This window comes from Schistocerca serialis, chromosome 11, assembly GCF_023864345.2.
Source record: "Schistocerca serialis cubense isolate TAMUIC-IGC-003099 chromosome 11, iqSchSeri2.2, whole genome shotgun sequence".
Taxonomy (NCBI): Eukaryota; Metazoa; Arthropoda; class Insecta; order Orthoptera; family Acrididae; genus Schistocerca; species Schistocerca serialis.
This window is the reverse complement of record NC_064648.1, coordinates 111,910,068-112,054,246: the sequence shown is the minus strand read 5'-3', so window position 1 is coordinate 112,054,246 and position 144,179 is coordinate 111,910,068. Positions and strand designations below refer to the sequence as shown.

The following is a 144,179-nucleotide window of genomic DNA, read 5'->3' as shown; positions in this document are numbered from 1 at the left end:
GATTTTTTTTTACACGGCAGTAGGTAATGTCCGTAATGTCGGCATTATTTTTTTGTTTATGTGAAAGTCCTCCATCGTTTGTCGAATGAACGATTTTGTGAAACTGCCTATAACGACCTCCCAAAATTGTCAGTCTTACCTCGTGGCGGTTCCGGTAAACCACGCGGTTTATTTTCGCGTTTCTTCCTTCTGCGTCCTATTGCGGCGAGGCTGACGTTTGCATAAATTGCAGCCCTCTGAACGGGACTGGTAATATTAGCCAACAGTTGTTTTTGTGCCGCCTCTTCAACACATGATGTTGTAACATTAGAGACGATCGAACGCACGTTACTCCATAAATACCTCCTCTTCTCCAAACTCTGCACATTTTCTTGCAATGCAGGGTGATTACCCATAGCGAAGAATATCAGTAAGCATACGGAACTAGCTGTCTGACACTGGAAATTAAGATCCCACGAACAGAACGACGTCTATCAGTGCACGCCGATCTACAGCGCTAGGCAGGTAAGGGGCAACTGATTTTGGGTGGCCCTGTAGGCCAGTGGCAGGGTTCGTCTGGGAAAGGCCACTTCCCCCACCAAAAGGGCTGCTCGCTCTTGAGTTTACAGACAGTGTCTTATGTAAAACATCTTTCTGCAAAAGATCCGCCGCCAGTTACGTGGTAACAGCCAGCCGATGCTGTGGCAAGCGGTCGGCTACAATCGAATGCCGCGCGCTGTGCCTCAGCCCACTTTCAGACAACATAATAGCGCGAACTATAATTTCACAACTACGAATTCAGGCGAAAATGGGTCACCCGCAGCCAGTGACACCAATTGCCGTGCCACAACACACACCGTACATCTCGCTGAAATTACTCCAGTCCGGTGACTGGATGTCAACGCTCCTGCACCGGGGTTCCAAACTCCAACCGGTCGCAGTGAGGCCCCACGCTGCTGACCAGGTAGCGAGTGCGGCCAGTACACCTATAAACACATGTTTTGTGAGATGCGACGAACAAGGTGACGTGAAAGATGATTTATACTGACATGAGGAGGAAGTTCAGGAACAGTTGTACGAAGAGCAGGTACAGGCAGTTACAAAGACAACGATATCTGGCATAGAGGTACACTTAGTTCTAGACACAGGTGCAACGACTAACTTAATGTCGACTGAACTTTTCCAAGAGTTAAAGAAAAATAGGACACTTTAGTCAAATGTCATTTCCTCATCATTGACAAATTAATAGGGGATGGACAAGTTTACGACATGAGACGCAAATTGACATAGAAAATGGTAAATGATACTTCAGTGAAAGTATAAGTGGCGTGAATAAATGGACGCTATGTGCAAGAAGCATGAAGCGCCCTTTGAATGTATCCTGATGGCTAAAAGAGCCACGCGCACTTTGAATAAGAAAATGCTACTTGACACTGAAATCAATATAAAAGATAGGGTCGCCACCAACTCTAGCCACACGACAAAGAAGAAGTAGCACTGAGTCGGAAAATTACTTAATTTATTAATAAGAAAAACTCACAAAAGAACATTCATTGTAAAGTCATTGATAAAGAATGGGATGTAGTTATTAATATAATCCAGGCATTCTTCCCGTGAATCAAATATTGAGTAAAGTAAATAGGTCGTGAACACCATGCGTAAGTGCAGCCTGCAGCAAGATTCGTGAAAATACGATCTATTCCAGAGCATTTGTTTCAGATAAAAAAAGGGACACTAATCACTACACCTGTGCACATGGAAACGCTATAGGTGGGCCAACAAGGAAAACTACAAGGCAAATGGCGAAGGTAACGGCGACGTAACATCGGTACACAAGATAAGATTGAAGGCAAAATTATTTATTCCTTAAAACATTGATGTAGTGCATCTATAGACTACTGTTGCATGCTAACTATGTGCAACTGCTTGTGAAATACTATACGTTTCATAACAGACTCGCGTGCCCACTCGGTCCGCGGAGACAACTTCTATGGACCGTGGCCAAATTTTAATCACATGAGACAAAGAAAATTCACAAATACACAAAAATTACCAAGATCCGGAAAAGATTAGAAGCATACACACACAGTTGTAGGCACATAAACATTCACACTGAACCGAGGGCACTTCAACATATGCAACTCCCTTGTGCTGCGTTCCTCTCACGGATCAAAGTCAAGACTGCATTGGGAATCAAACTGAAAGTCTACAAAAGCCTTGCATTCCCTGCTGCAACCCAGCAAGTAAATCTTTATAAGACGAAATTCGAGACCAAAAGCTAAAAGCTCCCCTCTCTATGTGACAACGCGCCACGCGGTCAGTCCAACTCACCCTTCTTCAACTGGAGCACAGCTGTGTACGCTTCCCGTACCGGCGGCAGACTGCCTCCCGCTTCTCCAGCCTCTTCCACGCTCCGCGTGGACCGGAAAACCCCAGGAAGCCATTTCCGCCACCAACCTAACGCAGGTGGATTTCTCACAAGTAGCGGGAACCTCTTTGCCGACTTGACCACTACGAGAGTTGGCAATGAAAGGTGGCTACAGGACCCTTTCATAAGTGAAGAGGTATTTTCTGTCGATTTAATAAAAATGTCAGACAAGAAGGTCAGTCAGAAGGAGGAGTCTGATGTGGCAGTTCAATTTGTATTTCCTACTGTATTAATTTGTAAACAGTCACTATAATCAACAAGTGCAAACAAGTTCACACCAGCATTGGAGACGAATTTGGTTATCTAGAAAGCTACTTACGATAGTTTACATGTATTCTAGAATCGACAGACCTTGGACTGTTATTGGCACACTAAGAAAATGCATTTGGCACCCTAAACATTCCGTCGTTTTAGGAAGTTAAGGAATTTCAGGGGCATGTTTTTTGTTTGGCTCTAGCTTTAAAAGCAGCGATGTGTATCTAACCGTTTGCAACTCTGTCGCTTATGTATAATTATTATGGCCTAAACATGTGTTTTACGAGCTGACTGCTTGACATGTTTTTCTTAATATGGCATCTTCTATTGCGACGTGGCGCTGTGGCCGTTTACATATTCCGGCCACATATTAAAAGAGTGTTACAATTGTGATGATAACGGAAAGAGAAAATTGGTTGTTATTATTTTATCTAGTGTTATTAAGAGCTTAAAGAGTAGCTCTGCAGCTTCTTTGTGACACTACTTCATTACCTAAAGACCACGGCAGTCGTCTCTTGCCGATACACTATGGTGACGTCATAACGCACAGACTCGCTTCTCAATCATTACGAACGGTTCTGCACTGCGACATATCCTAGCCCTGAAATCGAGTGAGCCTGGCCTTTTCGTTCTCACTACAATAATACATTCATTTCTCTACAAAAATCCATGCTTTTCTGAAGAGATGATTTTTTTCCGTTTAATATGACACTTTTTTTTTGTAGCACAGCTATTAACTCACTTTGAAAGTGTCTAAATGGTCGATATCTCTCCGATCGTGTCTAACTCACCAGAGTACAGCTTGTGTTCGCCTATACAAACGGATCATGTGCTCTCTGTTGGCAACATGCTAATAATATTCCTGCGGCGCCTTACATCTCGAAATTCTACCGTAGTCGGTTTTACGTTTTTGGTATATATTAACACAATCCCACAATCTTTTTGAATGACCACGAAACAAAGTTGTCATTTCTATTTCCGCTTAATAAACGTGCTATCCGTCGTGTTTCAACAGTCGACATCGCAAAGCTGTACCACAAATCGGCGCGATTTGTTTATCTACGAGACTATCTCGAAGTCATTGCCCAATATGAGAGAAACCCATCTGCGGGACATTTACGATGATAGAATTGTTCTCTAGTATTCGAATCTCCGGTTTCCCAGTAATATACTTCCGTAGGGAAGCGTATCTGGTACTCAGTCCGTTTTTCTGAACATCAAACAGAAGGGACTGCTACTACGTAGCATATAGGGCAGTCTTTCCAAGCCGATCTGCCAATAGCTGTTCTCTCTTATCACGCAAACTCTGTGACACCTATCCTGGAAATGTGCTTGTGACCACAGCAAGCCTCTCGCTTAGTGGCGAGGGCTCCGGCAAACAGTGGCCGGTGACGAGACACCCCCTGACTCTGTGCACAGCGGTGTGACTGTGTGTTCACTCTCTGACAAGTTTTGTCGCCGTGCCTAAACGCCTGATGCTCTTTAGTGAAATGTGTTTGCAGCAGTGCCCATCTTCCACTTCTTTCCACAACAATCGTAATCCTGATCACGTAACAAATCAGCTATGAACGCTTCAATGGCCGTGCACGAGACTTTTGAACATCCATCTACCCGCAGTTCCTTCCTCGCCTTCCACCGCATCGTGATTTCACTGGCGTCTGTCAGGAATCCGTGATCTCCACTGTCTGTTAATGTCTCCCGTTCATATTACACAAAGACTGATAGGTTCTCTTCGTCAAGGACAGCTGTATTGCAGAGACCATGCGCGTAAAAATTATGATTCACGGGACATCGACGTTTGATGACCCTAGCAAAGCCGATTAATGCTTAACATATAACCACATGGTTAGAGAAAAACGGATTCCGAAATTTTCCTCACCTGAATGTTGTGTTCCGTGTTGTCCTCGTCTGTGTCGTACCGTTCATCTTGACTGCTGGGTAGCAGGTATTAGATACCTACATGGACGACTTGAGGCAAAATTCACCACATTTCAGTCAAAACTAAATAAATACAACAAATGAGGGCAACTGGGCTAAGTTGTGTTTCATTGTCGGTGCATTGGGAACTGACCAATGGTGCATTGTCTCTCGTTTCATTAATACCGATGCTGTAGCGGCTCATATGTTGCCCCATAATAATATGACAGACGCTTTTGTCACGACATTTATATATTTACAACTTCGCTTGAGGACTTTTTGTAATCAAGAAAGATATTTTACATCTTACATAGTAACACCATGGTTAAACGTATCGCATTTTCTTTCACGTACTTACCGTCTACGTAATTTTAAAGTTGTACGTTGCTACCAACGCATTCCGTCATTTTGCCATTTCCAGCAGTTTCTATCGACTCTTGAGAATTCGACTATCATTATGTCATTTGCTACGACATACTTACGTTAATTAAGTGGTGACTAATTTTTTGACTCATTTTTCATTCACTTTGTCTTTTAAGACATCTTCAAACATTAAACATGGACTTGTGATTTTCTTCATTTCTAAAGAAGTACTATCTGGTATGTCGGCTAAGTATGATAAAAGTGTATGTAATGTTTTAATTTTTTCTTGTTCTCATCCTGAAGACTGGCTAGTCCAGAGACTATGGTCATGCGTACATTTTCTGTGAATTTCCTTTCATTTTGAGTAAAGACGTCCGTATGTCTTAAATTACGTTCCCGCATCGCGAAAGCAGCATCAGACCCGCATACCTAACGTGTACCGATTATGAGCACATTTAGATGTAAATCGCAAGTGCAGGTAGTAGTAATGTAAAAGTTGAATTTATTTTTTCGTTAACCCTCCGTCTCCTGCAACCGACACAGCTTTGTCGCTGCCTCAGCGACTGATTGTTGCTGTTTGCTCCGCGGAATGTTGGGAGTTTTAACTCTCCCGCGAGCATTGGCGGTTATATGAAGTAAATGAGAACGGTAAAGAAATTTACATGCACGAGTTCATTACCGAAATGAGAGTGAATCCATACTTGACGCGGCGACTACATTTATAAAATCAACCCACAGCACAGCGTCGCGTATCGCTCCAGTTGCCAGATGCGTGTCCACTCCCACATGTGGCTCACACTGACGGTCGCTGGCCAGTCTCTCCGTTGTAACGCACCCGCACACTTCCTGTTTCGCACTCCGCACATTCGTGGATGGCCTCCTGTCTCAGCTGCCTCCAGCTCTACGCTTCTGAGATGGAGGCGATTCTGTGAGAAAATCTCCCGAAAAATATGTGTAGAAATCGTCACAATGTTTTTATCCTAGCCAATTAACACATGTGATACTTTTATTATGCTCACTTGGATGACACGCGTTGTACGGAATAGGAACAGCTGTAATGGGTGCAACGTATTTAGACTCCATGGTTTTGAAGACATATATAATGGATAGAAAAATTGCTCTGGAGTCAAGGCGAAGTCTTAATCATCTAAGTAGGATTAGCGGATACGTTGTCTCTAGCCACTGCTTGTGAACATATAATAATCAAGTTGACAGCATCATCTGTTTTTTATGGAAGCGAAATTCAAACTCAGTGCGAGGACCTGCTTTACTTCGGTGCAATGGATCTAACTGTTCACGCTCTGTCTGTACAAATTGCATTCGTTAAACGGTAACAGATAAAAAACGATCTGTTAATTCACTGAAAAGGCGACGACAAGGAAAAAGCTCGTGTCACAGATATTATTGTCACGTCGCTGGGCAGCGCCGATCGGCAGAACGCAGACCAGCAAGGCTTTAATTTACGGTGCCTGACTGCGTTATACGCCGCTCGCTGGCGCATGTGGAACTGTGGACATAGACCACGTATCATGTGTTCGACCGTAGAGATACACGGAGCATGCATCTATTCTTGCCGTGTTTAGGTTCGAAACCAAGTGGATTAGACAGTCACATTGTCTATACATGGAATCAAGTACTGATTTCAACAACTGACTTTGTTGTATTAGTGTCACACATGTAGTAATTGAATTAACCTACTTTCTCCAAGAGTCGCAATGTTAATGCGATAACTATCCTTGTTACGTTTGGCCAGGTGGAACACCAGCAGACTTTTCAAACAGTGCCCTGACAATTCTTTTTTTTCGTAAACGACAGAGTTGCAGCAATTCGATGGATACCTGTCGCTGTTGGACTGTGGCTCATTTAGGTGGCCGCTTCCGCAGAATAGGTTTGGCGGGAAGCACGTAGCCTTCTGGCCATTTCCTCAGAGTGCGTGTCACGTGTGGCATTATGCTTTAAGAAGTGACATCCGCCATGTGCGATTTTTACACGGAGTAAAGAGCTATGACTTGTGCTTAAGCCAGCACAGACACCGACACAATATCGAGATAAGAAGCGTGATGTACCAGAAAACGCTACTTGGCTTTTCTCTCACGTGTGTTTGTGGCGGTCGACAAGCACATCCGTCATAAGACACAGCTGGATTCAGGATATTGTCGCTAAATGCCATACACGCGCTGTTAGACAGATGCCGATAATGCAGAAATATTCGGTGTCCACAACTGAAATGCAGGCAGTATGTGACGTCCCCTTCGTGAGGAGGTGTCTACGGTGAACATCGGCGTGTTTGACGACGGCAGTAACGGAGATGCGGAACTGGGATGTTTTCGCTCTGCTGATGACCGCTGTATCGTCCCAAAGCGCCGCAACGGCAGATAACAACAGAACAAGGGTGTGGGGAACGTGTCCAATCTACGGCGACAGCGTGTAAGATGGCGCTGTCTTATCACGGCGGCGGTGAGTGAGATTGCGTCTGAAACGGTACGAAATGCTTAACGTATTTTCTACCTCCGTGTCTGGACGTTTCTGAGGCGAGACGAAACGAGACGTGGCGCTGTCAGTTTCGGTACAGACGCAGACACCGGTACCGCACTTTCCCCGTTTCCACTATGCGAGAAAACATCCACACAGCCGGCCGTAGTGGCCGTGCGGTTCTAGGCGCTACGGTCTGGAACCGAGCGACCACTATGGTCGCAGGTTCGAATCCTGCCTCGGGCATGGATGTGTGTGATGTCCTTAGGATAGTTAGGTTTAATTAGTTCTAAGTTCTAGGGGACTGATGACCTCAGAAGGTAAGTCGCATAGTGCTCAGAGCCATTTGAACCATTTTGAACATCCACAGAGGTTAAGACAGACACTCGGCTAAATAAGTGGCCCTGAGTTGCTCAGCGACACACGACGGCAGGTCTGTGGATCGACTGTTTCGTTCAGACCAGTGCTTCGATATAAACAACGAAAGCTGTAGTTAATATCTATCTCCTGGAGCTTACGGACGAACTGTTGTGGAGGAAATAAGTCAAAGCGAGTGCTGGATAACTGGCAGGCTGGTGAAAGCATTTGAAAGTCAGACTTGAGTGGTCGAACAGCATCGAAATTCAGCCCCCACAAAACTCAGACTACAGCCTGGTTAACCGCCCTGTCCATTTGTTTCGACACGTTCAACACGTGGGCGACGTACCAGGCCCTCGACACCAGAAAGACGCTGGGTAGCTCTGATTTCTGAATTAGGTTCAGCTCGCGTATTGCGTGTCTGTTCGTCACAGCCCTGACAGTAGTCAGTATTCACAGCCAGTTCAGTGCCACCGTGTATGGCATCTGCACACCGAGCACTCTGAATGTGTTGGCGGCGCAGCTCCGAGGCGACTGGCGGTACGGAGTGCAGCACACAGTGGGCAGCGGAAACCTGTGGCTGCAGTTTGTCGTCGCGCCTGTCGCCTGTTGCAGTAGAGAATAAAGGTTGCACTGGACGAAAGTCAGATACGTCTTTTAAAGAGAGGCCCACATCATCAGCGAATGCTGTGCACGTTACTTTCCTTGTTTCTACTGAAATTCCATTTACTGACTTTTGAACCCTTCTGAAGAAGAAGAACAAGGCTCAAACATACACGAGCACTGAAAGCAGACAGCCCTGCCTCACAGGCCTACGAGTTGTCACATTACCTGTTCCTCAACAATTGATATACATTATACTTCTCGCATTGCTTAGTAAATCGATCATTTCATTTTATTTCATTTCATCAACAGTACAGAGTCACCCACCGCCTTGAAATGTAAGGTGGGTCGGATGCGTCTGAATCTAATAGCAAAGTCTTTTCATTGTTACAGCATTATATTGTTACAGACTTATCTTAGAAGAAAGATTAAGGAAAGGCAAAACTACGTTTCTAGCATTTGTAGACTTAGAGAAAGCTTTTGACAATGTTGACTGGAATACTCTCTTTCAAATTCTCAAGGTGGCAGGGGTAAAATACAGGGAGCGAAAGTCTATTTACAATTTGTACGGAAACCAGATGGCAGTTATACGAGTCGAGGGGTATTAAAGGGAAGCAGTGGTTGGGAAGGGAGTGAGACAGGGGTGTAGCCTCTCTCTGATGTTATTCAATCTGTATATTAAGCAAGCAGTAAAGGAAACAATAGAAAAGTTCGAAGTAGGCATTAAAATCCATGGACAAGAAGTAAAAACTTTGAGGTTCCCCGATGACATTGTAATTCTGTCAGAGACAGCAAGGGACATGTAAGAGCCGTTGAACGGAATGGACAGTGTCTTCAAAGGAGGGTATAAGATGAACATCAACAAAAGTAAAACGAAGATAATGGAATGTAGTAGAATTAAGTCGGGTGATGCTGAGGGAATTAGATTAGGAAATGAGACACTTAAAGTGATAAAGGAGTTTTGCTATTTGGGTAGCAAAATAACTGATGATGGTCGAAGTAGAGAGGATATAAAATGCAGACTGGCAATGGCAAGGAGAGCGTCTGTGGAGAAGAGAAATTTGTTAACATCGAGTATAGATTTAAGTGTCAGGAAGTCGTTTCTCAAAGTATTTGTATGGAGTGTAGCCATGTATGGAAGTGAAACATGGACGATAAATAGTTTAGACAAGAAAGAATAGAAGCTTTCGAAATGTGGTGCTACAGAAGAATGCTGAAGATTAGATGGGTAGATCACACAACTAATGAGGAGGTATTGAACAGAATTGGGGAGGAGTTTGTGGCACAACTTGACTAGAAGAAGAGATCGGTTGGTAGGACATGTTCTGAAGCATCAAGGGATCACCAACTTAGTACAGGAGGGCAGCGTGGAGGGCAAAAATCGTAGAGGGAGACCAAGAGATGAATACACCAAGCAGATTCAAAAGGATGTAGGTTGCGGTAAGTACTGGGAGATGAAGAAGCTTGCACACGATAGAGTAGCATGGAGAGCTGCATCAAACCAGTCTCAGGACTGAAGACGACAACAACAACAAGGCATTTGACACTGTTCCTCACAAGCGGCCTCTAGTCAAATTGGGTGCTTATGGAATATCCTCACAGGCTGGACTGTGACTGGATTCGTCATTTCCTGTCACAGAGGCCACAGTTCGTAGTAATTGGAGTTAATTCATCGATTGAAACGGAAAAGATTTCCACCTTTTTCCAAGGTAATGCTTTTCCTTATCTATATAAACGATTTCGGAGACAATTGATGAATCGTCTGAGGTTGTTTGTAGATGGGCTCTGAGCACTATGGGACTTAACTTCAGAGGTCATCAGTCCCCTAGAACTTAGAACTACTTAAACCTAACTAACCTAAGGACATCACACACATCCATGCCGAAGGCAGGATTCGAACCTGCGACTGTAGCGCTCGTGTGCTTCCAGACTGAAGCGCCTAGAACCTTTCGGCCACTCCGGCGGGCTTGTTTGTAGATAATGCTGTCATTTACCATCTAATAAAGTCATCAGAATATCAAAACCAATTTGCAAAACGATTTAGAAAAGATATCTGTATGTTGCGAAAATTGGCAGTTGACCCTAAATAATGAAAAGTGTGAGGTTCTCCACATGAGTGCTAAACGTAATCTGTGAAACTTCGGTTAGACGATAAATCAGTCAAATTTAAAGGCTGTAAATTCAACTGAACACCTAAGAATCACAATTAAGAACAACATTAATTGGAAACCATACATAGGAAATGTTGTGGGTAGGTGAACCAAAGACTGCGTTTTATTGGCTGAAGATGCCACAGATCTACTAGAGAGACTGCCTACACCACGCTTGTCCGTCCTCTTCTGGAGCGCTGCTGTACAGTGTGGGATCCGTACCAGACAGAATAAACGGACTACATCGAGAAAGTTCAAAGAAGAGCAGCACATGTTGCATTATCGAGAAACAGGGAAGACAGTGTCACTGACACGATACAGGATTTGGGGCGGACATCATTAAAAAAAAGACATGTTTCGTTTTGGCAGAACCTAGAGGATTATTGTGAAGGTGGTTCGAGGAACCCTTTGCCAGGCACATAAGTGTGATTTGCAAAGTATCCGTGTAGATGTAGATGTAGATTAAGGGTTTACTACGAGTGATATTGTAGTGGACTTTAAAGGCCATCTATGGTTCTTTCACTTACTCGCATTAACTGTGATGATAATTTATTTGATGGATGTATGTTTTTTTCGGTTGTTACTTTCTTTTTTGTACCTCAATTTCTTTGCGATATAACTTATGGCTATTTAACTAATCGCATGAGCTGCTATGAAATTTTATTGTATGTATGTGTATTATCTTCATTTTCTGTGATACATTCTTTGGTTTAGGAATAAACCTCATTGCCTTCAGATGTAGCGTCTGTGACTTACATATGACGTCGGTCAAAGCCATAGAGTAGAAAAGTCTCTGGAGTGTGCACTGCGTGCTGCGCATGTTATCAAAATTAAGCTGAAATTGTCACGTGATCTCGACATGATTCTTTTTAAGACCAGTTCGCCTTGGCCGTCAAGTCCCGTCACGTCAAGTCAAAACGTTCCACAATGTATTTCAAATGGCGACATTCAGACAAGTCGACAACAGACACTCACGTCTCGTCACGGCAGGTCAAGGTTTCCTGGGAAGAAAGTTTCAGCGGTATCATCGTCTGCTGACATCGTAAGTTAACCCATTTTTCCGCGCTCACTAGTTCTATAGTAGTGCATATTGTGCTTTCGTGTCTTCTTAACCTTTATTTCATTATTGTACTTTGTTTTTGTGGCAAATTGTAATTGTTCCATGACGACTTGGATGCTTTTTCAGTGGATGTTCTTACACAAGGAATGTGAGATATCTGAACGCCAAAAATTATTTAGGTTTGACAATAACAGAACAGACGCCCACTTTCCCATAGCACTGAAATGTCGATGTTTTGAAATGTTGTTTCACGTCTTATCACTTCAACAAACAGAACTGATCGAGAACATACGTTATGAATGTTGCTTTGGCCACTAATAACCTCAGTTCCTCAATTGCAATACTATACTCTGACACGGGCTAAGTGAATTGACGTTACATGACGTGACAGACAATGTGGGGTCAACAGAAACCTCCGATCTTACTCGTCTGCTTTGACCCGTGACGTAAGCGTGTTGTGGTGTGTGACGTCATTACGGCGAGGAGTTTAGTCTTGTTTTTGTTTGTGGTGCTCTCTGGTGGTGTGTTCATGGTTTTCGTTTGTTTTAATTTAATGCTCATTGCTGTATGTCGGGTGAGTTTGTTATTGAGTGTATTTGGTTGTGGTTTTTTGTTTAGGAATGGATATGAAAGACCGCCTTAATAGTGTTCGGTTGAGGGCGATGATGGGTGAGACAGCGTTACAACTTATCAAGTTCTTACAACTATTCGGTTTAATCGCCGAAGTTGTTAAGTGTTCTCTTTGCCTTGAGGCGATGAAATTGGTTAAAGTTCCGGCCTCTCGGACCAGCGACGGATACATGTGGTGTTGCCGGAAAGATGGCGTATGGCGTTCTATAAGGCGTGGTACCTGGTTCGAGAAGTCTAGATTGGGCATGCGTGAGATTGTGCTTATTACATATTATTTTTGTTATAGATGCCCACAGAGTTTTTGCGCGTTTGAGACTGGTGTGAGTGAGAGGACTGTTTTAGACTGGTATTCCTTTTGTCGTGAAGTGTGTTCGGAATTTATTAAGTACAGGGGTAAGTTGGGTGGGCATGGGGTGCTTGTGGAGGTGGACGAGTCGCAGTTTGGTAAAAGGAAGTATGGGAGGGGGAAGTCTGTGGCTGGTCTTTGGGTGTGGGGGGCTGTTGTTCACGGGGGTGGGGGTACTGAATGTGTTTTTAGGGTTGTGGAGGGGAGGTCGAAGGCTGAATTAGTGGGGTTAATTGAGGAGTATGTAGAGCCGGGTCCACAATAGTTTCTGATGCTTTTTCTTCTTATAGGGGGTTGGGTGACAGGGGATTTAATCATTTAGTAGTGAACCACAGTCTAGAATTTAAGAATTATGATACTGGGGCTTGCACTAACACAATTGAGGGGATGTGGGGGGCGGTTAAGTCAGTTCTTGGGAGGGGGAAGAGGCGCTCTTCCAACCTTCAGTCTCATTTAGATGAGTACTGTTGGCGGAAGAGTGTCCCAGAGGCCTATTGCATTTTTCGGGTTTTTTTAAGGGCTGTGGGTAAAATGTATAGGCCGAAAGTGGTTAGTTAGGGTGCATTTGTGTGTGATTGTGGTGGCCAATCTAGTTTGTGGGGCTGGAACTTTTTTGAGGTAAGTTCCGTTTTTTTTTGTTTTTGATGTGTGTTTTGTGTCAACAGAAACATCCAATCTCACGCGTCGGCTTTGACCCGTGACGTTAGGGACCTACACATTGATCTGTAGCGTAGCCCTGAATACGAGGTTAGGTTGGGAGGTTTTTTTTTGGCGGGGGGGTGGGGGGGTGAGGGGGGGGGGCGCAGCCCCCCCCCTGCCTGGCCTCGAGTACCACTTGTTTATTATTATCTTTGTTCGATCGTAATTTATGTGATTGGGAGTTGTTGTAGATGTATGTAGGTGTAAGGGAAGTGTTGGTTTTTTAGGTTGGTGTTGGGGGATGTGATCGGTAGGTTCTGTTGAGCTATATAGGTCAACGGAAGTGTTCGATCGTAATTTATGTGATTGGGAGCTGTTGTAGATGTATGTAGGTGTAAGGGAAGTGTTCGTTTTTTTTTTTTGTATTGGAGGATGTGATCGGTAGGTTCTGTTGAGCTACATAGGTCAAGGGAAGTGTCCGATTCTGGATAGGAATGTGTTTATTGGTATTTGGTCAGTTTTGTGATGTTGATTTATTTCGTTGTTTTGCGTGGTTTTGTATGGCGGTCGGTGGCTACATTTGTGTATATTTAGTTTGTCCCCACCCAAAAACTCCCAATTTCCCACGCTTGTCCCGTTAGAGTCATTAGGCTTTTTGTGAAACTTGTGTATTTCAGTGTTTATAATACGTATGCGATGTTTTTATATCCGCCATATTGGATAATACGTATGCGATGTTTTTATATCCGCCGTATTGGAATTGTCGTTTATAGTCGTTTCCGCTACATTTGTGACGTCATGGGTCAAAGCCGACGGGTAAGATCGGACGCTTCTGTATTTCCACAATGTGAACACACGCTGACGTGACGGTTCTGTGACGTGATGCCCGCTCATATTGCTCATCACAGCTAAGAGAACAATTTCTTCCAGGTATCAGATGTAAATTGTTATGGCGTCTACAAAACGCCTCTCCCTCATACACAGCACATACGAAGTGAATCTATGTGTATTAACGATATGGTGACATTCAAAATTTATGGGACGTTTTACGGACAAACGTACGCCACCCCCACATCACGTGCCCACTGTGGCAATGTGTGTCGACAACAGAAAATCAATTCTGTACATCTGAATGCTCACTCTGTGGCCAAAGTCGAGGGTGAAATCGGACACTAGAATGTATTCATTGCTTTTTTCTGTTTGTGTATCATTAAATAAAGTGTCTATATTGTGCTTGTGCCAATGTAATTCACATCGTTAACCACATTATCTTGGCTTCTCATCTCCCTAGAACTGAAATAGTAACAGACTGCGCGAATTCGAGCTGCTGATATGTTGATTAATTTCGCTGTCGACTTTGGCATTCAGGCCATAAGCCTCACACTATAGTGGCCTGCAACATATTGGCTACAACGCAAAATATCTTAAAGGCAAAATTTCGCAATTTTCTGTACTATGGCATGTATGACACATGGACATGTTTCTCATTTAAACCTATATATGATGTGGGTATTCCTTTCTGCAAGATGTCATATTTTCATGCTGTAAACATATTGTTTACATCTTGTGGTGACAGATAACACTGTTCTTCCAAAGATGTATTTGTAAGTGTATTCACAGAAAACATAGTTCTTCCAAACATTTATGATTTTATGTACCTATGATCTTCCCATGAACATGGGTTATCCAACATCGGCTTACCGCCACTGCTATTTATCTTTGGCCAGTAGTCAACCAGTATCTTCCATAATATATTTTCAGACCAAATTCACTACATATGTAACTACTTTACTGATGTTCGTTTTGTGGTTCTGTTGTTTAATGACTGTCTATCATATATCCAGACGATTTTGCACTTATTTATACGCTGAGACATCCATTTCAATAGATCTTGACAATGACTTCACTTAACGATGTCTACCTATACCCAACACTGTAGAACCTGATAATGAATTACGGCCAAAATAATGACATCAATATAGAATAAGAACGTTTGTACAGTCAGAAGTCGGAAATATCATTGAAAAGCTGTGATCGTTGTTGATTAATGCTGTGTTTCATTTTGTTGATATGTAACGTACAGCAGTGAGCATCACTTACCCGTGACCACTTACACACTTGTGTATCCTGTTATCTGATAGGCTCACCGAAGACGAGTTCATCTAGCAGGCTACACGTGAGCAATACCTCGTTGGCAATGTCACTAGCAATTGTTGCTAGTAATTGGTCACAAAACACACCAGCGATTCATACAGCAGTTTTAATCAGTAATTTGAACGCCCATAACTCTGGAACAACAGCTACCGAAAATTGTCTGCAGTGATTAACAAAACGTCGTGTCTCAATTAATACTCGCAGAAAAACAAGAGTTGAAATGTAGTAACGTTGTTTTGGGATGTTACCGACCGATAATTGTAACATGTCAACTAAAATGGTGTTCAGACAAACAATCTGCTCTTCTCCCTTTTCCCTTATCTCAGCATTTCTAACAAAGGCTCGGGATTAACACATTGCAACTTATAAGTGTTATGGATATTTTATGCTGTACTACATTGTTGTCACTTAATTTTTCTCAAAATTTCCCTGGAAGGAACTACTCAGGACAAATCAAACCTATTCGTGAAATATGCGTGTTTCTCCTAACTCATACGTATTTTTAAGGCATAATATCTAGGAACCCATAAGGGAGAGAAAAAATCATATATGCAAGTTTGTAGAAAAATGCTCTACACAATTTATTGACGCTGCGTTTACCAAAATTTTCACTGGAACGTAGACATATAGGGAAAAAGATTTTGTCGCGATTTCGGCTGGTTTTTCGAATGTGCACATGTACACGTCCGCTCTAATGTCGAGACCTTAGACTTTACAGCTTAACATACTAAAAATCTGGAACTACCGGAATAAATGCGATCGTGGATTAGTAATTGCATTGAGCTACGCGGTGTTCTGCAATTCCTGTTCCAAACTTCTAGGGCTTGTAGATAGGAGTGGGTACATAATATTTTGCACAAAAACCTATGGCCGAAAACGTACGGTTTGAGTTCAGCTGTTGAATTCTCCCAGTTCTGCTTAAGGAATTGAATTATGCATTGTTGTTGTGGTCTTCAGTCCAGAGACTGGTTTGATGCAGCCCTCCATGCTACACTATCCCATGCAAGCTTCTTCATCTCCCAGTACCTACTGCAACCTACATCCTTCTGAATCTGCTTAGTGTATTCATGTCTTCTTCTTCCTCTGCAATTTTTACCCTCCACGCAGCCCTCCAATACTAAATTCGTGATCCCTTGATGCCTCAGAACATGTCCTACCAAAAGATCACTTCTTCTAGTCAAGTTGTGCCACAAACTACTCTTCTCCCCAGTTCAATACCTCCTCATTAGTTATGTGATCTACCCATCTGATCTTCAGCGTTCTTCTGTAGCACCACATTTCGAAAGCTTCTGTTCTCTTCTTGTCCAAACTATTTATCGTCCATGTTTCACTTCCATACATGGCAACACTCCATACAAATACTTTCAGAAACGACTTCCCGACACTTAAATCTGTACTTGATGTTAACAAATTTCTCTTCTTCAGAAACGCTTTCCTTGCCATTGCCAGTCTACACTTTATATCCTCTCTACTTCGACCATCATCAGTTATTTTGCTCTCCAAATAGCAAATCTCCTTTACTACTTTAACTGTCTCATTTCCTAATCTAATTCCCTCAGCATCACCCAATTTAATTCGACTACGTTCCATTGTCCTCGTTTTGCTTTTGTTGGTGTTCATCTTATATCCTCCTTTCAAGACACTGTCCATACCGTTCAACTGCTCTTCCAGGTCCTTTGCTGTCTCTGACAGAATTACGATGTCATCGGAAAACCTCAAAGCTTTTATTTCTTCTCCATGGATTTTAATTCCTACAGCAAATTTTTCTTTTGATTCCTTTACTGCTTGCACAATATACATATATACAGATTGAATAACATCAGGGATAGGCTACAATCCTGTCTCACTCCCTTTACACCCACAGCTTCCGTTTCATTCTCCATGACTCTTATAACTGCCATCTGGTTTCTGTACAAACTGTAAATAGCCTTTCGCTTCCTGTATTCGACCCCAGCCACCTTCAGAATTTAAAAGGGAGTATTCCAATCAACATAGTCAAAAGCTTTCACTATGTCTACAAATGCTAGAAATGTAGGTTTGCCTTTCCTTAATCTATCTTCTCAGGTAAGTCGTAGGGTCAGAATTGCCTCATGTGTTCCAACATTTCTATGGAATCCAAACTGATCTTCCCTGAGGTCAGCTTCTACCGGTTTTTCCATTCGTCTGTAAATAATTCGTGTTAGTATTTTGCAGCCATGACTTATTAAGCTGATCGGTAATTTTCACATCTGACAACACATTCTTCTTTTGGGATTGGAATTATTATATTTTTCTTGAAGTCTGAAGTCTTGAAGGCCTGTCTCATACATCTTGCTCACTAGATGGTAGAGTTTTGTCAGGGCTTGCTCTCCCTAGGCTATCAATAGCTCTAATGGAATGTTGTCTACTCCCAGGCCTTGTTTCGACTTAGGTCTTTTAGTTCTCTGTCAAACTCTTCACGCAGTATCATGTCTCCCTCTTCATCTTCATCTACGACCTTTTCCATTTCCGTAATATTGTCCTCAAGTACATCACCTTTGTATTGACCCTCTATATACTCCTTCCACCTTTCTGCATCCCCTTCTTTGCTTAGAACTGATTTTCGATCTGACCTCTTGATATTCATACAAGTGGTTCTCTTTTCTCCAAAGTTCTCTTTAATTTTACTGTAGGTAGTATCTATCTTACCACTAGTGAGATAAGCCTCTACATCATTACATTTGCCCTCTAGCCATACCTGCTTAGCCATTTTGCACTTCCTGTCGATCTCATTTTTGAGATATTTGTATTTCTTTTTGCCTGTTTCATTTACTGTATTTTTGTATTTTCTCCTTTCATCAGTTAAATTCACTATTTCTTCTGTTATCCAAGGATTTCTACTAGCCCTCGTCTTTTTATCTACTTGATCCTCTGCTGCCTTTACTATTTCAACTCTCAAAGCTACCCATTCTTCTTCTACTGTATTTCTCTCTCCCGTTGTTGTCAATTGTTACCTAACGCTCTCTCTGAAACCCTCTACAACCTCTGATTATTTCAGGTTATCCAGGTCCCATCTCCTTAAATGCCCACCCTTTAGCAGTTTCTTTAGTTTTAATCTATAGTTCATAACCAATAGATTGTGGTCAGAGTTCACATCTGCCCCTGGAAATGTCTTACAATTTAAAACCTGGTTCCTAAATCTCTGTCTTGCCATCATATAATCTACCTGAAGCAGTCCAGTGTCTCCAGGCCTCTTCCATATATACAACTTTCTTTCACGATTCTTGAACCAAGTGTTAGCTATGATTAAGATATCCTCTCTGCAAAATTCTACCAGACGGGGTCCTCTTTCATTCCTTACCCCTATTCCATATTCACCTACTACTTACCCTTCTCTTCCTTTTCCTACTATCGAATTCCAGTCACCTATGACTATTAAATTTTCGACTCCCTTCACTATCGGAATAATTTCTTCTATCTCATCATACATTTCATCAATCTGTTCGTCATCTTCGGAGCTAGTCGGCATATAAACTTGTACTACTGTGATAGGTGTGGGCTTAGAGTCTATCTTTGCTACAATAATATGCTCATTGTACTTCCCCGCCCTCCTATTTTGTTATTCATTATTAATCCTGGTCCCTATTTGATTTTGTACTTATAACCCTGTATTCACCTGACCAGAAGTCTTGTTCCTCCTGCCACCGAACTTCACGAATTCCATTTACCTTTTTAAATTTTCTAACCTACCGGCTCGATTGAGACGTAACACATTACAATTATTGGGTAACAGTTCGAAAGGAAGCATAACGAAACATCCATTTATCACTATAATACATTTGTTTGTATCAACACACTACGCCCTTCCTTACACGTCGGTGATTATATACAAGCATCGGAGTCATGCTGGCTTTCATATTCTTTGCAGCAACACCCTCATACTGAAATTTTTAGATCGCTATTTACACCTCCTCTCAAAATACGGAAAGTAAAGAGCTTAAAGAGCTGGCTGTAGAAGCGATTTGCTTCACGGTGTCGAAGATGAAGAAGAGATCACAGCTCTTAAGGTATGTGCTTTAGAGCACACGTTTGCTAAGGCTTTTTTGCTTCGAATGACTGTTGCTAGAATATCCCTAAATAAGGAACACTCCTGCTGAAACACCCTGTGCGCTTGTGTGTGTCAGGATATTGTAGCGCAAAGATCCAACACAAACAGTAACCCAGCAGAGTCATTTCAGGCTTCACAATATAGTTGGCGGCACTGCTGCACCAACTGGTTGTCACCGACCCGACACCACAGCACCACAGCTATCGATTCGTTCAGTACAGCGTTTTCGAATTCAGATCATTCTTGTGCCACACAAGGTATGATGAAGATAAATATGTCGTCAGCATCAAAGTAGGTGCCATCAAATTCGTACGACGTATTTCCTGATTCGCATATCGGAAAAACCCAAGCCACAAAAGGCATTCGATATGACTAGAAAGGCATGCTGTTATGGCATTGGCGACAACACATCTAAGTTTTCTATTTGTTGTGAAAGACAATCAATAGTTACTGTATCGGTTCTGCCTATGAAGGTTGTAATGTATACCGACTATTGTGCAAAAGGTAGACACAAAGACAGACAGAAAGCTAAAAACTATCTGCTTTTCGAGCACATATGTGATTCATACATGTTAACTGGCATAAGACAAATGTCACTGACTACGTACGAACATTTCAGCACATTCCCCAGCTGATCTGGAGGCGAGTAACTCACACCGCAAAAATTCGCACCTGCAACTGGTTACCATCACAGCTGTCTCCGCTCTCCTGCTGACTGGTGAATTATTCTTACCTTTGCGCCGAGGAAACTTCCTTGTCCACACTGAGAACTGAAATTCAAATCTCGTGTTACCGATTTCTTTAAAAGAAAGCTAGTACCTTCGAATTCTCTTTTTATGCAGGTGTCTATTACAGAACAACCATGACAAATGCTGAAAAGGAATAAATAAGATTTACTATTTGTTAGAGCCGCGTTTGTCGACCTTTCCGACTCTTTGGCACACCAACTTACGTGACACCCCTGCATCTGACCATTTTTCGTAGATGCAGAAAAGCGAACACATTATGTTCATACAAGACATCTTTTTATTATTATGCGTGTAATAATGATGAGTGATTTCCCACGAATTCAGCTATTCCACGAAATGGTTTGGCGATAAATTTTTTGTGGTCAAGATGTTTTATCTGCGGACCACGGGAACAAAAAGGACTCCGCCCGAACACACTTTGAAGGCACAACGGTTCCGACGGCCCGCCGTGTCATCCGAGGCTCGCAGGCATTACTGGATGCAGGTACGGATGGGCATGTGGCGACCACACCGCTCTCGAACCTGTTGCCAGTTTTGGTGACCTATGTCGATGCTTCTCACTCAAGTAGCTCCTCAGTTTGCCTCACAAGGGCTGAGTGCGCCCCGCTTGCCAACAGCACTCTGCAGACCCGGACAGTGACCCATCCAAGCCCGACAGCCCTTAACTTAGGTGAACTGATGGGAACCGCTGTTACCACTGCGGCGAGGCCGTTTGCTGGAAGATCAGAAGGCACTGAGGATCCTACGGCACACCTGACGTGTATTTGTGTATATCGCGTCGCAGTGGCTGCGTGTTGTCTAACCACAGTGTGGACTAACAGGTTACTCTCACCACACTGGTGCCCGTTTTCCTTATGCACAGCGACGGCAGCGCCCCAAGCGGACAGTAACCTGCACTCCTGAAGACGATAAGGGATGAGAGCTGGTAGTAGAGGTGTGTGATGACTTACATCACAGTTTTCACAAGAGGCAGGGTATGTAGTGCAGTGAAATCGGCATTAACTATAAAACTACGCCGTATTTGTCTCTCTTTAGTTTGCTAAAGACCTCGGGAGGTACAGAGTGGTACATTAAGTGGGGTTTAAATGCACACGTATCAGTCGCGCACGTTGTCTTACACATGTAAAGATGCGCGTGTGGGCGCCCAAAATAGCACGTCGTAGCAACTGGCTCATGTAGAAATGGAAATTCAAACCAGATGTACCTAGTATCTTGTCTCGTTTTGACGTTATCCGTTTACCAACATTCGTCCAAAATTTGAACCCATTTATGCAAGTTAAAAGTACAGAAGCTGCACGTTTCAAAAAATTCCCGAAAAAACGTTTTTTCTGAATGCTGTTGCACGCAAAATGCTATCGGTGCAACTACAAATGGTGTCATTATCTGTGCATTAGTTTCATCCCAATTAAAATCTTTTGCTAAACGAATTAATGGCATTGCACAACTTGCCTGGGCGCCAGCTCGGGGTCGTCGTTCGAACCTCGCTTAATACAGTACACTGTAACGTAGCGGCAGTAAGGCAGATGTCGAATTGCTACACAAATGGCCGCCGGTTCGAAGTAAACCAAAGGCAGTTAACCCTACGCAGCCAGCTCAGACAGGAACCGAGCACCAAAACCTCCCTCCCTCCCTCCCCCCACCCACACACACTATTACAGTGCTCCTGCGTTGTAACGATAAGTAGCCCAGGACGGGAAAAACAGTCTCGTAGCGAACGTCATTCAATGTTTACTGTCAGTCATAACAAAAAAGTTAAGTGAACTGTCGATTTGAAAACAACTACGTCGATGGTACTAGTCCCACGTTACCCAGTATACGTATTGGCAAAAATCTCACTCCAATTTTATCCAGTTAATGAATTTTTCGCCCCTGTATTTTGGACGGTGCGTCTTTTTCAGTAAGCCAAAATTAAACCTCCTGGGAGATTAAAACTGTGCGCCGAGACTCGAACTCGGTCCGGCACACAGTTTTAGTCTGCCAGGAAGTTTTATATCAGCGCTGACTCCACTGCAGAGTGAAAATCTCTTTCTGGAAGCCAAAATTAGACGCACCTGTGCAACTGTGTTTTGTTAGTTTGCTGAGGATGACAACCAGATTCGCAGTGTGTCTCAAACTAACCGGTGCTCTTTCGCCCTGCACTCAACACAGAGCATTTTCTTAGAGCAGGATTGCCCAATCTGTGGCCTGTGGAACATTGGTGCTCCGCGAGGACAGAAAATGTGCTCCACGAAAAAATGTTTATAACATGGCCAGTTTTTTCGTGAACGCCTTGACGATATTAATTTTCACTCTATTTTATTATGATTACTGTGTTATTAGTCATGAGTTAAATTGAAGTAATCACTGAATGAAACTAATCCTTCTCATTTTTTAAAGTTTCATTAACATTCAAAACAAAAAAGGCGTTCCGTAAAAGTACCAGCATTCTCGAAGAGTTCCGTCAGAGGAAACGTTTGGAAACCCCTGTGTTAGATGGGTACTTGATATTACGTTACAGTGATTGTGTCACGCCTTGTCCGTCTCTGTGCTATATTCGGAGTTGATAAAAGTGAGGCAAAGTATCTTAGGTTTCAGAGCAGTGTGTTCTGTACGAAGCTTAACAGAGCGGCACTACGAATGGAACCCTGTACGAAATGGGCAGTGGCGAAATACTCCGTGTTGGTGAAAGAGATGTAGGAGAGACGAGCACTACCGCAAAACACAATGACAACAGACTCTTTCAAATGTTCAAATGTGTGTGAAATCTTATGGGACTTAACTGCTAAGGTCATCAGTCCCTAAGCTTACACACTGCTTAACCTAAATTATGCTAAGGACAAACACACACACCCATGCCCGAGGGAGGACTCGAACCTCCGCCGGGACCAGCCGCACAGTCCATGACTGCAGCGCCTAGACCGCTCGACTAATCCCACGCGGCAACAGACTCTTTCTCTCTCAGGAGTTTTCCATCTTCAAGATGTCCTCAATGAAAATGGGTAGGTCGTAGATTTGTGTTTACAGACAAGAAAAGTAATATTGTTGAGTTTACTGGATTACAGCGAACGACGTTCTGTGCTCTTTCTTCTACATTCGAGGCATACGAGGGTTTTTAAGGGTGAGGAACGCGTGTAGGTAGCGTGCACAACACGACGACATTAAGACAAGGAATGGAGAACGAAGCAGCCGGCTGCGGCGGCCGCCGAACTGGAAGCTTTGGACCGAAGTTCGCCTCGTGCGCAGCTGTGCGCCGCCGGTGTACTGCGCTGCTTCGTGAGGAAAGCTTTCGTACGGCGAGCACGGCGTGGCTGAGACCGCGGGGGGCGAGCCGGGTCGCTGCTCCAGCGGCAGGGGGGGGGGGGGGGGGGGCGCCATACGTATGGAGCAAGATGCGGAAACTTAGGGGCGGTACGTTTTTGTAGTATACTCCGCAAACGAAAGTAAAGTAGAATAATGCACATTACTTTGTTGTACCAACCAACTAGGAAAGTGTTTTCAAGGCCGTTCCGCTCCCCAGACAGGGTGGAATGGACCTCGACCTTTTCTTTTTTTAAGTTTCTTCGATGACACGTCTTAGAGGTGAGCTGGCATCCATCGTCCTCGCTGCCTGTGCCAGCAGACGAGTCACCAGCCCACTGTTTGCTCTTCTGTCACGCAATCCGTCCCTCAGTTGGAGTCCAATACAATTCCTTGCGATATGTGCATGCCGCATCTTCGTCGTCTTCGAATGTTTCATTCTCTGTAGAGTCAATTTGTTTTTCTTTTGTGTTCCTCTTCTGTAAGGGAAGATATGTTTCTTTTCCTTTCTTCTCTTCTCCAGCCACCAGCCTGATCTCTGCTCTGTTCTGTTCAGATTCTTTAGTTTAAGTGGTTCCTTGACCTCATTCTCGTAGGCAGATGATGCGACAATAGCGGTTCGACCCGTCTTTCTCGTCACTCTGAGCTGCTCTGGATACTGGCGTGACATTTTCCGGGGTAAAACCAAGGACGGTTGACCCAGTGGAGTTACTTATGGACGAATTTGGAGCGTCAGGCCTCAAAGAACACTGACGTCTTTGTTCCACCTCAGTAGTTTGTAATCTGGCGCTGCAGTCAGCTTGCACGAGTCCACGAGGTGCGTCTGGGGAGTCAGTGGGAGCATCAGTGTGTGGGTTTTGCTGAACGGTCGGCTGAAGGCTTCTCAGTGGCTGCGGAATACCAGTCGTCGCGGCTGGTGGCAAGTCACCGCCTGAAAAGACGTCGAGGCTCGTTGGCCAAACACCAGTCTTCTGAAAACATTTCATTGCAATTCTCATGTTGGCAGCAAACACGTAGGATGAGATTTGCCACAACATAACATATTTCCCCGGCTTCGACCTTAACAACCTTCTCAGTTCGTCATCGTAATATGGACATTTGGAGCCGAAGGCCCACAAACCTTTACGCCTGGCCTGGGCCCGTCAACACCGACATTGGACTGCTGATGACTCGAAACATGTTGCCTGGTCCGACGAGTCTCTTTTAAACTGATCGAGTGGGTTACCGTGTACAGGTATGGACGCGCGTGTCAGCAGTGGACTATTGAAGCTGGTGGAGGCTCTGCATTGGTGTGCGGCGTATGCAGTTGGAGTAACATGGAACCCCTGATACGTCTACATATGACTCTGACAGGTGACACATACATAAGCATCCTGACTTATCATCTGCATCCATTCATATCCATTGTGCATTTCGACGGACTTGTGCAATTCCAGCATGACAGTGCGACACCCTACACGCCCAATATTGCTACGGAGCGGTTGCAGGAACACACTTCTGAGTCTAAACACTTCCACTGGCCAACAAACACCCAGACATGAACACTATTGAGCATATCTGGGATGCCTTGCAACGTGCTGTTCAGAAGAGATCTCCACCCCCTCGTACTCTAACGGGTTTATGGCCAGCCCTGGAGGATCCATGGTGTCAGTTCCCTCCAGTACTACTCCAGACATTAGTCGAGCCCACGCCACGTCGTGTTGCGGCACTTCTGCGTGCTCGCGGGCGCCCTACACGACATTACGCAGGTGTACCGGTTTCTTTGGCTGTTGGGGATATTATATTCTGCTACCTCAAATGCTCTCTACTGATTCATACATGAATGTAGTAACAGAGTTGTCCTCCAGTGATTTATCACAGCAGGTTACCAAGCGTCCTCTGGCTGCCGCCATTTACTCTCCCATCGGCTGCTTTTTGTCTGCAAACAGAACATGTGACCCTCGAAAGCTGGCTTCGAGGGGTAGAGAAATGAGTACTTCATTCTTTCATTTGATAAAAAAGATATCTACGGACTCCTATAAGAAATGTAGTACATCTATATAGGTACCCCTGAAGCCACCGTATGGTGCGTGGCTGAGGGTACCCTGTACCACTACTTGTCAGTTCCTCTCCTGTTATCACTCGCAGACAGAGCGAGGCAAAAACCACTCTCCATATGCTTCTGTATGAGCCCTAATTTCTCGTATCTTCTCTTCGTGGACCTCACGCACAATGCATGTTGGTGGCACTAGAATCGTTCGGCTGTCAGCGTCAAATCCCCGTTTTCTAAATTTTCTCAATAGTGTTTCTCCAAAAGAACTATTATATCGAGTACGTTTTATTTGGAAACCTACTCAAAAGATAGCTTTGGGAGGCAGGGAAATGAGTACTTGCTTGATTCGTTTGGTAAGTAATTACGCCTGATTAGCATTTATAAGATTGCATTAATGCAATCTACAGATTCCTGTACGAAACGTAGTAATAGGGTTGTTCTCCTCTTCTTTACCAGCAGGTTAACGACCTCCTTTTGACTGCCAATATTTACTCTGCAATCGACAGCCTTTTTCTTGCGAAGATGAAATGTGTTACACGAAATCTGGCTTTCAAATGTAGAAAAATGAGTACTTCCTTCTATCGGCTGTTAAGTAATTAGATCTGGTTAAAATTTTTAATATCACATTCTGCTACGTTAAATAATATGTACAGATTCCTATATGAAATGTAATATTGAAAGTTTCCTTTAAAATAATTCCTTTCATTCTATTTGAGATTTCGTTCTAGTTTCCTGTTGTTTAGCCTTGGCTGTATTTCCAACAGCGAGAGAAACGTATTATAATTGTCTGCCAGAATGCGACATGTTGCATAATCGTTCTAAAAATGTGAACTTTACTATTAATCTCTTTAATTAAATAAAGTTGTTCCTATGCGTGAATGATCTGCCAAATAATGCTGTTTATGAAAATGTCTCTGTGTGCTGATAAGTTTCGTAGCAAACAGATCGTCAAATGAAAATATGTCACCTGATAATGTAACTGCTTGGAAACGCAGTGCTTGCTGCTCTCTGCAAGCCAGTTGCGAATTTCTGACTACAGTTGCTGAGAGCTTACTGCCGATGCTCCAGACAGCAAGTAAACTATTTCACACACATCACTGAGAGGCAGTCCTTAAATGAAAACGACTTGGATCGAGGTTGTGGACAATGCTCGTAGATGAAATGTCCTTTTAACCACCATTTTTTAAAAATTATCTGATATATTATTACTCGTGTGCAGCTCATATTACAACATTTATTAACGGTGACAAAGGACGACACCGATACCAAACTCCAACTTTCACAAACGTTAGACAGATAATCAATAAACATGAAAAATACCTCACAGTGAAAATCACAGAATTATTAATGAAAAATCTGAAGTTCCCTGATGTGGATGTGTCATTCAGCAGTGAATCTAGCTACGTGCGACTGCGGTGTCACGAAATAAGTAATGTTGCCTTCATTCCCCCTCAAACTCTTTCCTGCTCTCATTTCATTACAAATCACTAGTCAGGTCTTCCCCCCCTGTCTCGCAATATCCAGACACAGTTCACTTTAACTCAGACGCGCCCACGGCCATCTCCACGCCTGCTCTGCCAAGAGTCCCCTGCTCGGCGCCTGCCTCGCTACGCCTCTGACGTCACAACTCCCGCGCTCCTCTCACGACACAACTGTCCGTGAAGTATGAGAGACCGAAGATTGTCGTTTGGCGTCTCAGACACACATAGAACGTATAAAATACTGAAATGCAAATGACGAGCTCACAGAAGGTCGGAAGAAGAATTTTAAGGAAAATACATGGAGCTAAAAGAAACGATAATGCTGAATATAGGTTAAGACCAGAGTGCTGTACTTGAAAACTGAAAAACTAACTGATGTAGTGTGGAAGAGAAGACTACAGTTTTTTGGAGGTATATTCGGAATGGATAAGAACAGACTAACCAAACGTAGATTCACATTACTCTGTAGCTACAAATCCAAACCCGCATGGTTCATAGATAGTGAAAAGGACATGGAAAACGCTGGAATTACTATACACACAACAGAGAACACATTTCAGAAAGTCAGTACAAAAGGCAGAATTTCAGGAGGGAAAGAAAACAACTAGACGAGAGTGGACTCAACAAGAAAGGGAACAACACTCTGAAAGGAGGAAGGAAATTTGAAAACTAAGGAAATCTAATAAAATGAAGAGTAGCCAAAGTTGATTGATCGTACCCTCCAAATTGGTTATTCTAAAGAAGAAGAAGAAGAAGAAGAAGAAGAAGAAGAAACTCATAGTACATCTATTTCACTATCTATTTCACTATCTCACAGCCTCTCTGGCCAGAATTTTGCAGGAGGATTCTTACACATGCCAAAGATTGTACTGAAAACTTCGTCTACGTAATATTACACGAAAATAGTCGTAAGCTAGGAAGTGGTATAGTATACTATAAAGAAATATATAGCGATAACAGAATATGCAATATATACATGTTAAGTGCGTATATGCACTATAAAGAAGTTTTGTAAGCAGCAGCGCTCTGTCGCTCGTAAATTAATTTGCAAAAATCATCGTACATTTCGCGCTCAGCTGCACTCCAAATATAATGCTGATTACACTGGTGCTCAGGTGTATTTAGAATGCGCTACATTCCGTTTGAAAGCAGTGTACTCAAGTTAAAGAAAATTGTCCACTACATTAGTGTGTACTAGTTGTAAAGTCATTAACTGTGGGAAAAAATGACGTTCACGGCATTTTTCTTTGCAGTTACTCTGCGCAAAGTCTGGTGAAACTGGCTGTGATTACGTCGTCTTTTTGTCGTAGCAAATGTGTATGGAAGCTATGTCTTTTCGTTGTTTTCATACACGAAGCTGTTGGCACGAGTGTACACAGTGCACTATGCAGATCATGCTGAAGTGTCTTCCAGCACTCACAACGCTGTAATATCTGACCAGGTGAGAGCGGCGTACCCTGACTGTGTGGGAGGCGGCTGAGGGCGGACTCGGTGGATGCTGTGCCTGTCCATAATAAACCCAGTGACAACTCAGAGCCAGACCGCTCACAAAAGGTACTTCCACGTCACTTTAACAAATTGTCTGTGAAGCCATCTAAAATCACGATAATCGATTTGGCATGCCGTCGCAAAGAAAACGTCCATAATACGTCCTACTGTCTCACAGTGCAGAGAATAACTTTACTCGAGTCCATCAATGCGCTGTTTTCGCAAAGTACGTGTATCCTGTTACAACACAGTGAAAGAAAATAAATCTTTTACATTTATCTAAAACTACATATGGTGAATTCTCAGATTAAAAGATAAAGAATAACAAGCATTTCTTACGAATATTCAAATTACAATATACACTGCTGTGTCGGCAGTGACATGTCAGACAGAATAATCATAATCAAAATTGGTTTCCGCTGAGAGAGAATAGAAACATTAAAATATAGTAACCACTACATGTACAATGCGTTGTGAGAGTATCAACAGGCAAACATTGCAGTCTGTCTTCCTACTTCTCACACGAGCATGCATCTGCCACTCGTGTTGATATGCAAGCGTACAATACTGGTTTCTGCAGCGTGTATGTTTTCATATACTCGAGTAGATGCCCATAAGGATACAGGCTAAAGGGAGGGAAAGGACTGGAATGTGAACAATATTTTACTTCTGCAGAAAAAAAAGAAATTATTACATCTGTGTTTTGCCTCTGAGTCACAAAACATAAAGCAAATGAAAATGTGTTCACGAAACCTTAACCTATGCACGTGCCAATTACTTATAGCTGCCCTAGATGCAAAATTTAAGTGCTATCAGGAAGAGTATTTAATATCTATGAACAAGTAAAGTCAACGTGCAGAATAAAAATAATTAAGAAATTATCTCTTTCTGATAAAGTCGATTAACTATAGACGAAAAATAGTGAGAAATTACATTATCCTGTGAATGAGAAGAAAATCCATTAGCGCAAGCAAAGTCACAAATTCATCAAACTAAGCAAATGACAATCCTTCACGTTGCTATTCACAGACAAAAAAAATCCATATTTTTGAAAGGAAGTGTTTATCTTCCGAAATGGTCCGCTATACAGGAATACAAATTTCTGACACCTGTTTTTTGATTTACAAGACAATGGGTGTGCTCCAACTAAAACTTTTTGTCCAGCTTCGAATTTTATACTGTGACTTACCTTATTTTGTAGCATGTTCTTTTTCTCAACTGCCTTTTTTGTATTAGTAACTGCAGTGTCAGTCAGTTCACGAGGAAGTAAGCACTGTGACTTGGGGGATGAAACAAGATCTTTTACTTTGTCTGGCGGATTTTTGTTCTTCGAAACTAAATGTGCCGAGAGCTAAGTTGAATCATTAGGAAATGAATTGATGGCATGCTGAAATATCTGTCCCATTCAGTGCGTTGTTTGGTTCGTCTGTTGCCGCTTTGATTCTTCACCTGTTTTGGCGAGAACAAAAGATGTGTCAGTGAAAAATTGTGTACACCATTGTGTATTGTTTGTGTGCGAAAAAGGCTCCAATCTGTTAATTTCCTGTTCCTCGATGGAAATGCTCTTCTCAAACTCTAATGCAACTTGCTCGTTATTGTTGCATAGTAGAATAGAAGAGTCTTTAAAGCCCAAAATCGCTTCATGTTCTATCAAGAAATCCATACCCAGCATAACTTCCGTTATTAAATGTGGGATGATCAAAAACCCTGCATAAAATGTGTGGCCATGAAGAGTAAATTTTAAGTGTCTCTGTAGATTTACATCTACTCCTGTTCCTGAAACTGGTCCTCTAACTTTAGTCCTTTGTAACGGGATCGTAGAGCAAGAATTATTGGCATTGCGTTTATTACATGCTGCATCACAAAATAGTGTAACTGCAGAGCCACAGTCAGTTGCTGCGGTGAAATTATGTGAGTCAGTTGGTACGTTTATAACCGGATGGTATGCATTCATTTGTTGCTGTTTCTTTGTCCTGCAATAGCGTGTCTCTTATGTCTTCCAACGAGATGCGCTCTGTTACTTTGTTCATATTGTAAAAATGTGCAAACTGATTAAATCCTGAACTTTACTGTTAATCTCTTGAATTAAACAAAGTTGTCCCTGTGCTTCAATGGTCTGCCAAATAATGTTGTACATGAAATTGCCCCTGTGCGCTGATCATTTTCGTAGCAAACAGATCGTGAAATGAAAATGTCTCACCTACATCTACATCTACATCTACATTGATACTCCGCAAGCCACCCAACGGTGTGTGGCGGAGGGCACTTTACGTGCCACTGTCATTACCTCCCTTTCCTGTTCCAGTCGCGTATGGTTCGCGGGAAGAACGACTGTCTGAAAGCCTCCGTGCGCGCTCTAATCTCTCTAATTTTACATTCGTGATCTCCTCGGGAAGTATAAGTAGGGGGAAGCAATATATTCGATACCTCATCCAGAAACGCACCCTCTCGAAACCTGGCGAGCAAGCTACACCGCGATGCAGAGCGCCTCTCTTGCAGAGTCTGCCACTTGAGTTTATTAAACATCTCCGTAACGCTATCACGGTTACCAAATAACCCAGTGACGAAACGCGCCGCTCTTCTTTGGATCTTCTCTATCTCCTCCGTCAACCCGACCTGGTACGGATCCCACACTGATGAGCAATACTCAAGTATAGGTCGAACGAGTGTTTTGTAAGCCACCTCCTTTGTTGATGGACTACATTTTCTAAGCACTCTCCCAATGAATCTCAACCTGGTACCCGCCTTACCAACAATTAGTTTTATATGATCATTCCACTTCAAATCGTTCCGTACGCATACTCCCAGATATTTTACAGAAGTAACTGCTACCAGTGTTTGTTCCGCTATCATATAATCATACAATAAAGGATCCTTCTTTCTATGTATTCGCAATACATTACATTTGTCTATGTTAAGGGTCAGTTGCCACTCCCTGCACCAAGTGCCTATCCGCTGCAGATCTTCCTGTATTTCGCTACAATTTTCTAATGCAGCAACTTCTCTGTATACTACAGCATCATCCGCGAAAAGCCGCATGGAACTTCCGACACTATCTACTAAGTCATTTATATATATTGTGAAAAGCAATGGTCCCATAACACTCCCCTGTGGCACGCCAGAGGTTACTTTAACGTCTGTAGACGTCTCTCCATTGATAACAACATGCTGTGTTCTGTTGGCTAAAAACTCTTCAATCCAGCCACACAGCTGGTCTGATATTCCGTAGGCTCTTACTTTGTTTATCAGGCGACAGTGCGGAACTGTATCGAACGCCTTCCGGAAGTCAAGAAAAATAGCATCTACCTGGGAGACTGTATCTAATATTTTCTGGGTCTCATGAACAAATAAGGCGAGTTGGGTCTCACACGATCGCTGTTTCCGGAATCCATGTTGATTCCTACATAGTAGATTCTGGGTTTCCAGAAATGACATGATACGCGAGCAAAAAACATGTTCTAAAATTCTACAAGAGATCGACGTAAGAGATATAGGTCTATAGTTCTGCGCATCTGCTCGACGACCCTTCTTGAAGACTGGGACTATCTGTGCTCTTTTCCAATCATTTGGAACCCTCCGTTCCTCTAGAGACTTGCGGTACACGGCTGTTAGAAGGGGGGCAAGTTCTTTCGCGTACTCTGTGTAGAATCGAATTGGTATCCCGTCAGGTCCTGTGGACTTTCCTCTATTGAGTGATTCCAGTTGCTTTTCTATTCCTTGGACACTTATTTCGATGTCAGCCATTTTTTCGTTTGTGCGAGGATTTAGAGAAGGAACTGCAGTGCGGTCTTCCTCTGAGAAACAGCTTTGGAAAAAGGTGTTTAGTATTTCAGCTTTACGCGTGTCATCCTCTGTTTCAATGCCATCATCATCCCGTAGTGTCTGGATATGCTGTTTCGAGCCACTTACTGATTTAACGTAAGACCAGAACTTCCTAGGATTTTCTGTCAAGTCGGTACATAGAATTTTACTTTCGAATTCAATGAACGCTTCACGCATAGCCCTCCTTACGCTAACTTTGACATCGTTTAGCTTCTGTTTGTCTGAGAGGTTTTGGCTGCGTTTAAACTTGGAGTGGAGCTCTCTTTGCTTTCGCAGTAGTTTCCTAACTTTGTTGTTGTACCACGGTGGGTTTTTCCCGTCCCTCACAGTTTTACTCGGCACGTACCTGTCTAAAACGCATATTACGATTGCCTTGAACTTTTTCCATAAACACTCAACATTGTCAGTGTCGGAACAGAAATTTTCGTTTTGATCTGTTAGGTAGTCTGAAATCTGCCTTCTATTACTCTTGCTAAACAGATAAACCTTCCTCCCTTTTTTTATATTCCTATTAACTTCCATATTCAGGGATGCTGCAACGGCCTTATGATCACTGATTCCCTGTTCTGTACATACAGATTCGAAAAGTTCGGGTCTGTTTGTTATCAGTAGGTCCAATATGTTATCTCCACGAGTCGGTTCTCTGTTTAATTGCTCGAGGTAATTTTCGGATAGTGCACTCAGTATAATGTCACTCGATGCTCTGTCCCTACCACCCGTCCTAAACATCTGAGTGTCCCAGTCTATATCTGGTAAATTGAAATCTCCACCTAAGACTATAACATGCTGAGAAAATTTATGTGAAATGTATTCCAAATTTTCTCTCAGTTGTTCTGCCACTAATGCTGCTGAGTCGGGAGGTCGGTAAAAGGAGCCAATTATTAACCTAGTTCGGTTGTTTAGTGTAACCTCCACCCATAATAATTCACAGGAACTATCCACTTCTACTTCACTACAGGATAAACTACTACTAACAGCGATGAACACTCCACCACCGGTTGCATGCAATCTATCCTTTCTAAACACCGTCTGTACCTTTGTAAAAATTTCGGCAGAATTTATCTCTGGCTTAAGCCAGCTTTCTGTACCTATAACGATTTCAGCTTCGGTGCTTTCTATCAGCGCTTGAAGTTCCGGTACTTTACCAACGCAGCTTCGACAGTTGACAATTACAATACCGATTGCTGCTTGGTCCCCGCATGTCCTGACTTTGCCCCGCACCCGTTGAGGCTGTTGCCCTTTCTGTACTTGCCCAAGGCCATCTAACCTAAAAAACCGCCCAGCCCACGCCACACAACCCCTGCTACCCGTGTAGCCGCTTGTTGCGTGTAGTGGACTCCTGACCTATCCAGCGGAACCCGAAACCCCACCACCCTATGGCGCAAGTCGAGGAATCTGCAGCCCACACGGTCGCAGAACCGTCTCAGCCTCTGATTCAGACCCTCCACTCGGCTCTGTACCAAAGGTCCGCAGTCAGTCCTGTCGACGATGCTGCAGATGGTGAGCTCTGCTTTCATCCCGCTAGCGAGACTGGCAGTCTTCACCAAATCAGATAGCCGCCGGAAGCCAGAAAGGATTTCCTCCGATCCATAGCGACACACATCATTGGTGCCGACATGAGCGACCACCTGCAGATGGGTGCACCCTGTACCCTTCATGGCATCCGGAAGGACCCTTTCCACATCTGGAATGACTCCCCCCGGTATGCACACGGAGTGCACATTGGTTTTCTTCCCCTCTCTTGCTGCCATTTCCCTAAGGGGCCCCATTACGCGCCTGACGTTGGAGCTCCCAACTACCAGTAAGCCCACCCTCTGCGACTGCCCGGATCTTGCAGACTGAGGGGCAACCTCTGGAACAGGACAAGCAGCCATGTCAGGCCGAAGATCAGTATCAGCCTGAGACAGAGCCTGAAACCGGTTCGTCAGACAAACTGGAGAGGCTTTCCGTTCAGCTCTCCGAAATGTCTTTCGCCCCCTGCCACACCTTGAAACGACCTCCCACTCTACCACAGGTGAGGGATCAGCCTCAATGCGGGCAGTATCCCGGGCAACCACAGTCGTAGTCCGATCAGGGGATGCGTGGGACGAGCTGGCCGTCCCCGACAAACCCCCATCCCGACCCCCACAGTGATGCCCATTGGCAACAGCCTCAAGCTGTGTGACCGAAGCCAACACTGCCTGAAGCTGGGAGCGAAGGGATGCCAACTCAGCCTGCATCCGAACACAGCAGTTGCAGTCCCTATCCATGCTAAAAACTGTTTTGCTGGTAATGTAGTTGCTTGGAAACGCAGTGCTTGCTGCTCTCCGCGCGCCAGTTGCGAATTTCTGACTGCAGCTGCTGAGAGCTTACTGCCGATGCTCCAGACAGCAAGTAAACTGTGTTATACAGACCACTGAGTGAGAGACTCCTTTGAACAAAAATGACTTGGACCGAGGATGTGCACAATGCTCTTAGGTGAAATATGCCTTTAACAAACTGTTTCTACATTATCTGATATATTATTAATTGTATGAAATTTATGTTACAACATGCACTAACATTGAAAAAGGACAACATTTACGTCAAATGCTTACTCTCACAATTGTTAGAAAAATAATTGACAGACATGAAAAAACCCTTACAGTGAAAATTAAACAATCTTTAATGAAAAATCTCAATTCCCTTCACATGGCTGTCTAATTCAACAATGATTCTAACTACGCGCGACTGCAGTGCCACAAAATAAAAAAAATGTTTCCTTTATCCCAGCAGCGATGACAAAAACGAGCACACCTTCCAGCGACACAGTTGCTCTGAGCAAAGACTGCGAGCGAATAATAAGCGATTCAGAAGTGTCTCTCAGCGTCCGAGACACACGTAGTACGTACAAAACCCAGAAGTGCAAATAACAGACTCCCAGTAGACCTGTTCAGTGTCAGGTTTGTTCTCCTGCTCTTTCTCGGCAGGTTAAGCTGTGTATTCTGGCTGCCACCATTTACTCTGCCACCTGCTGGGTTTTAACTCCAAATAAAGATGAGCTACTGGAAAACTGGTGTTGACATATGGCCAAATAAGTACTTCCGTCTTTCATCTGCTAAGCGATTACATCTTATTAACGATTTTAATATTACATCCTGGAACCTCGAATGCTGTCTACAGAGTCCTATATGAAATGTAGCAATGGGTTTGTTCGCCTTCTTTTTATCAGCAGGTTAATGAGCATCTTATGGGTGCCGCCACTTACTCTGCCATCGACTGCGTTTTATTTGCAAAGGGAAGACGCGCTGCTGTAAAGCTGGCTTTCAGATGTAGAGAACTGATTAGGGCCTTTTTTACTCTGGTAAGTAATTACAACTGGCTACATTTTTAACATTACATTCTGCTATTTCCAATGCTGTCTACAGATTCCTTCATGAACTGCACTAATAGCATTGTTCTCCTGTTGTTTTTCAGCACATTTATGAATTTCTTCTCGCTGCCACTATTTTTTCTGTCCACAACTGCGTTTTATTTGCAAAATGAAGATGCTCTGCCCGAAAGAACGCTTTTAAACACACAGAAATCAGTACCTCCTTCTTTCATTCGGTAAGTAATTACATCTGGTTAACATATTTACTATTACGTTCTATATATTGAAAGCATCACCTCGGTTCCGAGAGTTCCGGAAACTGTACATTTCCGCCCTTTCTATTGCTCACGAAAACCACATATTGCATGTTGTACCACCATACAGCGAGACCTGCAGAGGTGTTGGTCCAGATTGTCGCACTCCTCAACGGCAATTCGGCGTAGATCCCTCAGAGTGGTTGGTGGGTCACGTCGTCCATAAAGAACCTTTTCAATCTATGCCAGGTATGTCCGATAGGGTTCATGTCTGGAGAACACGCTGGCCACTCTAGTCGAGTGATGTCGTTATGCTGAAGGAAGGCATTCACAAGATGTGCACGACGGGGGCGCGAATTGTCGTCCATGAAGACGAATGCCTCGCCAATATGCCGCCGATATTGTTGCACTGTCGGTCGGAGGACGGCATTCACGTTTCGTACATCCGTTACGACGTCTTCCGTGACAATCAGTGGCGTACGTCGGCCCCACATAATGCCACCCCAAAACAGCAGGGAACCTCCACCTTGCTGCACTCGCTGGACAGTGTGTCTAAGGCGTTCAGCCTGACTGGGTTGCCTCCAAACACCTCTCAGACGATTGTCTGATTAAAGGCATATGCGACACTCATCGGTGAAGAGAACGTGTTGCCAATCCTGAGCGGTCCATTCGGCATGTTGTCGGGCCCATCTGTACCGCGCTGCATGGTATCGTGGTTGCAAAGATGGACATCGCCAGGGAAGTCGGGACAGAAGTTTCGCATCATGCAGCCTATTGCGCACAGTTTGAGTCGTAACACAACGTCCTGTGGCTGCACGAAAAGCATTATTCACCATGGTGGCATTGCTGTCAGGGTTTCCTCAGAGCCAAAATTCATAGACAGCGGTCTTCCACTGCAGTAGTAGCCCTTGCGCGGCCTGAGCGAGGCATGTCATCGACAGCTCCTGTCTCTCTGTATCTCCTCCATGTCAGAACAACATCGCTTTGGTTCACTCCGAGACGCCTTGACACTTACCTTGTTGAGAGCCCTTCCTGGCACAAAGTAACAATGCGGACGCGATCGAACCGCGGTACTGACCGTCTAGGCGTGGTTGAACTACAGACAACACGAGCCGTGTACCTCCTTGCTGGTGGAATGACTGGAACTTTTAATACACTCCTGGAAATTGAAATAAGAACACCGTGAATTCATTGTCCCAGGAAGGGGAAACTTTATTGACACATTCCTGGGGTCAGATACATCACATGATCACACTGACAGAACCACAGGCACATAGACACAGGCAATAGAGAATGCACAATGTCGGCACTAGTACAGTGTATATCCACCTTTCGCAGCAATGCTGGCTGCTATTCTCCCATGGAGACGATCGTAGAGATGCTGGATGTAGTCCTGTGGAACGGCTTGCCATGCCATTTCCACCTGGCGCCTCAGTTGGACCAGCGTTCGTGCTGGACGTGCAGACCGCGTGAGACGACGCTTCATCCAGTCCCAAACATGCTCAATGGGGGACAGATCCGGAGATCTTGCCGGCCAAGGTAGTTGACTTATACCTTCTAGAGCACGTTGGGTGGCACGGGATACATGCGGACGTGCATTGTCCTGTTGGAACAGCAAGTTCCCTTGCCGGTCTAGGAATGGTAGAACGATGGGTTCGATGACGGTTTGGATGTACCGTGCACTATTCAGTGTCCCCTCGACGATCACCAGTGGTGTACGGCCAGTGTAGGAGATCGCTCCCCACACCATGATGCCGGGTGTTGGCCCTGTGTGCCTCGGTCGTATGCAGTCCTGATTGTGGCGCTCACCTGCACGGCGCCAAACACGCATACGACCATCATTGGCACCAAGGCAGAAGCGACTCTCATCGCTGAAGACGACACGTCTCCATTCGTCCCTCCATTCACGCCTGTCGCGACACCACTGGAGGCGGGCTGCACGATGTTGGGGCGTGAGCGGAAGACGGCCTAACGGTGTGCGGGACCGTAGCCCCGCTTCATGGAGACGGTTGCGAATGGTCCTCGCCGATACCCCAGGAGCAACAGTGTCCCTAATTTGCTGGGAAGTGGCGGTGCGGTCCCCTACGGCACTGCGTAGGATCCTACGGTCTTGGCGTGCATCCGTGCGTCGCTGCGGTCCGGTCCCAGGTCGACGGGCACGTGCACCTTCCGCCGACCACTGGCGACAACATCGATGTACTGTGGAGACCTCACGCCCCACGTGTTGAGCAATTCGGCGGTACGTCCACCCGGCCTCCCGCATGCCCACTATACGCCCTCGCTCAAAGTCCGTCAACTGCACATACGGTTCACGTCCACGCTGTCGCGGCATGCTACCAGTGTTAAAGACTGCGATGGAGCTCCGTATGCCACGGCAAACTGGCTGACACTGACGGCGGCGGTGCATAAATGCTGCGCAGCTGGCGCCATTCGACGGCCAACACCGCGGTTCCTGGTGTGTCCGCTGCGCCGTGCGTGTGATCATTGCTTGTACAGCCCTCTCGCAGTGTCCGGAGCAAGTATGGTGGGTCTGACACACCGGTGTCAATGTGTTCTTTTTTCCATTTCCAGGAGTGTATTTTTTGTGGGATCTGAAATTTAAGAACCTCTCTCACACCGGCCTGATTTAGCTTCACTGACCAGGATAGTAAAAAACATGCGTATATTAAGGGAATTTTCATTCACAAAGCAGGCTTATCACATTCACACATTTCAATACTGTTCTATCCTGATTAAATTGAGCTTAACTTAAATTGTATAACGCAGGGAAGCAATTTCGAAGTCTCGGTGCGAAGAAAATTGTCAGTCGATCTCCTGAAAACATTTGTAATAATTATTAACTTTCGGTGACCACATGGGGAAGACCGGAGATCTGCTGGTAAGACGGTGTTAGCCCATTTATTGAAAGTAATAAACTGGATATCTTGAGCGTACAAAACGGCAGGTTCGTCCAGTGTAACTCAGACGTTCCCCACTGATCCCGTGCAACACAGCGTAGTAAGCAGACGCTGTCAATAATAATCAGTTAAATAACACGCGAACACACTTACTTTAGTTTAGCTCGTGTATTAAATTCCTTCTCATACAGAATCTCATCAAGATGGCGACTAGCTCAACAATACATACATATACATCTTCGTTCTTTCAGGGCTGATGGGCAAGATCTGAATCCTCCTTTTCATAAGAGAAAACGTAGACAGCAGAGGAGCTATTCCGTGGAGTAAATGCACGCTCCAAATGCACTTGAAACTACTTTGCTTTGATAATCATCGTATATTAGAGTTTAGGAATCGGTAAGATAAGAAGAGATATTTCGAGATATGTACTGAGTTACATAATTTATAAAATTTCTGAAAATATCGCGGAGAGACCGCTGCAAGAGACATTACAAACTGATCAGCTGTAGGACCCGCTCCATCTAATTGGCGCTGCTCATGCATCGTTGTTTACATGTTTGGGACGGTTTAGTGACGTCTCTGAACAGTCAAAGGGACCGTGTCTGTGATACAATATCCACAGTCGACGTCTGTCTTCAGGAGATCTGGGAACCGGGGTGACGCAAAACTTTTTTTGATGTGTGTATTTGAAACAAAACATTTAGTTCAAAACTACTGACCAAATTTGCCTGCTTAGTCAGCTTCACACCTGTTATTGCCAATAGTGCGGAACGAAAGACTTCGTTTCGAATAAACTAACTGCCTCAACGGAAAAAAAATTAATAGAAGCAAAGTTCTGCACAGAACTGACAGAAATAGCTTCATTAAGACATTAATGGTTGATTGTTAATAACGTGGAAATAATAGAAAATCAGAACATTGAAACTACTATCGTATTTTATCCTTTCATGATTATGAGAATGCATGTTAATTCACTTTATGGCTCTCAGCCACAGAAATGTGTTTTGTTTTCATTTGACGTGGGAGCTGTAAAGGAAGAGAGACCGGCAATATCACGAAACATACACACGGGTCAAGTGGAGAATGACCCCCCACTGTAACTCAGCTTGCTCTGCGCATGGGCGAATCTGACATTATTAAAAAAAATTTCTGGGTACCATCTGGCTACTCGCTGCTGCTGCTCATACGGCTAACAGCCGCGTCTCAAGTGGTCAGGAGCGGGAGAAGGCACTGCTCATACGCGAATTCAGCTCTGCGCATGCGCACGAACGCGCTGGCAACTGCTCACAGGAACCTCGGGCTTCCTACGCAGTCGCCGCCGCGCGTGCGCAGTGACGCCTGTTTCCTGGCGCTCCCTGGCAGCTGCTCAGACGGACGTAAGCAGCCGTAGCAAGACGAAAGGCCCCAAAGAATTGTCGCCAGAAATAGAAAACACTTTTTTCGTTACAGATGTGACACAGGCTGAACTTAATTTAATTGTTATCAGCGTAGGACGCGGATTGTACAAAGTAGCTGTTTAGCGGAAGAGTGGAACTGTTTTCTGGCAACACTTCGATGGTTAATTCCGGTTGGGAAAGACTGTAGCCTTTTAGTTTCATTCCGTTCAGCTGAACACAAATCTAGAAAGAAGAGGGATTTGCTTCCTGAAAACGGAAGGAAAGCGTGACGCATTACAACTGTGACAACACTCATGTTGCCATTTTTCCAGATGTCGATGAGTCTGTCACTACTTTGTCTGTGGGTAACGTTGACCTTTCCACAAGTCCTGCACTTTCCAGCCGATTGACACAGGTAACAATGGACATTGAGCCACCCAGAGCGATAATGTGTATTACCCTGTATAGAAATGTGGGTGCAGATACTGACTGCAAATCCGCCTCTTCACGCCTCTCAATGAAAGCGTCCTTTTATCGCAAATTCAGAGACTGATTTCATTGTTCACGGTAGAGTCACTGTGAACAGCGGTCCTATTCTTTACATATCAGACAAAATGTACCAACACCTAAACATGAATTATATACTTTTAAGACCTTCTTCTCGCTAACTTCTTTATTATCTTTCTAGACCTGATTTTCTGCGATGTTTTCGAAGCGGGTAGTCCAACTTGGTGAAGCACAAATTCTTTCGCTCCTTATATCGTTAGCAATATCGGAAACCATGTCCTGCAAGATGGTGTTTCTGTCACTGATTGACTTTTCTATTGCTTCATAGAAATAGGTCCAAAGTGTGTACATTAAACGTCGTGATTATTAACGGCCGGATTTCACGTTATTCTGCATCTTCCTATTCAACGGATTGCTTTCCATCAGGGCTACCAATAAGTAAGCATTCATTACCACACACTTCTCAACACGTTCTTTCATCTCATACACCAACACTTGCTGTACTTGCGCCATGGAAATTTTAACTCTTAAATTTATTTCGGAAACATTTGCTGGTCATGTACGTCACTATCGTTGGCCGTTTCTTTATGAGAGTAACTGCCTGCGATTTCTTCACTTCGGAGAACCAGCAGTCTGTTTTATCGAGCATTTCAGTCCCAACGAACCACAAACTGCACCACTTAAACGCTCATCTGGGATGTTAACAACAATTTTGTTCTTCACACAGTCCTTACAGGTGTTTACCATTGATGCGTGTTTCATTTTGATGCATTCAGTTGGCGTCTAGACTAAGTCTCCGTAGCAAGCCGTGAAACTTCCACAGCGCTACCCATGACCTGTGTGTCGAGACTGAATGCGAAGAATTTTTTTAACATGAATTACGCTCATGAGGTGATGGTAAGGATTTATTCTTTGCTGGGCGTAGTGTAGCTGTGGCTATGGATAAATAACGTAATGTGTAAGCAGTGAGCGTGGCTCGAATTGTGTACGACACGAGATCGACTTAACGGCACTACTTTGAGTTCTGGAGAACACGGTGTGTGTTTTGCCGTAACCTCTCACACCTCGCTACAACCAGCAACTGGGTACAGGAGTGCGCTGTGTCACCTCTACACATGGTGTTCAGCACCACGGCGACGGTGTGGAAGATTGCGTGCGACATGATGCTAAATGTGTAATGCAGTTCCTACCGCAATGTTGGGTAGAAATAGCAGAGGACGCGAAAAAACAAAACTAAAGCCAACTGGCGCTCGCCATCCAGAGTAGCTTAACTTGGGTGGGCGGACGAGAATCGGTGTATTCAAAGAGGTACGGCCGTGTGGGCGTCTCTCCAGACATACAGAATTCACAACTGTCGGCCGAAACCGGGCAATATTTTATGCAGGGATGGCCGCCCTGCATTGTGTAGGATGCGGCAATGAAATTACGTGTGCAAGTGGTGGTGAAGTGTTGGTCTGTTTCTACTGTACTCCACTCGGTTCCACCCCCGATTGGATTCAGGAGTTGATACTGCCACTAAACTGGACGCTCACGCTTATTGGAAAATGCCCATAATGCAGAAATATCTCGTGTTGGCACTTAAATCAGAAATGGAAACGGGGTGTCCTATTTTCTGTGTCAATTTTCTAGAAGTCTGGGCCACAAATCTGAACGAAGTTGTGAATTTGACAATTGCACTCAACTTCTGTAGTATCGTTGTAATCATATTCGTTGTAGGTCTGTTGCCGACAGCACAGGTGTTGCTTCCTTTCACGGCAGCAGCAGGCACTGTGTGTGTCGGGCGGTCTGGCTGTGTACTCGACTGGAAGCTGGCCTGCCGTGTGCTGGACACAGCGTTAGAGATCAGGGGGATTTTGTACCGACATACTTCGAGTAATGAAAACATGTCCGTATGTCACATACTTGTAACTGTGTAGTTTGTTATTGTTATGACACTGCGTATGGCTGACGTTTGCAGAAGAAATTTCATATTGCAACATAACGTTTTGTCTCGTAAGTGAAACAACTGTTATCAAAATAGCGTTTAGTGTTAGTACACCGTATACGGCCATTAGGTAGATGTAACCTGCTGAGATACAACTGCGAAATTATTGGTAGATCGGGGGAAAATATCTTTGTAATATCGTGACATTAACATCGAGCCGGACGCTGGTGTCTGCGATCACGGCTGAATTTTGAATTGTTGAGTAGAACTGGAGCTCGAATCGCCAAACACTGTTGCAGATTTTATATGCTAAGTGATAATCCCGATTTAGTTTCGGCCTTCCCGTCGCGTGGCCGGTCTTTCTCTCTCTCTCTCTCTCTCTCTCTCTCCCTCACTCTGCTCGCAGCGCCCCTACCGCCTGTTCCCGCCCCGCCCGCCGCTTCTGCGCATGCGCGGCCCTCGGCCGGATTCGCTGCCCACATTCCGCGTCGCGCCCCCACCTACGACTTTCCCCGCGGCGTAAATGTCGCCCCCTGAAGCTACTTGTACGTGGATAAAAGTGCCGTAAGCATTTTTGCCTAAACCACCAGACCGAATGTTTACGCAGGTTTTCGTCACGTAGAGAGTAACGCAGCATGTTACAGGTGTGGATCGCTTCCCACAAAGAACACTTTCTTTGGCTCGAGTTCCATTGTTGACATTCGGATCGCTGTCATTTCTGTACTGTTCTCTCGTGTTCCGGCGTGCGCCGAGGCGCACTTGTATGGAAATCAGTGCCTTATACTCATCGCTGTGATCCTACAGCGTACTGTACGATACTCTTCAACTTCTTCCACTGACACCCACGCTTTTAGTACTGCAGAGGAAATTTTGGTGCTGACTGCTCAGGTAGTCTGAAGCCTGTTTCTCGTCGCTCTTGCTGAGCACAACGACCTTCACACCTTTCTTTGTATTCCTGTTTACAGTCGTCTTCAGTGATGCTATAACGGCCTTGTGATCGCCGATTCCCAGTTCTACCCTAACACATTCGAAAAGTTCGGGTCTCTTTGTTACCGGCAGGCCTAAGATGTTATCTTCACCAGTCGCTTCTCAGATTAATGGCTCGAGGTAGTTTTTGGGTAAAGCACTTGGATCAATTTATTATGATTCTGTGGCCCTACCACCATTCTTAGCCACGTCAGTCTCCCTGTATAGATGGCAGGATAAAGTTTCCACCTAAAACCGTAACATTGCCAGCAAATTCGCGCGAAATATTCTCCAGGTTCCCCTCAAACTGTTGCGCCGCTGTTGCTGCTGAGACTATAGAAGCGTCCGATCACCACGTTTGATCCAGTTTTAACGCTTGTCTTGACACAAATCATTTTACATTCGGGATCTCCACTGATCTCTCTAATGTAATCCTACTTTTCACTGCTTTAAACACCAGCGGTCGACCTCTCTTTAAGACCTACGTTTCGACCGGAATTTAGATTCTCGTTGCTACTGACTTCGCGTTTCACCCAGCTTTCCGTCCCTACTGCTGTGTGACCATTGTTACTTCTTATAAGCGAGATTAGTTCTGAGAACTTTCCGTAGACGCTCCTGCAGTTAACTAATACCACGTTGAGACAGTGGGAACAATTCAAGACCAAGTTCTCCAGATTATAGCGTGCTGCATGCGTGACGGCGCTGGACCGGTTGTAATAAACACGTCACGAGTTGAGTGGATTCTGGGAGCAATGGCCGCCCAACGTCGGTCTGTCGCCAAAGGACGAAAAACCAGACAGAGCTCTTAACAGACGACTAGTCCAAAGATATTTCTCGCACCGTCCCTGAGGACTAACCTGGCACGGCCTTTTACTAACCGAATATTCTAGAGTCCTCCGTTCCAAAATCATTCACACTTGGAAAGCATGTCAGTAGAAACGGCAGAATTTCAGCTCCGTTCTCGATTGGTTCCTCAGTTACAGTAAGCCTAGCGTCAGAATGAACCTTGTGCACTACAGTTGTGAAGGAGCTTTTAGGAAAAGGAGGACAATGCAATTTCACAATGTCAATACAGTTCAACAGAACTGTATAAAAATTAAATTTTGAACGGAAGTACGTGAAGGATACGCTCGGCACTTCTGCTAATCGTAATGGGAACTGATACTTTGAGCTAAAACTTATGAAAGCTGTTTACTCTTGTGGACGTGAAGTTTTTCACTCGATTTCAAACTTTTTTTTAAGAGAGTACAACACATTGGCGACTGGAACAGGAAAAGGCTGAAACTCCTGTGGTACTCAGAGTATCCTCCGTCACACACCAGAATCCATCTGTGAAGATATCACATCATTTGAGACGTTTCAGATCGGTAAATTGTTTCAGAAAGGTGTTATTTGTCAATTTTTTAAGCCGTTTGACACAAACTCAGATCTGTTAAATTTTGTGTTCACTTGGACTATAAATACAAAAACACTTTTGGTACAGTTATTGTTTGCAAGTCTAAAGATAAAGATTAACAGTGTCCAGGGCCAACATTTTAATCTGAGTCATTTGTTTTGTAGACAATTAACGTATATAAATTACATCGAAAACCGCCTGCGCTCTCGCAGGCGAATTGTTTCATGTACTGGCTAGCCTGGGTTTCGCATCGTGTAGCGTGTTCTTCACATACTTCTGTTCAAAATTTTATTTTTACACATTTCTGATGCTCTGCACTGAGATTTACATATTTCGGTATCAAAATAAATTTCAATAATTTCTCAGACACCAGACAGACACTTTAAACGACGAGTATAAATAAATACGAACACGTTTCAAAAGATATCACTTTAGTTTCATCGCCAGATATATACGGTGAATGCCGTTGTGTTTGGTGATGGGAAGAACGCAACGGAGTTCTGGGCTGTTTCCCCTCTGCTGAAGCGTGCCGTACCGTTGCAGTGCGCCGTAATATCAGAGAACAACAGACGAAGGCCGTTAAAGGAGCGTTCCGAATTTTCGGCAGTCGCCGTTTTTCAGCGCGCTCTATTGTCACAAAATCAGACCTGATTGGTGCGTTTTGTAGAAGAGTTTGGCTACTGTAATTTTGTTCAGGGTTTTCAACTCCGAGAAATGCATAGTCTTCGTGAAACGAACGAAAATCTGAGAAGAGAGTGAAAATTTTGAGGCTTTCTGGATCTCTCGTTGTGAAGCCAGTCTGCTACAAGGCAGCAACCACGAAATTATTATTTAGTAGGCCAAAACACGTAATTAAAAGATCTTCTGCAGTTTCGTTATGGGACAACAACCAGTTGACTGGGCTACATTCAGTTGCAGGGGTGAAAACAGACATACATACAACGTTGTATTTTAAGAATCTGCCAAAGGAAAGAGGTCTAAAACTAAACTTTGGAATATTTGTAGTTATTTAGCTCTATTACTTTGTAAATTTTTCCATTTTCTTCGATGGCGGTGCGCTCAACATCGATTACGTTTATTTTTCCACTTCAGCTCTAAGACATTTTTTGCACAATTAGATATCCGTTGCGTCATTTGAATTACATTTTCGAAATTACGGTTGAACCTTTCTTCACCTGATTGTTCTCTAGTCTCCTACAGATTGTCGCTACCTGTAAGAACTGTTCTATAACTGGAGATGCGAGAAAAACAAAGTATTTTTCCTAATATCAGCCTTTACTGTGCAGCTGTAAGTAAACATGTACAGCGCAGATAATATTTCGTAATGATTTTCTCATGTACGGTCTGGGCCGTGCAGCGCTGCATTCAGACTCAGTTCTGGAGAGATATTGTGCTGGAACAGCTGGAGTCTGTCAGCCACAGACATATCAGTAAAAACACGAAATGTAGAAATTACCCCAAAACTAATAACATACCACAAAATATTTCAAATATGAAACGATGTAACAATCATGGTGCCAAGGTGGACAATGTGTTTTGCATTATAGCACAGCACTGTAGCTATCAACGCAGCGTGCGAAATCACAATAAATTCTCCAGTTCCTGCATGGTGATTTCGCATCGTGTAGCGTGCTTCACATACTTCCGATCAACATTTAATTTTTAAACAGTTCTGCTGCCCTGCTCTGAGATTAACCCATTTACATATCAACATAAATTTTACCAGTTTCTCAGATACCAACCAGACATTTACATACACGAGTTGAAACAGGAACACGTTTCAGACTATTTGGCGTCCGGTTATTGAGTGATATGAGCAGTGAATTCCGGCGTGTTTGACGATGCGAGGAAAGGGGACGGAGTTCTGGGCTGTTTCCCCTCTGCTGTAGCGTGCTGTGCCGTTCCAGTGAGCCGCAGTAGCAGGCAACGCCAGGTGGAGGGCGTCAGGCGCGTCCCGACCTTTCGGCGAGATGCATAACATGGCTCTCTGTTACCTCCACAAAGAGCGTTTAATATCACGGCGGAGGCGTGTAAGATTGTGTCTGATGTGGAAGTCATAGTTGCACACAGAGCAACGAAACGTCAGCTTACATGTGCCACATGTGGGGAAGACGCGGCAAAAAGAAGCACTCGAGTTAACTGCGATACTTCCCCATGACGTTTCTCCTCTGTCTCCAGTACAACTGCTGTTTCTAAGAAACTCATTTAAAACGAAAGTGGCAGCTATGGAAAGTTTTAAAAGAAAATATCGGCAACGAGAGGGTCTGTGTGGGTAGGTGCCACGCATCCATTTGCCGAGGATTTGCCAGGATTAAATTTGACTATTGAACTTGCTAATAACCTGGACTGCGGGAGCAACACATTGAACTAAGGAGCATTCAGAAGAATTTTAAATTATTAGCTGCAATAAACATACGTAAAGTTGTACTTCAAACTGGAGAAACGTATGTTTCAAGTAGTAGTAATAAGAGTCTCACGGAAGAATTAAATCAGCTGAGAAATGTTGGGATACTATTTACGCAGGAAGTTGCAAAGTAGCAGAAAATATTGGTGTGACTGAATGTAATGATTGATGACGGAGAGAAACGACACGGCAGAAGAAAACGCTTTGTTGATGAAGCAGCAGGGGACGATTTAAACCATAGCTCCAGGAACAGTTTTCAGCTAAATGTTTGCCACGTTATTACACAGCTGCAGGGAACTTGACTGTACCGCGTGTAGCCACACGCAACACAGAGACATTCCGTTTCCCGTGGAACTACGTAAGCGAACACGATTCTCCGGTCCAAGAGCTTGTGGGAAACGACGAATCTTGCTACAGTGTAGACGTTAATAACGAAGGTCTGGGAGAAGAAATTTTACTGTTGAAAGGATTCGTGAAGGCAATGTTGTGTCTGAGCATTTCTTCTGCACCTTGTGAGTGAAGTTTGAGTGACGGCCTCACGGACTGTTCTGCCGCTTGCCTGCTGGCGCCTCACAAGCAGAGAGGCCGCTGACAGTTGTGGCAGGAGCCACGGACTGGCAGGGAGCGGCGAGCTGCGTCAGCTGCGGCCGCAGCACGGCCACAGGGAATGAAGTGAGGTGACAGCAGCTGAGCTGACAGGCGTACACTCTCCACTACACTTATTTACTCGATGTGCCAGTCAAAGTAAGTGTAATTTCATTACCTGTAGCTCCACGACTTGCGTCACCGTCTCAGCTGTGCCGTTGTGACCGATGAGTGTCGAGACTCGTGTGCGTCGTTGCGAAATTGCTTTCGTCAGCTGAAACTCGGGCCTCGGTGTTCTGTCTCGAATACAGCTAGAATTACTTTGTTTGTTGCAATCTTTTACGTCAAGTAGAGACAACAGTACCAGATAGAGAGGATTTCCTTGACATTTTGTATGCGTGTCACGTTGTGGTCTCATTGTGTTTAGTTCAATGTAGACTGACTGTATGGTTCCAGATGATAGTCGCATTATGTGGTGTGAATACTGCTACTACTATGTCATTGTTATTGAACACAGCAGGTACGGTAGAGTAGAATGTTTGCTGAATGTGGAGAAGTAAATTGAGTCTGATATCAGGAGCGAAAATTCTGGTGATAGAAGTGATATAGCGTTAATCTCTGTATGTTGCAAATTAGAATAGTCTGATGTAGCACCTTGCTGACTGGTGTGAAATACTTTTCAGCGATCAGATATTATACAGCAGTTGTGTTTGTTCACAATGAACTGTTGACTTTTACCAAGTTTAGTCTGGAAGTGTACTCGAGACATTTTTGTTGAGAGGAGGATTGTCCATTGTTATATGAATTATTTTACTTTTATCTGGCGTTGTCTGGGTTTTGCTACAGCATTGCTTAAAGTATTTGTGTTGTTTATGTTACTTGAGGAGGGCTGAAATTAGTGAGTCACAATAGGATTGAGTTTTTTGCTTCTTTATTTTAAAAAATATGACAACTGCTTTTCTACAAATTGTTTCAGTTCCTGTTTTTTTGCACAGACTTCGCTGGACTGTCTGCCTCATGACAGCATCTCCACCAGCCGCCACCTGTTCCACTGCCTGGCGAGGTCCAGCGCTGTCTGCCCACCAACAGTTGTGGCCCCCCTGTCGGCCCCCGCGACGAGCAGCGCAGCCGCCACTTCTGCGTGGCCATTGAATGCCGCCCAGTGCAGCGGCGTCCACCCAGCGTCACTCCTGGCGTCCGCCGCCGCCCCCGCCCCCACCAGCAGCCTCACCGCCTCGACGTCTCCCCTGTACGCTGCCCAGTGCAGGGCGGTCTGCCCACCCCAGCCCCTCGACGCCACGTCGGCCCCTGCGGCGATCAGCGCCCTCAGCTCCCCCACTGCCCCGTCGTCAGCCGCCAGGAGCAGCCTCCAGCCCCTCTCCTCTACAGAGAGGCTCCTGCACAAAACACACAAACTGCCACTCTCTGCTACAAACACACAACACACAGAATGGGGAAAACAGCCACACGAGGAAACAACTGTTGCGAATACAAATCTGTCCTGGCTCTGAGCACTATGGGACTTAACATCTATGGTCATCAGTCCCCTAGAACTTAGAACTACTTAAACCTAACTAACCTAAGGACATCACACAACACCCAGCCATCACGAGGCGGAGAAAATCCCTGACCCCGCCGGGAATCGAACCCGGGAACCCGGGTGTGGGAAGCGAGAACGCTACCGCACGACTACGAGATGCGGGCAAATCTGTCCTGAAACAAACCTACTGTATTCCCCCTCCCACAGTACAAAACAGTGCGCAGTTGTGTGTATGTATTAAATTACAGCAAATCTGTTCTCTCCCCCTCATAAGAAAATCTTCATTCATCGTCCATTACAAATAGCATTATACAACCTCTGAAAGAATTTCATTACCACATTTTGTCACACTCATTCCTGCAAGTCAGCTATTTTGCTCTCGGGACGCAACACCTAACCAGTCGCTCACCTCCACTACAGAACAGGCTTCTTGCAGCTGATACTGGTCTCTGTCTGCAGCTTCACTGCCAGACGTCACACACAAGAAGAATCCCATCTCCTGGTTTTCAAACAGACACTTTCCTGCTATGCAGGCAAAAAAATTTCACTGCAGTTACCGGCAGTTTTCTTCATTCAGCCTCACCAGACACAAACTTTCTGACACATAGACAACAATTTATTCAAAACATGTGAGAGATAAACACCAACTCGGCAACACCACCCCTATAAAAAAACTGTGTGTGTGTGTGTGTGTGTGTGACATTTTGTGGCCTCATAGCATACGCACATGTACACTCCTGGAAATTGAAATAAGAACACCGTGAATTCATTGTCCCAGGAAGGGGAAACTTTATTGACACATTCCTGGGGTCAGATACATCACATGATCACACTGACAGAACCACAGGCACATAGACACAGGCAACAGAGCATGCACAATGTCGGCACTAGTACAGTGTATATCCACCTTTCGCAGCAATGCAGGCTGCTATTCTCCCATGGAGACGATCGTAGAGATGCTGGATGTAGTCCTGTGGAACGGCTTGCCATGCCATTTCCGCCTGGCGCCTCAGTTGGACCAGCGTTCGTGCTGGACGTGCAGACCGCGTGAGACGACGCTTCATCCAGTCCCAAACATGCTCAATGGGGGGACAGATCCGGAGATCTTGCTGGCCAGGGTAGTTGACTTACACCTTCTAGAGCACGTTGGGTGGCACGGGATACATGCGGACGTGCATTGTCCTGTTGGAACAGCAAGTTCCCTTGCCGGTCTAGGAATGGTAGAACGATGGGTTCGATGACGGTTTGGATGTACCGTGCACTATTCAGTGTCCCCTCGACGATCACCAGTGGTGTACGGCCAGTGTAGGAGATCGCTCCCCACACCATGATGCCGGGTGTTGGCCCTGTGTGCCTCGGTCGTATGCAGTCCTGATTGTGGCGCTCACCTGCACGGCGCCAAACACGCATACGACCATCATTGGCACCAAGGCAGAAGCGACTCTCATCGCTGAAGACGACACGTCTCCATTCGTCCCTCCATTCACGCCTGTCGCGACACCACTGGAGGCGGGCTGCACGATGTTGGGGCGTGAGCGGAAGACGGCCTAACGGTGTGCGGGACCGTAGCCCAGCTTCATGGAGACGGTTGCGAATGGTCCTCGCCGATACCCCAGGAGCAACAGTGTCCCTAATTTGCTGGGAAGTGGCGGTGCGGTCCCCTACGGCACTGCGTAGGATCCTACGGTCTTGGCGTGCATCCGTGCGTCGCTGCGGTCCGGTCCCAGGTCGACGGGCACGTGCACCTTCCGCCGACCACTGGCGACAACATCGATGTAACGTGGAGACCTCACGCCCCACGTGTTGAGCAATTCGGCGGTACGTCCACCCGGCCTCCCGCATGCCCACTATATGCCCTCGCTCAAAGTCCGTCAACTGCACATACGGTTCACGTCCACGCTGTCGCGGCAAGCTACCAGTGTTAAAGACTGCGATGGAGCTCCGTATGCCACGGCAAACTGGCTGACACTGACGGCGGCGGTGCACAAATGCTGCGCAGCTAGCGCCATTCGACGGCCAACACCGCGGTTCCTGGTGTGTCCGCTGTGCCGTGCGTGTGATCATTGCTTGTACAGCCCTCTCGCGGTGTCCGGAGCAAGTATGGTGGGTCTGACACACCGGTGTCAATGTGTTCTTTTTTCCATTTCCAGGAGTGTATTTAACATGTGCTATCATGCTCAAAATCATCTGAACGACCTCAGTTGTCGTCCTTCTTGATGTTTTTGCGGCGTAAGGACTGTTCCATGAAGTTTCTGGCGTGCAGCCGCATAAATTCAGTGGTTCGGTCCTCGGGTTTAAAAGGACGGACCAAGTGCGCCAGCGTCAGTCACTTCGGCTCGCTCTGGGGATGGCGGGACGGTGTTCGGCCGAAATATTAGCAGAAGAGGCTGAATTTATGCGGCTGCACGCCAGAATCTTTATGGAACGATCTGAATTGTGTTTCGCCTGATTTGTAATGCGTCCTCATAACATTGTTCCTCTGCTCTGTTTTCGGTACAGTCTTTGCCGGTACAAAATGTTCACTGCATGAGGCCACAAGAGACAACTGCTCTGTGCGACCATCAGTTTAGATGGAAACTGACACTTCGATGATGCAAATACCAGGAAACGTGTTATTGGACGCTACACAGCCATTACGCTTGCATATTCAAATTTATTCCAGTAAATGAAACCTCACAAAGCAGCATCACAAAGCAGCGTCATTTAGACACGACGAAACTTTTCTTACTGCGCTACTATCCGGGAATGCAATCTAACAAGTAAAGAAGGAATATCTCAAGTACGGTTTCAGTCACAAGTAACAAAGAGTGTGCAAGTTGAAACTCGAAATGATCTGCCATAAAGTTTTGTGTTTCCCGGATATTTGAACGCAGCACTTGATTGGATGGTTAACTAAGCACAATGAAACGTCAGAAACCGTCATTTTTAACCAGCAATGAGATGACAAACTGAAACCAGGAGACGAAAGTGTTTTGCGTAATGGGCATTCGAAACCAACACCTATCCACACTGACTTCTAGTCACGCGTAGACGTTGAGCAGCGAAATGTGGACATGTCATAATTTTAAATACCATGATGAAAATTTTGTGCCGACTAGGAATGGAACCCTAGACACATCCTTGTTGACTACATACAAAGATACGTTGACTGTACTATATTCTCTTTCACTAGTAGCTAGGAGTGGCATGTTTCAAACTGACATGACAGGACGAAAAGCTGCCCATCTGACTTGGGACTCGAAACCAGTACCACCATTATTGTTAACAAAGCCCAGAGAATCGGTAAAATCAGAATAATTTCTCACATGTATTTTGCTGAGCTCATGCTGCAACTTAAAGTGACATGCCAGGATTCGAACCCAGGGATGTGTCTCTTGTGAATGTTTTTATGACTTTGCAGACAAGTGGAGACAATGAAGCAGTGGAAATGCATCATCTGAAAGTGATCAAACGTGACGAAAAGGGAGATCTGAGTTCAAATTCCAGTCCATCGTCAATATTTTCCACGTATCAGGCTCGAATACAGTAAGAGTCAAGTGCGCTGCGGCCTTGTACAGCAATTGGCTCATTGATTTAAAAAAATATCGCTTAAGAAAGGTGACTGGTGACAGAGTTTCGACCCGGCATCACTTCCGCCTCTGTCAGGGCCCAACCTGTAGCGACTCTCCTCCAGGCTACCAGAGGTGGGAGAGATGCTGCTTATGCTTGTTAAAAATGATTGCCGGATGTGAGAAACGAACCCAGACCTTCAGCATATGTAGCAAGAATCATTTCAACTTTTTCTTAACTAGCAACTATTACCACGAATTAAAATTCATCCAAGTTGCGGTATTCGAATCCAGTACTTGCAGACTAGTAACTCGCGCCCTTAACCCCTTTTCTTTCATTTAATTTTTTAACCATTCCGAGGTCTGGCCACGATGCCTCCCCCATACCTGTCACAGAGTCGCTGCGCTATTTTCGCGCATAATTTTTTTATTTTTTTTATTTCTAATTTTTTTTATTTTTAGCACTTCATCTGAAAGACCATGTTTGCACACAAACTAACTCAGCTGAGAGCGACGCCTTCCAACTTCTGTGTTCACGATGGTTTGCTTTCCGATTTATTTCTCAACATCTTGTAACTCGCCCAATGCCTCGGTTGCCGAGGCTCGTTTGGAAAGTTGGTCTTCTGCCATCCCTGAGTACTGCACGCGCTGGAAGCTCCGTGTTGCGATTCCTGATACAGCGGGTGACGATGAATGTAACGCAGAACAGCAGAAATCAGTGCAGTCGCTTCTGGTTAAAAGGAGTTTTAACATACAGAATGAAGTGAAATAAAGTGTACTAAAAAGTACCATGTGTTCTGTCGTGAGGACCAGCTTTTGCTCCGAGATTCCTTCAACATAATATAGAGTGCTTCTGACCTACGTATTTCAAATTAGATTTCTGTTTCCTTAAAAATAAATAAGTCAGTAAGAAACACCGTTTAACACAAAAGAGCTTAAGGACGATTTATTATGATGTTATAGCTTTTATGCCTTTTTCTATTCACTTTGCACACTGTACCACGTAACTGTATGTACTGAAACATGTTGCGAAATTCCTCTCGCAGTTTCCCGCCTCAGCGACGCACACGCCGCCCCGTGGTCCGCTTGTGCCCGGCGTGCGTGCGGCGACCCACCCAGCGTCCGCCCATCTCGTTTGCCTCTGCTGGCAGGTGGAACGTTGTTTGTCCTCTTAGCCAGTTTACAGCATTCCTTTATTCACACGACACGTCGCTACGATTCAAAAAAACTGCAAGGCAAGGTACTGGGAGTAGAGTTCGTGTTATTGCGGCTAACAATTATGTGATAACTCACCAGATGTCCTTCACTTGAGCGCGTACGAACCTCGCCTGCTATCAGGTCGTAATTCTCTCACGTCCTGCCGACCACCCAGGTGGACTGCCTCAAGTTTCGCTTTGGTTGCTACTTTCCTGTTTACTGCCCTCTACTGAGTAGTTTTCACACTTGTTGGTAGCTGTGGGGTGCTGATGTTTATCCAAATGGACCTCGAGCTGTAGTGTGGCTATTTTTGTTCAGTAACATTTCCGCTTTTGCTTCTCATTAATTCCACGTACATGTTCTTGATTTTTACCATATTCAGCAGACAGCTCTGGTTTGAGTATAACTGAGTTCGAATCAGAATTGTTAAAAATGATAAAAGCCATTGGCGACGTGCCGTACATCTGTGGGTGGATTCGAGACAGTGGGAGTAATTTCGTCTGGTAAGTGCGGCGTGAGGGCCGTGTGTGTCTTCTTCAGCATGTCGTGTGTGGAACACACGAATATAGTTTCTCACTTTCTCCCAAAGTAGGTGAGGTTTAATCCCCCCCCCCCCAGTTTCCGCCTGAGATGGTCAACGTGTCAAACTTTATCTTAAAAATATTACCACGAGTTAGAAAATGACTCGTAGCTGACGGAAATCTTGCTGCTGTTTCACGTGGTATGGGTAAAACTTGTGCTGTGGAGATGCAGCTCATTCACCAGGAGTGACTCGCTTTTTTAGTACAATGAATTGACGCATGGTGCAGGGAATGGCAATTGAATCTCAATGTAGACAAGTGTAATGTGCTGCGAATACGTAGAAAGAAAGATCCCTTATCATTTAGCTACAATATAGCAGGTCAGCAACTGGAAGCAGTTAATTCCATAAATTATCTGGGAGTATGCATTAGGAGTGATTTAAAATGGAATGACCATATAAAAGTAATCGCCGGTGGAGCAGATGCCAGACTGAGATTCATTGGAAGAATCCTAAGGAAATGCAATCCGAAAACAAAGGAAGTAGGTTACAGTACGCTAGTTCGCCCACTGCTTGAATACTGCTAACTGGTGTGGGATCCGTACCAGATAGCGTTGATAGAAGATATAGAGAGGATCCAACGGAGAGCAGCGCGCTTCGTTACAGGATCATTTAGTAATCGCGAAAGCGTTACGGAAATGACAGATAAACTCCAGTGGAAGACTCTGCAAGAGAGACGCTCAGTAGCTCGGTACAGGCTTTTGTTGGAGTTTCGAGAACATAACCTTCACCGAAGAGTCAAGCAGTATATTGCTCCCTCCCACATATATTTCGCGAAGAGACCATGAGGATAAAATCAGAGAGATTAGAGCCCACACAGAGGCATACTGAAAATCTTTCTTTACACGAACAATACGAGACTGGAATAGAATTGAGAACCGATAGAGGGACTTGAGGTACCCTCCGTCACACACCGTCAGGTGGCTTGCGGAGTATGGATGTAGATGTAGATGTAGACACTATTTACATTATGACTTAATAACTTTATTTTTAATACTATTCACTTAAAGCGCTTTCCCTTACAGATACGTTCCTTGGCATCACCAAAGACAGTGTAACACCGATTACTAAAGATTTTTCATAAAGTGCGAATAACACAATGTTTCCAATCAGAAAAACAAACAGTACAAGGAAATCTTATCAATGACCAAAGAAAAAGCATTAAAAATGTGTTAAGAAAATGAAACAATCTAATGAATACTATGCAAGTTCGATAACGTTAGATAATTTGGGAGATTACATTCCTAATGCTATTTCTTACATTTAGCTGTAGTATTCAGTAAACCTAGAAAAGAAAACAATGAGGTATACGCTGTAGTAACGCGAACGTATTGCAACTTACCATGTTAACCTTACAAGAAAAATATTCTAGAGTAAAACAATGTTCCCATAACACAAACGCCCATAAATAGTCGTGAGTTGGCGAGATGTTGTGCCCTTCCTGCACAAAAAGAGGCTTTGACAATGTGCACCCCACAGTCATAATGAAGTTGTGTCACAGGACTACCACGAAAGTATGTGTGGAAAAGTAGCAGTGTGTGCACACATATAACGAACTCAAGTTAACAAGTCATTCAGTGCCCCAATTGAGTGACTACACTTGTTTCTGCATTAAAAAAAAACTAGAAATTATCTCTGGAGAAGACGAAACAGCAGCAACTACGTTTCCAAATCCATAAGTTTTTTCACTTTTAGACCTACAGTGCACTGAATCAATTTAGGAAAAAACTTATGTGGAGACGTTTTCTAAGAGCTTCTTAACTGCTTGTGGGTCTGCCTGAGGATAACTTTGTTACAGAAGAAATAAAAAATTCTTTCCAGCGAGATTTCAGCCTACATCTAACACAGTCAGCCCTTTGAAGGGTTAATGCTTGACCCCCGAGCTATCGGACAACCATCACATGTAGCTCGCTCCTTGACCCTGTGGGGGTCAAGTTGGATAATTTTCGGTGTAAAAGGTTAAAGTGGCTGTAGTTTCAGCTTGGAACGAGCTTTCTGCACTCGGAAACATAAATCTTCTAATCTATACCATCCCTTATTTAACGACCATTCAGAATGTTCAATGGTAACGACAGGAAAATATCAAGTAAATGCGTCAGGACGATTCTCTGCCACTCCAGGAACTAAGTCTGAGGTCACAGTGTTGAAATTAAATCAGTCGGAAATTTGAGGGAAGGAAAAGTAGGATGACTGCAGGAAGAATTAGAAGAAATCGAAAAGGAAAGGAACATAGAAAGGACACATTCAGCACACGCAACAGTCGGAACAACCTTCAGTGAAATTAAATGCAAGGATGACTACACAAAGAGTGTGTTAAACGCGCAAGAGACCTCTATGAGTGGGAGGAACTATCAGATGATGTGACAGAAGAAGAGATGGAAGCCGAATTGGAAAACGTGGGGGACTGGCCATTACACTTATAATTTCACAAAGCTCTGGAAAACTTGCACACAAACAAGGTGGAACGGTTAGTTAACATTCCCTCGAAACTTACATGATCATTTGGGAAGGTGAAAATCAGACGACAATTCAATTTTGTCTGTAGGATCCATGAGACAGGAGTCATAACAACAGACTGCCAGAAACACACCATCCAGACACTACAGAGGCGAGCAAGGGTCGATATTGCGATAGCTTTCGCCCAGTGAGCTAAACAGCTCATTAATCCAAATTACTAACAAGAATAATTATAACACACAGAAGAATCGAAGATAAAACTGAGGATCTGTTTGAGCACACTAAATTTGGAGTAAAGGTTCGAGAGAGGCCTATCAGACCTTCGACCTGATAGTGGAAGAAATGTGTAAGAAAAATGGAGATCTTTATTGGATTTGCAGATCTTTAAATGACGTTTGACAATGTGAAATAGTGAAAGTATACGAAACTTTTAAAAAAATAGGTATAAGACATAGGGAACAGCAAATAACACAGAATATGTACAGTAATCAGGAAGGATTGGTGCTTTGATTAAAGATGGTGGAAGACAGCGATGCTGGTAGTCTCCACAAATATTCAGTCTGAAGACTAAAGAATCGTTGGTGGAACTGAAGAAACTTCCAGGAATTTAATTAAAACTGAGGGTAAATAGCATTTCATTGATAAAATTTCCTGGCGATATTTCTTTCACTGAAAGTGAGAAAGAATCACTGGAGTTGGTGAATGTAATAAATAGTCGAATGATCACTGAATTAAGATTAATGAACAGAAGAAAGAGGAAAGTATTGGGGAGTGGCGGAAATAACATTGATGGCAAAGTTTACATCAGAATTAAGGACCACGAAGCTGACAAATTGCAGGGATTCTGCTATGTGCGAAGCGTATTTACACTTAGGGACAAGGCGAGGTTGTTATAAAAAGTTATCTAGCACACGAAAACAGGACATTCCTCGCAAAACAAGGCTACTGGTACAAAAGATAGTCCTTAACTGGGGAAGAAACCTGTGAATGTATGTTTGTAACAAAGTACTGTATGAAAATGAATCGTGGATTACGGGAAAAAACGAGAAGGAAATCGAAGCATCCTACATCGGTGCTATTGGAGGATGCTGAAATTAGATGAACTCATACCAGAGGAACCCTGAAACGTCCCTCCAGAATAGGTGAGGATAACAATATTTGGAAAACCGTGACGTGTACAAGGGTCAGCATAATGGGTTGCATGTGAAGTCATCAGAGAACAAGTGCCATGGTGCTAGAGGTAGCTGTAGAGGGTAAAACCTGTAGGGCAGGACAGAGATAGGAGTGCACAGCACAAATAATTGTGGACTCTGGGTGCCCACAGCACTCTAAACTTGTTGTTCACACAGACAGAAACATGGTCAACAGCAGGCAGAGTTTCTGCTTCGCATGTGTGTTGTTACTGGGACTGGCTGTTACTCCATACTGCGGCGGGTCGACCAAAGTCGTCCACACCCTGACGAGCTGACGCTCTGCCGACATTTGCTACTCTTTGCTGCTTGACGAGCATATTTGTTGTTATTAGCGGAAATTTTATGGCAAATAATTGTTTTTCTATTTGTCCTGTCTCAGTCCTGCCAACCACCCCAGATGGTCTCACAAACATGTGTTTATCTGACCCCTGCTAGACCATTCCAATATGCCAAGAGTACTGGACGTTTATCTCTTTTGACAAAAGAGTCACACATTCAGGGCAGTCACAGTCGCTCCCTGCCACCAGATTTTCTGTGTATGACGTTGGCGTATGTGCCTGAATTATCGCTGACATTCGTTGCATGAGAATAAATCACTGAACTGTTGACAGTAACTCACTATTTTCCCTACCAACCTATTCTTAATGACTCTCTCTCTCACGATACAACCTCCTATCATGTCGATACAGCCCCGTTATTCATGTGACTGTATTGTTCTGATTTTATTCCTAGTTCGCTTTGCTGACGGTCATTAAATGTAGACTCAGCATTTACACTTCGCTTTTCGGTATTTATATCTTATCTACCACATAATACTCGTGTGTGTGTGTGTGTGTGTGTGTGTGTGTGTGTGTGTGTGTATGCGTGTGTGCGTGTGTGGTGAGGGAACTCACCGCAAGCGAGAGACAGTGGCGTCATCAGGTGCAGGAGTCGTGGGCAGTGCAGCAGCAGCAGCAGCAGCAGCAGGAATCTGGCGGGTTGTGCCGGCAGTGGTGGTGGTGACAGTGGTCGTGGTGGAGGTGGTGGAGGTGGTGGCGGCGGTGGCGACGGCGGCGGTGGTGGTGGTGGTGGGCCTCATCTGTGTAGCGGGTGGTGGGCTGCACACACAGAGAGAGAGGCACAGTGTGAGCAGGCGTGTCCTCGTGGGGTCCTGGGGACGGCCCACTGCAGCGCACACACACACTCATACACGCCGACAACAGGAGTAGCGGTCCAGTAAATACAAATTAATTACCAGTGCGGTAATCACATTTAGTTGCACCACCTGAGTTCCCCACAGCAGTTGCTCACCATACCACACAACAGGTAGTTCAAAATCAAGCATGAAGAAAACGTACATACAGTGCCTGACACTTACACGAAACTTAATTACAGAGCCACTGTACAGGCCAGCTCTGGTACTATCGTTCTCAAAGGTATCCGAATGATCTGAACTGGATTGTGCCTCTTTGTACGTGACCCACATAACTTAACTACCTCGCATTTCATGTGCACCCTTTTAGATATTGTCGTTTTACTATACATAATAAACGTCGTAGGACTGGTTGGGTACTAATCCCTGAAGTGTGGCATCTGAGACCAGTACAGACCAAAGTATGTGCTTCAGGTAGAGGCATTTGTACGTCTGTCTGTCTTTGTAGCTGTTATAATGGTAACAGACAGTCAAATGTTAAGGACAAGTGGCCCTTCCAAACTTTGAAAAAAAAACGTGATTAACACTTTGAGCTACTTCTCAATTTCGTTATTTAACAACCACTTTTGAAATATGTATGACCTGTAGGACAGCAGCTCCAGAAAAATTTCAAGACGTTTGTCTTACCATGTGCAGTCATTACTGAACTGTCCTCTGTGGGACTTGCTCATCAGTTCGCAGCTGGCTCTGTCCACACCGCTCCCTGTGTGAGAGACCCCCTGCTCTGTGTGGCGGAATTACTGCAAGTCTACACTCTCTGTTCTGTGATATTTGTATGATTGCTTCAGCGCCTCAGCGTCCCTGGCTATCAAGAATGTTAAGGAGGAAGGTGGTGGTGTATATTTGGTGTATAAGACAGACCTGGAAGAATTGGAAGGTTCCAGCTGTATTATATCATTCCCAGATAGAGAATCCGATGAACTGTAAGAGGTACGCACGAGCAGACCTAGGGTCACTTAGTTATGGTGGTGAACAAACTGAAAAGAACTGTTAGGATCAATCAATGTACAGATAAATGAGATTCTGAAGAGCTGACGAAAGTAATGAGTTTTTCAACTTCTGTGAGACTGTAGATAACGCGATAATGAATGTCTCAGCTGGAATTTCAGGTGAACAGCAGCTGATGTCTCTGACAACGCCAAACACGAAAATTGAACGGATAAATGTTGGAGCAAGGAAGGCAACTCTGAAGAAATCTTAGCAAACGGAAAAAATACATAAAATGATTAATGAAAGACAGAAGTACTAAAATAGTCAGGGAAAGCCAGGAATGAAGTATTACAGGTCGCTAAAGAATGTAATTCTAAGTTCGACGGACGATGAAGTAGAATGACTGCAATAAGTTTCAGGTAAATAAATAAAAAGTGATCGTAGGATGCACGCAATCAGCACATGGAAAAGCCTAAAGATCCTTCTGTGAAATTAAATGCAAGGATGACAACACCAACACCCAACCTTCCAGATGTCAGACTCTCAGATCGGTGCCAAAAGCCGTTATGTCGATGGAGTATGAACCAAAACAGGACGTGTAAAGGGTAATTAAAAGTATCACGAGAGCTACTAAGCATGGGAAAAGCGCATCTGTGAGTAACTGCATCCTAGATCTCGCATGGATGAGGAGGTATAACGTTCAAATCCCACTGGTGACAACATTTTTTTTAACTGTGTTGGGGCGAAGCTGTTACATGGAACGAGATTTTCCTGACATGTACAAAGACTTTTCGGAGTTTGAAACAATGTTCTTTTGACAGTCTGCTTCTTTTGCTTCGTTAGTTGAACATCATGTACTTATCATTGATCTTATTATGTTGTGTATTATTGATTATTGTTATTGCTGTTATTTCCACATGTGCGATGCAACTGTTTCTTTATTTTTCTGTTCTGGTTGTATATTCTGTGAAACTACTAAAGCACTCTACAGCTTTACTGCTTTCAGTGAAACGAACCGAAAGCGGACCACCAAGAGAACATTGCTGTGAACTCCAAACAGCCATTTTACATGTCATGAGCACGTCCAGTATTAGAATCATAATATAAGAGAGCTTTGGAAGGCTTAAGATCCAATAAGGCAGATCATATAGATAAAATTCCATCATAATTTCTAAAATTATTGGGAGAAATGGCAACAAAACGACTATTCACGTTGGTGCATAGAATGTATGTGTCTTAGGACTTCGGAAAAATACCATCAACCCAATACAAAGACTGTTAGAGCTGACAAGTGCGAGAATTACCGCACAATCAGCTCAGCAGCTCATGCATCCAAGTTCCTGACAAGAATAATATACAGAAGAATGGAAAAGAAAATTGAGGATGTGGTAGATGACACTTAGTTTGGCTTTAGAAAAGGTAGAGGCACTAGAGAGGCAATTTTGACATTATGGTTGACAATGGAAGCAAGACTAAAGAAAAATCAAGACACGTTCATAGGATTTGATGACTTGGACAAAGTGTTCGACAATGTAAAGTGGTGCAAGGTGTTCGAAATTCTGAGAAAAATAGGGCTAAGCTATAGCTAGAGATGTGTGGTATACAATATGTACAAGAGCCAAGAAGGAATAATAAGAGTGAACGACCAAGAACAAAGTGCTTGGATTAAAAAGAGTGTAAGGTGGGGATGTAGTCTTCCACCCTACTGTTCAATCTGTACAAAGAAGGAATGAAATAAAGGAAAGGATCAGGAGTGGAATTAAAATTCAAGATGAAAGGATATCAAGGATATGATATGCTGCTGACATTCCTATCCTGAGTGAAACTGAATTAGCATCAGAATTGATGGTCATGAAGCAGATGAAGTTAAAGAATTCTGCTACCTGGGCAGCAAAATAACCAAAGACGGATGGACGAAGGAGGACATCAAAAGCAGACTAGCCCTGACCAAGAGAATTCTACTGATATAAAACATAGGCCTTAATTTGAGGAAGAAACTTGTAAGAATGTACATATGGAGTACAGGACTGCATGGTAGTGAAACATTGACTGTGGCAAAACTGGAATAGAGAATCTAAGCATTTCAGATGTGGTGCTACAGGCGAATGTTGAAAACTAGGTGGACTGACGAGGTAAGCAATGAAGTGATTCTGTGTAGAATCGGAGAGGAAAGGAATATGTGGAATATACTGACAAGTTGAAGGGACAGGATGATAGCACATCTGCTAAGAAATCGGCGAATGACTTCCATGGTAGCAAAGGGAGTTACAGAGGCTAAGGACTGCAGAGAAAGACAGAGATTGGGATACATTCAGCGAACAATTGAGGACATGGATTGCAAGTGCTACTCTGTCATGAAGAGGTTGTTGGCACAAGAGAGGAATTAGTGATGGACCGCATCAAACCAGTTAGAAGATTGATGACCCAAAAAAAAAGCGCGTCGTCCCATATAGCAATTTCACACATAATACGGTAAAAATTTAGGGTCGTTGGGTTGTGAACCCATGATCTTTGATACAGGAATCTTAGGCTCTATCAACTTCCACATGAAAGCACCATACTTTACATACTCACTGTTAGGCTTGTGAAGTGCTCTGTAGTCCTGGTGTTACTTTTAATTAACGTTTATGTACTCTCTGCTGGACAACAGCAGACAGCTTGAACTAAATCGCAGTTTTTGTTGATAAGCTATCGACCTGCAACTTTTGGTACTGATCTGAGTGTCTGACATCTGCAGGTTTGGGTGTAAGAGTTCGAAAAGAATTCCGCTGCTAAGTACAGGGAGGGGGGAGAAAGAAGGAGAGAGAGAGAGAGAGAGAGAGGGAGGGAAGGGGGGGAGTGAAAGAAATGGCTGACAAAAGTACACTGAGCACCTCCATGAGGTGAGGGACTATTGAATGACATGATGGAAGGGAAACTGAAAGTCGAGCTGGAAAACATAGCGGACTGGTCATTAGACATAGAGTTTAACAAAGCTCTGGACGATTTGTGCAAAAACAAAGCGAATGGTTAAATAACATTCCCTTGCAGTTTATATGATGCTTGCAGGAGGCTGCAATGAAACAACTATTCAAATTCCAGAATGGCAGAAGTGAAGCTGTCAGTACCGGGCGTGAGTCGTGCTTCGGTAGCTCAGATGGTAGAGCACTTGCCCGCAAAAGGCAAAGGTGCCGAGTACGAGTCTCGGTCGGGCACACAGTTTTAATCTGCCAGGAAGTTTCAACTATTCAAATTCATCTGTAGAATCTATGGGACTATAGACATAGCAACAAATTTACAGAAAAATATCATCTACACACTCCACATGCGAGTAAGGACCATTAAATACGAACGATTTCGCACAATGAGCTTAACAGCTTATGAATACTAATTGCTGACACGATTAATATGTACAAGAAAGTAAGTTTGGATTTAACAAAGGTAAAAGCACCAGAGAGATAGATCTAATCATACACTTCAAAAGGGAAGCAAAGTTTAAAGAAAATCATGCAGCCTTCATTGCATTAGGCCACCTTTAAAAAGATTGACAATGTAAAGTAATGCGACATGTGTGAAATCTCGAAAAAACGAGTGAGATATAGAATACAAGCAGATTATATAAATTACTATATGTACAATAATCAACACGGAACAGCAAAAACTGAAGCAAGGAATACTGTCATTAAAAAGGTGCAAAACAAGGACCGAATTAGTATCGCCAAGGGTTCAGTTTGAACATCAACGAATCGTTCGTGGAATTGAATAAACCTCCAGGAATTTAATTAAAATTGAGGGTGAATGTATTTCATTGATAAAATTCACTGGTGTTATTACCATGTTCACTGAAAGTGAGAAAGAAGTACCCAAGTGGTTGAATACAATAAACAGTTGGATGAGCACAGCATTATGATTTAAACTAAAGAAAGACGGAAATATTGGGGAGTAACAGAAATAACATCAGTGTCAAACTTAACATCAAAATTAGGGACCACAAAGTAAATGAATTTGAGTGATTCTGCTACCTGGGAAGCCAATGTACACTGAGGGACAGAGCGAGATTGTTATATGAAGTAATGTAACAGAGGAAAACATATCATTCCAGGCAAAACAACGCCATTGCTGCCAAAGATAGGCCTCAATTTTGTGATAGAATATCTGAAAATGTACATTTGGAGCACAATATTGTATGAAAATGAATAATGGATTATGGGAGATAACAGGAAGAGAAGTGACTTGGAGCATTCAAATTGGGATGCAATAAAAGGATGTTGAGAATTAGGTGAATTGATAAGAAAGGAACTGTGGAAAGTGGGATATATCTGAAGACATCAGGGAATAACTGCCATGGTACTGGTGGAAGCAGCAGAGAGTAAAAACTGTAAACAAAGACAAAGATTGTACCACTTCCAGCAAATAACTGGAGACTTTGGATGAAAATGCTGCTCTGTGGTGAAGAGTCCGACCCTGCACCCCCTCTTCCCAGAAATAAATGATGGGATCTCAGCACTCTAAGTGTGTTGACAGACAGAAATATGATCTACAGTAGACAGTTTCTGCTTTTCATGTCTGTTGTTACTTTGACTACCTGTTATAGCAAAATAAAATGGTACAATCATGTTGGTCCAAACCCTGAGGAGCTTAGGCTTAAGAGACCACCTCTGCCAACTACTGCTTTTGTTTTGATTCTTGAACAGAGTAATTCTTGTTATTAGCACAAGTTTAATCGAGGGGTCTAGGATCCTTTCTCCTCTTTTGTTTCTACCAACGACCCTAAATTCTCTCATAAATAAATCTGTCTTTACTTGTCCCCTGCTACAGCATTCCAATACACCATGATTTTTAGATGTTTATGTCTCTTTAAATAAAGTGTTGCGCATCAAGTGCTCTCATAATCCCTCTCTGTGACTGGATTTTCCGTGTGTGACGTCGCCTTACATGCCAGAGTTATTGTTGGATTGGTTTACTGGTTCTGATGAGAATATATCACTGAAATGTTCACAATAGATCACTGCTTTCCCTACCAAACCATTTTTAATTGACCTTTCTTCCATAATACAACTTCCTCATTCTGTGGATACTGCCCCATTATTCATCTGACCATATGTTACGATTTTCTTTCCATTTCATTTTCCTGGCCCTCACTGAATGTAGACTGATCCTTTACATTTCCTTTCTCTGTTTTTCTACCTTCTGTACAATGTAGTGCTAATGTGTGCATGCGTGTGTGTGTAGTGAGGGAACTCACCGCATGCGAGAGACAGTGGCTTCTCCAGGTGGAGGAGATGTGGGAAGTGCAGTTGCAGCAGGTGTTTGGCGGGGTGCGTTGGCAGTGGTGGTGGTGGCGGTGGTGGCGATAGTGGCGGTGGTGGCAGTGGCGGTAGTGGCGGTGACGGCTGGTGTGCTGCACATACAGAGAGAGCAGAGTGTGAGGTGGCTGGCGTATCCATGTGAGGATGTGGGGGTGGCTCACTACAGCCAGCCCTGCTGAGGGACCGTGCACACACTGGCAACTGGCAGACGACAGGTGCCGAATGCTGCGATAGCGGTCCAGTTTATACAGATGAATTGCCATTGAGTTAATGACATTCAGATGCACGCCTGAGCTCCCTACAGCAGTTGATGACAACACCATACAACAGGTAGTTCAAAATCAAGTGCAGGATTAAGATACATACAGAATTAGTGGACAGGTCAGCTCATATACTATCACCCTCCAAATTATCCAAACGGCCTGAATTCCACTCCATCTGATTTGTATGCACCCACTTAGTGTTACTGTCTTGCCGTCCCTCTGCTCTCTTTTCTGGTATGGGCGTTTCACTGTTCAAAATGGTTACTGCAAGAGACCACTTGAGAAAACTGATCTGTAAGGCTGTCAGTCCACAATCAGACTAATATCTCAATAATGTCAATACCAGAAAAAGTGTTATTATTAGATGACAGTCTTTAGCACCTGTAAACTCAAGTTTACTGCAGTAAATGACATTTTAGAAACTAACTTTCACATTGAAATTACGTGACGAAAACGTTTGTTCACACTGACATCCAGGACTCAAATCGAACAACCGTTGTCTCTGTTAACTAAATACCAAAGGTCTTAGATATCGTTTCAGTCACAGGTAAGCTAGCGTGCACGTATCTAAGCGCTGAAATCTTGAAGTTTCACTAAGTTTTGGGTTGGATGGCAATTTGAACCCAGCACTTAATAGGATTGTTAACTAGGCACAATAACACGTTATATATCCAAATTTTTCGTTGTTAGCGAGATGACAACCTGAAACGGTGAGGCAAGTAATTTTGTTCCTTTACTGGTACTTGAATCAAGTACGTATCATTGTTTTCAAGCCACAAACACACGTTAAACATCTGCTTAGTTGACCTGTAGCGACATGTGCACATCTCTGAACTGGAAATAACGCGACGAAAAGTTCTGTGAGGGGCGGGAATGTAAGCCCACTCGCAGCATCGTTGCTTACTGCAAATAAGGAGACGCTGATTATCGAATTCTGTTTCGACAGTTGCTAGGAGTGACATGTTTTAACCTGAAATGATGCCCTGAAAACTTTGGTAAGTGATCAAGTCGAAACGAACACCAACCGTCTTTGATGACAAGACATACGCAGACGATGAAATCACAATTACTTTTCTCTTTTGGTTTGATGTGCACGTACTAGCAGTTGAAATGACTCGATGAAAATCTTTGCAGCCAGCCACGATTACGAAAGATGCTAATTACTATGGGTATACTGCTTGGAAGGATTTCTTACTACAGAACACTTTCGTCACACCATATGCATGATGTTACATTCTGAGGACACAGATTAACCTTTCATTGTACATTTTTTCTCAGGGCCACAAAATTTACTTTTATGAAGTTAAAGCCCAGTGGTTGAAATGTCCATCTTACCATCCTGATTTGCGTTCTGCTTTATTTCCTTAAATCGATGAACGCAAATGCTGAGACCTTTCCTTTGAAAGGGAACTGTAAATTTCCTTCCCCGCATTTGGGAGCTGTAGATTCTGCTTTGACTCTAATGGTCTTGCAGTCGATGGGACGTTTGACCCTAAGTTAAACTCTTTTTTCTTCCTCGACATTTCCTATTGAATTCAAGTATTGCACGAAGGTTAAACGGTCGTATTTCAATACATTTGCCAGTAATCGATTGGACCGTACTGGTAAACTGTCACATCAGAGGAATACTATTCGAAATGAGAAAACTGTTTTCTGATGTGAATTCTTCGCTGCACTTACCACATACACTCACAAAATGTTTAATGCACCGTTTTTGAATGTTGAAACAAACATCCTTGTAACCTTTAAATGTACAACATTCAATACATCACTGCAAAAACAGTTTATAACTTCAAATAAGGAATGACGACTGATAAATGTACTTATAGCAGCCTGTATGACAACACATCAAACAAAATCTCTACGACCTTATACATGACTCTACTTGTTTCAGTTAATAATGCCCTTTCAGGCTATATGCATCAATGTTGACTGCAACACGAGGAAAAAGTATGCACTTCCTTACGCAGTTGAGTGATACTTTTTTTTAGGCCTCCTTCCACTCCCCTACAGCCTTTGGTAAATTTTTCCACACGGAATTTATCCAGGGCGTTCCCCTGTGCTGCATTTACTGAAGACATGCCTCGTCTTTGCCAAGATCAATGGTGTGAATAATAACAGAATAATAACGAATGACCTCCTCAAAAAACTATTGTATTGGATAAACAAAGCTGCTTTGTAGCTTAATACCACCTCATGGTAAAAAATACATTACTTTTGAAATTGCAGTAAAAGAACGATACTTCCAGCATAAAAATGGGCCCAGTGTCTGAACATAATAATGACTGTCTATAAATGACTGTCTATGAATGACAGCAAAGGACTTGGAAGAGCAGTTGAACGGAATGGACAGTGTCTTGAAAGGAGGGTATGAGATGAACACGAACAAAAGCAAAACGAGGATAATGGAATGTAGTCGAGTTAAGTCGGGTGATGCTGAGGGAATTAGATTAGGGAATGAGACACTTAAAGTAGTAAAGGAGTTTTGCTATTTGGGGAGCAAAATAACTGATGAAGGTTGAAGTAGAGAGGATATAAAATGTAGACTGGCAATGGCAAGGAAAGCGTTTCAGAAGAAGAAAAATTTGTTAACATCGAGTATAGATTTAAATGTCAGGAAGTCGTTTCTGAAAGTATTTGTATGGGGTGTAGCCATGTATGGAAGTGAAACGTGGACGATAAATAGTTTAGACAAGAAGAGAATAGAAGCTTCCGAAATGTGGTGCTACGGAAGAATGCTGAAGATTAGGTGGGTAGATCATATAACTAATGAGGAGGTATTGAATAGAATTGGAGAGAAAAGGAGCTTGTGGCACAACTTGACTAGAAGAAGGGAACGGTTGGTAGGACATGTTCTGAGACATTGAGGGATCACCAATTCAGTATTGGAGGGCAGCGTGGAGGGTAAAAATTGTAGAGGTAGACCAAGAGATGAATACACTAAGCAGATTCAGAAGGATGTAGGCTGCAGTAGGTACTGGGAGATGAAGAAGCTTGCACAGGATAGAGTAGCATGGAGAGCTGCGTCAAACCAGTCTCAGGACTGAACACCACAACAAACAACATGAATGACATCCTCATAAACCAAATACATCTCTTCTTTTAGTGAAGATATAAACCTCTAGCGCAAAAATTAAGCAGTACAAAATAATTAACTGGTCTTGACACAATGACACACTACAGCAGCAATAAATGCGACAACAGTATCCGGAGAACTTTCTGGAAATTTGATTGATACCTGTCGCCGAGTTTATTTTGTATGATCCAGTATTAGTGTAACCATAGACTCGTACAAAATCACTGCTGCTCAGCTAGGGGCCAACACTTCCTGCAGAAATTTCTGCATCATTCCATAATGTCAATAGTGTAGCTGACTGTTATGTGATTTCATTTCAGCGATTACAAAATCAAGTCGAAAATACGCATTTCACTACTGGACCAATCGCCATGTAACGTCACAGCGTAAGTATTTCAGCTTGAGATGTTGGAGAGTGTTGGTGATGAGCAGGGAGTTCAACTCAGGGATCCCTTTCCGCTGTTTTTGACCCTTTCTGGACTATACAGTTCCGTCCTTTTGTTGTTTCCCCAGATATACAAATTCTTCAGCGTTTCCATGAAAGGCGCAGGTGTGGTTTTAAATAGTGGGTGGGTGCAAAAATTTTCATCAGGTGACTTCAAGTCGTAGCATTTGCACTGCAAATCATCGGTGAAAGACAATAATAATTTTTTTACATTTCTACATTCATTGTCAACAATAACGATTCGTGCCGGTTTCGACTCTCAATCAGGCACAGAAGTATTTATCACATCATTTGAGGTTTATAAATTCAACTTCTAATTACTGGTGGAAAACTATTTGACAGTGAACGTCTCTTCATGTGTCGTCATCGGCGGTGACAGTATGTACGGGTTTAGAATCCCAGTCAGCACAGAACTTTTCCTCCCGTAACTTCTAGATCAGAGACGAGCATATCTCGCTAGTGGTGCAACAAACCAACTGGACAGCCACGGCAATCTCCTGGCTGTGAAGGACATTTTCATTTAATTAACAAGGCACATCGACCATCAGACAATGTACACAGAGATTACTGTTACCAAAAAGATTACCGTTAATAAAAACTTTCTCAAACTTAAGACCTTGTGTCATTTCCCATAGTGTGCAGGAGCAGTTTGGAGTAATGTAGACAAATATATTTCGGTGCGATGTGTTAAATTTTTTTTTCATGAACGTAACTAATGACTGTAACATGATCGATGTTTCAAACATGAATTTTCATATTGATGTCTATTGAACAAAAGATAAACACACTGAATGGTTTAAAATACAGGGTATAAGTTCATTGCAGTTGATTGAGGGAATGCAAGTGGCGTCATCTCAAACACAAGGTTACCAGTATGTCAAATACCACACAAAATATTACCTAAGTATTAGAATTTAGCTGAAAAATAAATGACGGTTTATCAGTGTTAATGGCTACTACACTTGTATGGACATATGTAACTGTAAGATGGTGCAGAAAAAAGGGAATGTTGGTCTCAGAAACTCTTTCATGTTCAGACTATGAGAGGTGGAATAGCAACAGTAGTAGATGGGGTAGATAATTTCATAGGTAGTGCCACAGTGGAATGCAAGTCTGTGGTGTTCACTGGGTGGCTATAGAAATCCATAGAGCAACTGAAACAGGCGGAGAGGTGTGGGGTACCGGTTCATCAAAGACACAGTAAAGCATGGCACAGAAGGGAATGTATCCAAGTACTGTGTGAGCTTCATATAGCGGCTGAATAGAGAGGAGAAGGAAATGAGGTGGGAAGTCTCAGTTTTATGGAACGAACTGGAACCACCACGAGGACTGGTTTGTGTTCCTGTGAGGTGGTCCCAGGCTGTGAGAGGTGTGAGCAGCCATACACTGGAGCACCGATGCTTACTTCACCAGGTTTTCTGATCATCTTCCATACAAGATCTGACAGCGAACCATTATTCTGTCATATAATGTTCCTTTAGAGCAATTCAAAATCTTCCATGTACTGCCTGGATTTGGAGAGAACGAAGAATTATGTTGGGGATGTTACTGGCATATGGCTTGCATGAAGAAAGGAAGTGACAGAGAACGAAGCTGTAGTACTGAGGTGTGAACAGCGGTTACTCTCATAGTCTGCTTTACTACACGAAGAAAATTCCACGGGTCATCAGCTGTCGAAAACTGTAAATATGTTGCCGCCCTCCTCGAACCGTTGTGCAGTACGCTTCCTTGCTCGAGGTGTCGGCCAGAAGTGACGTACTCGGTCGTCGTCTTCATGCAGCGTGACGCTATTCAGAGGTGTCTCATTGTCATCAGCCACAGAGGCACTGAACAACTTTAAACGCTGCTCTATGCGAACAGGCTCACAGCGACCCTAAGGGCTGCCGGCTGCAAACTACACACATCACTGTGTTTGAGGCCGGGTTGGGCAATACAGCTTTGTGTGCACAGCAGAATGGGTCATGCTGCGTTCACACAGTGAATGTATCCTATTCTCCTGACACTTGATGCCAAAACCTAAAGAACGACTTTCCTACGCATGTAGTTCGACAGAGAAGTGTCTACAAATTGGTTGTCTGATCATTTTTGCTAGATAACATACCTGTTAATGGACTCAGCTTAGGGATTCAGCTAACCTGCTACAAGAGGACAATGATAGCATCGTGAGCTAGCAGGAAATGACGGTCGACGATTGTGTATCTTACAACATCTTTGCTGTGTTAGACTGATGCCATTGGTGAATACCTGCACATCTTTAATAATACGTTTTTAAATAGTTACGGTGTTCTTTCAGCACATTTTATTTGCGCGACAAGCTCCAGAAGGGGGGGAGGCTTCATTTCCATAATTTTTTCTACACGGCGATTTTACTTGAACCGGCAATCGTTAGAAGTGTACATCTACCAAAATACTAAGAAGGTTGTAAAGAACTATAGCAGTACTTTATTCAACGAGATATTATGTTCACTTCTTTCCTTCAAGGAAACAACATTATTTTATGGCTGGAATCTATATTATTCGTCATTTAACCAATAATTGTGCACGTAGCCTTGCAGGAGGTGTTTGACACAGGTCTACTAAAACCTGGAGGGTGCTTCTGGGAAACATTGCCTATGGGAAGCAGGCCTACTCAGCCTGCAACTCATTCTCAATACTTCTCAAATAGTCCAACAGGACAACATCCGACAACCACACACAGCACGATATGTCAGAGCCAGCCACAGAGCATATACTTTCCCTTCAACTAACACGTATGCTATTATTTTGTAGCAGAAGTCACTGAAACTCCGCATTGCAGATGGTACTGATAATAGTAGATAACCACTCGATTATACAGATTCTGGACAACGAGGTCTAATTTTCGCTGAAGAATTTCTCAGTTCGTCCTTACACTGACTTTGTAGACTGTGTGCATTAGTTGCCGAGACTGGAGCTTTGAAAAAAAATGGGAAATCACTATTTGCTTATTGGATTTACATTGTTTCATTAGTAACAGTCGCTGAAGAATCCATTTTAAAACAGAAATTCGAAATAGTTCGGTAGAAGTCGAGAATCAACATGAGCCAGGTACTGACAATGTTCCTGCTGATCTTCTCGGTGTGGGAGCAATGAATGTGAAAGGTTGGCTGTATACTCTTATGTCTTATGTAAATGAACGAGAAAAACTGTCCACGAATCTTGAAAGAGACATTTGAATTTTCATCCACAGAAAGAAGAATAACTTAAAAAGAAAGAAAGTACTGAACATTTAAGGTAGTTGTCTAGCGGAAATAGTAACTTTATTTCCTCAAAAAGGTCAAGCCACATTTTAAGAAACTCAGTCTGGATTTATAAAAAAAGTGCGGGGCTGGTGGTGGTTACATGGACCACACACACACACACACACACACACACACACACACACACACCACGCTGCCATCACACTGCTCCAGCGACAGCCGAGTACCTCCAGACTGGAGAACAGCAGCCGCCACGTACGCAAACAGGGGTCGCCAGAAGCGGCCATGCCCTTAACACAGCCGAAAGTGTTCATCCGTGACTGTTTAAACGTCGAAGGACGAGGAAAACTAGACAGAGGAGGACAGGAAGACTGTCGTCAAAGCCTCACAGGGGCACCACATCATCAGGGTACAAGAAGCTATGCAGCTGTCAATCTGCAGGTTTGTTCAGGTAGATGAACAAATGTCAACTTGACAGGGGATGATGATAAATACCTTACGTCGGTAGTTCTGCCAACTTGACTACACAATCACTGGAAAGAAAAGTGTGTGAATTTTAACCACGCAACCGCATGTCTTTGTGCCTTTGGTTTAAATCGTCGACCTGGTAACCACCTCCTATAGCTGCAGTTTTTTTTTTTTGGTCATCAGTCTACTGACTGGTTTGATGTGGCCCGCCACGAATTCCTTTCCTGTGCTAACCTCTTCATCTCAGAGTAGCACTTGCAACCTACGTCCTCGATTATTTGCTTGACGTATTCCAATCTCTGTCTTCCTCTACAGTTTTTACCGTCTACAGCTCCCTCTAGTACCATGGAAGTCATTCCTTCATGTCTTAGCAGATGTCCTGCACACAAAACAGAATCTCAGGAGGAATGTTAGTTCTCTTATCTGTTGAGACATAAAGGGCTTCTAGAAACCATAACTGGCGAATCTGTCCATGGGAAAAGGACCAGCGAAACACAGCGGTTGGAACGAGAGAGACATGGAGACTGGAGATCCACTGTCAAACAATCTCTGGACTGCACATTACACACACACGCACACACACACACACACACACACACACACACACACATTAAATGGACGATGCTTTCATCTTGCAAAATTTTACTCCTTGTTCTCCATGTGGGTAATTAAGATAACAGCAAAAAATTATAAACATAGGAAACCGTTTCTGTCTCAGTGCCAGATCACATGTTCTTCAAGACACTCATAAGGAACTCGCAAACTTGCGACCAATGATAATTTTCTGACTCAGTATCTCACAGTTTCCAGTGACGGGCTATGCCTGTTCAGGAACACTACTGCTGTAACGCAGGACCCAGTTCATCGACTGGACGTCAGAACGTGTGGTTTAGTTTACTGGAGGTACCATTAGCTCTATTAGCACGGGACCTTGGCGTTAATGCCATGTTGCACTAATTTCCAATTAAGATAATTGTGTCACATAGACATTACACACAAACGAAAGTAGTTCTGAGAGATGACTAGCAGGTATTGTACCAGTTTATAACTTTGTTGTCCATCTCGTGTGACTTCCTTCACAGAGCCAAAGTCATACTACCTGAGGGGTTTGTTTATGTTCGACATTTTCTTTTTTTTTCTACACTTGCATAGTTAATGCTTCGATCTAGGATTGTGATTACACCAAGACAACCCACATATGTATGTGGAACACTGGAATTTTTGCCAGTGGGTAAACTGATAGAGTGATTGTGAGCTGTCTTATCGATTTGGTGTCACTTTTCGGCTGTTCTACAGTGGGAGTCATTCTACAGTGCAGACTTATTTCGACGATGTGTGTAAGGCACAGTATCTAAATCAATCTTGTTTTTTTCAGGAATCCTTAAAACAATTATACAATTGAAAAAATCTGTGTTTGCAGCATATGTAAGACGCTGAGACTATCACTGATTAATATCACCCCAGCCCCTATAAATCATCAACTGTAAAACGATGAAGGTATGTAATTTTATATACAAATTTCTCACGCATGCCTTACAATCCAGGAAATTTTTGAGACCGTGCTGAAAAGCAACACCTCCGAATTTTTTCATCTGTTCTCAACATCGGCTGAGGTATGACACGACAAAGATGTTCCTCGGTCGACTTTCCCGCGTCGCTGAGGAACGTTACAACTTGAGAACTTTTAACACTGCAGCGCGTCAGCAATCGTGAATAATTTAATGATTATAAAGAATGCACCTCGATGGCAAATAGAATCCGGTTTCTGTTTGCAATCGAGGCGGATTCTTTATGATCACTGAATGTTACAGGCCTCTAGCGGTAGAGGGCTCTGACTTGCAGCGTGTGACACGGCGCAGTGCAACCTAACTATGTTAGTGCGTGAGAGGCGGTGTGCTGTGGTTCAGTGTCTGACTGCAGAAGAGTCTGTCCACACGCGGAGCGAGCTCCCCTGCAGAGTGGCGATGCCAGACCTCACACGGGCCCTGCGACATTTGCGAACAGCCGACGCCACGAGTTCACTCCGTACAGTCCCGACTTGGCGCCATCCGATTTTCAGCTGTTGGCGAAATTTAAAGAAACGGCGTAAAGATCTTTGCTCTGATAGTGGTGTTTGGTGCTGAGGTTGGGCTGTGTTGGGCTCTCAACTGCTCGGTCATCAGCGCCCTTGCAAACACCCAATATTTCACACAGTCCAATTCCTTTACTCAGCCACTGTCACGAATGATGTTGATTATGAAGTGACGAGGACAACACGAATACAAAATCCCCAGGCAGAGGAAATTCCCAACCCGGTCGGGAATCGAGCCCGGGTCCCCGTGATCCAGAGGCAGCAACGCTAGCCACTAGACCACGAGCTGCAGTCTCTGGTAGTGGTGAGGCAGTGCGTGGAGAGGTGAGGTTGTGGGTTCGTCAAGAAAGTCAAACATTCGACAGTGACGGCATCGAGAAACTGGTCTCTTGTTGGGAGAAATGTGTTCATCACAAGGGTGGCCGTGTTGATTAATAGATACGCAGACATGCATATAGATATGTAGAATGTTAGTAGTTTTGATTTACTTAAAGCGCTTTAAGAGTTTTCAGATAAAAAAATTCAGAGGCATAACCTTTCGGCTAGCACTAATATTCGCAATATCAAATTTTACTTTTCCATTCGTTTTCATGCGTTTTATTAAGGTATTAATAAATAGAATGTCTCGAGTATTATCCCGGTCTATTTGCAGTGTAAGTGACATACAAAATGAACAAAACTAAAAAGATTGGACGTAGAGACTCGACAACAAGACCTTCGGATTATCTCACTGGTCTCTTTCTGCTGCGCCAATTGCTTTCTGGGAATTTTGCTGACATAAATGACTCACTCCTCGTCTGACCCGCGCCATAAAACCTAACGTTTGCTAAACGCTTGACGTTCTACAGCCCCCATTTACGTCACTTTCAATTGCGGCCCAGCCCGGCACAGACTATACATGTGGAGGTAGTCGCTGTCGACGGGCAGGTGAGCTGCCCTCGTGAGCGTGGGGTAGAGCCCTGTATGATTTTTTTTTCCTTTATTGTTATTTTGACACCTGATACAGATAGGCCAGCAGCGGCATACTACGCCGCTCTTCGGCCACACATATGACTAATGATACAAAAGGAGACAATTGCAGAACAGACATGGTGGATATAAAAAACGTAGGCATACAAAATTAAAACACACCGAGCCGTACACGGCCACAGTGTCCAAAATAAAAACGTTCAGAAACGTGGACACGCACAGAGAAGACAGAGATGACACACGCGAACTATGGAGCACAAACGATGAAACACTGGAACACGAACACGACAGCACGCACAAACAGTAGGCGAAGATCTCCGGCCCGCGAAAGTTCTCTATACGTGTACGGGTCTGGGGAGCTGCCAAAAAGGGGAAAAGGCGGGGGAGGAGGGAGAGGGGAGGGTGTAGATGCCAGTGGCAGAGGAGATGGGAGGGGGAGGAAACAAGGTAGGGGGGTAGGGGAGGTCTGTGGGAGAGGAGGGAGGGAGGAAGGGTGTATGGAGAGAAGGGAGAGAGAGTGCCCTTGGGGAAAAAGCACAGGGTGGGGTGTGGGGGGGGTGGGCTCTGAGCATTATGGGACTTAACATCTGAGGTCATCAGCCCCTAGAACTTAGAACTACTTAAACCTAATTAACCTAAGGACATCACACACATCCATGCCCGAGGGAGGATTCGAATCTGCGACCGTAGCGGTCACGCCGTTCGACACTGAAGCAAGCGCCTAGAACCGCTCGGCCACCCCGGCGGGAGGGGGTGGGGGGTGGATGGGGATTTTCAAAGTTGGTAGGAGGGGTAGATGGAGGGGAGGAAGGCATCATCAGGGAAGGGGAGTCGGTGGAAGCCACCTTGGGTATGCGAGAGAGTGCCACCAACCTTTTATGTGCGGATTGCTGACAATCGGCGGCTGCTATTGGTCGGTTCAGGCGAGCGGAGGGAGGCAGCCGTTTTGAGCTTAAGCAATACGTGAGCGTAAGTGGCAAATCTGAATTAACTAGCCGATATTTTAGTATTTACATGTGTTGGAAATTTATATACTCTTTGTGCATTAAATGAAGAGCTTAACGTGGCATTTTCCACTGTTCTATAGTGAAAATGCCGCAGTCCTGAGCTGTAAATTGTTATATGAAACCAGTCCGAGGTAGCAAGCTTTTCCGCATTCCACAAGGCGCGAAAGGAATACGAAAAGACGCGAATTGTGGCTACACCGTACTGGAAGAAAAGATACATTTCCATACGAAACAGCTAAATTGTGGGAGGTACGGAAACTTATCTTTGTATCAGATAATTATGTGAATTACATATCACAAAGCCCAATGTAAGAGTGCAAGTATACCTCAGTCGCCGGCATGGTAGCTCAGCATGTTCGGTCAGAGGGTTAGCTCCCCTCTGTAATAAGAAAAAAAAAACTGAGTTAATGGATCAATGACGAACATAAACGGGTATCTTAGGACATCCGCCCCAAACAGATGCACCGAACGAAGATGAACAAAAAAAATGATATTTAATAAAAAAAAAAGAGTTAGTATAGCATTTGATTTATGACATGTGGGTCCTGGATTCAGTTCCACCTGAAAACCAAAAAGTTCTTTTCTTCACTTTATAAATTTTTGTAGTAATATTTATATAGAAATAGCTCTAAATGCATTAACAGTGTTATTGATAGTATTAATAAAGCAAAAATAAGATTACAAATTTCATTTGAAAAAACAAAATTTATGACTGACATCAAAGATGCACCTTCTGATCTCAAAATTGGTAATAACTACATCTCTCAAGTAAAAGCATTTAAATATTTAGGTGAATGGATTGCAGAAAATTGTAATGAAAAGAAATCTGTCAGATCAAGAGTCCAGAAAATGGAGACGGCGTTTCAGTTAACAAAAAAATTTACAAGAAAAGGAGTCTCTCGTGGAACTGCAAAATACGACACTACACAACAGTAATTAAACCCGAAGCTCTTTACGCATCTGTGAGACTAAACCTTCAACACAGAAAACTAAAAGAGGAATTAGAAGTGAAAGAACGTAAAATAACGATGAAAATCCTAGGACCAAGAACTAAGGATGGTGTGCATTATCCAAAACCCAATGCAGAAATATATAAAAATATCTCCAAACTAACAGAGACAATGCGCATGAGAAGAATCCAATTCATGGGGCACTTAGAAAGAATGGATTCAAACAGGTTAACGCACAAAATCCATACATTTTTAAAGAAGAAAACTACAAGACCGAACTGGTACAAACAGACGGAAAAATACATGAGAGAATTAGGGTCTCCAAATCTACATGATAGAAACGAAATTAGAAAAATCACAAACACACGGGATTTTGAGGAAGAAGAGAGAAAAACTAACCGACATACGTGGTCTACACAACGAAAGCTAGCCCATTCGTTCTTTATGAAGGAATACGGGGCGAAAAGGAAGGCCAACAAATGCTTATTACGCGTGGTCCTAAGTGATCCATCCGCGAAAAAGAAGAAGAAGAAGAATAAAGCTACATTCACATCATTTTTACAATAATGCCTACGGTCACCATTGAATAAGTGACGGAACTGAAGAATCAAATCTTCAAAAACGGATGTACGTCATGTATATGAAATTTGAAAAGGTTTATTTTGTTAGTTATTCATAAGGCCATCTTTACTACTTTAGAAGTATTAGTTTTGAACTTTATTTAACAGTGTAATTTGGATTGTCATTTTTAGTTTCACTTGACACGTGATCAGATTGAACCAAATCGTAAGGATGGTGTTAAAAACTGAAACCTAATGCGGTACCCACTATATTTAGCCATCGTCCTCAAATTAAGGGACGAAAGCCACCAAAGGACAGGGGTGTGCAAAGGGAACCTGAGTACACTACACAGACAGAGCTAGGTACTGTTTAAATATACACTCCTGGAAATTGAAATAAGAACACCGTGAATTCATTGTCCCAGGAAGGGGAATCTTTATTGACACATTCCTGGGGTCAGATACATCACATGATCACACTGACAGAACCACAGGCACATAGACACAGGCAACAGAGCATGCACAATGTCGGCACTAGTACAGTGTATATCCACCTTTCGCAGCAATGCAGGCTGCTATTCTCCCATGGAGACGATCGTAGAGATGCTGGATGTAGTCCTGTGGAACGGCTTGCCATGCCATTTCCACCTGGCGCCTCAGTTGGACCAGCGTTCGTGCTGGACGTGCAGATCGCGTGAGACGACGCTTCATCCAGTCCCAAACATGGTCAATGGGGGACAGATCCGGAGATCTTGCTGGCCAGGGTAGTTGACTTACACCTTCTAGAGCACGTTGGGTGGCACGGGATACATGCGGACGTGCATTGTCCTGTTGGAACAGCAAGTTCCCTAGCCGGTCTAGGAATGGTAGAACGATGGGTTCGATGACGGTTTGGATGTACCGTGCACTATTCAGTGTCCCCTCGACGATCACCAGTGGTGTACGGCCAGTGTAGGAGATCGCTCCCCACACCATGATGCCGGGTGTTGGCCCTGTGTGCCTCGGTCGTATGCAGTCCTGATTGTGGCGCTCAACTGCACGGCGCCAAACACGCATACGACCATCATTGGCACCAAGGCAGAAGCGACTCTCATCGCTGAAGACGACACGTCTCCATTCGTCCCTCCATTCACGCCTGTCGCGACACCACTGGAGGCGGGCTGCACGATGTTGGGGCGTGAGCGGAAGACGGCCTAACGGTGTGCGGGACCGTAGCCCAGCTTCATGGAGACGGTTGCGAATGGTCCTCGCCGATACCCCAGGAGCAACAGTGTCCCTAATTTGCTGGGAAGTGGCGGTGCGGTCCCCTACGACGCTGCGTAGGATCCTACGGTCTTGGCGTGCATCCGTGCGTCGCTGCGGTCCGGTCCCAGGTCGACGGGCACGTGCACCTTCCGCCGACCACTGGCGACCACATCGATGTACTGTGGAGACCTCACGCCCCACGTGTTGAGCAATTCGGCGGTACGTCCACCCGGCCTCCCGCATGCCCACTATACGCCCTCGCTCAAAGTCCGTCAACTGCACATACGGTTCACGTCCACGCTGTCGCGGCATGCTACCAGTGTTAAAGACTGCGATGGAGCTCCGTATGCCACGGCAAACTGGCTGACACTGACGGCGGCGGTGCACAAATGCTGCGCAGCTAGCGCCATTCGACGGCCAACACCGCAGTTCCTGGTGTGTCCGCTGTGCCGTGCGTGTGATCATTGCTTGTACAGCCCTATCGCAGTGTCCGGAGCAAGTATGGTGGGTCTGACACACCGGTGTCAATGTGTTCTTTTTTCCATTTCCAGGAGTGTATATATGTAACTAAAGACAGACTTATCTATCTTATTCACTACTAACTTTTTATGAAACTTAAATTTGTCACATTGTAGTTCAACAAAACATTTTTTTGTTATTATTATTAATATTATTTCTTTTCAGGTAACGAGCAAGTTTGCATACTTCCTCAAGAAGTTTTGCCGGATGTTCACAGTTCTGACGTCGGATTGCCTCCTGAGAATGACACTGAAACGGAACTAGAAAGTTTGAAAAGGAAAATCCACTTGTTGCAGAAGCAACTACACAGTGCAAATGGTAAAATTGATACAATGGCGGCATCTGTGAAACCTTTCTTAAACGACGATCAGATCTCGGCACTGCAGAAAAAAAACTATGCGAGGGACAAAGTGCTCACCAGAAACTATTAAGAAGGCTTTGAAAATTCGATTAGCTTGTGGAAGCGTTGAATACAATGCGGTAAGAGAACTGGGACAACCGTTACATGGCGAACGAACTCTACAAAGGAAACTTGAGTCTCTGGCAATCAGTCCAGGTATTTTGGAGGATTTCGTATCCGCTCTTAAAGTGAAGGTAGACACGACGAATCCTTTTGAAAGACATGTTGCAATAATGATGGATGAGATGAGTCTCACACCAGGCCTAAATTACGACTTTTCATCGAAATTCGTAATTGGCTATCCAACACTTCCTGCAGCTAATGGTTCGCATGAAAAACATGCTTGTCACGCTCTGGTATTTATGCTTGGTGGTCTAAGTACGCGATGGAAACAAATAATTGATTACCATTTCACCGGGAAATCAATTTCAGGTAGAGAACTAAAGTCTTTCCTGTGGAAATTAATTGTGAAGTGTGAAGCGATTGGTCTGATGGTAGAAGTTATTGTATCAGATATGGGTGGACAAAATCAGGCAGTGTGGCGTGAATGTGGTGGTATTGCTGGCTGTTATAATGAAACAAAGAATTTCTGCCAACATCCATTTTCTCCAGAGCGGAATCTGTACTTCGTGCCTGACGTAGGTCATATCTTGAGGAACACCTAACTAATTCCGACCACTTTATCGTACCATGGCAAGCAATTGCAGACAATTATTTGGCGGGACCGATAGTCTCGATTGAGCCTATCAAGAAACTGTACGAGTTTGACAAGGAAAAGAAATTAAATATTGCTTGGGATTTAAAAGATAATGTCATAAGGCCAGGGCATTATGATAAAATTAAGGTTGGTCCTGCTTACGCACTTTTAAATGACAGCGTTGCAGCAGTGTTACGTTATGCAATAGAGTAACATGTACTTGAAGATTCTGCCACATCAACAGCGTTTTCCATAGCCACAATTTTCCGTTGGTTTAAATTAATGACCTCAAGGAACAGGAAAACTGCCATGAGAAGAACCGTTGAGGACATACACAATGATGTTGTACAGTTCCTTAAGAGTGTCATCTCGCTGTTTGAAAATTTAAAAATTGGAAACAGGGGTATCTGGAAACCTGTACAATCTGGAGTTATTCTAGCAACATGCGGAGCTATTAATATCCAGGATTATCTTCTGAACGAAAAAGGTTTCCAGTGTGTTCTGTTGTGCAGGCTGTCACAGGATGCTCTGGAAAACCTTTTCAGTATGGTTCGAGCCAGTAACCCTGTTCCAGATTGTCTCAGTTTCAAGATGATACTGCGGCTTATTGCTGTGTCACAGTATTTTCGTCCATTCGCCATGGAAGTTATCAGACAGAAGATGGTGAATTCCTTGTCGACTACTTGGAACATAGACGGACGTACGACGAAGCAGAAGGCACAGACGATGCAGACTTGCTTGCAAGTGCGAATTCAGACGTAAGCGATGTTGGAGAAATGCGACGTGAGGAAGCACAGTCTCTACGTTATTTAGCAGGCAGAACAACAAAGCAAGCGCAGAAAAAGTATTTGCTTTGTGAAGCGTACCGAGAATCACTTTCACCAAAGGAGAAGTCTGAATGTGAAGCAGTACGAAGACTCACTGAACTAAAAAATTACACAGCTCAAGACAGCTTGGAATGCATTTCCCAAGAAATATTTCGCATTATTGAGATGACAGATAGTCTTTCGTGTGGATGAAAAACTGTTCCTGGAAGCTAAGTTGTCCCTCCAAGCACTGGAGGCAGTTGCACAGAAGTCATTCGAGGAACTCATTCAGAATATTCCTTCTTCTCACAGTGTCGTGGACAGAGTTGTACATGAATTTTTGAAGACTCGAATTTACATTCTTGTGAGGAAATATAACTGCCAGGTACAGAAGGAAGCCACAGCAGTGGGCGGTAGAAGAAGTATTGGTATGAGAAATGCAGTAAAGGTATTTTAAGAAGAAGAAATGTATTGTCTTTCAAGAGTTTTAGCTAAATTGATGCACCGGTAATTTGTAATTTTGGGTTTTTTTATTTTTAATCACAAATAACTACCGTCATTTGTAACAAACAAGCATTAAAAAAGGAATTATGCAAATCGAAGTATGCATTTGTAATTTAATGTGTACTGTAAGTCATGTGTGTACCTCAAAGACCTTGACTGGACTCTATCGTTTAAGCGTTTAATACTTTTCATAAAGGTCAGTGTGAGAAAAAAAGTTACTGCTAGCTATATTTATAAGCGTCTATATCTCACAAGGGAACCTCCCCATTGCACCCCCGTCAGATTTAGTTATAATTTGGCACAGTGGATAGGCCTTGAAAAACTGAACACAGATCAATGGAGAAAACAGGAAGAAGTTGTGTGGAACTATGAAAAAAATAAGCAAAATATACAAACTGAGTAGTTCATGGGCAAGGTAGGCGACATCAAGGATAATCCGAGCCCAGGAGCGCCGTGGTCCTGTGGTTAGCGTGAGCAGCAGCGGAACGAGAGGTTCTTAGTTCAAGTCTTCCCTCGAGTGAAAAGTTTACTTTCTTTATTTTCGCAAAGTCATGATCTGTCCGTTCGTTCATTGACGTCTCTGTTCACTGTAATAAGTTTAGTGTCTGTGTGTTGCGACCGCACCGCAAAACCGTGCGATTGGTAGACGAAAGGACGTGCCCCTCCAATGGGAACCGAAAACATTTGTTCGCAAGGTCATAGGTCAACCGATTCCTCCACAGGAAAACACGTCTGATATATTCTATACGACACTGGTGACGGCATGTGCGTCACATGACAGGAATATGTTGTCGACCCACCTAACTTGTACACTTGGCGAATGGGTAAAAAGATTCTTCTAGCTTCCCCGATTTAGGTTTTCTTGTGGATGTGATAATCACTCCCAAAAAAAGTGATGAAAACATAAGAGTTTGTCACATAAACTGCAACAAATGAATGCAACACTTTCACAGTCGCACAGTTTTCCTTGTGCTCCGTCAAAACATATGTTTTTAACGTTTTCAAATTTTTCCGTGTGTAGACCGTCAAATCCTGCATATGTCCAAGCAAATCTGAACATGTCCTGGAATTTTGGAGAGCGAAGTTGATTATGTGTGAGTGGCTGAACTCTTGATAATTGTCTGAAAATAAAAATTAAAGTGTTCACTCGAGGGAAGACTTGAACCAAAGACCACTCGTTCCACAGCTGCTCACGCTAACCACGCGTCCACGGCGCTCCTGAGCTCACACTATCCTTGATGTTGCTTATCTTGCGCATGGACTACTCAGTTTGTATATTTTGCTTATTTTTTCATAGTTCCACAAACTTCTTCCTGTTTTCTCGGTTGATGTGTGTTCAGTTTTTCAAGGCCTATCCACTGTGCCAACGTATAACTAAATCTGAGAGGGGTGCGATGGGGAGGTTCCCTTGTCAGTGAGAGAACAGCAAATTTTCACAGTAGACGCCGAGTTATCAAGGATGTAACGATTAATTACGATAGTTATTTGTTCACTTAACGCACTGTCGTATTCAGGCGAATTTTACAGTTCCGTCCACAGGGCTGGCCTTCCGCAGTAGGCCTAAAATGGCGGCGGCCGGCAGGTTGGCCGTACTCTCCCGTGTACAGGGCTCCAGCGTGGCGCTGGCAGGCGCGAATGCCGGACAGTTGCCACACTCGCCCCTTCGCCAGGTAGCGATCCCTCAGGTAAGGGACGCCCTTCCTCACACTTCTTCTGTCCGCTTTCAAACCGCCGTCTCCACATCTTACTCGATACAACCAGGCCGTAAGGGACCTTCTTCTTCGACATCTTGGCCAAATACAGAGCTTCTTTTCGGAAATCGAAATATTTATAACTTTTGGGAAACGAAAGCAATACCGACGATTATGTCAGTATGTAATTAGTTCTGCCAAGTATAAATATAGATTCCTCTGTCTGTACGGTAGCTTCCTTTTCACGCTTACTGATCGCGATAGAGAAAGTCGATCGGCAGGGGAGCAACAAGAAAGGAACGATGTAAAGAGAATGCGAATGTACGTTAATCATTTCTTTTTGATCACTCCATTAGCGCCTAGTTTAATTACTACAACTGCATGCCCAAAAGACAATAAGTAAAGAAGAAATGAGTATGTGAATTTGGGAAAAGAAGAACGACATACTCCATATTAATTTACTCTCTAAAACGCGGTATCCCTTGCGGTGAAACATTAGTTAATAAAGTGTAGGGGAACAAAGTTCAAAACATGACTGAAAATACGTTCACTAAATAGAGATAAGAACATCTATGATTGACATGTCATCTAAAGCCGACGTACATTTTTAAAATGTTAGAAATAAGGAAATGAGCCGGCCGGTGTGGCCGAGCGGTTCTAGGCGCGTCAGTCTGGAACCGCGAGACCGCTACGGCCGCAGGTTCGAATCCTGCCTCGGGCATGGATGTGTGTGATGTCCTTAGGTTAGTTAGGTATAAGTAGTTCTAAGTTCTAGGGCACTGATGACCTCAGATGTTAAGTCCCATAGTGCTCAGAGCCATTTGAACCATTTTTGAAGGAAATGAATTGTTGTTCTACATTCTTTAGCTCTGGTATTTACAGGGTCACAGAGAAAGCATCCTAGGCTTTAGAGGGAAAAGCCGTAATTGTAATGATCTCCACTACAACAGAAACAAGAAGCACAACTTAAGGAAAAATAATGTAATGTGTGTTCCAGCTGACAAGCGACATTGAAGCAGGTAGTTCCTGTGACTTGGTATGGACAGAGGTTATATTCGACAACCGGAATAAATTAATAACTGGCTCCTTTTACTGACCGCCGGTCTCAGATGAAACAGTTGCTGAACAGTTCAAATAAAACTTGAGTCTCATCATAAACATCTTAGGCTACTCATACAATTATAGTTGGCAGTGACTTCAATCTACCTACCGTATGTTGACAAAAATACATTTACAGACCACGTTGTAGATATAAAACAACTTGCGTAATTGTTCTAAATGCTTTTATAAAATTATTTTGAACAATTAGTTCACGAGGCCATTCAAATTTTAAATGGTTACGAAAACACACTTGACCTCTTAGCCACAAATAATCCTGAGCATCACGACGGGTACAGTGAACATGCAGTCGTAGCGAGGCTCAGTTCCGTAAAAAAGAAATTCACCAAAACTAAACGCGAGGTATTTCTATTTATAAAAGCTGCTAAAAATTCGGTTGACTTCTTAGAGACAGTCTGCAGTCCTTCCAAACTATGTAAGTGAAGACCATATGTGGTTTAAGTTGAAAGAAATAGTATCAACAGCACTCGAGAGATTCATACCAAATAAATTAATGAGAGACGGAATTGATCCCACATGGTACACAAAAAACGACAGAATGCTGCTCCAGGAGCACCGAAAAAGGCAAGTATAACTTAGACGAACGAAAACTCTACAAGATTGGCGAAGTTTTACTGAGGCTCGAAATTCGGTGTCCATTTCAATGCGAGATGCATTTAATAGTTTGCACAACGAAACTCTCTCTAGAAATGTGGCGGAGAATCCAAAGAGATTCTGGTTCTATGTTAAGTAAACCAGCGGAAAGGGTCAGTAAGCGATGGGGAGGAGGAGGAGGGGGAGACGAGAGACCAAAACCTTCGGAGCAGGTAAAATCGTGGCAAATGTCCGCACACCGGCAGGCGCACCGCGCGCGGGATTAAGCTGCGTTGTGCAAGACGCGACGGTTGGCTGCGACTACGACGCTGCCCCCTCCTCTCCCCTTTCCCCAGCCTGGCAGACGGCGACAATGCCTCAGCACGACAGGAGTCGTCGCTGTTTCCCTAGCTCTGGTCGGCGGCGGCGGATTCAAATACACAAGAAAAATAAGAATTCCGATTTACTTGCTGTAAAACATACTGTATGTAAATGGAACAAAGTTACATCGGCTCCCAGCGTTAGTTTTTAGATACAGATTCTCCTTTTACTTTAAAAAAATGAAAAGTATCTCTTCCGGTTTTGCGTGTTTTTTTCGGCGTGTATTACTTCTCTATCGATTGTGAGGAAAGTAAAAGGCACAAAAAAATTGATGTTTGCGTATCTTACAGTTTCACATCACAGCTTGATAATGAGGTGTCTATTTTTCCGATATTCGTCACAGTTATTCCGATACTTAATTTACGAGTAACGTACTGCATAAAATTTGAATTGCATACAGTGAAAAATGTGGTCACTGGCTACTTTACGTACGGTTCACGTTAGGTCTTACATCGTTGCCGATGAAAAGAAGTTAACATATCGAAATTATTTTTAAAGTTGAGATCAGAATGATTTCGATCTCCGTTTCCGAAATTTGGGCTCACATATCCTACGGGAGCGTCGCGCCTTCCTCAAAAACGAACACCTATTGATTGCAGAAAGCTGTACAACAATCTGGTGGTGGTTTTTCACAACTGGAAGGTATCATCAAGACACCAATCTACCGTTTACTTTCAAAGTGAAGGTATTGTAAAATGTAACTTTCTCGTTGTACTTTAGATTGTTCATTTTATAATGTACTTGCCGTTTTCAATTTTTATCGTCACAAAAAAAGAGTAATGCGAAAATTGACCTGCAAGTTCATTTTCATCATTCTAATTCTACATCTGCATGGATTATACTGATTTTCATAACAGGACTGAAAAATTTGCATTAATGGGAAAATAATATATATTTCACTACCATGTCAGTTTCAACTGTGCACCAACTTCTTCCCAAATTCTGTCTCTGAACAAAGTGTTCCTATATTTAGGGTTCTTCAAATCGTAAAGGCAAGGATGTTGCGAGACCAGCTCACAGAGCATCACATCCTGTGAGTGGCTCATTTCAGTTTTCCTTGACTGGCTCGACATCTTTCTGGCAGCCGTACGTCATTGTGTCGTCCGACTCCCGTCGCAACACTGCTCACGGGTAGCATTCATCTCACGCTAGGTGAGGAGAACCCTACGTCATAATGACGTAACCCTACGTCAGCGTGACGTAAATCACCTAAATCGACTAAATGAGTATATATATATCGATCTTTGCAGTTGTACCGATAACGTCAAAACTAAATGTAAATACATGTGTAAAAACGAAGTGGCAGGAGTTGTGTGATATGCTCATCCCAGCTGAATGAATTGTTAAATGTAATTCGAACAATTTGCGATGTTATTGTGTATTTTTGAACATAATTAATGTCTCAGCGAAGGAGCCATAACGAAATAAAAAAAAAGCTTGTCATTCTTTTTAAATCTGATGAATCGTGCATAAATCGTGTGGACAGAAAAGTGAAGTAATTAATTATTAAGCTGCAATCCAAAGTATGAGGGATGTTATTGTGTGTTTCATGCACGTAACGAATATCTGAATTAAGGAATCATAACCATAACGAAAGTTAAAAAAGTGTCTAGTCATGTTTTCAATCCGATTAATGTTGAATAAAGAAATTAAATAGGAAGAAATTAAAGTGTTTCGAATTTTTATTAAATCCAATGAATTGTAGATAATTCATGTGGGCAGAAACGTTAAATTGAGAAATTGAAATGGTTCTGAAGATAGTTCCGAATGTTGCTAGAAACATTAAACCATCTAGTTCCATTTAATTTAGCCATTGTGTTGTAAATCAACTAAGAAAGATAGTGAAATCTTTCAGACTATCTTCATGGATCTTCTCGAAAGTTCTCTCATCTCTGTTAGAGCCCATGTTCAAAACGACGTACACGCTAGCAGCACCGGACAATGAAAGCACATAAACCAATAACAATAGAGATTCAAGATGCTTACAACAGTCGGTATGTACAGAATGCGCACAACAGTCGATAGAACAACTCATGAAACTCATGATGACGCGTGCCTACGTCACTATGACGTAGGGCTCTCCTCACCTAGCGTGACATGAATGCTACCCACTCACTGGTGCAGTGCTGCGGCAGCTGCCACATCCCAAACTCGAAGTGCGCATGCGCCAGCAGGCAACTTCTGACGTCACGTAGCGACTCGTCGCAGTCGCTAGTGTGCGTCGCGTCTTGGACAACGTACCTTTAGCCGAGCGGTCTGAGACGCTGCAGTCGTGGACTGTGCGGCTGGTCCCGGCGGAGGTTCGAATCCTCCGTCGGGCGTGGGTCTGTGTGTTTGTCCTTAGGCTAATTTAGGTGAAGTAGAGTGTAAGCTTATGGACTGACGACCTTAGCCGTTAAGTCCCATAAAGGTACGTTGTCCAAGACGCGACGCACACTAGCGACTGCGATGGGTCGCTACGTGACGTCAGAAGTTGCCTGCTGGCGCCTGCGCAGTTCGAGTTTGGGATGCGACGCGCGACTGTTGCGGCAGCTGCCGCAGCACTGCACCAGTGAGCAGTGTTGCGACGGAAGTCGGACGACACAAAGACGTACGGCTGCCAGAAAGATGTCGAGCCAGTCAAGGAAAACTGAAATGAGCCACTCGCAGGATGTGATGCTCTGTGAGCTGGTCTCGCAACATCCTTGCCTTTACGATTTGAAGAACCCTAAATATAGAGACACTATGTTCAGAGACAGAATTTGGGAAGAAATTGGTGCACAGTTGAAACTGGCACGTGAGTGAAATATATATTTTCCCATTAATGCATATTTTTCAGGCCTGTTATGAAAATCAGTATAATCTATGCAGATGTGGAATTAGAATGATGAAAATGAACTTGAAGGTCAATTTTCGCATTACTCTTTTTTTGTGACGATAAAAATTGAAAACGGCAAGTACATTAAAAATGAACAATCTAAAGTACAACGAGAAAGTTACATTTTACAATATCTTCACTTTGAAAGTAAAAGGTAGATAGGTGTCTTGATGATACCTTCTAGTTGTGAAAAACCACCACCAGATTGTTGTACAGCTTTCAGTAATCAATAGATGTTCGTTCTTGAGGAAGGCGTTTCTCAACAGATTGCGCAAACAGTATGCTGCAATAAGTAATTTGTCACATTCACTTCAATTCATTGGTAGAAGATGGTGCTCAAAAAACTTGTGCCAAAAGTGCACTACTGTTTTACAAGGCCCTTCTGGTGTGACACAGTTCACAATTGAAATTCGTCTTTTGTAAATCCTGGAGTCATCTTTTGAGTGCAGCTTGGCAAGATTAAATGTTCATGTCATCCATAAGGATGTATGCTGTCAGAATATAAGAATATGGAAGTTCATATGGATGGGAATAAAGAGTCAGTCGGCTATGAAAGTTGCCTTAGCTTGTTCCAAAAGTTTCTGCATGGGAGAAACTGACAAGTATAATTTGGGGAAATTTTGTGAACAAGCACGGACATTATTTCTTCCACATTTCTGCCAGTGTATACCGTAGACGTTCAGAATGAAAATTCTAGAGATGTTTAAGGTGTAACCCTATCTTGTTGTCAAGAACTTGAAACAATGCAATGACGCTAGCGTGCGCGTATTGTTAATAAACTTATCTTTCATTGGAATTTTAGATGAAACGTGCAAAAACAGATGGAGGAATATTCGGGACTTGTATCAGAGAAATAAACGAGAAAGAAAGCTTGGAACAGGTTCAGATGCCTCAGCAAAACCAAGAAAATGGGTTCTGTTTGATCACTTGGCTTTAAGAAACCTACATTCCGTGGCATTTTAAATGAAATTGTGAAGAGCATATGGAGAAATATTAGTAACTCATACCGGAGAAATATATGACATAAAATGGTTTCATTAGGTCCAAATGTGTCAGCGAAACAAAACAAATGCATTCTCTATCGTGTGATGACCACACGATTCTCGTTGCGCGTCGACAGAACTGGCGGGTAGTCGCGACGCTCCCGGAGATTTATGAGCCCAAATCTCGGAAACGGAGATCGATATCATTCTGATCTCAACTTTAAAAATAATTTCGATATGTTAGCTTCTTTTCATCGGCAACGATGTATGACCTAACGTGAACCACACGTAAAGTAGCCAGCGACCACATTTTTCACTGTACACAATTCAAATTTTATGCAGTAGGTTACTTGTAAATTAAGTATCGGAATAACTGTGACGAATATCGGAAAAATAGACACCTCATTATCAAGCTGTGATGTGAAACTGTAAGATACGCAAACATCAATTTTTTGTACCTTTTACTTTCCTCACAATCGATAGAGATGTAATATACAGCGAAAAAAACGCGCAAAACCGGAAGAGATACTTTTCAATTTTTTAAAGTAAAAGGAGAATCTGTATCGAAAAACTAACTCTGGGAGCCGATGTAACTTTGTTGCATTAACATACAGTATTTTTTACAGCAAGAAAATCGGAATTCTTATTTTTCTTATGTATTTGAATCCGCCGCCGCCGACCGGAGCTTGGGACACAGCGACGACTCCAGTCGTGTTGCGGCCGTGTCGCCGTCTGCCAGGGTGGGAAAAGTGGAGGGGGCAGCGTCGCTGTCGCAGCCAACTGTCGCGTCTTGCACAACGTAACTTAAGATTTGACACACATTTGGATATGCGACCGGCTGGCAGGCGGCAGCAGCGCCGCTACTCACCCTGCAGGCGGAGCGGAGCAGAGCGACGTGAGGCGAGGCAGCGCAGCTGGCGGCAGCCGCTCTTATACACCTGCCGCGTGACGTCACGCCGGCCGGCTTATCTGCCGCGTGAGCAATCCGCCCTTCGGATCCCAGAGGCACGTTCCATTCCCACGGGGTGTGATATGTCGCAATACACTCGATAACTGGATTAAACTCGACACCCTCGAGATTGAAAATTTTGTTTCGGTTTCAGTTTGAACGACGTCAAACAGAACCTTTCGGCACTCGATGTAGAAAATGGTTCAAATGGCTCTGAGCACTATGGGACTTAACTTCTGAGGTCATCAGTCCACTAGAACTTCGAACTGCTTAAACGTAACCGACCTAAGGACATCATACACATCCATGCCCGAGGCAGGATTCGAGCCTGCGACCGGAGGAGTCGCGCAGTTCTTGACTGTAGCGTCTAGAACCGCTCAGCCATTCCGGCCGGAGACTAGATGTAGAATGGTCGCGGTCGTATCACAAATGATTGTCAGTCCGTTCTGCCTCATTCCAGTGAGAATCATGCCACGAAACGGACTCCTCAAATATATTATAGTTTTTTTGACATGAGATTGAATACTTTGACACTGCCTGCTGGTGGAATTTCTACAGCTTGAAGAACAGCGATTAAGGACACTTCTTGTTGATGTACTGCGTAATAACGAGGATACACCATTAAAGTTTGTAGGTGATTTGGGGTGTACAGGGCGCCACATTCAGTACACGGAGCTGCCACCTCTGCCGTCAGCAGTCGCTCTACTGTGGCTGGCCAGCAAGCTGAACCCAGCTCACGTGACAGGTGCAGCACTTCTCTACATCTACATCTACATCCGTACTCCCTTCTATTCCAGTCTCGTATTGTTCGTGGAAAGAAGGATTGTCGGTATGCCTCTGTGTGGGCTCTAATCTCTCTGATTTTATCCTCATGGTCTCTTCGTGAGATGTACGTAGGAGGTAGCAATATACTGCTTGACTCTTCGGTGAAGGTATGTTCTCGAAACTCTGACAAAAGCCCTTACCGAGCTACTGAGCGTTTCTCTTGCAGAGTCTTCCACTGCAGTTTATCTATCATCTCCGTAACGCTTTCGCGATTACTAAATGATCCTGTAACGAAGCGCGCTGCTCTCCGTTGGATCTTCTGTATCTCTTCTATCAACCCTATCTGGTACGGATCCCACACTGCTGAGCAGTATTCAAGCAGTGGGCGAACAACTATACTGTAACCTAATTCCTTTGTTTTCGGATTCCATTTCCTTAGCATTCTTCCAATGAATCTCAGTCTGGCATCTGCTTTACCGACGATCAACTTTATATGATCATTCCGTTTTAAATCACTCTTAATGCGTACTCCCAGATAATTTGTGGAATTAACTGCTTCCAGTTGCTGACCTGCTATTTTGTAGCTAAATGATAAGGGATCTATCTTTCTATGTATTCGCAGCACATTACACTTGCCTACATTGAGATTCAATTGCCATTCCCTGCCCCATGCGTCAATTCGCTGCAGATCCTCCTGCATTTCAGCACAATTTTCCATTGTTACAACCTCTCGATACACCACAGCATCATCTGCAAAAAGCCTCAGTGAACTTCCGATGTCATCCACCGGGTGATTTATGTATATTGTGAATAGCAATGGTCCTACGACACTCCCCTGCGGCACACCTGAAATCACTCTTACTTCGGAAGACTTCTCTCCATTGAGAATGACATGCTGCGTTTTGTTAACTAGGAACTCCTCAATCCATCACACAATTGGTCTGATAGTCCATATGCTCTTACTTTGTTCATTAAACGACTGTGGGGAACTGTATGGAACGCCTTGCGGAAGTCAAGAAACACGGCATCTACCTGTGAACCCGTGTCTGTGGCCCTCTGAGTCTCGTGGACGAATAGCGCGAGCTGGGTTTCACACGATCGTCTTTTTCGAAACCCATGCTGATTCCTAGAGAGTAAATTTCTAGTCTCCAGAAAAGTCATTATACTCGAACATAATACGTGTTCCAAAATTCTACAACTAATCGACGTTAGAGGTATAGGTCTATAGTTCTGGACATCTGTTCGACGTCCCTTCTTGAAAGCGGGTATGATCTGTGCCCTTTTCCAATCCTTTGGAACGCTACGCTCTTCTAGAGACGTACGGTACACCGCTGCAAGAAGGGGGGCAAGTTCCTTCGCGTACTCTGTGCAAAATCGAACTAGTATCCCATCAGGTCCAGCGGCCTTTCCTCCACGGTGCTTCAGCTGTTTGCCAGAGGCCGCCGTAGTGGCTGCCAGGTGGTGGCGTCCCAGCCTCCCAGCAACCTTGTGGTACGTGGTGGAGGATACATTGTCAATCACTGACCCTTCCCCTTTTCCTGATCCACTCGAGAGTGCTTCAAAAGGAGCAATGACTATGAGTACGCCTCCATGCGTGTTCGACTCTCTCCAATTCTGCCTTCACAGTCTTTTGCGAGATGACTACATTCTAGGGACTTCGACAGTAAACCACACAGTGCTGTGGAGTGCGTCTCTTGCAGCGTCTGCCAGCACACCTGCCTGAGCGTCTCCGTGATGCTTGCGTAACGGAACGCGCTGCTCTTCTGTGGATCTCCGTTAATTCCTCTATCAATCCTATCTGCTCCGGATGCCAGACTGACGAGCAATAGTCAAGTATTGGTCGAACGGGTGTTTTGTGAGCTGCCTCCTTTGTGGGTGGACTACACTTCCAGACAGTCCTTCCAATTACCTTGTATGGCTTTTACCTGCCATTAGTTTCAGATCGCTATGTACACACACATGTAGATATTTTATGGATGTAATTGCTTCCACTGGTTGTTCTGCAATCCTACAATCATCCAGTAGTCAGTCATTATGCCTATTTATGCGTAATAAATTACATCTGCTTATCTTGAGGTTCAATGGCCACTCCCAGCAAGCAAGTGTCGATCCTCTGTCTCTTGAACAGAACACAACAGCAATTACAACCCAAAGTATCAGAATATCAAGCAGGATTCAGATCAAACAGATCATGTCTGGAGCAAATTTTCAACCTCAAAACCATACTCAAAAAGCGAGGTCTCAGACAAAAAGTGTAGTAAGCACATTTGTACATTTCAAAAAGCATACAATTCAGGAGACACGCCCTCACTACTCCTGATTTTAGAAGAGAGGCGATTAGATCCCAAAACACGAGAAATCATAAAACAAACACTCATTGGCACGAAATCTACAGTAACGTATATAAGGGAGATCTGAGAACCCTTCGACATTCAAACAGGTGTGAGACAAGGTGAGGGACTCTCTCCTATTCTGTTCAACGTAGTTCTGTACAAAGTTATGGAAGAATGCGAGAAAGAACTCAAGAAATGTGGGGTTTGGAAGCCAATACGACTGGGCGTTGCCAAAGACAATGTCTACATACCAGATCCTGCATTTGCGGAATACCTGGCAATACTAACAGAGAATAAGCAGAGGGCAGTGAAACAGCTGAAAATACTCAAATAATGTGCAGAAAAAGTAGGTTTACAAGTTTCATTTGAGAAAACTGAATTCTTTTGTTGAAAAACAGAAATTGCAAGCTTGAAAACAAAATTTTGTAAAATTTAACAGGGCCCGACATTTTAAATACCTTAGAGAATTCATTGAACCGACAGGTGTTGAAACAGTTCACATCGACATCACCTCAACAAAATTAAAAAAGGATTAGGGTTAATCCAAAACCTCTGCAACTAAAAATCAATGTCAAGAGGGACAAAAATTCGACACTACAATACTATCAAAAAAACCAGCAATCCGCTATGCAAGCGAAACACTAACTCTTAACAGGAAACAACTTGAAGACATCAGAAAAGAAAAGAGAAAGATAATCAGCAAAATTCTAGCAGGAAGACGTAACAAAGGAGGTTACATGCTACAATCGATTAATACAATAGAAAAGTTTTCAAACATCGAAAATGATATTAGCAAAAGGCGAATGAAATTTTTTGGTCATCTCAGCCGACTACCAGAAAATCGATTGACGAAGAGAATAATAGATTATGTAGCCACACAAGAATTCGGTACCTTGGCTAGATGAAATTCGAAAGGACCTAAATAATGGAAACATAAGACTAGCTGACTTCAAGAAAGAGACACTTTCAGACACAAAGAAGACAAATTGGAAGTTACATCAGAGAAACGAAAAGAAAAATAATAGAGACCAAAGGGATCGGATGTGCGGAAACACGTCTTTTCGGAAAGAATGAATGCGTATTGGAAGAACAAGAAGAACTCAAAGAATAATTGATCGAGTTATTTGCTCAACGTTTTCCATTTCTGAAGAGAATCCTCTTACAATAACAACACTATATATACATATATATATATATATATATATATATATATATATATATATATATATATATATATATATACACTGTGATAAAAAAATCGGCATATAATACTCCATAGTGGCCGGGGTGGCCGAGTCTAGACCTACAGTCTAGAACCACGCGACGGCTACGGTCACAGGCCGAATCCTGCCTGAGGCACGGATGTGTGTGATGTCCTTAGGTTAGTTAGGTTTAAGTAGTTCTAAGTTCTAGGGGACTGATGACCTCAGCAGTTAAGTCCCATAGTGCTCAGAGCCATGTGAACCAATGCACAGTGCTACTCCCAAGCTCGTCCTTTTCTTCCGTCAGCTCCACAGCACTGTAGGCAACGGGGCTCAGGTTGGTGCAGCGTTCCCCGACTTAAGGAAGGCATCTGACACTGTCCCGCACTGCGGCCTAGTGGAAAAAATACCGGATTATCGAGTATCGGACTAAATTTGCGACTGAATTCAAGAGTTTCTCAGAGTGTAAGTAGGCTGTTTATGTTTTCTCTATGTAAGTAGGCTGTTTATGTTTTCTCTATGTAAGTAGGCTGTTTAGGTTTTTTATTGGTAACGCCACCTCTGTATGACAATCACTGGCTGTGCTGTGGGCAGTCTGTGTCTGCTTTGCATTATTGTAATACTCGCAATTGTAGTGTTGGGCAGCGGCAGCTGGCTGTGAACAGCGCGTAGCGTTGCGCAGTTGGAGGTGAGCCGCCAGCAGTGGTGGATGTGGGGAGAGAGATGGCGGAGATTTATAATTTGTCATGAACTGATATATATATTATGACTTGTGATGATATTAAGGTAAATACATTGTTTGTTCTCTATTAACATCTTTCATTTGCTAACTATCCCTATCAGTAGTTAGTGCCTGCCATAGTTTGAATCTTTTATTTAGCTGGCAGTAGTGGCGCTCGCTGTATTGCAGTAGCTTGAGCAGCGAAGATTTTTGTGAGGTAAGTGATTTGTGAAAGGTATAGTTTAATGTTAGTCAGGGCCATTCTTTTGCAGGGATCTTTGATAGTCAGATTGCGTTGCGCTAAAAATATTTTGTGTCAGTTTAAGGACAGTCGTGTATAAATAGTTCAAAGGCGATGTTTCATATGGCGACCCTGCCAGGATACCTCACTGGAATCTTCTGATTTTTTTTTCTTGTAGTTTGTGTATTTAGTGTAGCTTTTGTTTATTGCTAGCGCGTAATTGTAGAGAGAATCTCCTTTGTAGTTGCAGTCTTTCATTGTTGTACTGTAAAACAGTTGTGGCATGCATGTAGATTTGCACCAAGTATTTCGCAGCTGCGCTGGTAATTAACTAGATATTATTTTCAGTGCTATGTTAATGTGTTCTCTTATTTTTGATCTTCAAATTGTGCTTTTCTTTGTTATCGTGTGAAATACTCTGACAATAATGGCGTGTGAAAAACGTAATACTAGGCTCCAAAGTAAACTGAGAAATGACAGTGAAGACGAAAGCAGTGTGTTAACGCCACCATGTAATGAATTAACAAATATTCAAAGTAGTAATTTGGTAACTGTGCATAGGGAAATGGAGCGGGCGTCAAATAATGGTGTAGACATTGAAACATGTAGAGAACAGGGAAGCATTATCGATCGATCGGTCGGCAACAGCTCGCCTCAGGAATCCGAAATGACAGGAAACAATCTCGCAAATACTGTAGATTCAGGTTTTGGATCCTCACCGTTTTCTCAAATAAGTCAAGACACATTTTCTGCTTGCCAAAATGTGAATGTTGCCGGTGCAAATGCACTGCCGAACAGCGTAGAGAAACAGATTCCAGACACTAATACATTATTATTGCAATTAATGCAACAAATGGAACAAAATCAGAGACAAACACAGCAACAGTTAGACACAGTGGAACAAAATCTCAAAAAGTTAGACACAATGGAACAAAATCAGAGACAAACACAGCAAAAGCTTCAAAAGTTAGACACAGTGGAACAAAATCTTAAAAAGTTAGACTCATTGGAACAAACACTTGAACAAACACGTGAAGATTTAACTACTGAGTTACATAACATTGAATCGAAATGTCAAAAAGTCTGTAATGACGTAAAAACACAAATTTGTGAGCATTTTCAACCTATTTTTTCGCGGCATGAAAATGCATTACAGAATCACGAAGCAGCCATAAAAGAACTGCAAATTATTGTTCATGAAAATCATGAGACCTTGCAAGCTAAATTTGACTCAGTTGCATCTACCGATTCGGTTACGCAACTTGCAAAAACTCAGGAAAACTTTAAGGACACAGTAGATACTCTGAAACTTGGTTCAGAAAAACACACTGAAGAAATAAGTACACTATCGGAGAAAGTAGCCGAACTTTCAGATCAGTTCACTAACTTATCTACAAAGGTAGATGATGATCTGAATGACACAACACCTGTAGGTTTCATGGACACTGAAGAGTATGAACAAATTAGAAAATTCAAACAAAATCAAAATCAAATCAATACGCAGTACAAAAGAGAAATCCGGGAAGTGCAAGATCAGTTGGCACAAGTAGTACAAGAATTACGTATTTCAGAGGACACTCGCGCCCCAATACGGGAAGAGGGACATAGAAATATGGAACAGACACAAAATAACAACACAGGGCACTTCGGAAATTGTGAAAGAAATCGGCAATGTGCACCGAATTTTGAGTTGGAGCAGCCGAAGCGACGTAACAATGACCGATATGCGACTCGACGACATGATGATTATGACTATAAGCTGTTCATTACTACACGTAAATTCAAAACATTTAAGAATTCTGCCAACGACATTCATCCACAAGCGTGGCTCCATCAATTCTCTCATTGTTTCCCTCCCAACTGGTCATTAGAACACAGATTAGAATTTATGTGTGGCTACTTGGAGAAGGAACCAGCTGTGAGAATGCGATCGGTCATTCACGATTGCCACAGTGAAGGAGAATTTTACCATGCCTTCCTCTCAGCATATTGGTCTCAAGCCACACAAGACCGCGTAAAGCATGGTATCATAATGATGAAACATTTCGAACAATCTGAATTTTCCAGTCTTGTCAAATATTTTGAAGACATGTTGCATAAGAATCAGTATCTTTCAAACCCATACAGCCCCTCAGAACTCATCCGCATTTGCTTACTCAAATTGCCTGAACATTTACGACATATTATTTTAGCAGGACGTTGCAAAGATGACATTGAAGCTTTTCAGGGTCTGTTACAAGAATTGGAAATTGACAATGACAATCGGGGAACGCGGAAACAGGAGCACAACAATTACAGGTCACATCTGTCACAATTCCACGATGAAAGAAATAATAACTGGACACGACAAGGCTATTCTCACAACACATATCGTGACCAAAACAGACACCACCCATATGACAACCACTGGCAGAGTAATAATAGTTACAGAGAAAGATCGCATATGAATATGACAGAGACAATAAGAGAAACAGACAATATGGGAATCAAAACAAGTATTATCAAGGGAGGCAGAATAACTTCAGACGCAACAGTTCGGCGCAGAGTTACGATTCAGGGAGAAATTCTCCACCACATGACCGACAAACAAGAAACTATGTAAACTACCGACAAAACGACAGACGTGAATTTCATCAGAACTGGCGGGATTCAAACAGAGCAGGGCCCTCTCGGCAAGGCGAATTTGTAGAAGTTAGGTCTCCTAATCCCAATAACGACGCGCGCCAACAAAGAGACAGACAATGACTCGCACAGCAGGCAGCCGCGTGCGCCAGGTGGCTCAGAGAAAAATAACATAGACGCTAACCTTGAGAAAAACTCCAGTATTCTTTACCGACGTATACCGCCTGACAATTGCATTCAAGTTCAAACTCTGAGTACTATGAAGAGTAAAGATTGTACCACATTTCACATGTAAAACCGCTTACTGAGAGATAATCTGCTTTTTAACTTAGTCTTTGTCATAAAATTTTTCGCTTCACATTACTAGTATGCTTTGTCAGACTTAAGAAACTGTTAACATACAACAATGTTTGAAGTTAAATATCCAATCAAGAACCAAGAGAACTTATTTAAACAGAAATGACGAATGCATTGTTATAGTAAACAGACGTCACAGTGTTATTGTGTGTGTACATTCTTGCTTGTTTGTTGCACGATTACGTAACGACTATAAGGCTCACATACTTAGAACATTTACCAGTACTGCTAATGAGATTTTAATGCAACATTTTGGTTTATTTGAAAATACATTCTGAATTTAAGGTGCTTTCTGAGAGATACCAGATGACACAGAGGTTAGTTTATGTGACAGCTACACGATTTTTATCACGTCGCTGCTAATGAGTGACAATTTACAATGTTGCTTTTGCGGTGTATCTGTTTTATATCTGCACAGTTTTCTGAATTCTTCTGGAAAGAAAAACATGTTTTAGTAGTAACTTTTGTGGTATAGCAACAATGAGACAGCCTTTTTTCGTGGCACAACAATACGTTACTGTACAGTACTTTCTTCATCACGCCAATAAGCATAATAACTACGATATCTATACGCAAAGCATTTCACTTTTGTTTATCATGAGGTAAGTACATTGGCTTCTGCAGAACTTAGCTTTCGGAGGAAAATAACTACGACACTTCCACAGAGATTATCTTACAACAAGATGCACATTTAGCGCTACAGGACACGCATTTCAGTGATCAATTTTGTACTTAAAACATTTATTTTTAAAGATTTTTGAATTACAAAGAAAGTTTTCCGTGATACATTTCATTGCATTGCTGTAATCTGTAACACCTGAGGGTATAATTACATTAATCCTCAGGGGGGTACACGCTTACTTTGTGTACCATGTGTTTGGCAAGCACAAGGAACCCTAGCTAATATGGTATTTGCTTATACAACTTTACACATCGGTACCATATTTCTCTAACACACAAATTACACAGCTATCTGATCATTTCACTGAGAGATAAACATTTTTTTACTACATCAGTGACACATGTTTACGCAATACACAGTTGGGTAACTTTATACTTATGAAACTGTATTTTGTCTGTACTTTGTAAACTGTTCATATTTTTTCGGAATCATTGTGATACTATGAGAGCCTTGAATGATGTATTTGGTAAAGGGATTATGATTTTTAAAGTACGTTTGAGGCAGATGACACTTTTGACATGAGCAGAGAATTTTTTTAATTATTGGAGGAAGTTACGACGATTTTGAGATTTGACTGAAGTGTTATGATGTTATTATTACGACGACGATGTGTATTATGTTGTTGAGGAATGTTTATTATGCTACGTATTTCTCACGATGAAATATTGAAGAAGTGTCGACGAATATGTATATGTATAATGAGGTAAGGAATAATGAGTAGTGTTTAGGGACTCTGATTTATGAAAAGGATGTTGGAAACCAAGAAACGTACTTTAAGAGTTATGAAATGTGTGTGTATATTCGTGAATGTATTACAATGCAGACGAAAATTTTTTTTGGACACTGTTATATCAATAGCATTTTGTTTCTACAGATTTGTAACGCAAATTCTTGACCTGTGAAATATTTTTATATGCGACTGTCTCTGTAGCGGAAACTGCTGTCGTAAATATTTCCGTAAGAAAGTTAACGGACCACCTACACATAATGCGTCGTGGGCACCCAGCTGTGTCAGACGCCTGGAGAAAAAGCCATTAGCGCGTGCCTTTCAGAGCACAGGAAAACACCTGGAGAACAAGCCATTAGGGTGTGCCTTTCATCGCTAATGCGACACCCACGTTACTTGAAAACATATGATTACTCGCACTTTGTGCTAATTACTGAAATGCTTATGAATTGATGGGAAATATTCGTACATCTGCACACCTGATTATGACAAGCGTCTTTCTATGAGAGTTGAGAGAATTTCTACTAACTTACGAAATGTCACATGACTACTGAATGATATTTTTATGCTTTGCTTTTCATAGTTGCTTATTTCATTTGACATCTGTTTTCCAGCTGTGTTGCAGCATTGCTTTTATAAAATAAAATGCATTTGCTAATGTGAACACTTTCTGTCAACAGATCTATTAAATAATTATTTTATGATCCACATTCTTTAAAAAAGGAACACTTGGAAAGGAAAGAACAATAAGAAGGGACTAGTAACAGTAACGCATAATTTTCTTTTCAAGTACATGGTAATATTTCTTTTTACAATCAGTTCTTGTGGTGCACCACTTTAATTACATAGACATTAAGATGTGAATATACATTTCCCTTATCTGCATTGTTGTTTAGTGTAATATTTTTTCTGCTTGCGCAATGTCATGTTTAGGTATAAGTTGCTGCTGTTTGCCAGGCATAGTGTTATTGAATTTGACTTTTGCACATTTATGCTGCTAGCTTTGCCAATTTGCATTTTTTGCATTGCTGTTTGTGTTGATTTGTTATGTGATGCTGCATTGCCTCGTCCCTTAGTTTAGCATCTGAGCTCAGTAGATTTAAGTTAGCTTAAGAGGGGGTAGACTATATAAGAGAATGAGTTGCGATGAATTGAAAGAAATATGGTTAGAATACAGAAAACAGGTTTAGGTAGGACTTTCTTGGAAATAAATGTTGAGGTGAGAAATGTGTGAACATATAAATACAGAAAGCATGCTTAGATAGAATTTTTTTGGTGGAAACAAAGGATGAAATAAGAGGAAAGATATATGAAGTTTTGGGTTGGACTGCAGTACCAAATGTTACACTGAAAACGAACCCTGTCCTTTCCTATTGGTGTTATCCCACCATGTGTTTGTGTACCCTTGTGTATTTGTTTTCTTCCTGTCTCTGTGTAGTTTCATAGAATTTTTTTTCTTTTAATATTAAGCTACATTCACTATGAGGAGGAATACTGTTATCCTCAAATATAAGTTGCATTAATAATATGTTATTTTCTTTGTAAAGTTGTTTACAATTCTGTTCTGTTTCAATGTTCATGTGTGAAATTAATGTTTCGAAAACTATTCTCATTATTTTATGTATGTACTTATGTCACTATTTTTGTAACACTGATGTATATGTTTATTTCTATTCTTTTGTAAAGCCTGTACTACAAATGTTATCTATATTGTTATGTTTTTAATGATGTATTTTGTACCTTTATTGTATTCTTATGTTCTACAATTGTAATTGTCACCAGTTCATGATATTATTAACTTGTTCGTTACATTTCACTGCACACGTTTCTGTTGGTCGTAGTATATGGACAATATGTGAGAAGTAGGGACTGTTAGTGTTTGCACGTGTGTTAATAACTCAGCAAGGGACTGGATAACAGCATTGCTGGTTCTAAGGACAATTTCAAAAACTTTGTGAGTGCACAAGTGGTGGTTTATGGACTTGCTATATTATCCGCAAGACTCTTCAATGGTGATTGTGCACCTGCACAGTCACAACAGATGGCTGCTGGCCATCTCTACAAGGACTACAGTGGGTCTGCATCTTTGATGGCCCACCAATACCGTAATCTCTACAAGGACTACAGTGGGTCTGCACCTCTGGTGGCCCACCAATACCACAATCTCTACCAGGACTTCAGTGGGTCTGCTCTGTGATGACCTACCTACCAATATTCTTCAAAACTTCGAATGACTCTGCTGTGGGTTTGCTCCATTGTGGCCCATTACCTGTCTGCATGTCGAGAGTCAGCACTGTCTTTCCGTTGGAAGGTCAACACTACTTCTTCAAGACTGCATGGAAATCCACTACTTCTATGTGCATTTTCTTTTACTGCTTGGACTTTGAGAAAAACTCTGCATTTTTACTGTGATGAACAATGTGGACTGTCTTTATGGACTGTGAGAAATTTTGATCTTTTGACCAACATAATATTAATAAGTGTGTGCATTTTATATCTTTGTTACTGTAATTGTGAAAAATTTTTGTCAAATCTGTATTGGCCAGTGCCCAACACCATTTGCAAAAATTTTTGTGGGGAGCATGGGGGCTATGTAAGTAGGCTGTTTATGTTTTCTCTATGTAAGTAGGCTGTTTATGTTTTCTCTATGTAAGTAGGCTGTTTAGGTTTTTTATTGGTAACGCCACCTCTGTATGACAATCACTGGCTGTGCTGTGGGCAGTCTGTGTGCTTTGCATTATTGTAATACTCGCCATTGTAGTGTTGGGCAGCGGCAGCTGGCTGTGAACAGCGCATAGCGTTGCGCAGTTGGAGGTGAGCCGCCAGCAGTGGTGGATGTGGGGAGAGAGATGGCGGAGATTTATAATTTGTCATGAACTGATATATATATTATGACTTGTGATGATATTAAGGTAAATACATTGTTTGTTCTCTATTAACATCTTTCATTTGCTAACTATCCCTATCAGTAGTTAGTGCCTGCCATAGTTTGAATCTTTTATTTAGCTTTCAGTAGTGGCCCTCGCTGTATTGCAGTAGCTTGAGCAGCGAAGATTTTTGTGAGGTAAGTGATTTGTGAAAGGTATAGTTTAATGTTAGTCAGGGCCATTCTTTTGCAGGGATCTTTGATAGTCAGATTGCGTTGCGCTAAAAATATTTTGTGTCAGTTTAAGGACAGTCGTGTATAAATAGTTCAAAGGCGACGTTTCAAGAGATAGAACTCAAGTTGTCACTCTCAATGGAACAGAATCCTGATATCTATAGGTAATGTAAGCAATACACTGAGGAAGAGTGTTAGTTTCGTTACTGTTTGCAGTGTACATGAATGATCTAGTAGAAAGCGTCGGAAGCTCTTTTACACTGTTCGCAGGTAGTGCAGTTGTCTGTAAGAAAGTAGCAACGCAGTGTCTATTTCCACAACGACCTGCAGAGCACTGATGAATGGTGCAGGCTCTGGCGGTTGACCCTGAATATAAATAAATGTACGACATCGCGCGTACATAGGAGAACAAGTGCACTACTGTACAGCTACTCTGAGCAGCATGTAGGCGTAACTATTCAGAACGACCTTGAGTGGAACGACCGCACGAAACAAATAGCAGGAAAAGCAGACGCCAAGCCGCGCGGGATTAGTCGAGCGGTCTGAGGCGTTGCAGTCAAGGACTGTGCCGCTGGCCCCGGCGGAGGTTCGAGTCCTCCCTCGGGCATGGGTGTGTGTGTTTGGCCTTAGGGTAATTTAGGTTAAGTAGAGTGTAAGCTTAGCGACTGAGGACTTTAGCAGTTAAGTCACATAAGGTTTCACACACATTTGAACATTTTTTGAACAGCAGACGGCAGATTGAGAGGCAGAATGTCAAGGAAGTGTAACTCATGCGCGAAGAACCAGGCTTATAAGGCGCTTGTTTGGCCCATTGTTGAGTGTTGTTAGTCTGCTACGCTTACGAGGTAGGTCTGAGAGACGAGAGAGAGAATATGCAACGAACAGCGGTGTGTTTCGCCACCTGATCGTTTAGTCGGCGCAAGAGAGCTACAGATATCATCAACAGACTCCAGGGGCAGACGCTGCAGGAGAGGTGTTGTCTATCTCGCAGAGGTTTACTACTGACATGTCGAGAGAGTACTTTCTGCGAAGAGTCGGACAACGCCTCACCGCCTGTCACGTACATCTCGCGATATCAGCGCGCGCGAAAATTCTGGAAATCAGAGCCAGTGCGTGTCTTAGCCACGACCGCTCTTCCCATGCGGCATCCGCGACTGGAAGAGGGGAGGGGCGGGTCAGTTCGTGCGCCCAGAAGTACTCTCCAGCGCACGGAGTCACGTGGCTTGCCAACTAGTGATGTACGCGTAGTTTTATAATGTATCTCTACACATACTATCGCATCTCATGCAAACGTGGAATTCAGCAACAGGCCAACATGACACTCTTTATCTAATTACTAGATATTATTATTGCATTGATGCCTATTTAAAGAGAGGTTTCTGTTTGCAAATGAAGCAAAAAAATACCGTCAGATTTGTTCCAGGTTTCCTTGCAGTCATCGTGAAGTTGCCCTTCCCTGTAGGTCACTTCATCGTCTGAGAATGCAGCCGGTGTTCTCCGCTAGAGTGTTTAGTGTCTCGAGGATATCAGCGACCTATTGTGCCTTCTCGGGGAGGAGGCGTGGACACTGTAGTTTCTATAGAGTTTTCGCCTTCAGCACATCGTGCTGTGTTCAGCAAGTCGAAAATTCTCTGAGCCAGGCCCATGCCTGAGAAGATACACCGTATTACTTTCTGATAATAAACAACCTACAATGAGCTACCCTAGCTAATACATTTCTGTAGTGTAACAAGGTGTTCACGTTGACCTTCATGTGTTATTATCCACCCGTCGTGTGTGATACAAGGGGACGATGTCTCACGTGTTACTCTGTTAACGTTTGCCATGTCTCAGAGAGGGATTTAGTCCCATCGGAGGGTCTCCACGTCGGACTGCAGACCCCCCTGCAGAGCCTCCCCCCCGCCCCCAGTCCCCCTCCCCCCGTATCCCACCCCCTGCCGCCCCCCAAAGCCAGGCTGCTCCACACGCAGCCCTCCTGCACGCACACACCTCTCAGCTGCTCCGTCTCCGAAACCTCCCGAAATGGAGCCGTTTCTCTTCAGTTGGGCCCTCACTATTTCCTAACGGCGCAGAATCGCAAATCACTGGCCCCATTGCTCAAGTGTCTACACCCGATAACGGCGACTCGCTTATCAGCTTATCACAGGTCTGGAGTGTTGACTGCCAGGTGCCCACTCACGTTTCCAGATAAGTGCCGGCCTATCAGCTTGAGATCAAGGTCTCTGCAACCTGCAAAGAATGTGTCTCTCTTTATGTATAAATAATGTAGAACGTTTTCACACTAAATTCGACATCTTAAGTATTTACCAATTTATTGTCGCATGTCATCCCACCCACGTACCGCAGTCCTAGACCACCTCTCGTTTTTAGTAATGCGAAATGTCGGAAGGCTTCCACTGGCCGTTCCCACGTTGGAGGTGCGAGATTGAACACGCGCCGGCCGATGTGGCCGAGCGGTTCTAGGCGCTACAGTCTGGAACCGCGAGACCGCTACGGTCGCAGGTTCGAATCCTGCCTCGGGCATGGACGTGTGTGATGTCCTTAGGTTAGTTAGGTTTAAGTAGTTCTAAGTTCTAGGGGACTATTGACCTCAGAAGTTAAGTCCCATGGTGCTCACAGCCATTTAAACCATTTTCTCTAATCACTTTAAATTCGCTCCTCGAAGTGATCGAGAGGCAAAATTCGGAATGAAAAATGCTTGAAAATGCTATGGTTTCCCGTGTCTATCCGCTATGTAGGTCTCAGCATACACCTACATCTACACAGATACTCCGCAAGCCAACGTACGGTGCGTGGCGGAGAGTACTATGTACCACTACTTGTCGTTTCCTTTCCAGTTCCACTCGCACAGAGAGCGAGGGAAACACGACTGCCTGTATGCCTCCGTGTGAGCCCTGACTTCTCGTAATTTATCCTTACGTGCAGTGCGTATAGACGGCTCTAGAATCGATAGGCAGTCAGCTTCAAATACCGGTCCTCCAAATAGTATTTCTCGAAAATAACGTCGCTTTCCCTCCTGGGATTCCCATTTGTGTCCCCGGAGCATCTCCGTAACACGTATAGTTCGAACCTAGCGGTAACAAACCTAGCAGCCCGCCTCTGAATTGCTTCGATGTCTTCTTTCAGTCCGACCTGGTGCGGATCCCAAAGCCTCCAGCAGTACACAAGTGCAGGTCGCATCAGCGTCCTATTTGCGACATTGACTGTGGGTATTGAAGTTTTCACGTCTCAAAATCCAGTCACGAAAACAAAGACAGAGGGTTTTTGTCTTCTTTTCTGACGTCTTCACAGTAACTGCACAGGCTGTGAGTCTGGGTTTCGATGCCTTCGACATGGCACGCAGAATGAAACAGCCGTGCAAGGCAGGACACATTTGTATGAATCATGCAACAACTGTCAAATACAAACATACCTCAGCAGGCTGTACATTTATTACAAATTACAGTATTTCGGGGAATTTCATTTAAGTATATATATGCGACAAATTTATAGTGACTTCTATCAGTACGTGAAAAGTCAAAAGGGCTTTTCCGTTCCACACTCGAGGTATATATACAGGGTGGCCCATTGATCGTGACAGGGCTAAATATCTCACGAAATAAGCGTCAAATGAAAAAACTACAAAGAACGAAACTTGTCTAGCTTGAAGGGGGAAACCAGATGGCGCTGTGGTTCGCCCGCTAGATGCCGCTGCCATATGTCAAACGGATATCAACTCCATTTTTTGAAATAGGAACCCCCATTTTTATTAAATATTCGTGTAGTACGTAAAGAAATATGAATGTTTTAGTTGGAGCACTTTTTTCACTTTATGATATATATGGCGCTGTCATAGTCACAAACATATGGCTCACAGTTTCCGACGAACAGTTTGTAAGAGGTTGGTTTTTTAAATTAAAATACAAAATCTAGGTACGTTTGAAGATTTTATTTCGGTTGTTCCAATGTGATACATGTATCTTTGTGAACTTATCATTTCTGAGAACCCATGCTGTTACAGCGTGATTACCTGTAAATACCACATTAATCCAATAAATGCTGAAAATGATGTCCGTTAGCCTCAATGCCTTTGGCAACAGGTGTAACGACATTCCTCTCAACAGTGAGTAGTTCGCCTTCCGTAATGTTCGCACATGCATCGACAATGCGCTGACGCATGTTGTCAGTCGTTGTCTGTGGATCACGATAGCAAATATCCTTCCACTTTCCCCACAGAAAGAAATCCGGGGACGTCAGATCCAGTGAACGTGCGGGCCGCGGCATGGTGCTTCGACAACCAACCCACCTGTCATGAAATATGCTATTCAATACCGGTTCAACCGTACGCGAGCTATTGCCGGACATCTATCATGTTGCAAGTACATCACCATTCTGTCATGTAGTGAAACGTAGTAACATTGGCAGATCATTACGTAGGAAATCAGCATACATTGCACCATTTAGATTGTCGTCGATAAAATGGGGGCCAATTATCCTTACTCCCATAATGCCGCACCATAAATTAACCTGCCAAGGTAACTGATGTTCCTCTTGTCGCAGCCATCGTGAATTTTCCGTTGCCCAATAGTGCATATTATGCCGGTTTACGTTACCCATTTTGGTCGCTAAATAGAACGCGTGCAAAAAATCTGTTATCGTCCCGTAATTTCTCTTGTGCCCTGTGGCAGAATTGTACACGACGTTCAGAGTCGTCGCCATGCAATTCGTCATGCTTAAAAATATGGTACGGGCGCAATCGATGTTGATGTAGCATTCTCAACTCCGAAGTTTTTGAGATTCCCGATTCTCCCGCAATTTGCTACCGATGTCCGGATTAGCCGCGACAGCAGCTAAAACACCTGCTTGGGCATCATCATTTGTTGTAGATCGTCGTTGACGTTTCACATGTGGCTGAAAGCTTCCTGTTTCCTTAAATAACCTAACTATCCGGCGAACGGTCCAGACACTTGCATGATGTCCTCCAGGATACCGAGCAGCATACATAGCACACGCCCGTTGGGCATTTTGATCGCATTAGCCATACATCAACACGATATCGACCTTTTCCGCAATTGGTAAACGGTCCATTTTAACACGGGTAATGTATCACGAAGCAAATACCGTCCGCACTGGCGGAATGTTACGCGATTCCACGTACTTATACGTTTGCGACTATTACAGCGCCATCTATCACAAAGCGAAAAAGGAGGCCCAACTAAAACATTTACATTTCTTTGGGTACTACACGACTATGTAATAAAAATGGGGGATCCTATTTAAAAAAAACGCAGTTGATATCCAGTTGACGTATGGCAGCGCCATCTAGCGGGCCAACGACAGCTCCATCTGGTTACCCCTTTCAAGCTACTCGAGTTTCGTTCTTTGTAGTTTTTTCGTATGATGCTTATTTCATGAGGTATTGGGCCCACTCACTATCAATGAACCACTATATATATATATATATATATATATATATATATATATATATATATATATATATATATATATATATATATAGAAGGTGTTACAAAAAGGTACGGCCAAACTTTCAGGAAACATTCCTCACACACAAATAAAGTAAAGATGTTAAGTGGACATGTGTCCTTAAACGCTTAATTAACATGTACTGTATTTCCTCGATTCACCGCCAGTTCGCCCAATTGAAGGAAGGCAATGTTGACTTCGGTGCTTGTGTTGACACGCGACTCATTGCTCTACAGTACTAGCATCGAGCACATCAGTACGTAGCATCAACAGGTTAGTGTTCATCACGAACGTGGTTTTGCAGTCAGTGCAATGTTTACAAATGCGGAGTTGGCAGATGCCCATTTGATGTACGAATTAGCACGGGGTAATAGCCGTGGCGCGGTACGTTTGTATTGAGACAGATTTCCAGAACGAAGGTGTCCCGACAGGAAGACGTTCGAAGCAATTGATCGGCGTCTTAGGGAGCACGGAACATTCCAGCCTACGACTCGCGACTAGGGGAAGACCTAGAACGACGAGGACACCTGCAACAGACGAGGCAATTCTTCGTGCAGTTGACGATAACCCTAATGTCAGCGTCAGAGAAGTTGCTGCTGTAAAAGGTAACGTTGATCACGTCACTGTATGGAGACTGCTACGGGAGAACCAGTTGTTTCCGTACCGTGTACAGCGTGTGCAGGCACTATCAGCAGCTGATTGGCCTCCACGGGTACACTTCTGCGAGTGGTTCATCCGACAATGTGTCAATCCTCATTTCAGTGTAAATGTTCTCTTTACGCATGAGGCTTCATTCCAACGTGATCAAATTGTGAAAATTTACGATCAACGTGTGTGGGCTGACGAGAATCCGCACGCAATTGTGCAATCACGTCATCAACACAGATTTTCTGTGAACGTTTGGGCAGGCATTGTCGGTGATGTCTCGATTGGGCCCCATGTTCTTCCACCTACGCTCAATGGAGCACGTTATCATGATTTCATACGGGATACTCTACCTGTGCTGCTAGAGCATGTGCCTTTACAAGTACGACACAACATGTGGTTGCACGATGGAGCTCCTGCACATTTCAGTCGAAGTGTTCGTACGCTTCTCGACAACAGATTCGGTGAAAGACAGATTGGTAGAGGCGGACCAATTCCGTGGCCTCTACGCTCTCCTGACCTCATCCCTCTCGACTTTCATTTATGGGGCCATGTAAGTAGGCTGTTTAGGTTTTTTAATTGGTAACGCCACCTCTGTATGAAAATCACTGGCTGTGCTGTGTGCAGTCTGTGGCTAGTTTGCATTGTTGTCTGCCATTGTAGTGTTGGGCAGCGGCAGCTGGATGTGAACAGCGCGTAGCGTTGCGCAGTTGGAGGTGAGTCGCCAGCAGTGGTGGATGTGGGGAGAGAGATGGCGGAGTTTTGAAATTTGTCATGAACTGCTATATTTGTATATGATGATATCAAGGTAAATACATTGTTTGTTCTCTATTAATATCTTTCATTTTGCTAACTATCCCTATCAGTAGTTAGTGCCTTCCATAGTTTGAATCTTTTATTTAGCTGGCAGTAGTGGCGCTCGCTGTATTGCAGTAGCTTGAGCAGCGAAAATTTTTGTGAGGTAAGTGATTTGTGAAAGGTATAGTTTAATGTTAGTCAGGGCCATTCCTTTGTAGGGAATTTTGAAAGTCAGATTGCGTTGCGCTAACAAAATATTGTGTGTCAGTTTAAGCACAGTCTTGTATAATTGTTCAATGGGGACGTTTCATATGGCGACCCTGCCAGGATACCTCACTGGAATCTTCTGATTTTTCTTGTAGTTTGTGTAATTGGTGTAGCTATTGTTTATTGGTAGCGCGTAATCATAGAGAGAATTTCCTTTGTAGTTGTAGTTTTTCATTGTTGTACAGTAAAACAGTTGTGGCATGCATGTAGATTTGCACCAAGTATTTCGCAGCTGCGCTGGCAATTAAGTAGACATTATTTCCATTGCTATGTTATTTTATTTTGCTCTTCAAATTGTGCTTTTCTGTGTTATCGTGTGAAATATTGTGACAATTATGGCGTGTGAAAAACGTAATACTAGGCTCCAAAGTAAACTGAGAAATGACAGTGAAGACGAAAGCAGTGTGTTAGCGCCGCAGAGTAATGAATTAACTAATGTTCAAAGTAGTAATTTGGTAATTGCGCATAGGGAAATGGAGCGGGCGGCAAACAATGGTGTAGACAGTGAAACAGGTAGTGAACAGGGAAGCGTTATCGATCGATTGGTCGGCAACAGCTCGCCTCAGGAATCGGGAATGACAGAACACAATATTGCAAATACTGCAGACTCAGGTTTTGGGTTCTCACCGTTTTCTCAAATGAGTCAAGACACATTTTCCGCTTGTCAAAATGTGAATGTTGCCGGTGCAACTTCACTGCCGAAAAGCACTGAGGAACATGTTTCAGACACCAGTACATTGTTATTACAATTAATGCAACAAATGGGACAAAAGCTTGAAAAGTTAGATACAGTGGAACAAAATCTTAAAAAGTTAGACACAATGGAACAAAATCAGAGACAAATACAGCAACAGTTAGACACACTGGAACAAAATCAGAGACAAACACAGCAACAGCTTCAAAAGTTAGACTAATTCTAACAAACTCTTGAACAAACGTGTGAAGATTTAACTACTGAGTTACATAACATTGAATCGAAATGTCAAAAAGTCTGTAATGACGTAAAAACGCAAATTTGTGAGCATTTTCAACCTATTTTTTCGCGGCATGAAAAGGCATTACAGAATCACGAAGCAGCCATAAAAGAACTGCAAATTATTGTTCATGAAAATCATGAGACCTTGCAAGCTAAATTTGACTCAGTTGCATCTACCGATTCGGTTACGCAACTTGCAAAAACTCAGGAAAACTTAAAGAACACAGTAGATTCGATTTCAACACAAATGGACACTCTGAAATTTGGTTCAGAAAAACACATTGAGGAAATGTGTTCACTATCGGAGAAAGTAGCCGAACTTTCGGATCAGTTCACTAACTTATCTACGAAGGTAGATGATAATCTGAATGACACAAAACCGGTAGTCTTTAATGACACAGAAGCGTGCGAACAAATTAGGAAATTCAAACAAAATCAGAATCAAATTAATACGCAACACCAAAGAGAAATCCGGGAAGTACAAGATCAGCTGACTCAGGTAATACAAGAATTACGTATTTCAGAGGCCACTCGCGCTCCAATACGGGAAGAGGGACTTAGAAATACGGAACAACCACAAAATAATAACACAGGACACTTCGGAAGTTATGAAAGAAATTGGCAATGTGCACCGAATTTTGAAATGGAACCCCCGAAACGACGTAACAATGACCGATATGCGACTCGCCGACATGATGACTTTGACTATAAGCTGTTCATTACTACACGTAAATTCAAAACATTTAAGAATTCTGGCAACGACATTCATCCACAAGCATGGCTCCATCAATTCTCTCATTGTTTTCCTCCCAACTGGTCATTAGAGCACAGATTAGAATTTATGTGTGGCTACTTAGAGAATGAACCAGCTGTAAGAATGCGGTCGGTCATTCACGATTGCCACAGTGAAGGAGATTTTTATCATGCCTTCCTCTCAGCATATTGGTCTCAAGCTACACAAGACCGAGTAAAACATAGCATCATAATGATGAAACACGTCGAACAATCTGAATTTTCCAGTCTTGTGAAATATTTTGAAGACATGTTGCACAAGAATCAGTACCTGTCAAACCCATACAGCCCCTCAGAACTTATCCGCATTTGCTTAATCAAATTGCCTGAACATTTACGACACATTATTTTGGCAGGACGTTGCAAAGACGACATTGAAGCTTTTCAGGGACTGTTACAAGAATTGGAAATTGACACTGACAATCGCGGAACGCAGGAGCACAACAATTACAGATCACATCAGTCGCAATTCCGTGATGAAAGAAATAATAACTGGACGCGACAAGGCTATTCTCACAACACAAATCGTGACCGAAACAGACACCACCCGTATTACAACCGTTGGCAGAGTAGTAATAATTACAGGGAAAAATCACCTCTCCGTGGTAGTGACTATCACAGAGACAATCTGAGAAACAGACAATTTGGGAACCAAAATAATTATTATCAAGGGAGACAGAATAACTCTAGACGCAACGGTCCAGCGCGCAGTTACGATTCAAGGAGAAATTCTCCACCACTTGACCGACAAGAAAGAAACTACAGGAACTACCGACATGACGACAGACGATGTGATCGTAACGACAGACCTGAATTGCATCAGAACTGGCGGGATTTAAACAGGGCAGGGCCCTCTCGTCACGGTGAATTTGTAGAAGTTAGGTCTCCAAATCCCAATAACGACGCTCGCCAACAAAGAGACAATAGGCAATGATTCACACCGCTGGCAGCCACAAAACGTTCTTATGACACTAACGACGCAGCTGCCGTAGCTAGTAATTACGTAAAAATGGAAGACATTAGGGACATCTTACTCCAGGAACACGACATAAAACATAACAATATTGCATATCCTGTGATTCACATTACAGTAAATGATGTAAAATTTACGGCAGTACTTGACTCTGGCAGTCCCATTTCAGTAATTAGTGAAACAGCCTTTAGCAAATGCAACAAATCGAACGATTGTCCCACACTTCCGTTACGTAAGATTAAATTACAAGGTGCAATCTTTGGAAAAAGTGTAGATGTACGCCAACAAACCAACTTAGAATTCTTTTGTCAAATCCACAGCTTCTCTATGAGCTTTCTTATTGTTCCATTATTGTCGACGGAAATTATACTGGGAGTAGACTTTTTGAATGAATACAAAGCAATCTTAAGCTTTCACGATGCTGAAATAAGTTTAGAAAAAGAAGGTAAGTCAGTAGCTTTGAAATTTGAAGATTGGCTCTCAAACCATGACGAGGAAATTAATCGGCTTTACCTTCTGTTAGACAACAGTTCGGACTTTTCTACGGAACTAGACACTAACAATCACTCTGCAAGTACTGACAGGGATGATATCGACGGCGCATTTGACACTAATAAGTTAATTCAGAATAAAATTCAAACAATGGAGAATTGTAATGACACTGATAGGCAGGACCTTTTTGAGATTTTACAAGAACATTCTACAGTTTTTACTCATAAAACAGGAACAATCAAGGGATTTCAATACCAATTTCGTGTTCGTGAGCATACTAAATTTTGTGTTAGACCATATGTAATTCCAGCACATTATAGGGACCGTGTTAGAACAGAAATACAATCTATGCTCGACGAGGGCATTATTGAGCCTGCAGTAAGCTCATACAACAATCCATTACATGTTGTTGAGAAGAAAAATGGATCGATCAGGCTTGTCTTAGATTCGAGACAAATCAATACGATCATTATTCCTGAAACAGACAGGCCGCAAACGTTGCAAGAACTTCTTCAAAATTTTAATGGTGTAAAAGTGTTGTCTTCCATTGATCTCAGATCCAGCTTTTATCAAATCGAACTTCATCCAGAATGTAGAAAATACACAGCTTTCCTTTGTTTCGGCGTTTGTTATCAGTTTCGGAAACTTCCCTTTGGTTTGAACATTTCTTCAGCAGCATTCATTCGCGGGCTAAATTCCATATTACCTGAGTTCTTAAAACGTCACATCACCTTATATGTGGACGATATTCTAATAGCAGAAGCTTCATGGGAACTACATAATCGCATCCTCAACAGTTTGTTACGTATTTTTGCAGAATCTGGAATTACAGTTAACTTGGAAAAGTCTGAATTCGGTAGGTCAAAGGTGAGGTTTTTGGGACATATTATTTCTTCTGAAGGCATTCAGCCGGATCCTGAAAAGTTAGAAGCAATCAGAGCCATTCCAGTTCCATTCACAAAAAGACAAGTCCGCAGTTTTCTAGGTCTCGTAAATTTTTACCGTCGTTTTCTGAATATGCAAATTCTTGTTACACCAAAACTTTGTTCTCTAACTGGAAAAAATACTATTTGGAACTGGGACGAACAAGCACAGTTGGAATTCAATTCTTTGAAAGAAGCGTTACTTCATGCGCCAATCTTAGCTCATCCAGATCTGTCACAAGATTTCTGCCTTAGCACGGATTCTTCTAAAGTCGGTCTTGGTGCCCATTTATTTCAAGAAGCCATAGAAAATGACACTACCATTCAGAAAACCATTGCTTTTGCTAGCCGAGTGCTAACAAAATCTGAAAAAAATTATTCCGTTACTGAATTAGAAGCTTTAGCTATCGTTTGGGCATTTAACAAATTCCGTTTCTTTCTTTCTGGTAAGCACGTAAAAGTATACAGTGATCATCGTGCATTACAATTTCTTATGTCTTCAAAATTAAATAATGACAGGTTAAAACGTTGGGCATTGTTTCTGCAAGAATTCCGCTTCACAATAGTCTACATTCCCGGCAAGGAGAACATTGTTGCGGACGCACTGTCCCGCGCACCGGCTGGGCTTGAGAAAAGTACCACAGAAGGCAACCTCGAGAAAAATTTCAGTATTCTTTACATTCAGAAAGTCGCCTTTGAAAACTTCATCACCACATCTTTAAAGGACATTGCTCATGAACAAGATAAAGATCCGATTTGGAAAGACATCAAGAGCAAATGGCATGAAAAGACACACACACAGATTCGGCATTATTACCTGGTTAGAAACAACATACTCTTCAAACGCTGCACTGTTGATGACAAGCTATGGGTACTTTGCATTCCAGACGATTTTGTTAATAAGCTCATTTGGTACATTCATTTCAGCTACGCACATTTTGGCCCACGAACATGTTATCATATTCTTCGAACGACTTGTTATTTTAACAATATGGAAAAGCGAATTCGAAGAGTCTTGTCTATTTGTAAACTTTGTCAAAAGGCGAAACCATCTACTGTCTCACATCGTGCTCCGTTGTTTCCTATCATTCCTTCTAAATTAAAAGAATTTGCTGCTGTTGATCTCTTGGGACCGCTTGTCAGAACATCTAATGGATTTTCGTACGTTCTAGTCGCTGTTGAACTTACTTCAAAATTTGTTTCTTTCACTCCGTTACGTAAAGCCACTGGACGATCTGTATCCAACGCCTTTGTTAAAAATTTCTTACGTGAAGTTGGACACGTTAGTAAAGTCATTTCAGATAACGGACCGCAATTCAGATCTGCTGTTTGGTCACGCATGCTTCGCAACCATAAAATCAAACCTGTTTTTATTTCATTGTACTCACCACATTGCAACCCGTCTGAACGGATTATGAAAGAAATCAATAAGCTTTGCAGACTTTATTGTCACAGAAAGCATCAGCATTGGGACAGATATTTACACTTATTTCAAAACGTGCTGAATGAAATGCCTCACGACTCCACTGCTTTACCACCTACTCTTGTACTGAAGAATGAAGAACCACCGAACAGAATCAGAGAGCTTGTACCTTTCCCGAATACACGTAAACTTCGACACAAAGACATAATTGATTTGGCTCTTAAAAATATAAAATCTGCAGCAGACAAAAGGAGAAAACTGCACGGTAAAGCAAATGCAAAGAAGTTGTATATTGGTCAGAAAGTTCTCATTAAAGCTCATTCATTGTCACATAAGAAGAAACACTTGAGTCACAAATTCTTTCTAGTTTACAATGGACCTTACAGAATCCGACGCATACCACATGATAATTGCGTTGAAGTTGAAACTCTGCGTACTAGGAAGAGTAAAGGTTTACACCACATTTCACATGTAAAACCGTTTATTGAAAGATAATCTGCTTTTTAACTTAGTCTTTGTCATAAAATTTTTCGCTTGACATTACTAATATGCTTTGTCAGACTTAGAATCTGTTAACATACAACAATGTTTGAAGTTAAATATCCAATCAAGAACCAAGAGAACTTATTTAAACAGAAATGACGAATGCATTGTTATAGTAAACAGACGTCACAGTGTTATTGTGTGTGTACATTCTTGCTTGTTTGTTGCATGATTACGTAACGACTATAAGGCTCACATACTTAGAACATTTACCAGTACTGCTAATGAGATTTTAATGCAACATTTTGGTTTATTTGAAAATACATTCTGAATTTAAAGTGCTTTCTGAGAGACACCAGATGACACAGAGGTTAGTTTATGTGACAGCTACACGATTTTTATCACGACGCTACTAATGAGTGACAATTTACAATGTTGCTTTTGCGGTGTATCTGTTTTATATCTGCACAGTTTTCTGAATTCTTCTGGAAAGAAAAACATGTTTTAGTAGTAACTTTTGTGGTATAGCAACAATGAGACAGCCTTTTTCGTGGCACAACATTACGTTACTGTACAGTACTTTCTTCATCACGCCAATAAGCATAATAACTACGATATCTATACGCAAAGCATTTCACTTTTGTTTATCATGAGGTAAGTACATTGGCTTCTGCAGAACTTAGCTTTCGGAGGAAAATAACTACGACACTTCCACAGAGATTATCTTACAACAAGATGCACATTTAGCGCTACAGGACACGCATTTCAGTGATCAATTTTATACTTAAAACATTTATTTTTAAAGATTTTTGAATTACAAAGAAAGTTTTCCGTGATATATTTCATTCCATTGGTGTAATCTGTAACACCTGAGGGTATAATTACATTAATCCTCAGGGGGGTATACGCCTACTTTGTGTACCATGTGTTTGGCAACCACAAGGAACCCTAGCTAATATGGTATTTGCTTATACAACTTTACACATCGGTAACATATTTCTCTAACACACAAATTACACAGCTATCTGATCATGTAACTGAGAGATAAACTTTTTTTATTACATCAGTGACAGATGTTTACGCAATTACACAGTTGGATAACTTCACACTTATGAAATTGTATTTTGTCTGTACTTTGTGAAATGCTCATATTTTTTCGGAACCATTGTGATACTATGAGAGCTTTGAATGATGTATTTGGTATGGATTCATGATTTTTAAAGTACATTTGAGGCAGATGACACTTTTGACATGAGCAGAGAATTTTTTTAATTATTGGAGGAAGCTACGACGATTTTGAGATTTGACTGAGGTGTTATGATGTTATTTTTACGACGACGATGTGTATTATGCTGCTGAGGTATGTTTACGATTAATAGGCTGAGGCTATATGAGTTATTTGATTATGCTTCATATTTATAATGACGAAATATTGACGAGTGTCGATGGATACGTATATGTGTAATAAGGTAAGGAGTAATGAATAGTGGGTAGGGACTCTTGACTTGTGAAAAAGGATGTTGGAAACCAAGAATCGTACTTTAAGAGTTATGAAATGTGTGTAAATGCGTGAATGTATCACAATGCCGGCGAAAATTTTTTGGACAACGTTATATTCATAGGATTTTCTTTCTACAGATTTGCAACGCTAATTCTTGACCTGTGAAATATTTTTATGTGAGACTGTCACGGTAGCAGAAACTGCTGTCGTAAATATTTCCGTACGAAAGTTAAGTGACCACCTGCACGTAATGCGTCACGGGCACCCAGCTGTGTCAGACGCCTGCAGAAAAAGCCATTATTGCGAGCCCTTTTCAGCAGCACAGGTAGAACAAAAAAAAGGGGAGGCCATTATCCTCGGAAATATTCTTACATCTGCAAACCTGATAATGACAAGTGTCTTTCTACGAGAATTGAGAGCTACTGACTTACGAAATGCCACATAGCTATTGAATGATGTTTTTATGCTTTGGTTTGCGTAATTGCTTATTTCATTTGATATCTGGTTTCCAGCTGTGTTGCAGCATTGCTTTTATAAAATAAAATGCATTTGCTAATGTGAACACTTTCTGTCAGCAGATCTATTAAATAATTATTTTATGATCCACATTCTTTAAAAAAGGAGCACTTGGAAAGGAAAGAACAATAAGAAGGAACTAGTAACAGTAACACATAATTTTCTTTTCAAGTACATGGTAATATTTCTTTTTACAATCAGTTGTTGTGGTGCACCACTTTAATTACATAGATATTAAGATGTGAATATACATTTCCCTTATCTGCATTGTTGTTTTTACTGTAATATTTTTTCTGCTTGAGCTTTGTCATGTATAGATATAAGTTTTATATTTTTTATATTTTTTATATTTGCTGCTGCTGTTTGCCAGGCATAGTGCTACTGAATTTTAAATTGTGTTACTCTGTTAAGCTAATTTTACTACTGACTTATTTTTCTTGCTACTGTACATTGGCCCATGTTAGTTGTAATGTTGCATTGCTTGGTAATTTATATTTACTGTAGCTTGCTTTGCAATTTTCCATTTTTTTTGCATTGCTGTTTGTGTTAATTTGTTATGTGCTGCTGCATTGCCTCGTCCCTTAGTTTAGTATCTGAGCTCAGTAGTTTTAAGTTAACTTAAGAGGAGACTATATAAGAAACTAACTATTATAAATTTATAAGAAATGCATTGAGAAGCTATCAGAAAATGGTCTGGCAAAATAAAAAGGATACTGTACAGTGGAGAAAAACTATTATTGACAGAGGATGTGAACTGAATACAGAAAGCAGAGAGAAAAACTATTTTTGACAGAGGATGTGAACATATAAATACAGAAAGCATGCTTAGATAGAATTTTTTTGGTGGAAACAAAGGATGAAATAAGAGGAAAGATATATGAAGTTTTGGGTTGGACTGCAGTACCAAATGTTACACTGAAAACGAACCCTGTCCTTTCCTATTGGTGTTATCCCACTATGTGTTTGTGTACCCTTGAGTATTTGTTTTCTTCCTGTCTCTATGTAGTTTCATAGAATTTTTTCTTCTTTTAATATTAAGCTACATTCACTATGATGAGGAATACTGTTATCCTCGAATATAATTGGCATTAATAATATGTTATTTACTTTGTAAAGATGTCAGACATTATTAATTCTGTTCTGTTCAATGCTCATGTGTGAAGTTGATGTTTCAAAAGTTATTGTGATCCTTTATGTATGTACTCATGTCATAATTCCTGTAACACTGATGTATATGTTTATTTCTATTCTTTTGTAAAGCCCCTATTACTACAAACGTTATCTGTATTATTATGTTTTTAATGATGTGTTTTGTACCTTTGTTATTGTATTCTTATGTTATAAAATTGTAATTGTCACCAGTTCATGATATTATTAACTTGTTGGTTACATTTCACTGCACACGTTTCTGTTGGTCATAGTATATGGACAATATGTGAGAAGTAGGGACTGATAGTGTTTGCACGTGTGTTAATGATTCAGCAAGGGACTGGATAACAGCATTGCTGGTTCTAAGGACAATTTCAAAAACTTTGTGAGTGCACAAGTGGTGGTTTATGGACTTGCTATATTATCCGCAAGACTCTTCAACGGTGATTGTGCACCTGCACAGTCACAACAGATGGCTGCTGGCTATCTCTCCAAGGACTACAGTGGGTCTGCATCTTTGATGACCCACCAGTACCAGTATCTAAGGACTACAGTGGGTCTACACCTTTGCTGACTCACCAGTACCATTATTTCTACAAGGCCTGCAGTGGGTCTGCACCTCTGGTGGCCCACCAATACCGTAATCTCTACCAGGACTACAGTGGGTCTGTTCTGTGATGACCTACCTACCAATATTCTTCAAAACGTCGAATGACTCTGCTGTGGGTTTGCTCTGTTGTGGAGCATTACCTGTCTGCATGTCAAGAGTCAGCACTGTTTTTCCGTTGGAAGGACAACACTACTTCTTCAAGACTGCATGGAAATCCACTACTTCTGTGTGCATTTTCTTTTACTGCTCAGACTTTGAGAAAAACTCTGCATTTTTACTGTGATGAACAATGTGGACTGTCTTTATGGACTGTGAGAAATTTTTAGCTTTTGACCAACATTGTATCAATAAGTGTGTGCATTTGATTTCTTTGTTATTGTAATTATGAAAAATTTTTTTCAAATCTGTATTGGCCACTGCCCAATCCAATTTGTAAAAATTTTTGTGGGGAGCATGGGGGCTATGTAAGTAGGCTGTTTAGGTTTTTTTATTGGTAACGCCACCTCTGTATGAAAATCACTGGCTGTGCTGTGTGCAGTCTGTGGCTAGTTTGCATTGTTGTCTGCCATTGTAGTGTTGGGCAGCGGCAGCTGTATGTGAACAGCGCGTAGCGTTGCGCAGTTGGAGGTGAGCCTCCAGCAGTGGTGGATGTGGGGAGAGAGATGGCGGAGTTTTGAAATTTGTCATGAACTGCTATATTTGTATATGATGATATCAAGGTAAATACATTGTTTGTTCTCTATTAATATCTTTCATTTTGCTAACTATCCCTATCAGTAGTTAGTGCCTTCCATAGTTTGAATCTTTTATTTAGCTGGCAGTAGTGGCGCTCGCTGTATTGCAGTAGCTTGAGCAGCGAAGATTTTTGTGAGGTAAGTGATTTGTGAAAGGTACAGTTTAATGTTAGTCAGGGCCATTCCTTTGTAGGGAATTTTGAAAGTCAGATTGCGTTGCGCTAACAAAATATTGTGTGTCAGTTTAAGCACAGTCTTGTATAATTGCTCAATGGGGACGTTTCACTCTACCTGTGCTGCTAGAGCATGTGCCTTTACAAGTACGACACAACATGTGGTTCATGCACGATGGAGCTCCTGCACATTTCAGTCGAAGTGTTCGTACGCTTCTCGACAACAGATTCGGTGAAAGATGGATTGGTAGAGGCGGACCAATTCCGTGGCCTCTACGCTCTCCTGACCTCATCCCTCTCGACTTTCATTTATGGGGCCATTTGAAAGCTCTCGTCTACGGAACCCCGGTACCAAATGTAGAGACTCTTCGTGCTCGTATTGTGGACGGCTGTGATACAATACGCCATTGTCCAGGGCTGCATCAGCGCATCAGGGATTCCGTGCGGCAGAGGGTGGATGCATGTATCCTCGCTAAGGGAGGACATTTTGAACATTTCCTGTAACAAAGTGTTTGAAGTCACGCTGGTACGTTCTGTTGCTGTGAGTTTCCATTCCACGATTAATGTAATTTGAAGAGAGGTAATAAAATGAGCTCTAACATGGAAAGTAAGCGTTTCCGGACACATGTCCACATAACAGTCCACTGGACCTGACGGGATACCAATTCGATTCTACACAGAGTACGCGAAAGAACTTGCCCCCCTTCTAACAGCCGTGTACCGCAAGTCTGTAGAGGAACGGAAGGTTCTAAATGATTTGAAAAGAGTACAGGTAGTCCCAGTCTTCAAGAAGGGTCGTCGAGTAGATGCGCAAAACTATAGACCTATATCTCTGACGTCGATCTGTTGTAGAATTTTAGAACATGTTTTTTGCTCGAGTATCATGTCGTTTTTGGAAACCCAGAATCTACTATGTAGGAATGAACATGGATTCCGGAAACAGCGATAGTGTGAGACCCAACTCGCTTTATTTGTTCATGAGACCCAGAAAATATTAGATACAGGCTCCCAGGTAGATGCTATTTTCCTTGACTTCCGGAAGGCGTTCGATACAGTTCTGCACTGTCGCCTGATAAACAAAGTAAGAGCCTACGGAATATCAGACCAGCTGTGTGGCTGGATTGAAGAGTTTTTAGCAAACAGAACACAGCATGTTGTTCTCAATGGAGAGACGTCTACAGACGTTAAAGTAACCTCTGGCGTGCCACAGGGGAGTGTTATGGGACCATTGCTTTTCACAATATATATAAATGACCTAGTAAATAGTGTCGGAAGTTCCATGCGGCTTTTCGCGGATGATGCTGTAGTATACAGAGAAGTTGCAGCATTAGAAAATTGTAGCGAAATGCAGAAAGATCTGCAGCGGATAGGCACTTGGTGCAGGGAGTGGCAACTGACCCTTAACATAGACAAATGTAATGTATTGCGAATACATAGAAAGAAGGATCCTTTATTGTATGGTTATATGATAGCAGAACAAACACTGGTAGCAGTTACTTCTGTAAAATATCTGGGAGTATGCGTGCGGAACGATTTGAAGTGGAATGATCATATAAAATTAATTGTTGGTAAGGCGGGTACCAGGTTGAGATTCATTGGGAGAGTCCTTAGAAAATGTAGTCCATCAACAAAGGAGGTGGCTTAGAAAACACTCGTTCGACCTATACTTGAGTATTGCGCATCAGTGTGGGATCCGTACCAGATCGGGTTGACGGAGGAGATAGAGAAGATCCAAAGAAGAGCGGCGCGTTTCGTCACAGGGTTATTTGGTAACCGTGATAGCGTTACGGAGATGTTTAGCAAACTCAAGTGGCAGACTCTGCAAGAGAGGCCCACTGCATCGCGGTGTAGCTCGCTATCCAGGTTTCGAGAGGGTGCGTTTCTGGATGAGGTATCGAATATATTGCTTCCCCCTACTTATACCTCCCGAGGAGATCACGAATGTAAAATTAGAGAGATTAGAGCGCGCACGAAGGCTTTCAGACAGTCGTTCTGCCCGCGAACCATACGCGACTGGAACAGGAAAGGGAGGTAATGACAGTGGCACGTAAAGTGCCCTCCGCCACACACCGTTGGGTGGCTTGCAGAGTATAAATGTAGATGTAGATGTAGAACATATTTTCTTTCTTTGTGTGAGGAATGTTTCCTGAAAGTTTGTCCGTACCTTTTTGTAAGACACTGTATATATATCGTTAATCATAGGTGATAATTACGTAAACTTCTTTCCATCAGAATTATTAAGCAACCTCCGACCCCAACTTTGTTTCCGATAAAACCACCTGCGCCATTTATCGGCAGTGACCTGCCGGCTGCTGGTTACAGAAGCGGCAAACGGCCAGTGGCTGTGAGGTGCGGTCGCTTCTCAGGGAGCGGTCCCCAGTTTGAATCCCACTGTGGCCACTTGTTACCTCGTTATTCTTTTTCCCGTTCCTTCCAGTTACACGTAGGAGGTATATTAACTTCAAAGAGCTAGTACTGACACTTCAACGACTTAATTCACGACTTTAAAAATTTTAGTTTTTCGTTTGATTTTGATTTGTTTAAAATCGCGCCTCATACTCATTCAACGTCATTTGCTGCACAAAAAAAATTTACAATCAAACACGCTTACACAGCTAAAGAGTTTACAGAACAGAAGCTTCGGCAATTTTTCCACGTACTGTTCTCCTTGTGGCGCGAGCAAAGGTCCCTTAAGATAAAATTCCACCTTCCCGGTACTCGACATACATGATCGATGGCCCGATAAAGTTAGCGAACACTTGTTTTGATTGCGACAGAGAGCTGATACAAGTCACGTACAAACACACCAGAGATGTGACGTGTACTAGGTAAATGCGTGGGAAGTCCTGCGAAGAGCGTCGTATTTTTTGTACTTTAAACGAGCCGAGTGTTGAACACAGGCAACAACGCAACACTTGGTCGAGCTACGGGCCACTCATGACACTGGAATAGAAATATTTCGAGCTTGTATGAGTTACACTATTTTTTCTGTTTATTGTGTTCTGCTCCAGAGTTGATGAAAAGGAAACGAGAAATGGCAGAAAATGTTTCGGCGAACTCGCAGCAGTTCGATTTGTTGTCGAGCAATTTGTGAATAACTGCAAATAATCATATCGTCTAAGTGAAGTTCAGAGAAAACTGTGGGTTCATTCAGTACTGGCCGAACTCGCCTGCCGAGTGTGCCCTGAAGGTGTTTGCTTTCCGTGACGCAAAATCCTTTTACACAGGTAACGTGCGAAGTTATTGCGTATGCAGTCAGGACAGTAGATTAAGCCAGGTACACCCCCATAAGCTGTACATGCATAGTTGGAAAACGTAATACGAAAAACAGATATTTCGCTTGTGAAATCTTTTACTCTAGTGCTGATTGTTTGCTGAAGCAGAAACTGACATTCAAAGGATCTATGAATAAGAGCAAGCAAAGCCGTCCGGTTCTCTGCTTTTGGATTTCGAAATGTTATTGTTGTTGCATCCTGTTTACCAAAGAATGGGAAGTGGGATTTGCTGCTATCAACAATGTAGAGTGATGTATTTTGGATCGAGAAACACGCAGACGTCGGACTTAATAAATTTTTTTAATACCGCCAAAGGTGCCGTGGACATAGTTATCCAGTAAGCCAGTAATTATTCCATTTCCAGAAGAACCAGAAGATGGCCCTCATTTTTTTTCCAGATATTGAACACAGCAGGAATCAGTGGCCAGATCACATACAGTTTTCCACGTCCAGGTGTCACTGAGAATTCTGAAAACGTCTGAGTTTGGGATTACTGGAGCTCCGTCTACTGTCAAGAGCTAAAATCATATGCCTACCTAGGATTGTAAACGAATCCTTAAGGTTTTTCACATACAAAAGAAATGTTATGTCCGTTGAAGAAACACCACGATAAGTCAAGGCCCGCTGCTACCTTTGTGGAAAGATGAAGATTAGGGTAACGACCGTTGCAGGTATTGAATGCTGGCGCAAATAAGAAGCACATGCGTTTGAAAGATTCACTGGTGAGAAGCTGGTAGCCAGTTCGTATATGGGTAGAAGTTGTTGAAGCTTTTATTCGTACGTGTGCTTATTATGTAAAATTTTACTGAAATCAATCCTATGGATTATTTCACCGTAGATGGGGGTGGCACTTGATATCATGGTGTGGTGTGGAAATGTGCATTCAATTTAAGTGAATCTATGAAGGAGTACGAATTGTGGACTACTTCAAAAGACTACTTCAATCTGAGATGCGAAAGTAGTCTAGTCTATTTATTATGTCTTTAATTCGTAAATATGTTGTTCGAAGTCGGCCGAAGTGGCCGTCCGGTTCTGGCGCTGCAGTCTGGAACCGCGAGACCGCTACGGTCGCAGGTTCGAATCCTGCCTCGGGCATGGATGTGTGTGATGTCCTTAGGTTGGTTAGGTTTAACTAGTTCTAAGTTCTAGGGGACTAATGACCTCAGCAGTTGAGTCCCATAGTGCTCAGAGCCATTTTTTTTTTTTTTTTTTTTTTTTGTTCGACGTAGTTTTAAGATATTGTTCTGACATATTTGTGCATGTTTAGTTTAGGATGCCAAATAAGCACCGCATATATTGACTCTGCCAACGCACAGAATGTTACACTTTTATCTCTGTTATGTTTTGGTGGTTCCATGTGGCTGTATTCGTTAAGCTGTTTCAATTCGCGTTGCTGCTTCGATTACCTCGTTCTCTTCCTGAAACACAAGGTTCGACACCCCAGTGCTGTTGAGACGTGTGACGCGACATTCCTTCGGAGATGCGCGCCACTCCAGACGAACGGCCACAGCGGAGGCGCAGTGGAATGCACGGAGTGTACTCGCAGCTGCCGGTACGGAACACTCGTCAGCTGTGCAGTAGACTGACGACAGTGGGGATATCTGTTGCACCGGGACTCGAACCCGGGTCCCCAGCTTTACACCAGCGCCGCCGCTTTGGCCGCCCGTGCGCTGCGCACGGCCACACCCGATCTTCCGTATCACACGTCGTCGTTCCTGCGCCACAACCTGTGCTGGTAGACACATTGCGTAAGTTTCCCATACAGCAGGGGAGGGGCACGTTTTAATCGAAAGTCGCTGCCTGGTATTGGCGTGTGAATGCGATCCTGCAGCGGCTGTGTTTTCGAGGAGAACGATGCAACGTTCTTTTGGACGTACGTGCATCTCCGAAGGAACATTCGCTCTTCCTAACTGCACAGGCGTGTATGTATCTGCAATTGTTGTAATATTTGACGGCACGAAGAGGATGAGAATGATGTAGTCAGAATTGAAGTGTTATTTAAGTATCAAAAGATGTAAATTAGGCTGGCGGGACTGCGAAGCTCGTTACGTGATGTACAAGTTGAATTTTTCACGGAGGATCGAAGCGGGACTATAAAAGGGCGGCTGCCGTCCTGCTGAAGGGCAGTGTTAGACTGTGCAGGGCAGCGCTTGTCAGAAACAGTTTCAGCCTCGAGAAGTAATTATTTCAGCAGCAGTTATTTCGTAGGATGTAATTATCGCCGACTTGACCAGGAATATCTCTGGTTAAAGGACTTACACTGTTTAAAATAATCTTTGTTGTAATTTTAATACTTTCTTTACACAGCACAAATAAATAAAACTTTAACTGCAGTTTTAGTGATAACGGCAGAAATCAAATCAGTAAGCGTAAATTAGCAACAAAAGCAGCAACCAGCAAGCGAGCAACAAAAGAGATCAAACAATGTAGTGTAGTAGACTACATAGACCGAAATAATCTACAGCACATCATTCTTTTATTCCTTTACTTGCTACTCTTAGAGATCACTTTGTGTTTAAATAATGTTGAACCTAAAAAATAATAAAGGCACTTTAAAATATGTCACCTACAACTGACGGAAAACGAGAGGGACTACACATCTTGCAGGTTCCCGTAGGAGTTCCAGCCTGGTGTGTATTCGAACTGAAGACATCACTGGCCGTTTCGCCTTAACTTCGTATATGTGGTGTCTGTTCTTTCGGAAAACGTGTGCTGGCAAGCAGGAGACTTTGGTTCGAATATCTGCCCGGCAAAAATTTTGAACATTCTACATTGATTTAAATCAATGCCCTCTCGCAGACAATACTTGCAGTTCATTTGTTTCTAAATGTAGTTGTCCTATTATTGAAGTAAGATCCAGTTGTTAAAAGCAATTTTTCAAAGTAAAAAGAAAAAAAGGAAAAGTATTACCTTTTGGTCAAAACTCATTATCAATAAATTAATAAATATATATGCACTTCAAGTTAAAGTAGATATCGTGAAATATATCCAGACGGCGAAATCTTTCAGCTTCAATGCGGATTCTTGCCAAGATGTTGGCGTTGTTGATCAGGTTGTAAATTGCAACTAACATTTAATGAAGACGCTCGCTTTTTTGTACCCGAAAAACTTCGATGAAATTAGCAAAAATGGGTTTCCTACTGCCGCGTTAAAGTCTCTCACATCTGCTGCAAATGCCGATCGAGAATTTCTGTGAAAAGAATTACAATATTTCGACAAAAGTTTTAATGAACCGTCTGAAACTCTTTGGGATCAACACGTTCCACCTAGGAAACAAGACGTGAATGGCGCATATTCTCAGAGGAAGAAGACGCCGATCGAAAACGGCTTGGACCAAACTGCAAAGGACGTCATTTGTTTTTCCCGAAGCGGTTCTGACGCCTGGCGAAGTTGCGTACGACGTGCATGTAAACTTTTGCCACAGTATGACACAGCACAGCGGTACGTTGTCCAACCTGTACGTTGCTTTACTGTGTAATACTGACAATTTCGTTGACGCAAGTGACTTCTGAAAGGCGATTTTCAGTCCACTGTAGCGCTTTAAGACGAGATTTAGGTCTTTACTGGGGGGGAGAACTGCTGAATTCGTTGATTATTTAAATTAGACCTGATCAAGGATAATGGGAACCGAATCTTTCAGGATCGAGTTGTTGACAGCTTAGCTGAAACTTCTGCTCTTTAAAAAAATTTTTTTCATTAGTTAGCTTTTGAGTTGTTAGAAGTGATATTGGAACTATATTTACCTAATAATACAAATAAATCACTGAAAGTTAATATTTTGCACATGTTATTATTATCCCATAGTATCGCACCTACCCTTATCCCAGGCTTGCGGGGAATCACCCGGGTCCTTCCAGCCCAGGATGTGATGACCAACAAGACAAAAAGAAAGATCTAAATGTGGTCTGTAAGTCATTATCCAGCAATACAGAGCTACTTTTCTGGTAACTGCAGTGCGCCATGCAGTAATCAAGACTACATTACCGTATAACCGTCTGTGCACCACTAAGTGAGATTGCATTGCGATGATTGTGTGGCAATAGCAGTACGGTATTTCTTGATCTCACGTTAGCGACGCACAAGTTTTACTATCCGACCCTGAGAAGGTTTTATAACAGTGGATGCTATGAAATAATACTCATGCACGTAACTGAAGCCCTACCGTGGGACGTAATATTTGCTTCACACAGAAAGGAATGAAATTAAAAAAGTAAACTTTCTCGAACTTGTGTGAAACCACCAGATTTGCCGAGGTGCTAGAGGTAGTTATAAATTTTAATGAATTGCTTGTAATAGCTGATTTCACATTTAAATGAGGGGGATTGTTCATGTGGTCCAATATATTGAGGGTTATACAGATCTAAGTTTATGGGATGGAGGAAAGCTATTTGCGCTTATATTCAACCTAATGAATAAATTAGTTATGTGGACGAAAATACGTTGTTATTACATGCGGCCGATGACAACATAATGTCGTTAAGTAATGCGGCGCGTCGCACTGGAGAGAGAATTTCCAGTTGAGAATGAGATTAGTAATATCGATGGGTGTGTTGATCTAAACACTGGAGAGCAAGATAGTGGCCGGGGCTTCAGTGCCTGGAGAAAATCGAGAACTGTAGTGCTTTCTGAAATGTTGCTTTTTTGAATACTTAATAGACTGTGCCCCAATTTTTTAATTAAGGCTATAATACACTAAGAATTTATTGTGGTGTCACCGCCAGACACCACACTTGCTAGCTTTTAAATCGGCCGCGGTCCGCTAGTATACGACGGACCCACGTGTCGCCACTGTCAGTGATAGCAGACCGAGCGCCACCACACGGCAGGTCTAGAGAGACGTGCTAGCACTCGCCCCAGTTGTACAGCCGACGTTCATAGCAATGGTTCACTGACAAATAAGCTCTCATTTGCCGAGACGATAGTTAGCATAGCCTTCAGCTACATTTGCTACGACCTAGCAAGGCGCCATAGCTTTGATAATTAATATTGTGAAGCATGTATCATCAAGAGCGATGTTCTACAATTATGGATTAAAGTTAAGTATTCCAGCAGGTACGTACTTTTCTTTATAGCATTCATTACGTATCCTGTTTCAGACCTCACGCCAGCCTGCGTGAGTTTAAGCGCGTGCCTTTCGGCTTCCTCTCATGTGTCTAGGCTGTCTTGTCTAGACACAACATTTATATTTTTCTGCGTAAGTAAATCTGTAAAGTAAAAAAAAGGTCACGATTTGATGTAAGGGATGTATTTTTTTGCTGTTCTGGTAGGCAAAGTTCCAGAGAAATGTTTATCTATCGAAACTGTAAAGCAAGTTGAAGGCACTCGCCGTAATTGGTTTTTGGATTACATGAAAGCAGGGCCGCGCGGGATTAGCCGAGCGGTCTGAGGCGCTGCAGTCATGGACTGTGCGGCTGGTCCCGGCGGAGGTTCGACTCCTCCCACGGGCATGGGTGTGTGTGTTTGTCCTTAGGACAATTTAGGTTAAGTAGTGTGTAAGTAGTGTGTAAGCTTAGGGACTGATGACCTTAGCAGTTAAGTCCCATAAGATTTGACACACATTTGAACATAAAAGCAGGATCTGTGAGCCCTCTTTCTCTCTCTCTCTCTCGTTGGTTTTCAATGGCTGTTTCGAAAATGTAAGTGTTGCTCTGTGACGTTTGGCAAATAATTACGCTAATTTAATTTCAAAAGCCATGTTTTAATTAAGAATGTACTTTCCTTTATCATTAATTCCACTTATCAAATTATTATGCCACATTTTAGAAATTTGTGTTCAGTTGGCTACTACTTTAGAAAATTTTTATTTCAGCATCCCTGAGATCTCTTTTACCGGTCTTTCTTATCAGTATCCGAGCAGCGTACTTACGCAAACTGCCTAATTTTTAGATCGATCACTGGCCTCTAAACAATGCCGTCGGCCTACGTTCTCGTCGGTCTGATGCTGGTTGGCGGAATGTATAATTTTGTTATCCACAAGTAAAAATTTTCTATGCATCATTTTATCATTTTAGAAGCTTTCCACCAGTAAAAGCAATAAATTTAATATTGCATTCTTTTTTAAATGCCAGTAATATTAAAATTCGATGCTGAGTACGTTCCAGACCCTGGGTGAACCTTTTAAAACATACACGACAAGCTTCAAGGAGCTCTCTAATTACGAGAAGTTATACGTCGCTAAACACGCGTACACAACCATCCTCTCCGAGGAACCGAAAAAAAGTTTAATAGATTTAAGGGTGGAACGTAAAAGGTGCAAGCAGCGGATGTAGGAGGAATTAAAAGACTGCGAACCAGAGCAGGCGGTTTGACGACGTGCTGAATGGACAAACGGAGGACTGTGGCGACAGACTGCCACACAGTTGTGCTGGTGTACCACGGGTACTCTGAAGTCTGGTGGCAGGTGGCTGACGTCTGCTGAGAGAGAGTTGGAGACTGGACAGTAGGGCTGGCCAAACACGACACTCGCGTTTTGTGGATAGTCTGCAGTGGCCACGTGTCATCTGACCAGTACCGTACGAGTGTAAGCATTAGGAGAGAAACTACGAACTGTGTCAGCTGTACGGCCACAACGACAAACTGACGCTCCGCTAGAAGATTTGACAGTTGCATTGTGGCCGAGCGATTCCAGGCGCTTCAGTCTGGAACCGCGTGACCGCTACGGTCACAGGTTCGAATCCTGCCTCGGGCACGGATGTGTGTGATGTACTTAGGTTAGTTAGGTTTAAGTAGTTCTAAGTTCTAGGGGACTGATGACCTTAGATGTCAAGTCCCATAGTGCTCAGAGCCATTTGAACCATTTTTGACAATTGCATGAAAGACAGCAGGAAACAGTGCCAAATGCTCCCGCCACAGAAACTGCTATTTTGTATGAACAAATCCGCAGTAAAAGTCGTCGTAGGATATGTCTGGAAATATAAGTATTTATGTAACCGTGAGACGAAAACTTCGTCATCCTTATTAATGGAAGATTTCGTTAGCCCAAAGAATAAATTGTGTTCTCGACGTTTATTTCTAAGACTGTTTACGTCCATCAAATAATTTTAGCCGCGACACGTATGACATTTGAAGGTGGCTTAACAAATGATAATGCTGTTCGGCATTAAATAAAGCTTTTCGGAGAGCACGGCCTACACAGCAATGAGGAGTGTCTCCTTACTGGTTTGACGGGAATCGTTTTGGTCGACATGCTGCCAGCTTCATGAAGTGACCTAAATCGCTTCCAGAAGTTCGCTGTCGAGAGCGTGACATCCACGAAGAACGTGAAGGCCACTCATGACGTCAGACTGCCACCCCGTGACGTGAGTGTACTGTCTTCTGTACGACAAGGCCTTCACATTTAGTGGTGACGCCATCTTCTGAGAGCTGCAGAAACCAAACTACTGTGTCCAGGGGCTTACTGACCTTACCGTGCCATTGGCCTGAGTATTTTCCATGTTTTCCAGCATTAACATGATTTTCACTATTTTTTTGTGCTTTAAATGGTATCCCATGACAACACTCAGTTCTAAAGTAAGATGAAATCAATTATTCGGTCATGTTTTGGAGTTTGTGGAGTGATGCTGGTTGCAGAATTTTAATGATGAAGGTTATCGGAGGAAACTGGATGGAACGCCTTTTTGTTGGAACTGAACACAGTGTACGTGGTTCAGTCCCAGGTGGTTCTTTCTCCCTGTACGTACACTACGTGTCCACCTAAGCTGCGCCCCTCTGCCCCTGTGGCCGTGTCCAGACAAGCATCCAGCAGCTCGCGGTGACGAAGGCTCTCTGCCGCTCTGGTGTCGAGGGGATGTTTACACGAAATGAGAATAAATGAATTGACGCTGTTATTGTATCGTGGCTGCGTCAACAGCACCCTCGCTACTGCACCGCTCCGCCGTAAGGTATGACACGCCTAACTGATTACCCAACTGTGTTTCAGTTTAATCTTGTACCTCGAGTACTAAACGATAACATTTCAGGCCCGAGATCAAAGTGTTAATCGCTATGGATCTTCATACTGATGGATTTTATCTCTTGTTTACTTGTTCACGTGCAGCAGAAATATGGCAGATATCTTAACACAAAACACACTGCAGGACGATGACGTGAACTCAGGGTGTGGCCACTTCCGAAGCGATCTTGCGGAGGTAGTCTTCTGAAACACGAAGATGCTGCGTACAAAACACCACCCAACACTCCTCTTGCGAGAGGCACTAGAACAGTAGAGGTGGTCCAGTGGTGTGTAAGAAAACAGTGCGTGCCTTTAAACTGCAAATGTCGCACCGCTTACTGCTTTTACTGACAGCAGAGATGAGTAAGACACTGGCGCCCTCCGAACAAGGAACGAATAATTGAAAAAGCGTCATGCCGATATCTGTGTCGACATCCGGATTGGTTCTGCATTTGGACCTCTGAGAGGAGCTGCCAAGGGGGTGCTAACAATGAAAAACAGAGTGACGTGATGTCCTATGTCGCAGATTATGCCGCTGAAGTGAATCTGGGTTTCTGCATCTCTGTGACGCAGTAATGAATTAAGGTGCATTGCCGTGCTGGAAGAACAGAAGAAAATGTCCCATTGAACTTCTAAGAAGCGCTGCAGATACAGCAGGATTAATTTTCCACGGTTCACCGTTGCCTCATCAAACACTAGATGTTTCCACAGCTTACGTTTCGCCGAAACATGGTACCCAACTGGTGATGCTTGTCACTGCACAGGAGAACTGGGGCGTGCATAAGAGTGTGGCGCTGTGTAACCCGGCCAGAGACAAAGTGGGCGTTGTCCACCTGGGAGAACACGCCGAGTTAATGAAGTGCTGCCGGCCTCAGAAGAAGTGGGTGTATTCCACTCACTGTACAGTTCCCCGAGGGCAGTAACGTTTAGGTTAAGACTGTACGTGGGTGCTGTGACTGCCCTGCAAGCTGAGCAACGTCTGGGCACTTCACAAGAAAAAATATGTAGCTCTCACTTACAATGGAAGAATTGCAGACAAAATTGAAAGATGCTTTCGTAAATCTGACGTTAAAATAGGGTTCCGAGCAAATAACACGTTAAAATTGAAGCTCCGGCATAGAATATGTAATAGTAGGAATAAATTTCAGGATTCAGGTGTATATAAGATCAAATGTAATGACTGCTGTAAACAATATATAGGACAGACTGGTAGGAACTTTGAAACCAGATTCAGGGAGCACACCTACTCTCAAAACAAAACAGCTTTTGGGGCGCATATGGCTGCGATAAAGCACTCAGTCACGAATATTGAAAATAATTTAGAAATCCTGCATAGAGCTCATAAGGGGCGTTTTCTTAACATTTTTGAAGAGATCGAAATATACACCCACAAAAAATAAAGATCCGGATTTAATCCTCAATGAACAAAACGAATTCAATCATATCGCCTATTTTAGCATTTATGCCGACCTACTAAGATGACAACCGTTGCGTGTGGAGATCCAGGCCGAGGGATGAGAGGTGGTGCGCGGTGGAGAAGCCGGAAGACGCGTGCAGCGCCTGGCGTCGTTGACGGGGCCCTCCTGTGCGGCCCTCTTGCCCGCGGCGATGGACATCAGACGACTGAGCGCACCGCGGAACAACACCAAAATGGCGGGAACCACGGAAGCAGACCGTAGAGGAAAACAAGTTCACATCAGCACCATAGATATATAAATCGCCCTATGCTTTTAGATCGTATAAAAATGATAATTTTACTGTTTTTTAATCCTGACAAGTACAGATTTTAACTTTGACATCTACATATTTTATCCCAATATTTTTAATATAAAAAAGATCTGCTGAATACAGTATGTATAAATGGAATGTAACAAATGTACCAGACGCCACCTGTCGGTAATAGTGCTACAATTAATATAAATGACGTGCACTCTGCCAACCAATTTTATGTGACGTAACATGTGAAAGTTGCTGGATTTGGACGGGTTACTCCTGTAAGTGAAATATCAGGTACGTTCTGGTGCATTTGATGTTGATTAGATAGGATGAAAAACATTTGCTTCCGTGGAATGGTAAATTAGTATAATTATTTTTACAGATCTGAAGATGGTTCCGAATGAACCGAAACCGGTCATATGAATAATAAAACAAAAAAAAATGTTTTTGCAATCAAGACGGATTTTATGCAACATTATAAAATCACTGATTGCTGTTATCCCATAAGACATTATGTATGTTTTTGCAAATTTAAACGAACGCAAAATTGGCAAGATTGGCGATCTTTTGCAGAAGCTCGAAATGTAGCACGGACTTCAGTGTAAGATGTGAAGCCCGTAAATTTAACTACATACGTAAGACTTACAATTACGTACACACAAAAAACGTTGCGGGGAAGGCACACCAAAGAGTGTGTTTTATTGGCGGAATACTTGGAAGATGCAACAGATCTACTAAGGAGACTGCCCACACTACGGTTGTGCGTCCTCTTTTGGAGTACTGCTGCACAGTGTGGGACCGTTACCAGGTAGGATTAACGGAGGACGTAGAGAAAGTTCAAAGAAGACAAGCACGTTTTGTACTGCCGAGAGAAAGGGCAAAGAGTGTCGTGCGTGTGATACAGGATTTGGAGTGGGAGACATTAAAAGAAAGGGCGTTTCTCGTTGCGGCGAGACCTTCTCACGTAATTTCATTCACCAACTGTCTACGCCGAATACGAAAATATTCTGTTGACGCCGACCTACTTAGGGAGAAACGATCATCACAATAAAATAAGGGAAATCAGAGATCGCACGGAGAGATATAAGTGATAGTTTTTTCGGCGCTCTGTGCGAGAGGGGAGTAATAGGGTATTAGTGTGAATGTGGTTCAATGAACCCTCTGCCAGGCACTTCCCAGGTGAATTATCTAGCAAGTTTTATTGCTCCATTACGGAACAGGTGGGGGTATCTTGGGCTGCAGTTTGACACAACGTGACATAGAAGTGTGCCCCTGTGTGTCATGGCCAGGTGAGGTGAGGTGAGGTGAGGTACGTCAGCGGTAGTGGAGCTGTATAAGACAGTGTGTGATGCACGTGGTCTTGCTGGTACGTAACGTAATTACAGAGTTGCAGAGGCAATAGAAGACTGGGTTGGGTACATCCTCCACATTTCAGTTTATCCTCAACAAACGAAAACTCCCCTAAACATGAACGACAAAATGGGTAACGTTCAGTATGCTGCTGATAACGAAGCCGGGCTCCTCATGGAGGGATGGAGCTGTGTAACACTCGTGGTGAGTAACGACACTCTGCCTGCACCCTGAGGTCAAACATCTGTCGTGCTGTACACGAGGTGGCAGACCGTGTTGGACGACCCCTGGACACTGCTGCGGCAGCTCAGCACGGTTACCCTGTCCAGCAGACGCAAAGTTTCTGGGCGAGCGCCACAGGAAGCAGTGCTGTAGTGACGAGTGAGGCGATGCCCGTTTCAAAGAAATCCCGCCCTTACGACAGGTCGGCTGCACAACGGGGAACGCGTTCCCTGCAGCCACGAGTCTGCCATAACCGTCCACTCGGCACACACTGTTTATTTTACAATTCAGTTCGCCACCATACCATAACTGAAGCTGTTCCGGTGCGCCACTGTAAAATGAGAGCAGGAGAGGAGCTTAATGGCGCAGTAACAGAGCGTTGTCCTACTGGAAGATATGTGCTGATAATGTCGTCAGAACAATACCGAAATGGCTTGAGTGTATCATGCATGCTCTCACATTCACCATAACATGGTAAAGACATATCTTAGTATTGTACGTCAGAACCATAAAAGCTGAGGAACATCTTGGAGAGTGGTAAGAAACTGAGAAGCATATCACAAAGATGTACGAACGACACGAAATTGAATAGCACGTATGCAGTAATTCAGTGCTACTTCAAAATAAAGATGAATTTAATTCAGTACGGATGGAGAAGGGAGCTAGACAGGATAGAGGCTGTGTGGCCATTCTTTGGGGGCCTTTCAATTATAAGGTCCTAAAAGAAAGTTTATTTCTTGTTCAGAACAGGAATGGGCTCACCCAGGTAACTTTCTGGACTCTTTAGCCAGTCTCGTTAATTTCGGTGTCGGGGCAAAATCCGGGAGGAAGGCATCAGGATGGGGGTCGGTCCCAGGGGCGGCGCCCCACACGCCCCCCATGCCCCCCACGGCCCCCACGATCCTCATGCCCCCCACGGCCCCCATATCCCCCGCACCCCCCACCCCCTCATGCCCCCCACGCCTTGTCAAGGTGACATAACAAATCAGTAATCCAAGGTTTTCGATACTAACTTGAACCAAAAACAAATACTATTTGCAAATAAAGCAAATAGTAGGACCACGCTAGTAAATACAACACTAAACTGTCACTTGATATATGGGTGGTGTCTCTGGAGACTTTCTGTGCCTAAAGTAAAGGCGACAGACGTAATTATGGCTCTTTATGTATAAAGGCATGAAATACAAGAATTATTTCTAACGAGCGACGAAAGAAGAAACTACAAAACTGTTCAGGAAAGGACAGGAATACGGCAATAGAAGTCGTTTTGGAATGCAGTATATAGGAAGCGCAAAGAAACCAAGACTAAATGACTATGAAAATGTGCAAAGAAATCGGAAACAATACAATTGTCGGAATGACTGGTTTAGCAGGCAGGAAAGTCAAAACAACCAGTTCTCGAGTGCAATGGCGCTGATCATTTGGATTAATGCGCCTAAACTATTTTCATCAAACCCCGAAGATCTTCCTGGATATGGAGTGTCACTAATGTCGAAACGATCCTCCTTGGAGCGAGGCAACCATTTTATTGCCGTGCTCTGTCCAGTATCGTCATCCGCAGACACGGCGCAAATGTTTCTGGCCGCCTCCCCTGCCCTCACCCGTCTGTTGGACTCAAACAGAAGAATATGTCCGATATGTTCCGATTTCTCCACTCGACTTTATATTCCGTAGCGCCCACAGCTCCAGTCACTATCTCCAAATTACAAAACATGACAGTATGTAAATTCGAATACCAAAAGTGAACTACAAATAAAAGCTGCAAATCGTGAAATAAGCCCATAGCAACTGGAATACAAACATGCAAAACAAAAACACTACGAACCGACGCACCAACCTAATAACTTCTGGGGTTGTTGGGAGAACGTTGAAAACTGCAGCGTGGAGAATGGCCCATTGAGATTCCATTCCTACAATATTATCGAGACGTGACCTTCCAGCCGGATTTTACCCAAAGCGTTTTGTAAGTTTTATTCACCTCAACCGTTGCCTGCCCAAATAGCTGTGACCGCTTCCAGGATGGAGTGCGCATTGGCCCCAGTTCGAATCAGCCTGGAGGATTAACGAAGGGGGTCGGCTTTCTGGCCAGCCTGGATATAGTTTTTAGGCGGTTTTCTACATCCGACTGGGTGAATGCCAGGACAGTACCCAAGTTAACGCTACGTAAGGAACATTCGTTTACTTTCTAACGTGCAGGCAGCTGGGTACGCAGATGCCCCTTTGGGGGGAGAACGAGGTGGCGACAGCAAAGGCATCCCGCCACCAGTCAGATCAACAAGGCCGCTTCCCAAGAATAACCGCGCCGACCCCGCGTAGATACCGGACAATGGCAACACAAGGAGTCGAGAAAAATTGATTGAGCTCACTCATTCCGCATCCCCTCCAACTTATCTGCAGTAAAACGGAAGGTCACTTTCTGGGATCATGTTGTAAGTAAAGTGGCCAAGAATGATCTGGATGTGTTGAGAGAATATTGATGTGGACAGCATGAGTGATGTCGCTCCTACGACATCAGTGGGAATCGGTTTTCCAGCTGCAGAACACATTCTTCCTCCCCTACTACGTTACCGAGCGAGGTGGCTCAGTGGTTAGACACTGGACTCGCATTCGGAAGGACGACGGTTCAATCACGCGTCCGGCCATCCTGCTTTAGGTTTTCCGTGATTTCCCTAAATCACTCCAGGCAAATGCCGGGATGGTTTCTCTGAAAGGGCACGGCCGACTTCCTTCCCCATCCTTCCCTAATCCGATGAGACCGATGACCACGCTGTCTGGTCTCCTTCCCCAAACCAACCAACCAACCTACTACGTTACCCACCTGATCATTTCCCTGTGTTCTTCAGTTCTCTGGTGGTGACATACTGGATCTCCTTTCTGAATCATGTTGTAAGTAATGGTAGTGTAAAATGTTTACTTGGATATTGCGAGGTAACATTGAAGTGAGCAGCCTGAATAACGCTTATTCAGATTCCGTTCCTACACGTTATCAGACGCAGTATAAGAGGTAGACAAAATCACTTCCCTAACTTATGGACACATTTATCAGGGCCATTCCTTAGCTTTCAGAGGCTACGTAGAGTCACATAGAAGGTGGCCTTGTGGTATTATTTTGAGAGGGAAGTGCTGTAAAATAACATACGGGATTTTTAAGGGAACATTAATGTGAGTAGCACGATTAAGTCTTGTTTGTGTTTCGTTCACACAGAACACAACATTTTTAGGTCATAATCTTGTAGCTGGACAGGGACCCGTTCCTTAAGCAGCTATTCAGTTCAGCCTTTCCTTATCTTTCGCAGGTCCCCTGTAGTGATATGCGAGGCCACCTTCTGGTATCACGTTGCACGCGACATGGCATAAGATGACCTCTGGGCGTGTTGTGGGAGTAATGAAGTGGGTAGCTCGAGTAATTCCCATTCAGACTCCGTTCCCAAAACATCAGTGTGAACTGGTCTCCCGGCTGTCTTTAGACGTCCAGATCTGAGGAGTAGTGCTCTAGAATAATATTTGACCTTCTTTATGAAATATTAAAGTGAGCAGGATGGATGAGGCTTCACGCTCCGTTGATAGAAAATCACTAGGTCATTATCTTCCAACTGGGCAAATCCCCGTGCCTTACTCATGTCATTATCCAGCTGGGCCACTTCTTGTCTGTCTCAGCTTCCCTCCGGCTTGACCCGTGACCGCCCTCTGACACTGTGTTGTGGGGAGTGTCGCCTAAGAAGAGCTCTGCTTGCGCTGAGGAGAAACTGAAGTGGACTGCACGAATAACGCCGATTCACCTTCTGCTACCAGAACGTTGACGGGAACTGGCCTTCGAGCTGGCCAGTTTCCCTTAGTTCCGGGTAAGATGCGAGAATTTTGAAGTGAGTGCGCGAATAATGCCCATTCAGATTGTGTTCCCGCATCGTCACCGAGGTACGACGTCCCAGTGGGACAACTCCACGCTACTTGCTGGCGTCCAAACCAGTCACACCCTCCCCCTTTCACCTGAATTTTCTTCTCAACGTCGTACAAACACAAATGAATGGAATTAACAACTGGCACAAAGGACATGAAGGACATGAATTACGAGTGGGGAATAAATACCAAAATCGTACACACAATTTATTTGAAACTGTCGCACAGCTATTAAGTGAACTGGCCAGAGCAGTCAGTCTCACGCGACTGTGAGGGAGACGTGTCGGCGGCAGAGGCGACGTGTTGCCCGCCGGCAGTAACGACACTGACGCAGACGGCGCCCCTCGCGCTCACCGACTGACCGCTGTCCAGCACGCTGTCCCAAGTCTTATCTGTATCCTGGAGTAACCGTCCGGATAAATCTCAGGTGGAATGACGACATAAAAGAGTCTACGGCGAAAACAGTTACCAGGCTGAGTGGGAGAAAAATAAGGAGAAAAGATAATTCACCCACGAGAAAGGTGGCTTACAAAACACTCGCTCAGCAGAAAAACTTCCGTGAGCTGTTTTAAGTCTATAAGCAGTATGTAACAACGAAAAACACCGTATAAACTACTACACTTTATATTCATCAGCAGCGAATGACGGCCACAATAAAGAAATCGGCTGCAGTGGTTTTGCCAGGCTGTGGATTTCATAAGTCCCGCTAAAGGGACGCTTGCATTGTGTTTTAATAGCACAAAGCGAACGCCATTAGTATAAGGTTGCATATGTAAATCACGTAATAGGAAACAACAGTCTCGTGCAAAACCATGTCTGTATCGAACTATCGGCATAACTAATGAAAGATAATTCACATACTTCGATGTCTTGCAAGCAACGAAAACGGTACAGGAAGAAAAAGTGTCTTTTGTTTCATTTCAGAGAGACGAGAACGATTTTATTTTTTCTACATCGATATTCACCATTGTAGTTAATCACAACCAACCACCTTTCAAAATCTTTTCATATTCCCGCAGTATATGTGATCGATATACACTATGTGAACAAAAGTATCTGCACATCCCCAAGAACATACGGTTTTTCATAATACGTCCATTGTGCTGCCACCTACTGCCAGGTACTCAATGTCAGCGACCTCAGTAGTCATTAGACATCGTGAGAGAGCAGAATGGGGCGCTCCGCGGAACTAACGGACTTCGAACGTGGTCAGGTGATTCGGTGTCACCTGTGTAATGCGTCGGTACGCGAGATTTTCACACTCATAAACATCCCTAGGTCCACTGTTTCCGATGTGACAGTGAAGTGGAAAAGTGAACGGACACGTACAGCACAAAAGCGTACAGGCCTACCTCGTTTGTTGACTGACAGACACCGCCAACTAAGAGCGTCGTAATCTGTAATGGGCAGATATGAATCCAGGCCATCTCACAGCGATTCCAAACTCTGCAAGTACTATGACAGTTAGGCGGGAGGTGAGAAAACTTGGATTTCATGGTCGAGCAGCTGCTCCTGAGCCACACATCACGCTATTAAATGCCAATCGATGCTTCGCTCAGTGTAAGGAGCGTAGACGTTGCACGATTGAACGGTGGAGAAACGTTGTGTGGAGTGACGAATCACGGTACACAACAGACGATCCGGTGGCTGGTTGTAGGTATGGCGAATGCCCGGAGAACGTCATCTGAGAGCGTCTGTAGTGGCAACAGTAAAATTCGGAGGCCGTGGTGTTGCGGTGTGGTCGTGTTTTCCATGGATGGCATTATCACAAGCCCACCTTGATGTTTTAAGCACCTTCTTGCCTCGCACTGTTGAAGAGCAATTTGGGGATGGCGACTGCATCTTTCAATACGATCGACCACCTTTTCATAATGCACGGCCTGTGGCGGAGTGGGTACACGACAATAAAATCCCTGTAATGGACTGGCCTGCACCAACAGCAGCTTTGGGATGTTTTGAAACGCCGACTTCGTGCCAGGACTCACCGACCGACATCGACACCTCCCTTCAGTGGAGCACTCCGTGAAGAATGGGGTACCATTCGCCAAAAAACGTTCCAGCACCTAACTGAAGGTATGCCTGGGAGAGTGGTAGCTGTCATCAAGGCTAAGGTGGGCCAACACCGTACTGAATGCCACCATTACCAATGGAGGGCGCCACGAACTTACAAGTCACTTTCAGCCAGGTGTGCACTTAATTGCGATGACATAGTGTAATAATCCCTCAAGTTCCAGCACCTCTTCGTTGTACTGGAGAACCTGAGAAGTCGTTTTGTTTGTAGCTACATTTCGAATAACTGAAATCTTGGTGCACTTCTATGGCACACTCATGCATAGCCGAAGGCAACGAGGGACAGAAGCAATGTACGTATGTGCATAATCAGGGTCGGACTGGCCATGTAGTGGGGGTGGCGTTTGGCAGCCGGGTCCCAGCCTGCGCGGCCCCCATACTATCCCTGCCCCCTGGCTTACGACCCACTTGGTAACGACGATGCTGTCTTGGAAATATTTTTCTCTGGTCGTATTTAGATATTGACAAGATACACAATCTGTCCCAGAGCAATACAGTTCCTTATTATTTATTTTTTAAATAGCTTTTAATACGCACTACGTGGGATACGTAAATAATGCACTGTTTATTCACACGCTATGTAACGGACTACATCGATTATTTAAGACGACCTGTGTTGAGGTACAGTTAAATAATTCTGTTATGTTGAACTTTCTAATCTTTCGTAACATGCAGGGGCCAAAAATGTGATTTAACTAATTGCAAGAAAAAGTTCCGGCTAGACCGGAGATTTTATTCTCTGCGTCCTATTGAAGTTTAAAGATAACATACGACTGACACTGTTAATATCTTTGTAGTTCGTAGCAAACTGTTCAGTCTAAAAATTTCTGATTAAAATCACTTTTAAAATTCTCGCAGCCTATTTAGTAAAAAGTCACTTCTTAATGAATTCTCATTTAACGAACAGTTAATATTTCTCTCCCTCTATCCAAGTTTCAGAATTAAGAAGTAATTATTTCGTAGGATGTAATTAGCACCGACTTGCCGCAGGGCTATCTCTGGTTATAGGACTTAACACTGTTTAAAATAAACTTTGTTGTATTTTTAATACTTCTTTTACACAGCACAAATTAATGAAAATTTTACTGCAATCTCAATAAAAACGGCAGAAATCAAATCAGTAACCGTAAATGGCAACAAAAGCAACAAGGAGCAAGCGAGAAACAGAAGAGGGCTAACAATGTCGTATAGCAGCTTGTGTAGACCGAAACAATCTACAAAACAACATTCTTTTTTTCTCTTTACTTGCTACTCTTAGAGATCACTTTGTATTTAAATAGTAATGAACCTAAATGTTTCTTTTAATTGCTAAAAATATAATAAAGTCAGATTAAAATATGTCACCTACAACCGACGAAAATGCGAGAGGGGCTACACATCTTGCAGACTACCGTATGAGTTCGAGGCTGGTGTGCATTCGAACTGAAGAGATCCCTGGCCGTTTTCGCCTTAACTGCGAACATGTGGT

The 144,179-nt window shown here is 43.2% G+C and overlaps 1 protein-coding gene across 1 annotated transcript; it reads right to left on the bottom strand.

The window, feature by feature from the left end:
* Positions 1 to 48,922: 48,922 nt before the first annotated feature.
* Positions 48,923 to 137,670, bottom strand: LOC126426511 (putative ankyrin repeat protein PA3287). The gene is made up of 2 exons (XM_050088417.1): positions 137,507 to 137,670; positions 48,923 to 49,304 (listed from the first exon to the last, which is right to left on the bottom strand). The coding sequence occupies exons 1-2, from the start codon at positions 137,668 to 137,670 to the stop codon at positions 48,923 to 48,925; spliced, it is 546 nt and encodes a 181-aa protein (XP_049944374.1).
* Positions 137,671 to 144,179: the final 6,509 nt, after the last annotated feature.

Coding starts and splice junctions, on each gene's coding strand:
- LOC126426511 (XM_050088417.1), bottom strand. CDS start 137,670: ATGGGGGCCGTGGGGGGCATGAGGATCGTGGGGGCCGTGGGGGGCATG. Junction 49,305..137,506: donor GAGTCCAGAAAGTTACCTGG/GTGAGCCCATTC, acceptor TGTTTTGTGCAG/GAGCCTCTCTGTAGAGGAGA.